This window comes from Rissa tridactyla, chromosome 4 (genome assembly GCF_028500815.1).
Source record: "Rissa tridactyla isolate bRisTri1 chromosome 4, bRisTri1.patW.cur.20221130, whole genome shotgun sequence".
Taxonomy (NCBI): domain Eukaryota; kingdom Metazoa; phylum Chordata; class Aves; order Charadriiformes; family Laridae; genus Rissa; species Rissa tridactyla.
In genome coordinates, this window is record NC_071469.1 from 84,446,082 (window position 1) to 84,588,341 (window position 142,260).

The 142,260-nt window shown below is 40.9% G+C and overlaps 6 protein-coding genes across 11 annotated transcripts in view; 2 read left to right on the top strand and 4 right to left on the bottom strand.

Annotated features, from left to right (window-relative positions):
* Positions 1 to 2,050: 2,050 nt before the first annotated feature.
* CMTM4 (CKLF like MARVEL transmembrane domain containing 4) lies at positions 2,051 to 41,347 on the top strand. The gene is made up of 4 exons (XM_054199397.1): positions 2,051 to 2,528; positions 21,878 to 22,054; positions 32,191 to 32,289; positions 33,203 to 41,347. Exons 1-4 carry the CDS (start codon positions 2,343 to 2,345, stop codon positions 33,374 to 33,376), a joined length of 636 nt encoding a protein of 211 aa, XP_054055372.1. The 5' UTR covers positions 2,051 to 2,342; the 3' UTR covers positions 33,377 to 41,347.
* A 3,044-nt stretch (positions 41,348 to 44,391) lies between these two features.
* Positions 44,392 to 60,325, bottom strand: CMTM3 (CKLF like MARVEL transmembrane domain containing 3). The gene is made up of 5 exons (XM_054199398.1): positions 60,170 to 60,325; positions 51,135 to 51,290; positions 49,388 to 49,483; positions 48,017 to 48,134; positions 44,392 to 46,377 (listed from the first exon to the last, which is right to left on the bottom strand). The coding sequence occupies exons 1-5, from the start codon at positions 60,272 to 60,274 to the stop codon at positions 46,349 to 46,351; spliced, it is 504 nt and encodes a 167-aa protein (XP_054055373.1). The 5' UTR covers positions 60,275 to 60,325; the 3' UTR covers positions 44,392 to 46,348.
* A 423-nt stretch (positions 60,326 to 60,748) lies between these two features.
* CKLF (chemokine like factor) lies at positions 60,749 to 64,352 on the bottom strand. The gene is made up of 4 exons (XM_054199399.1): positions 64,188 to 64,352; positions 63,909 to 64,067; positions 63,238 to 63,333; positions 60,749 to 61,155 (listed from the first exon to the last, which is right to left on the bottom strand). The coding sequence occupies exons 1-4, from the start codon at positions 64,248 to 64,250 to the stop codon at positions 61,051 to 61,053; spliced, it is 423 nt and encodes a 140-aa protein (XP_054055374.1). The 5' UTR covers positions 64,251 to 64,352; the 3' UTR covers positions 60,749 to 61,050.
* On the top strand, positions 64,353 to 79,199 carry TK2 (thymidine kinase 2). Of its 3 annotated transcripts, none has more exons than XM_054199396.1 (10): positions 64,353 to 64,464; positions 65,158 to 65,195; positions 65,815 to 65,889; positions 67,283 to 67,336; positions 68,929 to 69,018; positions 69,592 to 69,665; positions 74,695 to 74,783; positions 75,088 to 75,167; positions 76,426 to 76,506; positions 76,902 to 79,199. In XM_054199396.1, exons 1-10 carry the CDS (start codon positions 64,365 to 64,367, stop codon positions 76,998 to 77,000), a joined length of 780 nt encoding a protein of 259 aa, XP_054055371.1. In that variant the 5' UTR covers positions 64,353 to 64,364; the 3' UTR covers positions 77,001 to 79,199. The 3 variants fall into 3 exon arrangements, 2 of the variants coding, with proteins under 2 accessions (XP_054055371.1, XP_054055369.1); XM_054199394.1 differs by having other exon boundaries at positions 64,365 to 64,497; XR_008466073.1 differs by lacking the exon at positions 76,902 to 79,199 and having other exon boundaries at positions 64,365 to 64,497; positions 75,018 to 75,167.
* Positions 79,200 to 82,505: 3,306 nt separating this feature from the next.
* Positions 82,506 to 88,878, bottom strand: LOC128908687 (uncharacterized). Of its 4 annotated transcripts, none has more exons than XR_008466070.1 (3): positions 88,373 to 88,878; positions 84,443 to 86,377; positions 82,506 to 83,242 (listed from the first exon to the last, which is right to left on the bottom strand). XR_008466070.1 is itself a non-coding variant. In XM_054199389.1 (2 exons), the coding sequence occupies exons 1-2, from the start codon at positions 88,826 to 88,828 to the stop codon at positions 84,872 to 84,874; spliced, it is 1,962 nt and encodes a 653-aa protein (XP_054055364.1). In that variant the 5' UTR covers positions 88,829 to 88,878; the 3' UTR covers positions 82,506 to 84,871. The 4 variants fall into 4 exon arrangements, 2 of the variants coding, with proteins under 2 accessions (XP_054055364.1, XP_054055365.1); XR_008466071.1 differs by having other exon boundaries at positions 82,506 to 82,623; positions 83,062 to 86,377; XM_054199389.1 differs by having other exon boundaries at positions 82,506 to 86,377.
* A 7,326-nt stretch (positions 88,879 to 96,204) lies between these two features.
* Positions 96,205 to 142,260, bottom strand: part of BEAN1 (brain expressed associated with NEDD4 1) — a 57,746-nt gene continuing 11,690 nt past the window's right edge. The window contains exons 3-6 of the mRNA XM_054200674.1: positions 140,945 to 141,079; positions 113,008 to 113,217; positions 110,257 to 110,398; positions 96,205 to 96,930 (exon numbers count right to left, since the gene is read on the bottom strand). Coding sequence (XP_054056649.1) covers positions 96,582 to 96,930; positions 110,257 to 110,398; positions 113,008 to 113,217; positions 140,945 to 141,079 — 836 coding nt within the window. The 3' untranslated portion in view covers positions 96,205 to 96,581. The remainder of the gene's footprint in view (positions 96,931 to 110,256; positions 110,399 to 113,007; positions 113,218 to 140,944; positions 141,080 to 142,260) is intronic.

Consider the following 142,260-nt stretch of genomic DNA (forward strand, 5'->3'; position numbering starts at 1 on the left):
ACGCTGCCCATAGAGCAGAGAGAACACTTACTGTGCTTTCACTGCCTAGGCAATTAGCTCTCTAAAGAACAGAGGGGTTTCGGTGTGTCTGTACTTAGTGGTGTTCTCAAAATGCTCTACTGATTTTAAATACATTTAAACTTTGTGTCCTCTGCTAAGCTATTAAAGAGTTTGCTGAAGGCTGCGCAGAAGGCAGTGGCAATGCCAAAAACCAGAATCAAGATCTCTTATCACCTAGCCTTTTTCTTAAATCACTCAACCATCCCTCCCTTTGTCCTTCACTTGCCTTCTGCAATGCCACCTTTTGATTCTCCTTCAACGTACTGATGTGTTTTGGTTAGAACTGCAAAAAATCATTAAAATAATGTTCACTGGATGTTTCAAAATTTTTTTCATTATTTCGACTCCTGCATTTGCATTATTAGTTTTCTAGAACTGCTACAGCAGTCCCTCAAAACAAAGGTTAGATGTCTCTGTAGGTAAATGTGGATAACCTGCATTCCTGAAACAGCTGTGGAGCCTTGAGTTAAAAAGAATCCAGAGAAGCTCTCATAAGTGGCAACCACCTACCCATGACATTCCTGCAAGAAAAGGAGCTTTGTGAGACTTCTGGCTTCCCTGGAGTTATAAAAGAACTGAAATAAGAGACTGTAAAAACCTATTAGTCCACCGTGGTCAGCCCAGTGCCAATGCAGGACTTCCCCCTTACATTTATGATTTAATATTGTTCGGCTAATTTCATGTGACCCAAGCAAGAGAGTTTCCATCCTTCTCTATGCCATGCTCATGTTTTCTTCTTATATTTTTTCCTTTTCCTGTCATTTGCCTTTCACCAGAGGGCAATGTTTTTGTTTCTTCAATACGTCTCCCAGCTCTTCATCTTGCCTATCAGCCTCTCCCAGCCTCAGGATGTACCAGAGCGGCTATGGGAAGACTTCTATGGGCTGCATACTGCCAACAATGCCTCCAGTTAACCAAGCAAGGACTGCTAAGGGTAGACAAAACCCCAACTCTTTCTCCATCCAGGGTTCTTGGTTTGCTCTGAGTCTGTCTCTTTGGCCTTACTTTTTAGGGTCTACTTGTATGGAGGCCTAATAAAAGAAGAAAAATCTCTTTAAATTAAAAATCACGTGGTACTGGGCAGAACCCTCTAAAAGAAGAAGTTTTAAAGGGGCTTCAAGAGAAATGAAAGGGAGAGGTGAAGCAAAACACAGAGGTGACTGGAAAGGAAATCACAAGGTTGATAATCCACAGTGTTCATGGAAAACAGAAAAACTGCAGCGGTAAGAAAGACTCTTGGAGGCCCGAGACAGATGCTGGAAGGACTGATACACATGAAAGTCCTGTACTAGTGATGTGAAAGAGGAGAAAATGGTGCAGCCTGTCCGTGACAAGAACAGGAGCAGGAACCTGGCTGATGAAGATGGCAGGTCACAGGATGCAACACCGAACACCTTGACTTTCAGCTCCATCTGTGGTACACAGCAGTCGTCTGCCCCCCTCCACGTTAAACAATGCTTCTCCGGCTGCAGTAGATACACCTGTGTTTGCCAGATTATGTTGTGATTTCTCCTTGTTTATGGTGACACAGCAAGAGGTATAATAGCTCCAAAAAGTGATTCAGAGCCTGTCAGAGCTAACCGTTTACTTGGAAAACTTCACTATTTAAGAAACACTGTAAAGTGTAATTTAACGCTCACGGGAGAATACGCCGAGGGTTTCCAGCACTGGAACGCGGGCGGGCGCAGCCTGAGCGCGCCGCGTACCTCCAGGGATCAACTCCGCCGCGCGAACACGCTTTGAAACGCCCGTACCGCTTTCTCAGTGCAAACATCAACGCGTTCTGAAGCACCCCGCAGTCAGGAAGCTTTTAAGGCCGCAGACCTTTCATTCCCCCTGGTGTCACCCCGCGGGGGCACCGACGGCGGTGGCCAGCGCCGGGGCAGGTGGCGAACCCGGGGCGGGGCGGGCCGGGGGCGGCGGGCGGTGTGGGGCGGGCGCTGCCCGGGTTCTCCCCGCCTTTTCCGCTGGGCGCAGGGGGCGGAGCAGCGGCGGCATCGCCGGTGGGAGCCCAGCCGGCCTGCCAGGAGCGAGCGGCGGGCTGCCCGCGCCACCGAGGGGCTGAGGGCGGCCCGGCGGTCCCGTCCCAGGCACAGGCCGGCCCGGGCGGTCCCTCCGCCGCCGCCTTCTCCTGCGCACCGCCCCGCGGCATGCTGCCCTCCCCGCGCCGCCCCGCCTGAGGCGGGACCGGGGCAGCCATGCCGCCGGCGCTCCGCTAGGTGAGCGCGGCGCGGCTCGGGCCGGAGCTCCGCGGCCGAAGCTCCTCCGCAGCCACCGGCGCCATGAGGAACGGCGATGACCTGGAGGGCTTCGACGGCGAGGCGTCCAGCACCTCCATGATCTCGGGGGCCAGCAGCCCCTACCAGCCCACCACCGAGCCCGTCAGCCAGCGCCGCGGGCTGGGCGGCCTCCGCTGCGACCTGGACTACCTGCGGGGCACCTTCGGCAGGATCAAGCTGGCAGAGGTGGTAGGTACCGCCGGCGGGGAGCGGCCCCGCGGGAGAGACCCACCCCCTTTCCCTCCCCAGCCCCCGGCGGGCTCCTTCCCCCGCGGCGGGGAGCGGGGAGGCCCGGCGGCGAGGTGCGTACCTGCGGGCGGGGCGCCTGGCGGCCGCCCAACCGTCCTCCATTTCAGGCGGCCGGGAGCGCCGTGTCACCCGGCGCCGAGGAGAGCGGTCACCGCCGCGGCGGTGGGGCTTCTGTCAGCCCCGGCCCGGCCCGTAGCTCCCCGACGGCGGGTTTCGGGTGTCCGGAGCTCAGGTGGTGTGCCCGGCCCGGCCTCCATTACGGCGGGATTTGTAGGGGCTGTGCCGCTTGACTTCGGTGAAAGATTTACCTCGGCGTGCGCGCCAGGTTCTGCCCGCGCCCGCGGAGCGCTGGGGCGTTAAAAAACCCCACCTCTGCGGGCCTTGTATAGGTTTAAAAAAAAAGAACGGCAGCTTCTGAGTACATAAAAATACTTCAGTTTAAGTATTAAATGTTCGTTCGGTTTGTTGGGCTTACCGCGGAGAGGCCTGGGAGAGCCGTGTGGCCGCGGCTGGAGACAGGCGCCGGGCCTGACCCGGGGAGGCCGTGAGGCGCCTAGCGGCGCGGGCAGCCGTGTGCCGGCCGTGGGGTGAAGTGTGCCTGTGTCCGGGCCCTGGGGGCAACCACCGTGTGTCCTGATCCTCTGTCCCTCGGGGAGAGCCACGCCATGGGGGCAACCACCGTGTGCCCAGCCGTGAGGTGAGGTGTGTGTCCTGGTCCTGTGTCCCTCGGGGAGAGCCACGCCATGGGGGGGGGGGGGGACACCATGGTTCCAGCTGTGAGGCGAGGCATGTGTCCTGGTCCGGTGTCCCTCTGTGAGAGCCAGACGCTGTTGGAAGCACCTGAGGTGTCCAGGTGAGGAGCTCAGGCCTGGGCTGTCCTTAGTGGGTGCCTGCACAGTATTTGCTTACGGGCCTGCCTGTAACAGGCTGAAGTTCTCTTAAGTGTGCAGAGTAAAAGAAAAGAAACCCAGAGAAAAACAAACCCCCAAACCCACTTTTTTCCATCCTGAAATAAAACGTGAGCTGTGTTTGTTCATGTACCTTGAACAGCTAAACAGTCCATGCAAGGCTTAGAGCACCATAGCAGCTAAATGTGTAGTAGCACCCTAAGTGTTCTGTTAGTTTTTCTGTTGATGATGCTGATGTTTGTCTTTGTGTGATCCACTTTCAAGGTCACTTTGGTACTAGTATTTTTTTAAATCAGTAAATGTGTTTTTCAGGATATTTTAAAATAAGTATTTATGAACATGGTGGTAAGCTTGAAATAAATTTTTAAGTACTTTCTTACTGGGTGTTACAGATTGTTTTCCCTCAAAATGGGTGAGTTCTTTGAGGACTGTGATGGCAGGAACACTTTAGCATTTCATATTTATACGACTTCAGCACTTAAAACCACTGCTGGTTAGTACAAGACAAAGCTTGCACATACAGGTTTCATGTAAAATACATCCAAAATAGCCTAGACTCAACAGTGACACAAGCTTATAGAGGACTGTGGTGATGAATCTATGATCACTTTTTATGAATACCCAGTAAAATCCAGGATTTGAAAGTGTGATTTGTTTTCTTCTCATCTTGGTCTAGGACAGAGTCTGTGGTCTGCAAGTGGTAGCAATGAGTGTGTTACCCGAGTAGTTTAATGAATAGTTGTATTTGCATTATGTGTTTTCAGGACTCAAGCCAAAGAATCTGTCATCACTGCGCAACATCTACCTGTCTTTGAGCTGTTAAAAACGGTCCGTGTGGTAGAAATCCTGGGGTGGTGCTTCCTAATACAGTGAAATAATCTGCCCTCGGGATTTTTGTTTCTCTTGCTACTGCCGATCCTTTCTGTAATACACTAGTAACTGTGGCAAGTCACGTTAAAAGCTTGTAATTAAATTGAGTGATTACTGATCATGAGTAAGTGAATTCTTTATTATGAAACTCTGGTTTGCTTGGAACAAGTTCCAAAGTTACATGGCGTGCACCTCTTAATTTTTGAAGTCTTGTAAAGAAAGATGGGGGGAAAACCACCCTGTGCTGGAGTTACAGGTACAGGAGTTTTCTTGTCTGTTGAACAAAGACGTCATTAATTCCAGTACATCGTTAGGAAGGTGTGTTTGTGCAGATTAGTATCTGCAGGGGAACTGAGCGATGTTTCGTGCCTTTTCAATAAGAGTGAGCTGAGATGCTGTGCATTGGCTCCTATGGAGTGTGTGAATTCGGTGGGTCAGAAGTTTACAAGAGATGAAATTAGCTAGTATAGGGTGGGAGCCTGTGTACCATCTTGACACGCTTAGTTTCTGCAGAATTGTACTCAAAAGAAGCTCTATCTAATTCATGGTAATGACTGGTAGAACAGACTAAATTTGCAAATCGATGGAAAACTGAGCAGTTTAGGAAAAGAAAGAGAAGAGAGAACACATTCCACTTAATTTGCTTATTTGCCAAGTGTAATTATTTTAATTATAATGTATAATAATACCTTTACAAAAATACTGTAGGAGCTAAAATGTATCAAGGTCCGTAGTGTAGGATTCTAGCTCTTAAAAACAGGAAACTCCCTTTATTGCACCCAAGAAAACTTGAAAAGAAAAAGACAAATATTAGTTAAGAAAAAAGGTCTCTAAATATAGTCTAGAAAAAGAATGCTACAGGAAAGATTACAGTGCATGTGCTTCATTTGGCATCAGGATTTGTCTTAAAATACATATATGATTGGCAGACAAAAGTATCAGCTCAAGACAAGCATTGCTGTTTGTTCTAATCTGCAGTTGAAGGACTTCCTGCAAATTAGTTCCTAGTGCTGTATATGAAAGATAACTGTTGGCCATTATGGCTTAAATGGCTCTTCTTCCAAATGCCGATTTTTTTTTTTTAATTATTATTATAAAAGCAAAAGGAACAGGGAATGGGGAGGAAAAAAAAAAACAAACCAAGTGACTGAAAATAGATGGTTGTAGGGCTCTCTTATTTTGTTGTAGATTTGTCTTTATTGATTTAAAATACTGTTACAGGAGTTGTTAGAAGATGGAAAGCAGTATGACATTTTAGGCATATGTAGTAATTTAAGTGCTGCTAGAGGGAAGAATAATTTTAATTCATATTTATTAATATTTCAAGAGAAAAATGCCCTAAAGTGTCCTCTAAAGGGGCACTGACATAATGGGTTATGATAATGATCCTTGTATAGCATTGTGCAGCTTGTTTCTGAGTCTTGTTTTGGCTTACTTTCCCTTGACTCCCAGAAAAGGCTGAATAGCATTGTGTTTCTTTGTTGATTTTAAATTGGTTATGCAAACTAAGAAACCTGTATTTTACTATTTAGGGCTTCTTATTAATATCCAAGGCGAAGTCGAACAGTTACGTAGTACATACGGCTGCCTGCTAATGGCCAGTAATATTCAATATGAAGAATAGCAAGGAAGTAATAAAAAGGACCCATGTGGAACAGCTTAGTGTTGAACCGATTTTCCTCTTTTTGAAAGTTTTATTGTTAGGTAGGTGAGCTTTTAGGAAAGTAGCTCTCTTGCCTGTCTCTTACTGCTCTGTTCAAATAGTTGTGTGTGTTTGGATCTGTGCGGAAACATCTGCTGTAGGTGGGGCTGGAGCTGTAAGCCACTCTCACAGAAGGAGCTCGAAGGAAGGTGGTGAGTGCTGGACCACGTCAGGAGAGGAGCGTTCAGGGTTATGGAGGGACTCAGACACCCGATGGGGTGTCCTCAGGCAGGCTGGAAGGGAAGTGAAATGTGGGGGAAGACTTAAAGTAGTACAAAGCTCTCGTGTTTGTTTCTGTGCCCTTTTTCCTTTTCCTTTTTCTTTTTTTTTTTTTTAAATGAGGGTTTGAACTTGAAATGGAAGTCAGGGAGAAGCCAGTACAGTTGTGTACTAACCAAAGAAATGTTTTTCCTGTAGGGAAGTTGAAATCTAGGTGGAAATTGTCTCAGCTGACTTTCCAGCATTTAGATGGAGCAGTACCTTGCCATACGGCAGATGAGAGAGATTAGATATCTCTCCTTGGAGACCAGAGCAGAAAAGCTCTTCAGAGTTTATTTTCATTGCTCTCTGGCATGGTTTAATGTTTCTCAAGCTTTTGGGAGCTTTAATACTTCCCATGGAGATTATCGTACAATAATCAAATAGATATCCCTGGAAAACTTTCCTGTGGACATCCTCAAATGGCTTGTTTCATTTCAGTAGTTCCTTCCTATTCCCTTGAATTTCTGAAGGAGAGTTGCTCCTTTTCTGAGCGTGCTTGCTGAAGAAAGGTGTTTACTTTGTGAGAAATCATTGCTGCCATCCAAAAGAGGTGGGCTGGTTAGCAGGTACCACCTCTTTGCTGGAAATCGTTTCACTTTAGATGAGATTGCCTGCTCCCCCCCCCCCCGCTTTATTTTTCTCTTTAGCTTTTCTAAATGCATTATTATTTTTTCTTGATGGTAATAATTCTGCACCTTCAAGGATCTTACTACCATGGTGACTGCCTGTTGTCTGCTACTTAGTTTCTTTGAGAACTGTAGCTCTGGGTAGGCTGCTCACCAGGCGACCAGGTGAGTTGTGAGGAAACCAGGCAGGACCCTGTTGGGAGCCTCGTTGGTTCTCACCTGGATCCTGCCAGGTTTTCACAGGTTTAAAGTAACAATATATTACCTTTAACAGCTGTGGAAGTTGATGTGAAAAGTTGTGCCTGGCCAGTGCTTGTGATGTTGCCAGTGGTTGGGAATGGTTTAGCTGGAGCGGTAAGATCAGAGCAACCTTCTGATGGAAGTAGCAAGTGTCAGAAGACCTTTATCACATGCTAGTTTAAAAGAGGATGGCATTTGAGGTGGTTAGTGATGGCCTTTGTGGCTCGGACAGCCCTAGACTTTCTTTTCCTCATCTGTCTGTTCCAAATGCTACAAAAATCCATCAGAGACTCCTTTTAAAGAAGATAATACTTCTGCTTGGGAGGTCTCTGAGCTACGAGTTGCTGATGAGTGCACTGGGAAGTATCGCTGCATGCTTGCTCTTGTCTTGTTCTCTATAGCATGTGCTGTGGCCTATGAGTGGAGGCAAGATTTTGAGCTAAATGAAATCTGGTGGGAATAGCAGTTCATATGTTCACAATTTTCAGAATAAAAAGTTCCATCTTCATTGGTGGGGAGTAGCTGAACATTGGAAAAAGTTGTTTTGTGGCTTACTGTCATTATACATTTCCAGATCCAGAAATTGGTTAAGGCCAGGACTACAGTAAAATTCTTTGCTATCAGGATCTGTTGCGATGAACAAAACAAAATTCAAAAAGCCTGTAATACATGCCAACATGAGTAATAAGACTGTTGTGAATTTTCATTGTTAATTAACTAAAAAATTGGAGTAAAACATTTATCTTTCAAGGAGGGAGCTAATTGCTAACTATTAGAATCTGTTAGAGAAATATTGAGGTGTTCAGTAATCTAATATTTAATTATCACTGCTGCCTTATGCCTTCAGCTCAGCTTCTTGTTCTGATGGCTTCTGGAGGGGAGGAGTAGATGGAGTCCCCAGCCTTCTGCCCCAGTCCTGTGTGCCGCATCTTACAGTGTGTCTAACTTTTCCCTGCTCCTTTGCTCCCTGGATCTCTCTGCAGTACTGTGTCGCAGCCTGATTCCTTATCTCTTCTTTTTATGGGTGGTTAGAGCGGGGAGCTGGGTGCTTTGCAGGCAGTTCTCATTCTGAACATCGCAGAAGTTACCAGTTAGACACTGAATGCAATGTGAGTAAAATGAGATTTCTTTCACATTAGTTATTATGAAGTTTGGTTTTATGTAAACAGGTTGTTAACTAAGCTGCAGACAATTAGACATACCTGACAGAGGTCAGTAGATGACATTCTCTGTCATATTTATTGCATGGTAAGGTCACTCTGTGGTGGTCAGGTCTCGGTGAGAAGCGCAGCACTGCAGGAGACATCTGAGCCTCCTAAGGCAGCTGCGGTGTCACAGGCAGCCCTGTACCTAACCGTGCTCTCCATAAGTGATAGTTTCACTTTAATGTTAGCTTTTGTTCATTTGTTCTGCACTTCGGAAGTATAGAAGCCTTCATCATTTCTGGTGTGAACTTAATCCTGGCAAATTTGTAGCCATTTGTTCTTGTGTTAACATTGCCACCTTCCGTAATGGCTCCTTGGTGCACTTGGGAACAGCTCTCCGTGCTCAGCTTCATCTTGCTGCACAAAGCAGGGCAGAGTTGTTTTGGACCTGGGCTCTCTGGTCTTGGGACTGCCTGAGAGCCCTTCCTCACGCCACCACGACTGGGGTAATGGTTTCTCAGTAGGCACGACCTGAGCAGTAGGTAACCTTACCAGTGCCTATCACATGGCACTCTGCAAGCCTTCGGTGGAGATGCCTCTCCTGTTACGTCCTGGGATTGCATTGGTAATTTATATTCATTCTGTGGTTAACTGCATCTTCCTTCTTTTATAATTTCCAAATAATAAATGTGCGTTTATGTAAGAAATCGCTGTGATTTTGCGTGTTGTATATTGAGCTTTGATTCTCAGTGGTATTTGTAGCTGCTTGTTCAGAAGATGTTAAGTAGGACAGTGGATACTGGTGATCTTTGGCATTTGGACGACGACTGTTACATTATCATATTAAAAGGATCAAATTTGTAGTACACAAATATGCTTAGAAATCCTCTTTAGGTTAAACCATGTCTCTTCAATGTCTCTTTGGAAAGATTTCTTTTTAAAGGTCCACATTGCTGTGCGATGGTATTTTTATACTGACATTTATCATAGGAGGAAGAATGATGAGATAACTCTGTTTAGCTTTGCTTTTTATTGTTTCTGCATGCAACTAAAGAAAAGACTGGTTGCCTTACCACAGAAAAGTTGATGGGTTTTGGTCTCTTCCTTGGTGTCTCTCCAGGGCTAGGGGCTGGTGTCCTACTGTCAGTAAACTCCAAATTCCTCTTATAAATTTCCCTCTAAGATGGTGGATAGCTTTAAATTCTGCTTTCAGAAGAAATTTCTATAATCTCTGCCATAAGTATGCTCTATTTTTTTTTCCCTCCCATTATGAACCAATGTAATAGTAGTAGATACACTATAGTAATTGTAGATGCTACAGTAGGAAATGTAGTTCTAATGAGATTATTATTTGGAAACCTGCCTTTTCTTTTAATCTTTCTGATAATGTCTTTTGTTGATGAGCCTCCCTAGTGATTTAATTATCTTGAGATAAGAAGACAAGGAGAAGGACTAGAAATTTAAGAGGTGATGTTTTTCTTGTAACATAACCAGTATAGGAGGAATCTCTTATTTCTGATATGAGTTAATGCATCACTTTAGCAAATCTACTTGCATTCTTTTTGATAGTAGTTATCCTGTGCTCAGAATTGCATTTTGGAAATACCTGCCTTGCTTCTAGACCTCAACAAATAATTTTGTACTGAAATTTTGTATACAAAGAGGACTAGGTGCACAATGAATAGACACTTTAACAGTGGATCAACTGCTTTTACTCCGTAGTGGTAGTAGTTGCTACTTCTGAATTAGAGCTGGACTAAAAAAAATACATCCTGGCGGGTTGTGTTTGTTTTTTTTTTTTTTTTCAAATGAGATGACTTGTGTAGTCCGTTGCTTTCAAAACATGGAAGTAATATGTAGTTTTCTCTGGAATTTGTACCATCAACTCTTCAGAATATGGAAGGAGGAAGGCAAAAGCTGGATAATACCAACCTGATGTAGAATAAGTGGAAGAATGTGAGTAGGGGACAGATGGGTCAAAACCATGACTGACTATGGGCAGGCAGCTCTTGGAGATGGTGTAGCACCTGCCCGCGCTGAGAAGCTCATGCAGTACACAACAGCATGAATCAAGTCATGAAGTCTTTACAATGATGGGTCTTAAGCGGTGTTTTATTTAGTAGATGTCCAGGATGAAATCTGTACTCACGCTGCAGTATGTTCCCAGAACTGCATAGTGCCTGAAATGTGGTTTCAGGTAAGCCAAGTAATTCTTAATGTTTTTATCTCACTGTGTGCAAATTAGACTGGGAACTAGAACTCTTGAGTATCACACTTCTGACTGTTGTATTTAATGAATTGTAATTAAGGCTCTGGTATTTAATGCCTTAGCTTGTAGAAGAATATGATGCATTTTTACCCAAACAAGTATCTTCAGCACTGTCTGTAGTTAAACTTTTTTTAGTATGTAACTTGATACTCGGGTGTTGATGCTTGAATAATGTCTTGTTCAAGATGCTTCTTTCAATTTTCTCTAGCTTGTATGTAGGTTCACAAAGTGTTCAGCTTGCAAGTGAGCTGAAATTGTTCCTGGAGTTCCCTTCACTACAGCACAGCTTAAAAGCACAGCAACCATGTGCCTGGTATGTAGAAATCTGTCCTGTGCTTAGATCTGGAGTTGCATATGGTGGTACTTCTGCTGTAACTTTCACTTAAGCTAAACATTGTTATTTTCGAATGCTGTAAATCTGCCAGTGATACAGCACTATTCATAATAGTTCTGGCAATTTTTTGCAAAATTATTTTACGAATCAACTACACGTGTTTCCATATTAGTAATTTTGTACATTTTAAACTGAAATATTCATGCAAGAAAGCAACAAGCACAGCCATGAATATTATGAAATACTTCACTTCTACAAGTCTTTAATAATCTTCAGTAACTTAAATTATTTTTATGCTAGGAACTGATACTGCCACTTGAATGTTGTGAATAAATTAATTAGTTGTTTGAGCATGTACTCTTCTAAAAGAAACTAATTGTTGCATTTAATGCTTAGAAACTTTTTATCTAATGTAGGTGAAACCTTTTATTAAACATTGGGATCTTTTAATTTTATATGATGATTTTTTTATGATTATCACGTAGTAACATTTGTAAAGTATTGTGGAAAAAGGGCTCTTGCAGAACTATAGGATAGCGTTCGAAGTCTTTGGGATGTTTGCTAAGTTTAGTTCCTGGTGGCAGGACAGTAAGAATGGTGACCAAGAAGACAAAGGCATTTGTTGCCAGAGTCTCAGGGCTTATGTGTTGTTAACAACATTTTATAGTCCTGTGTTTGCAGTGTGCTAAGTTCGTTTGCAGTCTTTGGGCAGATCTGTTCTTGCGTTATAAAATCGGGAGTAGGTGGATCTGCAGTTATGCAATGAAAGTTTGTGGGCTTTTTTCTATTTTGGATGAGTTACTACTGTATAATGCTTCTGAGACAGTCTAAACAGCAAGACAGGCTTGAAGGTTTCATGCATTCCCCAGTACAGCTGGCAGCGCTCTTTAATGTTCTGGCCTACATCTATTTTTTTAATGTTCTGTTTTACCAGTATGTCTAGACTCTTTTTGCCTTTTAAGGCATGGCATCTACGGGGGCCTTCAGATTGCAATCTTGGGAACGTTGGGATTGCGAGGACAATTTACACCATTTCCTTTAAACAAAAACAACCCCAAAAAATTTTCATGGATTCCTTAGGACTGCTTTAAGTTCTTGACTGTCTTCTCATTAAAATTCCTTTCTTGTTTTAGTATTTGTGGGATGTTTGATGTTTACTCATAATTGGGATTAAATGAGGCTTTAAAGGATACAGACCGATTCTGATAGTGTTAAAATAGAACTTTCACTTTTTAAAGTAGCCTAACAGACTAGTTAAACAGGAGGCTGCGCAGATCAAATGCTTGACAAATTTTACAAGTACACCTTTACTTCTTAAAACCAACCATTTTTTCCTACTGTTTGTTACAGATTTACAGTACTGTGTTTTAATATTGTTGTGACAGCCAGGTTTCGAGTGCAGGTTGCCCTATGACCGTGAATGGGGACACAAACCCAGGTCAAAAGTGTTGATTTTTCTTTTTTTTTTAAGAGCTAAATAGAGAATTCTCATAAGTGAAGCAATAGCCAATTTTCTTTTACTTTATTTAAAAATCATACCAACAGAGTCTCAGTAACTTGCTGTGTCCCAGCAGAAAGCATGTGTGTGTACATACCATACAGAACATGTGGGTGCAGGCTGGAGACAAAAATAGGGTAACTGTATTTATCCATTTTGTTTAAATAGCAAAGATATGATAAGTTATGAGTTCTTACAGCTTGACTTGATAGAAAATACTAGGAAATGGACTGAAGAGGATACTGTACCCTTGCTGGAAGACTGGGGATAGGAAGTTGGACAATGTACTCAGAGGTACCTCTGCTGGACCTGCTCTCTTGAGCATCCTGCACAGTTGTTATTAACACACTAATAAACGCTGATACAACACTAGTGACTTTTAGTGACACTATTAAATTAGTCTTTAAAACAAGAATTACCAATGCTTTTTTAAGGAGGCTAAGTTGTATCTTTCCCTGCCTTGGTGACTGAAGGTGAGGGTTACTAAACTTTCTTGAACTCAGCTGTTAAGCTACACGGTTTTCTCCCCATTTTATTTCCTGTAGTCATTTTTACTCTGTGTTACTATCGTAGTAAAGCTGTCAGGAGTATAACTAGCAGTAAGTGGGACTAATGAAAAATATTTTATTCTCCCACCCTTCTGCCCCCACTATGTGCAGCTGTCAGCGGCTGAGGAAGATGCAGAGGGCTCCATGTATATAAAATTACATTTAGTGCAGCACTGAAGAAATGTGAGATATTTTTCTGACATAATTTTACCTAGCATGTGCAGGAACATGGTATGCAAATGCAAGTCAAATTGTGATAAAATCAGACTTGGAGAAACTTAGTTGAGTAGTTTTACTGTTTAAGAATTTCCGATTTTCTGTTCTGTGTGTGATTTAATTATGGTTTTTACCAGCACTCCGGAGCGCTGTTGTGAAGTCCAGTGTGAAGGTATTGCAGTGGTTGGTCTGCCAGAACTGCCTTTGCCCTGTGGCTGTGCCAAGGGTTGCCGAGGGGGATTTTTCTTCCTGACCTGTGTGGTTTACAGCTCCCCCGAGGAACCTGCTGACCCTCGCACCAGGCAGTATCGATAGAGAGACTCGCTTGTGATGTTTGGAAATTAGAGAGATGGCTATAAAAAGCTGTACTTGCACATGTCTGTCAAAATGAGTATGAGGCAATGAATGGGAAAATTAAGCTTCAAATATCAGGAAATAATGAAAAGGGGGGGGGACCCTACCTCATATAACTTACTATTTATGTCTACTCACTAAAGCCATCGGCACAATTCAGTGTACTATAGATACAGATTCCATTTATGAGTTGTTCATTTCACTGGATTGCATAAGAATTAAGTGATTAATACAGCATATAAATGGGAAAGTTAGAAATGTAAAACACGGTATGTTGGGGTTTTGTTTGTTATTGTCTTGCAGGACCTGTTGCTCATGAAAATATTTTGAATTATGAGACAGATGAATTGGTTCTGGGGACTGGAGGCACAGGTTCTGGTGGAAAGAAATCAGTGGGAGAAACTGTTTGTGTTTTGCATGTTTTGTTTGCCTTTGTTTAAAGCATGGCTCTTGGTATGATCTCCAAGTGAATGTTCCTATAGGATGGGGTTGCTGCAAAACTGTTGATGGGCTTTTGTTTATGGGTTAGGTGGCATGGTACGTTCCTTTTTCTGTAAGAAAATGTAATGTGCCTAAAACAAATACCTCCTCGCCACGTGGCTTGGCTTCAGATTCTGGTCAGTGGTTCTTTTGGTCACCTGCTTGGTTGGATAAAAGCTGAAATACACCTAAATCAGAGTGGTTTCTTTGTTTGTTGGTTTTTTGGTTTGTTTGTTTTGTTAGGAAGATGGTTGTGTTTCGTTTGGGTGCAAGTAAATAAGACAAACTTGGTGTCAGGTCTGCAAAGGCAGGTGGAGTGGGGATGAGCAACTCTTTACAGGTGCCAACGTAACAGCGGGTGAGACAACGACGGGGCTTGAGCGCAGGGCCATGAGGTGCCTCCTCTTTGAGTTTAACGTGAAGCACATTCAATTAGTACTTTGAATGCTAAAATGGATTTACTTCAGGGACAATAGAAATGTAACATGAAAAAATCTTAAATTATTTAGCAGTAACAGAAAGAACTATGTTTTTTTCTTTAAAAAACAAAACCAACACCAAAACATAAAATATTTCCATATTGTAAAGTACCATTTGGTTTTGGACTTGGTTTTGCATTTATCTAGCAGATAAGAGTGTTTGTTGAATAGGTGTGTCCAAGTGATAAGCAAAACACTGTATTAATGCATAGTTAGTGGTAAATAAATTCCTGCTTCATGTCTGCAGCTTTTTTCACTCTAGATTCTATGAGTAATTTCACTTTTAAAACTTGACGCATTTCTATTTTAGCCAGTTGAGAATCTCTTCTGTTCACCATAGTCCAGTTAATTATTTTATTTTTTTTAGAATAAATGTTAGTTCGGATATACTTAATGTTTCAAAACAACTAACGTTCTATTGTTAACTTTGAGTGTCGTTCTTAAATATGACCCTTTCTCATACTATGCCATCAAAATCTTTCTGGCCTCAGAAATGTGTTCTGTATTTAGAATTGGTCTTTTGCCTAAGTTGAGAAAGGGAAGTCAGCAGTAGCTGAATCTTTCAAGGATTATAGAAAACTGCTGGAGGTGGCAAACAATCAGCTGATTTAATAAAGATTCCACAGTATTTAATGTGTTGAAGTCTTGCCATGTTGTATCCAAAAGTGACATAAGAAATAATGAAAACTTAAGGATGGCAGCCTCATGTAAAACCCTAAAGGTGCAATGAAGATCTGAAATCTAAATATTCTGCTATTATTTCTGTCATCACCACCAAAATCAAATCCGAGTCGAATTCGGAGGTCTGGTTGAGTTTCTCTGGATTTGTTCAGTGTTGTAGTTTGTGCCATAAGAGCGCCATTTAGTTTATCCAGGGTGCTGAATCACTGGTGCTTCTTAAGCTTCCCTCTCCGGTAAGCGTCAGTTTCCTAAGTTTTCTATCTCGTAAGAGAAGTTCAATAGTCATTTGTGATTTAAGGCTCCTTGCAGTCCCATTACCAGAGTTAATAACACATTTCTTCTAGTCTTAAGGAACTGAAGTCCTAGACTAGGAACAGGCGGGAAATCAGTCATTCTTCTGCTTAGGGTAAAAGATGGTTTCCTGCTGGAGAAGCAGGACTGCGTTTAAGCCATATGATCCCAAATATTCATATCTGTGCCAGCTGTTTTAGATGTGGGAAGTGCATGTGCTTTGCAAGGAATGAGACCCACTTGGTTTCATACATTAAGTTGGGACTGCTGGGCCAAGTAAATGAGAACAATAAATCTCCATTTTAATTCAAGAAAGTTTAATGTCTTCAGATACTTTAAGTGGTGTAAAAGCAATTTATTTCTTCTCTATTTTGTGCATATGTATTGTGCTGTACCATTAATTTAAACAGTCTGGATGTAAAAATGTCCTGGTAGTGTGACATTCTTACTAAAATTCTGTGGGTATTTTTCAGGCAGAAAAAATGCTGACCATTTTGTGGTTTTTTGGAAATCATGCGTAATTATGTCATTTAACCACACAATAAGGCTTTCTGTGGTATGGTTTTAGATAAACAGGAAAACTCATTTTTTACTTTGTTTTCATTGCAGAGATGTCTTTTTTTATTTTTAGTGCAAAGTTGTTTGATTATTTTCTTCAAAAATAAAACACAACGTGTTCTGACAGGAAAAATATACCATTAGCAACCTCCTAAAAGCTCTCTTTCAGCATCAGTGCCTGTCGTAGCACATTTTCTCCATTTTGGGAAAATACAGTGTGTTATGTCTGACGTGCCCATGTTGCCAAGAAAGTGATGTAAATACAAGCCATTTGCATAGCCCTAAGGCAGATGATTTCTTCATTAAGGGCTCTTCTCCAGGGGAATTTACAGGAAAGTTGAGATGAATACAAAAATGGTAGGAGGCTAATGTGGCTAAATTAAAGGATATTGGATCCCAGTATAGAGGCTTTCTTTTAGGAATTAAATGGTCCAAAATTGTGGTCGCTTCATCCTTTCCAGTGAGGGGCTGCATGGCTCTGAATAGAGCCTTTATGTGTGTGTGGGGGGGGGTCCGGTGTCTTTTGACAGAAGTATGATAGCCTTGTGCTGTACATCAGCTATCTGAGCAGTCCTGAGTGTCCCACACAAGAACAATGGATAACAATTTGCCAGCTTATTTGAGGCAAAAAGCACAAAAAAATAATTATTGGGAAATACATCTCATACTCAGTCTTGCTCTTGGAGATTTTCTCCTTCTGCCTTTGTGTTATGTGTTGGTGGGAGATGAAGGATGGAGGGCAGGGGGAGGCTTGCTCTGTTGCAGAGGTAGACCTGTCTCGCACACATTTGCCACAAGCCTGGGCAGACCCAGACCTTCTCTCTCTGAAGCTCATTCTTGATCCTGCTTTGTTGAACAGACTCTCGCATCTCCCTTCTTCAAGAAAAAGGTGGTATTGCAGGTAGCCTAGGGATGCCTCCGCACGGGCCTGAGCATCCAGTAGAGCACGCAGATGTTTCCATGGTGACTTACATAGCGAGTCGCATCTCAACGCAATATCTACTGTATGTATTTCAAGACAAGTGGAAGTAGAAGGGAAACCAAAAGCAACTGTTAAAAAAGAGTTATACAAATGTTAGAGCATTGGAGGAATTAGGTTGGAATAGAAAACTCCCTGAAGTGCTCAGTGCAGAGAGAAACAGCTGAAAAGGTTTGTTTCATCCATCAGAGGAAACTTTCTCAATTGACTGTGCCCGAGAAAGCTGTAGCTGTGTCATTTGTGGGAGACAGTAGTAGTTTGTGTAAGAGGATATCTCCAACCACACTCAACTTCTCATTTTTCCTCACTAAACCAACCTTGAAACTCCTGCTTGTGGAAAAACCCCTTGTCAACACTCTTCACCCTGAACTATGAGAAGAGGTGTGAAGTGAAAGTAAGGGTCACCTCCAGCAGTGGACAAATGGCTGAGACCTGTGCTTGGATACAGTGCTGGAGTGTGGGGTTGGTTTGCGGTTTTTTTTGGTTGTGGTTTTTTTTTTTTCCTAGCCAGTCCTGTAACTGCAGTTGTGGGAGGCAGAGGCAGGCCTAGGTAGATCCTGTCTCCTGGTTTTCCGAGATGGTGTTGGTGACTTGTATTACAAATGAAGAGCAAAGCTTTAGCAGCTGGAAGCACGGGTTTTTCTCCGCTGCAGCTTTGTGCTGCAGTCCCTCACCTGGGGCAGCAAGTCCCTGCGTCCTCAGATCGTGTCTGGATGGAGCATGGGCTTCCTGGTGGGGTGGGAGGCTCTTTGTCCTTCCTTCCTCCCGCTTCCCAAGAGAGCATGTGTATAGCTAACACATTAAGGCAAGGCAGCAGTTTTATCTTGGATGTGTTTAGTAGCAGAGGGGAGGAGTGTAGGAAGCTCTGGAGAAGGGACTGTTGAGGTCTTTGAGCCTTGGTAGGCTGTGAGCTGCATGTAGATTAGCTGGAGCAGTAGGCGGTGATGGTGCTAGGCAAGCAATGGAGATAAACGTAGGTTAGAAAAGATACTTTCATTGTAGTTACAGAGCTCTGTGAGAGAACGGGAGAAAATGATTAGTACTAAACCTGCACTGAAGTCTCTCAGAAAATACGCTGGGGTGGCTGAGACCCAGACTGACCCCTGATCTGGCTGCAGCTGGTGGTGGGATGCTCAGGGGTCATGCTTAGGATCACTTCACTTGGTGCTATGGCCGTGTCAACCAGCTCATATTGGGGGTGGCAAAACTGTGCTAATTCACTACCTAATTTATTTAGCCTGTCTCATAAATTATCCATTTCATACATTTAAAAATGCAGAGAAAAGGAAGCATTTTACTTACAATGTTAACACATCTTTTTTCTTAAATGAACTTGATCACTGGGTGAAGCATGGTCTTTGGCAAGCTGCTTTGGCTCATCTTGCAGTGTTCACACAACACTTAAGTAATGTAGCTGTTGAAGTCGTGGGTTTGATTCCGTAATGTATTTCACTTTCATTTCATGTGTTCAGAGGAGTTAACTTTTTTAATTAGAAACAAAATTAGGTTCATCTCTGAGTGGAATGGCCAGTGAAAACAGCACTAGTGTGTTTTTTATAGAAGATTCACATTATTTGTAGTTAATTAGAAGGGTGCTTCTGGCAAGTCTGTAAATGTGTAGGAGGACAAGATTACCCTGATGTTTCAAAGAGAAAATATTTCTTATTAAAGACTGAGATTTGTATTGTGGTTATGAAAAGGGGAGTTTCTGTGGGAGTATAGCTTTTTCTGATGTGGTGATTAATTTGGATTTTATTTTTGTCATAGCATTTGTTGTGAGACAAATAATAGGCAGTTAATAGGAAAGCATTATCTGTAGCACTGGTAGGATGAATAATCTTTGAGGAGGGTTAAATATATTTTTATTGCAACAAAAAAAGTAACACATTTAGTTGGAATCTTACTTGAAGTACAAAAGTGTTACAAATAAATTGTGTGCATGGGGAATGTTCTCCTTCCCCTGTCCCCCCCTGCCAACCAACAAGTGTTCAGGTGTCCCAATCCCGGTAATACTTCTGTTAACAGTCAGTTTTTGTGCATGTTTCCAAAACACAGCCTCTGCTTTGTGGCCACAATCTCTATCCTAAGCTGAAGTGATTGAGGTTTGCTCCTAACCTTTCTGATAAACCTATCGATAGATGTGGGCTGCCACAGCCCAGGCCACTGTACACTGCAGCTGCTGCATGCTCCTTAAAACATGGCACAGCTTCATCTCTGCTTGCATTTAAGATGCTTTGGGTTAAGTCAAACCTAAGTGTACACAACTAACAATTTTTTTCTTACGAGGGTGTATTACAGATAAACATCTTCTGTAATTTCTTCAGGATAAAATGAAATCTTAAGATATAATTGCTCTGAAGTTTATTAATTATTAATTCTGAGCTTGGGAGTATATAAGTAGCACGTGATGATTAGAGTTCATTGCTTCAAGTGCCTCTTCGGTACATAATTTATTTCTAATCCTGTATGCAAGAAACTCTTTAATGTTTTCTGAGCTCTGACTGCTAAGATGGGTATGTCAGCCTTGAAGAAGCAATGCTGTCTGGTGTGGAGAAGAGCCAGTGTGAGATTTTTATCAGCAAAACAACTGTGACTCTGTATGCCAGGTAGCCATGGCCCAGTGTAAGGATTGGTGTGCGGAGTTTTTGGCTCCTTCAGCCTAACGTTGGTGGCACAATTCAGAGCTGTTCATATTTGTAGAAGATGGGAGCTACTGTTGTTTGGGCTTGTACTACAGTATTTCTAGAGAATATTGCAAAGCCTTTTCTTTGAAAAGAATAAAAATTTCAGAACTGTCATAATATATCAAAAATAGTGTCAAGAGTAATGGAGACTTCATTATATTGGAACTTATAAAAGTTAAAATTTTGCCAGCCTGACATATAGCATTAATACTTGATATTGATCCCACTTGAAACAACTTATTTTTTTCAGATTTCTACTTCTTTTTTTTTTTAAGTTGTATTCAGTGTCATCTTCAGTTATGAGGTTTGTGTTCCCAGAAAAGGTGGACTTCATTGCATCCTGGTGCTGTAAAATGAAGCTGTGTTCTGGGCAGAAATTTTTTTATTTGTCATTGCTGAAATTATAGATTGACTTTGATTCTGGTTTTCTGACTGTTCCATTTCACTGCATATTCTTTCTTTCTTTTTTTCCAAAGCTATTCAGTGTCAAGGATAAAATCTGAAGTTAAGTGTTTAGTCACTGGGTATCCATTCAGAATTTGTTTGATGTGAATTGGCCTGCTCTATTAGCTGGCAAAAATTAGTATGGCATGTGGTCTCTTAAAAGAGAGTGTGCTAAGTAAACGGTGAGAGACTTTCTACCCATGTGTGAGTTTTTTGATTAAAAAGGTTTTGCTTTGTCTTAATCCATTTTTAAACGTACATTATCTACTGTATTCTGAAGAATTTGGCAAACAAAGCCTGTGGGGAATTGTCCTTTACTTAGAATGACAGCTGATGTTAGCGACAAAAATGGTAACTTTCAAAATCCTTTTTCTTCATTCTGCTGGTTTTGCTGTAGGAGGCAAGGAGAGATTAATGGATGAATCATAAAAAATGCTGTAAAAAAGTATATCTGCAAAACATTATTGAAGTTGTCAAAGAAGGATTTATCAGAAACTGATTTGTATTGTGGCTTCTGTAAGTCTTTTAAACTTACATTTTGTTTGTGTGAAAACCTTCAAATTATGGAGTATTTAGCTCTGAGGAGGCTATCTCCCTGAGTTCTTCATCCTTAAATTGAAGTGACTGACTACGGTCTCATTAGAATTTTGCAGCAGAGCAAAAAAGTGAATTCTTTCTGAAAAATGTAAGTGGGTGGGTGGGTTGTTGTCTTGAAAACCAAAGCAAAACACTCTTAAGGCCTTCCTTGCTTGCCATGGAAAACTAAAAAAAACCCAAACCAACAAACTCCCCCCCCCCCCCCCCCCCCTAAAAACAAACAACAACAAAACAAAACTGTGCATGCAACTGTCTTTCTTTTACCAGTTATATTTAAAGAGGTATCTGTTTGAAACATAGGCTTAAGTTGTGTAGTATGTGGTAGCTAATTAGTGGTATATAATGGTAGCTATGAGTGGTAGCTAATATTGGTGTATGGTTTTTACATATTTTAGTTTTGTCTTTGGGCAGATGTTTTTAAGTATAGTGACTTTTACTGTTTTCTCCTAAATAGTAAATTGAACTCTTGTATTGCAGAAAGGAATGATAAAATGTGTTTTTACATGAAATATAGCATATTGATGGTAAAAAAAAAAAAACACAACAAAAACAAAAAAACAAACAAACACAAAACAAAACATGAAAAAGGCAGGCATTTTTGGAGGCTGCTAGAGATCCTGAATATTTTGTATTTTGAACTGATGTAGAACTCAAGTTGGTAGTAAATTTTAAATAATAGCTTTATTGAAATGTCTTTCACAATCACACTGTATTAGTACTATATAATGGAGCTTGAGGTTGGCCCAATAGACAAATGCATTGCATCTTCAAGTTTTGGAATAGCATGTCATGGGTGAAAAATGAAATAAAATGCTTGAGGTGCCATTTACATATTAAGCCAATGGCCTGAAGGGGTTTCACGCCTTTCTGAGTGTCTCAGTCATTTTCATGTTAGGCTCTTTGTAATTTTGCTAAAATATACTTTGTTAAACAGGAGATATCCAGAAAGTCTTGCATTAATTTGCCTTTGTTTTTGCTCTTCAGACAGTGCCCTGTTATAAACTAAAATCACACATTCCTGAGTGTAAACTGATCATGTTCCCAATGGAAATTTCAGGAATACTTGTGGCTATTTTCAAAATGTGGAAATCTATTTATATTTTTTCCACTTGTTTTTCTTCCTAGGTTTTGGCACTGATTGCATTCATCTGCATAGAGACCATCATGGAATGCTCCCCTTGCGAAGGCCTTTATTTCTTCGAGTTTGTGAGCTGCAGTGCATTGGTGGTTACTGGAGTTCTGTTGCTTATGTTCAGTCTAAATCTTCACACAAGAATACCGCAGATCAACTGGAATCTTACTGTAAGTTCATACAAATCCTAATTCTGTTTAAAATAGCAGCAAATCTGCTCTAAAGTTTTATCTTTGAACTCTACTTTCTACTTTCTGTTTAAGATTGTGTATGAGTGTTTTCTGTGCTGAGTATACATTATACTTGTATTTACTTTGAATACTAACAGCAGAATGAGCTTTGAAATGTAGCAAGATTAAACTACATTAAATAGAACTAAAATTGTCTTCTGGTAGATTCCCTTTGGAAGGAAAAAATTCCTCCTAATGCCAGCAATTACTGTTTGTGGATGAAGTGGATAAAAAAGCAGCCTGTAGTTATTTAACTTTGACAGATGCTGTATTTACAGTAGCTCGTTCTCTCTTAAGCTGTTTTTTATATTAGGACAGCCGTGCTACATGTATTTTCTTACACAGATTAATACAGTCATCATGTAGTAATGTAAAAAGTTATGTGCTTTCTGTGAAATCAGGTGTTCTGAATTGCTTACACACATAACTATTAAACATTGACTGGCAATGCTTAATGTGTTCTCAAATATGAGGAGTTTTAGGAAGAGAACTGCTGGCCGTGCACATTCCTTTTGTACAAGTCTCCATTTCCATGCTGTATTATGAGTTAAACTTTCAGATTGGGTTGCATAAACACGGGTCACAAAATCAACATATTAGTCACTCCAGCAAAAGAGCTGTCAGCTTCAAGGACAGGATTTATATCAGCTTCTTTGGACAGTACAGATACATATGTGCCTATGTTCTGTTTTATTTTATGACAGTAAGTTTGTAAGTACTGTTGGAGACCAGTCCCAGAGGTTTCTGTGTGATGTTTTTTGTTTGTTTTTAATGTAGTTTATTAATGTTGCAATTTGCATGTTTGCAGTAACTGTTTATAAGCCTGAATGACTTCTCTAAAATGAGACTGGAATGTGGCATTAGAGGATTCTTTGTACCCTGGGGATGCACAGTCTATTGAGGAACTCGTCCTAAGAGTACTTGGTAGATCAGAGGGACTGAGAACTGTGACTGGTAGCTGTAGGTGGGGGAGATCCAGGTGGCTTGCAAAACAAAACCAGTGGAACCACTGGAATGTTAATGGATTGTCCTTGCCTTTGCTCCTTGTGTCCATTCTGCCAGTATTGTCACCATTGATCTTCATGGGAAGCTGAAAAGCAGCAGCTGCAGAGAGAAGGTAGTCTCTGTTTCTGTTGCCAGCTTGGTTGTTTAATGAGCATCACAACAGCCCGACAGCTGATACCAGCAATCAAAGCCTATCTTTTCATACTGCACAGTTCTGTGCATGCGAGTAGGATGTACAAGAGCATGGTAACAAGTGTGTAAGTGCATCGGTGTCACACAAAATACATGATGGTTTTGCTGGTGTGATGCAAGTGGTTTCACAGGGAATACTAGATCCAGCTTATGTTCAAAGTAAGCTTGGCCAAGACTTTTTATCAAGACAGCACAGAGTGGTATGTCCCCACGACTGAGCTGAAGTTGTCTGTGGAAGAGGCAGTTAAATGACTTCCATACTCCTATGTCTATATGTCTCTGCCTCTTGTTCTGTTGTTGAGGCCTGTGGCACGCTTTTACTGCCTACCAGAGTGCTTTCACAATGTGTTGAACATACGTAAGTACAGAAGCCTAAACGCAGCTCTCTGCCTTTCCTGTCAAAGCAGTAGATACCAGTGCCTATCTGGTAGGTCCTCTCAGCCACTCTGACTCCTTACAGTACTTGAGGGACAAGAATTGCTGCTTTGACTGAGTGCAGTGTTACTTGTCTCTGCATGGCACTCTGTTAGAGATCTTCAGAGAAAAGAGAGCTTAAAAATCCAACCAATTGTGGATGGGGAGGTTTTGGTTTTGTTTGTTTGTTGTTTTAGAAGTTAAGCATTTTGATTTTTAGGGCAATGGTCACACTCTGAACCTGAACCCCCTACCTAAACAGCATGGAGCAAGGTGACATAGTCGGAGCTCAGCCTGAAGGGTAAATGGAATATGCTGCAAATGCTTTTGCTTTAGTTCATATTGCCAAACTCAAGAGAGGTAGAAGTAAATTGCCATGATCTCACAAGTCTCATTCTTTTAGTTATGTACTGAAGATGAAATGCTTCTCCCATTGGTATACCAAAGATCTCTAACAGAAGTGAGAAAAGAACTGGAAGCTTCTGACTTCCATTAAATGATGAGACCATCCTTCCTCGAGGCGCTTGGGAGTATCTGCATTATTCAGATAGCTGTGGTCTGATGTTGCATGGACAGAGTGGGAGATCAAAGACTGCCGATAAAACACGTATGGGAGATTACTCTGGCAAAGTTAGTAGGAAATTTAAGAATGTAGAGTTGTGGTGGGATTTTTTTTGGCTTTTTTTAGCATTTTATTCTTTACAGTTTAGATATATTCATACATTATCTGCCTCTTTCAGTATTTAGTACTTTCCTGTGTTTTGATGGTTATTTTGATAATTTTGCAGTCTCTGTATATGACACAGTTATCAGAGGGGTTGCTTTCTGAGTAACAGACTTTCACACTCCTGAATGCTTTAGGAGGAAGTCACTTAAAAAAAAAAAGTATGACTTTATAATGGGAATTTCCCTTGTGAAAAGTCTCAAGCTTTGCTTTTAGAAGCTGGGTGAGAAGAGGCTGTTACTGTGCTTGAAAGATTTTCATAGTCTTAAATTTAGGAAGAAGTTTTTCTTTAAACATGGTACTCACACAAACTAGGAAAACCATTTACTTTCAAATGATCCTACATATTAGAAAATACCAGGCCATCAGCCGCTATTGTCCAACACAGAATTGTCTCCTTTAGTACTTTATTAAAATTAGTTTTCTTTCTAATGCATTGTGGCTGTTGTCTGATGTCCACTATCTCTGGTTGGAATGAAAACGTGGATCAGTATATACTAGCAAATAACACAACTGCAAATTTACTAAATATTTTTTAATATGTATTTTTAGTCATTTGCAGAAAAGAGCTTTGTTTTGACCCTATTTAGAAACTTGCCAACCACTTTCTTATTTTCCTGAGAGGAGATGGTGAGGCCAGAAAAGAACCTTGCTTGGGTGTGTTGAAGAGAGGCAGGTCTGCTAACGGTAGATGAAAGAACAGTCCCGTGTCTGGGTTGTGCAGCACTATTGATATTATGCAAAAACGCAAAAGCTGAGGAACCTGTCAATGGAAATTTCCATTGCCTTTATGCTTCACAGCTCAAAGGGAACCTATTCTGCAAGGAGACTTGCAAGGGGCATAGGGGAATGGAGAGCACCCCACATCCTGCTTAACTGATGAGCTGCTGATTTGAAATGTTTATTCTCAGAGTTAACTAATAACTGAATGTTTGCTATAATTTTGTGTTTGGCTAAATTATCCTTTTTTTTTTTTTAAATTCATTATCTGAGTCTCGTGATCTATAGCAAGAGCTTAAGGTCTTGCAGCCAAACCGTGTGGATGACATGGCCCTCTAGAAGTAGGGACCGGGTAGGGCAGTTAAGGTGTAGCTTCCGTGTTCTGGTGAATTTGCCTGTCGTTTGCCAGGCTTTCTGACACTGTCACTGCAGGGTGGATCCACCCTAATGCTGCAGTACCTGTTTTTCAGGGCTGAGAACTGAGATGACTTGGGAAGGGGGAGAAGTGGTGGCAAACAGCTGAGAATATTGGAATTTGGCAGTGTCTCTTGGATGAGAATTTGTATAATGAAATCCGAATCATTACAGACGTAAATAATTGCATAATCAGCCAGTAGAATGGACTATTTATGTTTGTGTAGGAAAAAAAACCCAATAAATCTTCCAATAGACTTTTACCACTGACTTTTAATTTTTTTTTAAACATCCACTGGAGCTCTGGTAGTGTGTTTTGTGTGTGCTTAGTTCTGAATACAGAGTTTTTCAGCCTCGAGCAGATGAGGCACAGAACTGAGCACAGCACAAACTAATTAGAGTTCTGCTGGGCTCGTTAGCCTGAACTGGGTCCCAGGGAAGTGCTGCTAAAGGGAGGGAACTTGAGGAGTCAGGTGTGTCTCTTTGAAGACGCAGATCAGTGGTTGTATTTTGTGCTGCCTGAACACTTATTTCATCATCTTTGCGGGGTTGGGTTTGTTTTTTTTTTTTTCAGTTGTTGCAGAGATGAAACCTTGTGTGCAAGTAACTGACACTTAAGTAGTTGGGAGGAAATTTGATGTGGTGCCAGAATGACAAACTGTCTTAGGCCAACCTTGGCTCTGATGGGTGTAATTACAAAGCTGTAGTTCAAAGGCCTTCACAGGGCAATCTTGATTTCTTTTTTTAAAATTTATTTATTTTTTCCCTTTCTGTTTTGAAAAAACATCTTGGGTTTTTTTGGCTTGCTTAGCTGTTGAATGAGAAATCAAGTAAGTCATCCTTCACTTTTATGTTTACTGCTGTCAAAATAGCAATACCTATTAAGGATGAAAATGAATTTTTCATAAAACTGTCAGAATTAATTTTCTCTGGGTTAGTGTTCTTTGTGGATGGTTCTCATTTGGTGCAGCATAGTGTAAACAATGCTGCATTATTCTTGCAAGAAATATAAGCACAACTTTGAAATACAAGAAATATTACATGGTTTTGTAGTTGTTTCTAGTAGGATCTGTTGTTTTGTGATGGTAACTGCTGGTCCTGTTTGTGTGCATGAGGCAGGCAAATGTGCAGGGAAAGCAGTGAGGAGCAGCTAAGAGAGAACTGAGAGGGAAATGGGCAGGTGATCTTCAAGAAACCAAAATGAAATGGGGATTGTAGAAGCATTCCTTCAGGAATGTGTTTTGTCATTTACAGCAGAGTTACTATATCTAACAGAGCTTGTAGTCCAACTCAAGAATAGTTAGAAATGAGAATAAAATCATATGAATCTTGATATCGAAGCCACTTCTTCCATTTCTTCAAAAATCATAGCTTGTCCCTGACCTTTCACAGGGCTGACTAAAGTTTTTGAAAGTCACTTCTGTTAATTCAGGGTTTTTTTTTTTTTACATATTTTGCTTGAGATACTGGAATTAGAACTGATTTCCAGCAAGTGCCAGATGCCTGTGTCAGGATTGAAGCACCTGAACCAGGAGCAGCTGGAGGTTATTGCTAGAGCCCCTTGGGGGCTGCTGCAGGTGAGGTGGGACCCAGGGGATGTCAGCCCTGTGTGTGGTGCAAAATGCTTGTTACAATCTTTAACAATATGATTATAGAGTAAAATTATGGGAGCTTGACTAGAGGTGCTTGGTTTACAGGACTGACTGGTGTGTTTGTAAACTTCAATTTGATAGCTTCATATAGAAGGGGAAAAGTGCCCAAACCTTGCCAGTAAAGTACTGGTTGGAGGAAAAATTAGGGGCATTGTACAAAAAATTAAAAAAAATATAAAAAAATCAATAACCACGCTTCTCCCTCCCCTCCTCTGCCAACTGAAAAGCAAACTACCAAAACCCAAACAGAGCTTAAAGGAAATATTACTTTGAGTGCTCTATTTTGTGGAAAATAACCTGGAGAGCAGCAGGCTGTGACTTCTGTCGCCTTGTGTCACAAGCTGTTGAAATGTGCACGCTTCTTTTCCAGATTACATTAATTTACCTATGTTAAACTCTATCTACATGCAAACGCTTGGATCTCAGAAAGCAAATGACAAAAACAACCACCAGTTTAAATGTCATATTTTTATTTATATAAGTTACTTAAAACCAAAAGACTGTAGGATGCTGTCCACTTGCCTTTTCTAGAGTTTCCCACCTTTACAGCAGAATCAGCAGAACAAAAGCCTCACCCCATCTATTTTAGTGTAAAATGCTGTTTTGTCATAAACCCATCTTCATCCCCAAGTTAAGATGCCTCCTCTGCCTTATGCTCCTTCTGAGTGGGACAGATAGCTGGTGATGGCAGTAACAAACTGTGTCCTTGGATAGTCTCCTTTGGACTAATAGGACTGTTGATGACTGAACAGAATGACTTTTGAATAACTAGCAAGTGACCAGAAGTGAGTCTTTAATTTTTAAATCATTTTGTAAGGGAGAAAGGGAGCAGCAGCAGCCTAGAGTAGATTTGACTCAGCTCATAGATTTTGTTCTCTGTTATGGATGGCAGCTTTCTACAGTATTTTATGGCACAGCATACTGTCTCATGAGGTTGCTCTAATTTCAGCAGAAATTCTTCTATCTGTGTGATGTGGTTTTTACTTTGTCTATAAATATAATAGCAAGAACTTCAGCTACAACATGGCCAGATTTGAAACGGCTCATCTTTTTTCAATTAGTTTATTCTTTTTATTGTCACGATTATTCATTTTCTCTTACGTGGAAAAAAGCTACATTATTTTAGGGTGTGTCCTTTACTGCTTGAATTCTTGCTGTAGTTCATTCTCTTTTGTTTCTACTCTAACTTCTTCCAAAACTCTAGAGCAGAAAGATAAAAAAAACCCAAATCTAAATTTTGGATTAAAAACTTCCACCAATATTTGTGTCTGATGTTACCGTTGTATGACAATGTTATTGATAAGTGTCATTGCCCCTTAAGCTCCAAACAATCTGATCTGTGGCTATGAAAGATTGTGTTATTTTTAGCTTTTTAAGAAACTAGCCTTACTGTATCTATGTGAATCAATTATTAATTGCATTAAAAGGTTTTTATCTAATCAGGGAAAATAGAATTGCAGAAATGACTAAATTGGAGCCTCAAGATAGAATCAAGTCTTTAGATTTGAATTATTTGATTTTTTGCAAGGAGAAATTTGATATTCTTCGTAAAGAGTACAATAAAATAAAATGCCAGTGATGACAAAGTTTCTAACTCGCTTATTTCTTTGGTTTCCTGGAAAAATCATGACAATGGCACCAGCAGTCTAACTTCAGCAGTATTTCATATTCTGCAGTATCTCAGACTTCTTACAAGAAGCCGCCAAGTAAATTTGTAGCATGGAGATAGATGGTAATGTCTGTCATGTTGTGGGTAGATCTAGCTATCTTGCTTATGCTGTTCTCCTTTGGCAAGATGATCAAGCTGACAGATTCAAACAGGATCAAACATCAGCAGGATTAATTAATAAGCCCATCTGACCCCATAAATCATGGAGTAGCATATGTCATCTACTTAGTCTATGGTATTAAGGAAGTACAAAATGTGTCTGAAAAAACATAATCTGGATTGTAAGAAATGAAAAGGTGGAATAATAAGCACATTTTTGGTTGTTTGTTCTGATGGTTAGCTCCCTTTAAATAAGCTTACTTTATTTTGAATATGACTTTTGTCTTAACTTTGCAGCTACTGATTTTGTTATACTGTTAATTTTGTTGTGCTTTTCTATGCTAAACTTTTAAAACAGCTAGTATTTTTTGATTATTTGAGCACTGGAGTCTTCATGTACACAGCTCAATCATTTTAATATTCAAAGTAGTTTAGGTTCTTTGATTCATACTGTGAGAAATTTTCTCCTCCTTTCAAATAACTTCTGTGGCTCTTCTCTGTACCCTGTCCAATTTTTCAACATACTTTTAAAAATGTGGATACCGGAACAGGATGCAGCATTCCAGTGTCCCTTGCAAAGGTAAGATTACCGCCTTACACCTATCGTGTCCACATGTCCAGGGAAATGTATAAGTGCTTTTTCTCTTTTTTTTTTTTTTTGTCATGGCATCACATGTTGAGATGCTTACCTACTGTAGTTACTAAGTTCTTCTGAGTTATTTCTTCTAGGATTTTGTCTTCATTCTGCAGGTCATTCCTGTAGGTGGCAAATGAACTCTGGTAGTAAAATACGTAACCCTACCTTGGGTTGAACTAAAGTTTTGGGTTTTTTTTTTTTCAGTTATTCAAGAGCATAGCTGCCCCTCTCCTCAGTATTTAGTTTCAGCATTCTTCATGACATACGTATGTTTACTCTAGAGACTTGATGAAAATGTTGAATACTGTTGAGTCTGGTCTCTGTTGTCATATATAGTGAGATTTTTCCCTCTAGTGAAAAAGGATTTGTGCAGATGAGAACCACAGCTCTTGTTGGCAACCCTGGAAGAAAGGTTTGAGCTGCTAAATTTGGAGTTGGAGAGGAGGGTACTTGGATAAATAATGAAATGCCATTTATTTTCTAATATCTCTATTTCTTAATTCATCCCTGCAAGGCAAGAAATTATATAATTAAAATTGCAATAGCTTATTTTAATAAAAATCTAGTGTTTCTTGCCATAAGTGCTGGATAACATTTATCTCAGTGAGCTTGAACGGAAATGTGAAGTATCTCTCTAGTTATACACTGGCAGGTGAAAAGATGGTAGGAGTTTCTGAGACTGCAATTTGCTTTTGTTTCCTTACTATTTGGTAAGATAGTTTGGATCTTACCGGGCTCATGAAATCTGAACGCGTGGGTGGAAATAGCGATGAGCAATGGAAGCCTCTTGGATTTCTCAGGAAAGTCCCGCTTTAGATGAGGGTCAGGCCACAGCAATACATCACACAGTTTATCCCCAGGTACCTTCACTTTGATAACCAGCTGTTGCTCAGTCAGTACCCTCAAAATAGTTTTCCCTGTGAATAACACAGTGCCAGAAACTTTCAGTTTTTACAACTACTTTCTAAAGCATTCCCAAATCATGCCTAGAAAAACGTGTTTTGGGAGTGACTGGATGACAGTGGTCTTTTTTAAAGTCTTTTTGCTATGTAGCTGGAATATAGTTATGGGATTCATACCCAGGGAATAAGTTTAGATTTTATCTTCAGTTTTCTAAGCCTGACTTCTTACTACACTTTACAAGATGTACTTTGGGGGCGGAAAAAACAATAAAAAAATAAAATGATGCTTGTTGTAAGTGGAGGAGCAGGAAGAGGAAGCGAGCCTGACTTGCATGTGAAAGAAGAGAGTCGAGTAGAACAAATCTGTCCTTGAATTCTAATTAAAGAGTGGTGATGGGATTTTTTTAATGGTGGGAGTTGGCATGTTCAGTGTGTTATTTTTTTTTTTCTTTAACTCAGAACTGTAAGTTGCACAGCAAAGTTGTATACAGGTTTTCTTTCCAACCCTTTTGACTCTGGTAGTTTTCATCTTTCCCTGATTTCCTGTTCCTTCAGGATGTTTGTGCTGAACTGCCGTTCCCCGATTCCTCCTCAGCCCTCCTTACTCCCTGACTTCACCAATTCGTTCAGTCATCGTGACAGTCTGTTATTTCCTGCATCTCTGTAGTGTATGTACAGGTCAGTGTACATACATGTAGAATGTTTTAAAAAAATTGTAAAAGGTGCCCCAAGTAACATACTGAACAGCTAGCCCCTAATGAATCTATCACTTTTTCTTCTTTTATTTTAAACTCCCAACTCTTGAATTTTTTTTGAGCTTCGAGTCTGATCAGGTAGTCTTGTATTGATGTAATTATTCTTGTGCTAATAGCTGCCATTCAGAATTCTTCCTGATGTTCCCATGGTACATTAATGACCCTGCTGCTTGTAAGGCTCGGCAGTGAAATCTTCTCAACACTAAGTGACACACAGTGTATGTGTAACTGAATTGCATGCTGCCTTCACTTTCTGTGCTTGGAGCAAAGCAAGAATTTTCCATGGATGTAGGTGTCCCTGGGGTGTTGCTGTGCGTATGTTTTAAAATGTCTGCTTGAAATACCAATTTTATGCAATAAATACACAAAAATCTCTCATGTATTCTCATGATACAGGCAGCTGTTATAAAATAGCATAGGATGTGCAGTTTTCTACAATGTAGGCCTCAAAGAATTTGGAGAAAAATCCTTGACTGTTACCCAGGCAGTGCATGGAGCACTCTTGTCATGTGAAAGAGAACAAGGGGTTCCTGGAGTGCTAAAGCTGGATATTTGGGTTACTTCAGTGTCAGCTGAGGTAGAGCAGCTTTACTCATTGGTTATGCTGACAGTACTTTCTGAATAAACCCAGTAGAAATTGACGTAGCACATCCAGAATCTGCACTGGTGCTTTATGTGTACATGCCGTCTGACTTCAGTTCACAGACTAACAGGCACACATGCTATGTTTCCTGGGTAATAATCTTTGCCTTCTTTTGGGTAAGTGACAAACTGCATAAAAAGTGGGAAAGTATTGCTCTAGTTCGTGTTCTAACCTTCTTCTATTTCATCACTTCTAATAAAAGCAAGCAAAGAATCATTGTTTAGTAATGCTAATGAATTTATTTTTTTAGGATCTGGTCAACACTGGACTCAGCACTTTCTTCTTTTTCATTGCCTCTGTAGTACTTGCTGCTTTAAACCATAAAACTGGAGCAGAAATTGCTGCTGTGGTAAGAATTTGAACTTCTTTATATGTTCATCTTATCTTCTGTTAAAACTAAGATTAACTCTTCCCTCGTGTTCATTGAATACTCCTGTTGCCTTTGCCATTGCAGTTTACTTGTAGTTTTACAGTTGGCTATATGCTAATTCTGAATTAAAATTATCGACATCCTTTGAGTTCTTTGTCTTAAGGCAAGAACAAACAGAAAAATGGCTTGCAGCCTTGCTGCTTTCTCTAGAGCTAGCTTAGATGATACTGCTCTATATTGCAAGACTACGGAAAAGATAGAGCTGAAAATTCACAAGAAACTAGAGCTGCTTACACATAGTTTACTGAATTCTTCTTGCTCACTACAGATCATTTTTGTTCTATGGAGTGAGTAGAACTTTACTTGGAGATTTTAAATCTAGGACAGTAAGCTCAAGCAAATTAATTTTGTGCTTGAGCTGGCAACCTTTTTTTTTTTTTTAAATAAAATTAAAAAAAAAATTCCTGGACCTTGAAAATCACACAACAGTTCTGCAGAAGCATACAGGAAGAACTGCAAATTATCTCCTTCTCCAGGTTGATGGCCTGGACTAGTCATCTGTTCTCTTGTCAGTCATTCATTATTATGTGTGTCCTGAGGAATGAACTGTTGGATGAAGAGCTGTATTCCTCTTTACAAGAGGTTCTTCCATTGAAGCTGCATTGCAGGATTTAATTGTCATGTTTGTAGACACTTTGTTTTCTGGGATCATTGATCTTAGTTACTCTCGCAGATTCTCTAGTTCATTGAAGAAAAACACCAATTTTGCAGGCCATGATGATTTGTCAGTGCAAATAAAGTAGAAAATGAAGTTTCTGAGGAATTTGTTGTGAAACTACTATTGTTCTTGTTTTCAAAAATTGTCTTTGACAATTCTTTCTACTTCTTGTAGATATTTGGTTTCTTGGCAATGGCAGTGTATGCTGTGAACACATACTTAGCTATTAAAAAGTGGCGAATGAACAGCAGACAACAAAGTAGTCGGCAGACCAGTGACTACATACGTGCTCGGACAGAATCCAGAGAAGTAGACCATCGCCCTGAGATTCAGCGTCTGGATGCATGAAAGCAACATTCAAATGGGACTGCAAAGGGAAAAGAAGTGCTTAACTCCCTCATGGAATAAAGGGTTTTTTTTCTTTATTTAAGGAAGAAAAGGAAGATCAGATGGTGGCAAAGAATGCCCAGCCCTGCGTATGTGCAGAGATGCATTGAGTCAGAAGCTGTTGTCATGAAGGCAGTAGATATTGGTCATTCAAAAGCAAGATCTGTTTAAGATGTCCACATATATATATGTATATTATATATCTTATATAATATATAACATATATATGTTTTGCAGTATGTTACTGTTTTGGGTTTAACTGCACAGTACTTTCCTTCCCTCTCCCAAGCGCAAGCTCTGAATATACATGTTCTGCCACTGTTTCTTCGTCTATCGTAAACACTAAGACCAGCACTACATTGCTTGGTTAATATAAGAAAGAAATCCACCAGAATTAAATTTAATACACGTGAAAAGGAAGTGAGGGGCAAATAGCAATAACTTCAGCCATGTATCCTGGCCAACAAACTCTCTGTATCCACCTCATGCAGCCTCAGCAGTGCAGCTCAGTTCTTATCTGCAAGATGTCCTGCCGTTTCACTGTTGGTGCACTTACACAGCTGGAATGGACAACCATTGTGCGGTTCTGCTTGCTGGATATAGCAGTGAGGTAGTTGCCCTGTGGGTTACTCTGAAATTGCCGTATTTGGTTCATGCATGGCCTGGGACAGATGTGAACCTGCACAAAGTTAGCATGTTTATTGAATGGTCACCATAATGCATCAGTGCAAGTATGTGGTTTTCTGCTAATGTTGGGATATGTTCTGGTTTTCATTCTGAAATGGGAAAAGAAAGATGCTTGGGAGGCAGGGTGGAGAAGAGGGCGTTGAGGTGCAGAGTAGAGAAAGAAGGGGTTGTCATCCAATACACTTGCATTCCAGTCATGGCTTTTTTCTTTTGGTTACTGTTGGGGTTTTGTTTAGTTTGGTTTGTGTTTTGTTTTTTTTTTTTTAAGGTTCAACCTGTCTGAGAAGCCTTGGGTAAGCAAGAACTAGCAAAAAATTATGATGTGCTTATAAAATGTTTCTAAAGCTGCAACATTGTGATTCATTCAAGATAAATATTTTCCTTTTTGGAGGGTTGTTTGTCTTCTAAAATTAAAACTGTTGGTAGTAGGTAAAACTGTTTTTTTTATTATTTTTTTTAATTGAGTGTTTCTGCAATTTTTTTCTCTAATATTTCATTGGAAAATGATTTAGATAATTGAAGGATAATATGGTTGTATTGATCTGTTTAGAAATAGTTTTACCTAATTGAAGTTTTCTTATTTTAATTGTACTTACAGTGAGGAGAAGGATATTTTCTCTACTTAAAACTTGAATTCTGCAGTAATCAGTTAGACAATATCCTAATGTTGAATAGGAGGATGTCCCTTGCTATTTTTCTGGTTTTTTTGATTGATGTTTTTATCTGTGTAAGCCATTATTTGGCATATGCATGCCTGCATGTTACGTGAAGGAAATCTGTAGGGGAGGAGATCTCTAGAGCTGAATTGCTTTCTGGTGTAAGTCGATGAAATCTCTGAAATTAGCAGGACTGTATGCCACGTATGCCTGAATTTATCTCATATTTGAGTTGAACAGTTTTTGTATAGTGTTCTTATGTAGCTGTGCTCTTAAGCGTATGAATGCAGTTAACTAGAGTCTTAAGAACAAACGGCAATACATTGCAATAGGTCACTTTTAAAGATGAAAACCAGGTTATTCCAAACAGAAGATCAATAGAAGTGCCTGGGCGTTTTTAATTCCGGAGGGAACTGGGGTAGTGAGAGGTGTGAACCGAAGGCTGCAGTGTTTGAATTGAGCAACAGAGAATTATTCTGATGTGTGTGGTTAAAAAAAAAAGTGACAAAATTGGTGCCTTTTCATTTTTAGTTTACTGATGTCTACAGTGCATTTCACCTTAGTGGCTAAGATGGAGATTAAAATTCAGAAAGAATTACTAATGAGGTTAAAGAAAACTTGCATTTTCTTAACAAGTAATGGTTTACCAGTTGTTATAGTAATATTTTAATGTGCTTCATAGAAAGTGAATGCCAAAGGGAATGCCAGTTTAAAAAAAGATCAAACCACATAGCCAACCTATAGCGTTGGGTCTAGAGCATAGAAAATAGACAGTTCATTGAGGTGGTGCCTCACCAGCATTACTGTGCATTTCATGAAAAGCAGATGACGGTTCCATGTTCAGTGTGGTATGAAATATCGGAGTTTGTCATTGCCCATGCAGTTGTTATAGCCCTGCTGTTTTTCAGCACTTTGCCTAGTATTGGCAAAGTTTGCAAGGAGAGTTTGTAGATATTGTCAATTATTAAAAGAGTCTCTTTAAAAGTAGCACAAGCATATCTAGACTGGAATTGTAAACTGGCATTAAAGCCATTTATATAAAGATTGTAAAAAAAAAAAAAAAAAATACACCTGCACCAAAAAAACTCAAGCCTCCTACTCAAATACAGAATATTGTCCTCCAGAAGATCCATGCTTTTAGAGTGGACCCCTCACCTGAGATCAAGAAACAGAAGTTAGGTGATGCACAGCGAAGGCTTTTAATTAGGAGCCCATCGTTTGAGTTTACGTTGTGTGTAAGATAATGCCCCGTTCCTCTCATGCTCCCTGTGCTGATCCTGGTTTTTCAGAGGTGTAGGAGCTCTCATGCCTCTGCAAGCGTATGAATTTGGTGTCTTTCAAATCCTTACACCTTTCCTTACCTAGAAAAAGGATAACTTCACTGAGCTTTTTCTGGAGTGAGATAATGAAAAGCTTTTGTTATCTTTTAGCTGGAATGACAAATGCAGAATGATGCAGTTATACTTTTAATCCAGTGTAACACTTCACCATGTAGTATCGTAGACCTGAATGACCTTGAGTGCTTTTACTTGTGAAATACGTTTTCTTGAGCTGAGAACAGTATGTCATTATTTATTACTTACATCATGACTTGAGCTTAGCACAGCTTTCAGGGTAGAATTCAAAGAGAGTAGTAATTTAAAAAATACTATCTGAAACACTTTGTACAACAAAAACAAATGTAAATTTGTAATTTCCTTATTTTGGGGACCAAAGATGATTTTAGTATTGTACAGTATATACTTTCTAAAAATCTAAGTTAAGCATTTATTACTCTACAGAGACATTATTTACTATTTGGATTATATAGAAGGGAAATAAAGTAGCTGTGAGAGACAAGTAAGTTTGAGCATCAAACTGATGCTCAGTTTTGAAATATGATGTACACGCAGTTGATCTTCCACCCCACTCTCCCAACTTAATTTTACACAGTGTATTAAAGAGGTGGTAATATTTTAGGACTGTTATCCAAACTGCAGTCGTCATGAAAAAACCTCTGAAGGAAGAAAAAATGTTTTTTTAAACTTGCTTAGAAAAGTGACATTAAATTGGTTCTCCCAGCCAGTTAATCTTGCTTGTAATTGCCAAGCATATAGGGATAATTTCTTTTAGTCCTGAAGAGTGCTGTTTAGCTCCATAAAGGGACTCAAAACCCACTGTAAATAAAACTAAATTAAAGCTAAGCAGTTGAACCTCATAGGAACAAGATGTTTGAAATTGTTAATGGTTCTGATCAGTCTTCTTTCGTGAAACTGAGCCCTCAGGTATGCAATCTCCATGTATTTCTGCATGTAGAAATAACGGTAAATTTTGCAACCTATGCACAGACATCAAAAGATGAATTAAAGCATATGATTGGAGCAACAGCATAACAACTGTTGTACAGCGTTGTAAGAATATGTTTTCCTTTTAATGCTATGTATGCTCAGTTTTGTCAGCCTTCGTTCAAGTTTATCATACATTCCTCTAATGATGTGCAAACTGCCTACAAGAGAAGTTTCTAAAACCGTAATTAAGAACTCATTTGACAGTTTCATTGCTTCTTAGTAAAGTTGATTCCTCCTTACTCTCCACTCGTTCATTTCGTATATTCATGCCTCAGCAATCTATATGTTCTAATATTTAATTTTTGTTAAGCCTTCTTCATTGATCTGTGTAGTGTCTGCTTCAGTATAAGGAAGTTAAGAATACTGTGTCCAGTGTCCTTTTGCATAATCATGGTCCTCTTCCCTTTAGCCGATGGTGTTTGGGCTGGATGCGGTGGGGAAATGTGATTTCTTTCCCCGTGAGCTTTGGAAGATCGCTGGTGTTCTGCATGTGTTTTTGTGCGAGCTTTCTGGGAAGAACCACATGCATAGAGGTTGAGAGGATTTGAGATTCATCTGCCTCTGCCTTTAGTGAGAGAAGGAGACAGACAGACACCTGGAATCAGTAGTAAAAGTAGGTGTAGCAGTGTTTCTCTGCTCCTAATTGTGGGGCTGGAGAGATTGTACACCGATGTTAATGGTGCCTCTTAAAACCTGAATTATGTGCAGAAATGGGTGTGATTATCAAATAACTTCTGCTCAGCTAAAGTACAGCAGTTGGTTCCCGGAGACCCACAGGATGTAGATGGGCTCTGTGTATCCAAAAGAAAGGATAGTTCCAGACTAATTTCTGCTCCGTCCCACTGAAGTGTAGCATTTCTGAAACTTGGGTACTTAGTTCTTGTTGTTTATAGCATAAACTAACGGATTGTTTGGAGGGCCAACAAAGCTCAAAGACAGCAGTGCAGATAGAGATGTCATGTGTGTGAATTTTAATGACAACAAAAATAATAATTTAAAAATGAAACTGAAATAGGTACAATATCCAGCAGAATGTCTGAAAATAGCTTGTAGAAATGATGCCATATTCGTCTCTTTATCTTAACAGAGGGAGTTGGTTTAAAACACATTTATACAAATATTCAGGAAATCTCTGAATGCCACTTCAGAGTTTTTCCTGGTATATTGTTTTCCCTGTTAGCCACTTGGCCACCTGGAGGGATCTGTTTGGCAGGGTCAGAGTGGTGCTGTCCAACCTGAAAGGGTTCCTTTCTTGTTTTGGTCTTATTTTTGCGTTGTCTTTTTTTTAAATCTGTCTATAATTTAACCATTTGTATTCTAAAATAATCTTTAAAAAAAACTGCTTACACTGTGATTTATGATAGCTTTTAATTTAGAGTATACAACACAATCTAATTTTCTGTTGGGATATGCAGCTTTCAAAAGTGTTCTTATATATGCCCAGAAATGAAAGTTGTCTATTTATCATGAAAATGTGATTAGATAAAGTTACCTATCCAGAATCCCAGTGCAGCTCTTTCAAATGTGCTGGATGGATGAGTTAGTGAAATTGCCTTTTAATCTCTATGGGTTAATAAATATTTTTTTATAACTAGCCACAGATATTCCTTTTTAAATTATACTTGGCAAACAGAAGATATTTAATTTTATATACAATATACATAGTTACCTTGATTGACGTATTTATAACATAGAGCTTTGTGTTTACTATGAAGGTTTTATCTCTATACCATGGACTTCATGGGTAAAATTTTAAAAAGCCAGTTAGCATATATGGAAGGATATGGAAACTATTTTCATGAATTCAGAATGAGGACATAGGAGCATTTCAAAAAGCAATAGCCAGATCATATTAATGGAGTATGTGGATTTTTTTCTTATTTTTTGATTGGGGCTGGTCCCTACAGCTATTTTAATAACATCTGGATGTGAGTAACAGAATGAAATATGACCATCTGCCTCTTCTGACTGTCACGGACTATTGTCTAGAATATGGGAAATTTCAGGGTAGTGTATTTGTTTTCCTTTAGACAAATGTCTCAATAGACATATTTAATTAAAACCTTCATGTGTTTGAAAGAAAATACCCTCACTTAACTAGGCTGATTTATCACTTTTGGTAACCTTTTAATCCCAAAAGTATTATTGTTTAAATATTTTTAGTAACGTTCCATTTATCCTCATGTCTACAGGTTAAAGTGGTTCTGGCTAGCACCCTTTTATTACAACAATTGCTACCTTCATTTTTCTACTGTTTATACTTTAATCTTGAATGTTTACCGGTTTCTACTTGTTGGATATTGTGGAGGGAGAGTGTATCTTACTTAGCACTACAGTTCATCCAGCTTTAACTCATACATCACGGTTCTGGAGTGAGAAAATATTTTGATTTATATATTGTGGCCAATTTATTGCATTTTAAAATGATTTCTATACTTAGGACACAACATGTATGACATAATATAACAAATGGCGTAGCTAATCATTATATCTGTCTAGACTTTCTCTCTTCTGTGTTAGAGTCATTTTGAAACTATTTGTATATGTTGAAGTTTGTAAGGGTTCAGGAACCCACAATAAAATAGTAAAGTATGTATTTATTTCTCATTATAATGCTCAATTTTTATTTGAACGTTGACACTTTGTATGTCTTTTCACAAAATTGTAAACAAATACCGAAAAACTGCTTCACCTAGGGTGCCTTCCATGTGTGGTATAAACACTTGTCATTCACAAAAATAGAGATGTAAATTTATTAAACCAGTAAACACTATTTTTGTAATGTGAGTCACTAATGCATCTCTGGCTTTGTTGTGCTTTGTTTCCACTAATACCAGTTTTACGGCTACCGCTGTCATTGCCTTCCCTTTGTGCACTAAGCAGTAAATCTGATCTCGTGGCGAATGGGAAGATTGCATCACTCTTGCCTTCAGCTGCTGCCTGAGATGGAGATAAAGCGCGTTGCTGAGGAGAGCCAGCAGGTACTCCACACTTCTTCCCTTGAGACCCGTGTAAAGAGATGCTCAGTGTGGGATACCTGTATCCTCAGGGTTGATTTTTGGGTCCAGTAGAAAAACCTCACAGGCGTAATCTAAACATTCTGATTCTAGCTTGTAATTTATGATTCATGGTGTCTGATGAAGGAGTATCCAGGCCTGAAAGACTTTATCCCTCGGGGGTATGGGTCCTACACTGACAGATTTGTAATTGTGAACAGCTCGGAAGGATTAGTCGAAACAGTGCATTAGAATCCCATCTCACGCTGAGCAAAGGGGGTGCAATTTTCCTTTTATCATATGAGCACAAGTCTGCTGTGTCGTGCCCTTGGTATTTTGCTTTTGAAGTAAGATAAATTATAATGTTTTGCCAAGGAAAATCTTACAAGCATACTCTCTGTGCAAATGCAGAACCTGACTCTGCTGTCCTTACTCAGGCAAAATTCCCCATGGACTCAGGGGACTGCAGATCAGGTACCAATTTATCATCAAATCCTGGTCAAGGATTTGAAGAATATCACAAGTTAGCAAATGTTCATATAGAGACAATTTTACAGCCTTGAAGCAATTTCACATTATTTTGGTAAGTGTTCTTGAAGTTCTCAAACAGCGCACGAGGCCAGCTGGTAAAACCGATGCTTTCTGTAGCGGTACCTGCTGGCTGAGGTCGCTGGCTTCGCAGTACCCACAGCTGTAACTTACACGTCTAAGTTGTGGCATCTTCCCGCTCCATATGTGAAAGTTGTGCTGTTAGTGCTTGACCAATTTCAAAGGCAAGGTAACTCTACAAGAAAACCTAACCCCCCACTTGTTTTTACACCAGTAGCAATTTTTCAATATGTTGTGTGCTTCTTTTCTGTTGGTGTTTATGCTAAACAAAAAACATAAGCTGAAGGATTGTTAACGTCTTACAATACAGAAAGCAGTCTTGTTTTTAAAATCCATACTGTTATAGCATAATTTAAATGGTGTATTTATCAGTTTTAAATGTCTCTTTGCTTTTCCAGTCTTTTGTATATGGGCACAATAGTTTTTGTAAATTTTTCTTATTTAGTTGTCTTTCTGTCTTTTCTTTCTGATATTTGAAGATTTGAGCTCTACGGATTTTCATGGTACTCTTCTGATCATGTCTTCATAGTGGTAAAAGTCTGTATTTTTGTATGTAGGGAAAATGGTAGTTTTCTAACACTTATCTTGATCAATATAGTATGGAACCATTTGTGACGGACTTTCTGTTTAATAAATGGACATATTAAAGTACTAAAACATTGTCTTCATCTGTAAAGGCAACATATGAACTCAGTGTACCAAGTGTCATGGTTGATAAGCTGGTGTGGTTGCTAAATGCACGTCCTATGCAGGACAGTGGCAGGGGGTTAACCAGCAAACCAGCCAGCCCTGCCTGAGGGTTTTGTGACTGTCTGTGACAAGACGAACTTCAGAGACGCAGGAGTTAATGGAAAACCCATGTATAAGCAGTCCTTGATGAGAGGTTATATGTAGCAGAAAGCACATGGAACTGCTTTGTTGCTAAAGTGGTTGTGGTGTGGTTGCTCTGGTGGAGGTTTCTCCTCTCTTTGGCTGTCATAGGCCAAAATGCTGTATATTGTGGTTTGCAGCATCACGTTACAGACTGAAAAGGAATTTTGGGGCTGAAATCCCAGAGTGAGTGGGTGATGCTCTGTCACCTCACGGGCTGTAGGTTGCAAGTCCTACCTTGATGTGGTTGGGGGTTTTGGTATCCAGGCGCTTTAGGTGCAGGGTGAAAGCACTGATGGAAGCACATGGATGGTTGAATGAGTGTTGTGGAAAGATTTGTGAATATGGATGACGCTCTTAAAACGCTGCTTAGGGGTAATGTGCGTGTGGGGTGGTGGACAAAGGTGGTGGGATGATTGAGCTTTTGCAGAAAGATTCACTGGGGAGAGCTGTGTGCTTGTACAACTGTTCGGCTACAAGGTGGGCCGGCGTTTTGCCCCTGTGGGGCTGTCAGCAGTGGTGGATTCTCATCTGCGCTGCTGTTGTGTCCATTGGACCTGCTTAGTGATCGGGCTTTGAAGAAGTTGATGCTGTTGAAGAAAATAAAGAGTTAAAGCGCTGGACTTAATGCCATATTGCTGCTGATGTTGTTATGCCTTGATGTTCCTTGGTCAAGAGAAGGTTGGCAGCTGTTGAATTAAAAAAAAAAAAGTTGTTTATTCTGTCTAACTGTTAAATACTGAATCTTCCTTCAGTCTCCAGGGAAGACTGCAATTCATCTCTTATTTAATGGATTAGGCTAACAAAATGCGATGGACAACATCCAAAATACATGAAAACACAAGTATTACCTGGCTAAAATTAACATTGGAATTGCTGTTTTCTATTTCAAGGAAATAGATTGAAAAAATGATGATTTTTTTTAATGCACTTAAATTTTCTGGGTAGCATTGTTTTACCTTCTGACCTAGAAGTTTTACAAAACATTCAGAGTACGGTGCATTCTTCCAGTGAAGGAGGAATCTGTGATGCAGTGTGGATTTTTTGATGCAGTCCTGTTTATTTAGGAGAAAAGCAAGAGATGGTGTCTCCATCCCAACTTTTAAACCAATACTGCATGCAAAAAGGTGTCTCAGGCATCTTGTAACAAGATTGACATCCTCAGTGCTTCTCTACATTTCTTCTGCTTCTATGATGTGTACTCACTCTCTTTTTCTCTCCATGCTCAAAAAAAGATTAAAAGATGGCTAGGTGGAGCTGCTGCTTGTATTTTTACATATGCGTGGCGATATATATCTTGCATTTTCTCTTTGGGGGCAGTTCGTATCCTGGTCTTTGGGATGAAGCCACTGAATTTTACCATTTCTGATGAGGTTGGTTACAAGCTGCCTGCTATGAGGTTTAGCTCAGCCTAGTAGCAATGTGTATGTTTTCTCTTTTATTTATGCATTTTAGAAGTGCGGGTGTCAGAAACGTGCAGTGTGAGTGTTCAGTTATAAGTACGTGCTCACTTAATGATACAGGCTGCTGATCTCCTAGCAGGGGAAGATGCAGCTATAAAATTCAGGCTTAGAAATTTGTACAATGAAGACTTAGCAGAAGCATAATGAATGAAAAACATCTGCTTGCTCTGCAGAGTGTTAAACTGAATTCTCATTTCCAACCTGTCAGGCTGGTGGAAGCGTTCTTCTCAAATACCACGTAGGCTGAGATGCACCGCTTCTCACTGAGTATCTTGGACATTGCTTTGTCAGTTGGAAATTTAGGACTTGCAGAACTTTGAAGAGTATCAGATGACAAGCAAAATTAAGTGGAGTAATGGACAGCGTTAGAAGGACAGTTGAGCCTCTTCCTTTCAGTCAAGAATGGTATGGTGATCAAAAAGAGATGTTTGATTATGACCCTGCTGGTACACTGAAATAAGAACTTTAATTAGGCTTCTGTGCTGCAGGTGTAACACTATCATTGCATTGTGAATCTTGAATTGCAGAGAAACCAGTGCTCCTGCTACTTTGATCTTGTCAGTTGAGGAAAAATAAACAAAGAAAGAAAACATAAAAGCCAAAAAACCAACAGACTTTCTTTGCCCTACACCAGACTTGGAGCATAGTGTGCGGTATTGCTGGCAGGAGATGAACAAAGGACTGAGTCAGCCCCTCTACCCCCCTCCAAATCAGAATTGGCTTTAAAGTAATTATTTTTAATTGGATTCTCTTTTCTGAAATGATATTCATAAAATAGTGTATTTTATTTCAACCATGGGAACAGATCTTTTTAAATAAAGGGCTGGAATCTTACACAAGTGTTTGACCCTGGGAGCAAACTGCTTAGAAATAAATTAAATCATCAAATATTTGAGTGCTAATAATGAAATTCTCTGGACAGGCAATTCACTGCATGCTTGCTAAAGCAGTCCTGAAGCAATTAAGGAGCAATTTTGTTTGCCTTTCCTGTTGACTTTAGAAATATTCCAATGTAAAAAAGTTACTAGAAAACTTTAGCAGATTTTTGGCTATAACGCGTCTGTGAAGGGTAAACCCAACGTGAATTCTTGCTTACAGTGCTATTAGTTGCCAAGTAAGAGCACTGCATCTCTGATGTCTGCTAAAGATGCTAAAACTAATTCTTGGTTGAATTCTTTCATGCTTATGTGCTACAGATGAAGTTTCTCCTTGCAGGATGTGTAAGCGTGAGGGATTATTGGTCTCCAGTGCTGGCTCTGTGCTACTGTCACCTCCCCAGCACAGGGTCCTTGCTGATGGGGCTCCCTGAAACACCGCTGCTCAGAGGCAAGGCAGTAAAACCGCTCTTACAATAAAGACACCCAACACTTCTATTAAAAGAGGTTTAATCCAGCATGGTTTCTAAATATTAACCATGTACTAGTTTCCAGCTGTGACATGCAGTACATTTTTAGAGAAATACAAAACAATTGAATATAAAAAATGAGCCCAGGTCCCCTGACTTCACAGTGCGTGCCAGTAAAATATGACAACAAAAAAAGAAAGAACTGTGGAATTTTATACCGGAAAAGGTCCAAAGAGCTCTTTCTCATAAAAGCAAAGATTATTTGTCACGTTTGGAAGCAAGCATTTGTTTTGCTTTTATTCCTTCAGTGGTCTGGAAGCAGGAGATGCAGGAGCTGTCTGTAGACAGCTGAGTCTGGCCAGCCCTTCCCCAGCACCTGCCCGGCTCGGGTACTGTGTCTCTGCCTGCTAGCAGCCAGCCGGTACAAAAAACCCAGGCGGTGATTTTGTTCCAAAGGAAATCTGCCTTTATTGTTCTAGCCCCGTTCTTAATTTACTCTGTTAGTACCATGTGCTCTCACTTTAATTACTTTTTGTTAAGGCCACCTGTTCTGGTACTATATTTTTTTTTTAAATGCATACAGGTTTCTTTGAAATAGACCTACCTGATGCCATATATAAGGAGCATGCCGTGCTTTTTCCAAGCAGTATGTGTTTATGGGTGGACAACAAATATTTCAAGGTAGGTTGTGCTACCCATGAAAGCGCCTACTTGGAAATTGAGAAGGCTTTTCCCCCAGAATACTGGACCATGAGAGAAATCATGTCCTTCCAGGCTGGGAAAAATAACAAACCCAAACCAAAATATCCCCACCCCCCCATCCCAAAATAAGGGTCTGGGAAAATGAATTTCATTGCAGACATTCTTTAGTTTGGAGGTTGTTTTTTTTTTTTTGCCTTTTCACAGTGGGAAGGGTGTAGTGCCCTCCTGGGGCCCAGCTATCCTGAGTTTTACAGAAACAGTTGTCTGCTTTGCGCACCCAGTGGACAAAGTCCAGTGCTACTTAAAATCATAAATGGTTTAGGTTGGAAGGGACCTTAAAGTTCCGTCTTCTCACAGGAGGACCAGTGTTCGCAACACGGCATGGGAGATCAGACAATGATCTCTTGCACGCAACTATTTGCAGGCTTGGATAGGCAGATCCTTGGTTGTTGCATGGTATTTGGCAAGCCTTCCTTACCTCTGTGTGCAAACACGTATGAGGGCTTCCACGCAAATGGTGGGAAGGGGGCTGGTAAGATGATGCCTCATCTGTTCTACCTTGTATCTGTGGGGAAACTGCAGAAGATGGGATGCAACCCCGTTCAAGCAGCTTAAAAAAGTGATTATGGAATGTTTGAGCCAGCTACTCTGTGGCACAACTCCACTTTGAGGTTTGTTCTTGCTGCCGATTTCCAGTTGTCACTTTTTCTTGTCACAGATAGGCAGTAGATATAAATGTGTTGAAACCAACATGTTAACTATAATCTGTGCCTTCAGTGCTTGAGATAGTGGAATATTCAGACTTCAGATAAAGAAATACTGTTAGTTAATCAAGAAAAATACAAATAAAGTAGAGGCATTCTGAGCCCCTCTTCTTTGGCACAGCAAGAAGTATAAAAGCTATAAGTGTTAAAGATTTGGAATTAAGAAAGCATATTAAAAGCTCTGCTTGTACGTTTTATAACACTATGTTCCCATTTACTCAGTACATTGCAGTGCTGAGTAAGGAGGGGCAGCAGAGAATCGAGATGTGCTGTTTGGATACAGACCTCTCTGGCAGGTTGAACTACTGTAAAATCCGTAGTTCTGAAGGAGTGTCTAATGGCATTGGGAATAGTCTCCTTTTCCACATGGCTGTCCTTTGGTGATTCCATAAACGGTGCGCTGGGAAGAGGATACTGAGGCTGAAACAAGGGAGATATTTCAATTGGCAGCGCATGTAGCAAAGAGGAAAGTGCTTGATCATCTTCCCTTCATGCTTGGTTGGTGTTTGGTTCTTCAGTCTGAGTCGGAATCGGAGACTTCATCTGGAATTTAAACGAAGGAACAATAGTGAGAATGCAAACTGGCAATCTCCACCTCAGCTTCAGCTCTTGCTGGCAGAGATAAACCTGCTCTTCAGCAGGGGCCTGCTTCAAAGGACGTGGCGTACTTAGGAAAAGGCTTGTAAAATGACGGTTCTTACTAACATGATGGAGCTTTAAATGGCATTTCAAAGGACTTGAGAAACGCTGATGAGAGGCGCTTGGACCACTACAACGTAGATAACAGTTCAGATGAAAGAAGTTGCAGGTGTTATTGTTAGCGTGGCCACCAAGAGGAAGTCGGATGCTTCCTGTACTAGAATATTGCTGCTTGCTGTGGGTCACAGTTATGCACTGCCAGTTAAACGTATCGGAAAGCCAGAAGCTGTAAGACGTTAAGAAATCCCAGTAGGCCTACAGAGGTACATCTTGCCCAAGCGGCTTGCAGGGCAGCAAGGGATTTCTGGTCTCGGCAGTGGAGAGCTACAGCATGACTGCGAGTTGGGTGCTGGGGGAACAGCACTGCAGGGCACAGTCAACTGATCCACACAAAGCTGCATGGCTGCCTGTTTGTAAGTTTATATATTTCTCCCTCCATCTCCAGGGAAAATGGATCTAATCTTTAGCCTAATTTTGCACCCTTGTCACCTGATCTTATTCTGAGGCCACTTCATTTGTGGGGATAAACAAATTTTAGTCTAACAGTCTGTTTCCTATCATCTGTTCCTTTAATTCGTCTTTTTCTTGTCTCTCTTTTTGGCCTAAAGCTTGCAAAACATTTAACAGTCTACTTAACTACCTAGAAAAGACTGTTAGCATTACTATGTACCTTCTAGGATTCTGTACACATCTTGGGGGGTTTGGTTTTGAGCGGTTTTGGGTTTGTGTGGGCTGTTTTGGGGGGGTTTGGGATTTATTGTTTGTTTGTTTTGAAGTGTGGAGCAGTCTTTCCCATCTGTGTGGGTGCAAGGAGTAGTCTCGCAGGGGCGTGATGCCTGATTTGGGTTACTGCAAAACAGCTCCCTGTGTCCTGACCTGACTTCAAATGGGTTTGAACTGCCAACAGCGGATCCCTCTTGTTATCTTTGTCTAAATGCATCAGTCTGATCTGAGGTAGACTGTACCTCCTATATTAGAAAGAAATTTGATAAGTCTTGCTAATTTTATGCTGTGTGGCCCTTGGATTTCAAGGCCATTTGCTCAGAGATGGTCAAAGCTTGACCCTGAATAAGAGGTAATCACGATAAAGAGAAAAGCACTACTGGACATAAAATACTGTGGACTAATGGATGTTAATTATTAAGTTATCAAAAAAAAAGGCAGATGTTCATGGTGAGAGGAAAAATGTCTGTGCTGCACAACAATTTCTATGATTGGTTTTTGGGCCTTTCAAAGTTAGATGGCACAACACTCTGAGAAACTTCACATTCCTGGCTTGCTAGTTATCTTTATAACTTGCTTGTTTTGTTTTAAGACTAAGCAGCTTCATAATTCAGCATAGTTGTGGCATACAAAATCAAGGTAGCCAAGAACAGAAACTGTTATTACTAAGTGCGTGCTCTCGCTCCCCTGTGAAGGGTGAAATGGAGAAGAAAATCTCATGTTACATGCTCGTTTAACCAAAGCAGGGAATTTTACCTACCTTCTGACTTGCGCTCTTCAGGGGACTCAGAACTGCCTTGCTTGAGAAAAGCAACCAGGTCATTGAAGGTTATGTAGAAATCAATGGCGAACACTATTGTGGCTACAAATCCAAACACCTGAAGTGGTAAAATAATACTTTTTTTAGCACCAGATCATGACCATCAATGACCAACCAAAATAAGAATTTTTCTTGTGTCGGTTAGGCTTAAGAAAAACTTGGGCTTGAGTTTTTTGGCCTGTGCCTTTCTAAAATGACAAGGAATGGAAATGTCTCATGACCCATTGGCATCAACTAAATGACAGCTAATTTGGGAGCCTGAGTAGCAATCGCTGCAGTTGCCCTGTCAGGTGTGTCCTCAGCCCTTCCCCAGGCTACATCCGTCACTGGCTCTGGGCATGTTCAGAGCATCAGCATTCCCTGTGCCGGGAGCTACAATAGAACTTGTCCTACACCTCCACCAGCCCAGGCCATCTCTTTGCCACCAAGAAATCGCCTCCATTTCTCTGGAAATAATTTTTGCAAGGAGTCGTGTCTATTGCAGAGTAAACGAGATTGAGGTAAAATGATTCTGGAGTTACCTATTTAGTGTCAAAGCAGACGCAGTGTGGCAAGAATGGGCTGGTTTTCAGTCTGAGGAGCTTGGGTGAATGCTGTGTTGCATTGTTCCATGTCTAAACCGAGTGACAAAGTTTAAAACAAGTCTTTGTTTGGAAATTGTGTATGACTTGGGGTGGTTTGGTAAGGGTTGCTGGCTGACACTACTGGGTTATTGTTCTTCCCTGCCTTTAAAAATTATTATGCAAATTTTATTTATGTTGCATACATTATTGATGCTTAGGGTCAAGTTGCAGATGGAGAGGCTGTATTTTATCTCTGAACACAAAATGCCGACAAGGAAGGCTCTCTCCTGGGCAGTCCCTATACTGGAGGGTAAAATGACACTGCTCTTGTTTCAACTCATCCAAGTAAAATTAAGCAGTAGAGGCAGGAGGTTGAAATTACTTAATTTAGACTGTCCTTAGTAGTTACAGGTTTGATTTCTTTCTTATTATTCCCTCCGTTCAAGGATCTTGAAGTTTTTTGCAGGAACAGAGAAGTTTCTTCCCTGTATGGCTGGTGAAACTAAAAAGCAGACCAGGTGCCTTCCCTAGGTAGTACAGTTAACATTCAGCAGAACTGTTAGGATGGAAAAACGATTCATTGATTCAAAACCTGTTTTTCTAAATAACCGACCGTTTCTTCCTTGCTTTAGGCAAATGTAATTCTCAGTTAACTGAAGAAACTTCTACTACTTGCAGTGGGGTCAAAATTGAATTGTCTGTAGGCCGTTCACCAAAATACCTAAGTGGAAAGCTCACATCTACTTACTCCTGCTGCTTTGGATGCTCCGTCACTGTACCTTGAGACAGCAGCAATTGAAATGGCAAAGTAAATAATGGCAGCAGTGACACACCGCAAGAAATCCTGTAAAATAAGCAATGTGGCATTCTCAGATTAGTCATGTAATTCCAATATACAAACTTCTCTAAATGACCGTTAAAAGCTGTTGTTATTGCGTCAGTGGACTTGCCTGATGCTGGAGTGTGACTACAGCCCGCTGTTTGGTAGTGGATGAATTGCTCATCTGGGAAATATTTTTAAATCAGAGATGACCGGAGTCTTGGCATGAGCTGCTGCTCTTGCAGATGCGGGTATAAATCCTACTTTTAACATGCTCACGTCAGGCAAGGCTTGCTTCGGGCTGAGGAGGGCAATCTTTCTGTGACGTTTAACTTGGAGCAAGGGCTCTAATGGAAGAATCATTTGAATTGCCCTAAAAAGTCCCACCTTTCAGCATAACTCCTGCGGTACCACAGGCTCTGGAGGAGCATCCCAGTTCCTGTGGGGAACAGGTGTGTGCTTGTTTCTATTTAGAAGTAGGAATGCCTTGTTTAGGAACTAAACACTTTGTTTAGTGTTTAAAATGATGGCTTATACTTAGTCTGTGCACCTGTAACTCCAACAGCTAGCCTGAAGTGAAGGTACCCCTTGCTGTCATGGAAACGGGTGGCTCTGTGGCCGAGAGGGCAGCTCTGCAGGGCAGGGAGCGTGCTCTGGAACACAAGCAGCGACAGGCTGGAGCAAGAGCGTCCCTGGGCTGTATATTAAATAAAGAGCTGTGATCCCCAGGGCACCTGTAAATCACGTGAGCTGCAATAATGGTATCTTGGCCTCTGTTCACAATTACATCTTCTGCCTTTTCAGAACAGATGGGTGAATAAGATACTGTCTCAAAACACAAATCCTACAAGAAACTTGACTCTTGAAGTCAGGACGAGGTCAATTATCTACATTCTGCGGCTGGAGCACATTATGGTGATGGACATAATAAACATACAAGTGTGCTTTTTTTTTTGTCTTAGTTTGTGAATCAGATGTACGTAGAAAATGGGAAAGGGAGGGAACTGAGATCACCATGTGAAAACCACACACACTGTCCTCGTCAAAGTCACTGCTATTGTGTTACCCACCAGTGGCTTTGATAATGTTATTTTTATACATTGAGAGCTCTAATTTAAATCTCACTGTGACGAACTATTGCGAGACTGTACCAAAAGAGAATCCAAATCGATAGGAATATTTTTTTGTTGTTAAAGTATTAGTACTGCTAGACAAATGCTCCCTTTGCAGTGTATGTTTGAAGCAAGAGAGACATCCAGTGGCCAGCATGCAGGGATCACAACGAGCCAGGGTTTTCCTTTGTGTGGGTGAGCATCTGAGAATTCTAAAACACTTTAGCAAAGTATACACATTACTATATAGCGTGCTTCAGCTTCCCTATCTGTAAGGCTGGCAATATTAAGAAGATCCAGCCCTAAGCCATTTGCCAGGAATTGGGCAGAAATTCTGTGCTTTAATAAAACCACGTTCTGTGTTGGCACCAAGAAGGCTGCAGTATGTAGTATAGTGGAGTTTAAAGAGTGCTTTGGGACCTTTTGAATAAGAGGCAATACGGACAGGTTTCTAACGAGGAACTGAAGTTGTTAACAGTCAGCCTAAACTCCCGTATAGTCCCGTTTACTCATGTTACGCTGTACAATTAAATCTGCGGGTTTATATTGCACATTTCACTTACCGACAAAGGCCAGTAGAGTCCTTTAAACTTCTCATTTAGTTTGGAGGCGTAGGCAAAAAAAAGAAACAGTGCCAGCAGAAACTCTAGGAGTGGTGCCATAAAGAAAGAGGTAACTAGAGATGCAATATAGCAGATAAAGATGATAAATGACAGCACCTAGAGTAAAGGGAAAACACTAGTTATTCGCATGGAATAGCAGAGCTGCAGGCAGCTGAGCGGCTTTGCAGCCTTGCTCTCCCTTTCTGTCAGTGCTGCTGGTGATGGCGTATCTTGCTTCCTACTTTTTTTTTTTTTTTCCTTGGGCCAAATGAATTTTCTTGTTTACCATGGAATAAATCTAAAGTAAGGGCGTTTATTTCAATGTGTGTCAAATTGACTCTCCAGAGAGCTCGGTGGATTTGCTCCTCTCCCAGTCAGTAATTTGCTCTGGATTGTAAACAGTTCTGACAACATAATTCTGAAAACAGAGTGAGGCATTGCCAAGTGAACAGAGCTTTAAGCTTTCAGCCGTGACAGTTCTCATTTGAAATCCAAATCGTTGCTCAGATAGCCCAAAGTAATTCAGCATTTATAATCTTCTTAAGAGTTGAAAGGAAAAAGTCTGCTCTTGATGGATAGAATAAAGCTGAGAATTAATTATTCTGTGACTTCTGGAAGTCTCTGGTTCTAGTCTTCCAGTGTAGACAGCTATTTTGGAGAGTAATAGGATAGATAACTCCCATAGATTTATCTCCATGATGTTTCCTAACTCTATAAAATAATAGAAATGGTGTTTGTTTTCCCATTCAATTAAATACCTTTAGAATATAGTTTATGGCTGAAAATAGAAAGCTTCTCAGTGGGGAAAATAGCTACAGAAAATGCATTTTCACCTAAACCAGACATTACCAAGGTGCTGTGCTACACTTCTGGACTTTCAGCTACTGTATTTGTAAGTGAAAGTGGGAGGAGAGGGAACCCTGGAGGAACTTCGTAAAATTGTCAAATGATGTACCAGGAGTCGGTCACCTCCAAGAAAAGGCTCCAGCCCAACTGCTCTCTTCTGCCAATTAGCTTAAAATACAACAAGCAGCCAGCGTACTGCATAACTAATTCTCTGCCGGGGTGAGTATGGTGTGCGAGTTCACGCTGAGCTGCTCCATTCAGCCTTTCCTCTTGCAGACAGATCTCTGCCCCGGCAGCGCTCGGAGATGCTCTCGCCCAGCACAGCCGTAGGTAACTGTCTGAGCATTAGGTTACAAGGATTATTTTTTTTTTAACTTCCAAATTGGGATGATGACATTCTCACTCATATAATACTGAAAATAGATGGATTATTTTCCCCTAGATGGCATGTCTGAAGGTGAATGTGGCTTCTTGAAAAGCATAAAAGTTTGGACTGTGACAATCAATGCATTTGCCTCACTAAACTTCAGATCTATGGATTTCTTTGCTTGCTGCTACCATGTGTTCCCAGGATCCACCTGTACCTCAAAAAAAATATAAAATCATTATTATATTTGAAAGATAAGGCTCCTATAATTAATTATTAATTAATAATTGCTCCTCTGAGAGGTCAGTCAACTCTCAAATACACATATCAAAAGAGCCCATTTAGGTTTAGGAGGCAACTAAGCAGTTCAATCCTGTTGAGATTAATTTCTTAATTGAAAGAATTAAGAAGCCTCTGTTCTAAGCCTGTTTTGGGGGGAAAGCAGTCAGTTCTTGACCAGGATGCTAATAACAGGAGTAATTGTTTTGATCCATTAGGACTGGGTGGTGAAGTTTGAGAGGATGTGGTATTTTTAGTAAGATACTATATTTATCTTAAAATGCCTATGCATTGTTCTCAATTCACTGGGTTGTAAGAAACTGATCTGGTATAATATAAAGAGCTCACTTCTGCATCAAGGGCTGTTTCCTGTTAGTATTTGCCCTATTTGTTGTTATTTATCCTATTATTATTTGCAATTACTTACACAGCCTCTTTGAAGGCTTTTCTGGATCTATCATGTGGCAGAGGGACCTCATTCGATATATCTATCCTTAATGTGGTACTTTATTTCTCTGAATGAAAAGTGATACGTGCTGTTTGACGAGAAGTGGATATAACAGAACTTGAAAACTGCTGAGAGGAGAGAGGACTTATTCCTCCTCCTGTCACACCACCTATTCCCTTCCCACCCCCACGGAATAAAACCAGAAAGCACTGGACTTTGTGAATCTGTTTCACTTGCATTTGTGGAACATAGTTTAGAGGCCGTTTCATGCTTGCTTGGTTTAAAAAGAAATCATATAGCTAAGACGTTTTTCCTTACTTGTTCTGCTGTTTAAAAAAAAAATAATCTCTTCCTTTTTCTGACTAAAGGAAAGTGTACGATAGCTGAGATGTAGGGATGGTGAAGTACATGGAACCATGTGGAACAGGCTGCCCAGGGAAGTGGTTGAGGCACCATCCCCGGAGGTATTTAAAAGACGGGCAGACGTAGTGCTTAGAGATATGGTTTAGTGATGGTTTTTGTCAGTGTTCAGTTGATGGTTGGACTCGATGTTCTGAAAGGTCCCTTCCAACCTAGGCAACGCTATGATTCTAAGTCCGCGGGGATGAACAGCAGCAGGGAGGAGACACGCTCAGGAAAGGTCCCACCAGCCAACTCCCTTTCAACAGCAGAACGTTAGACCTGAACTAGGCTTGGTAGATCTCTTATGAGATAATTAAATGCAGCGTTAAATAATACATCATACTACAGTGAGGGGAAGTAGAGGGGCAGATTTCAGGCACAGTGGAGTCACTTTGATCTCCATTCTGTTTGATACAGTCACTCCTGCACTCGCTCGGCTTTTATAGACAGAAGAAGGTTTCCTGTCGGAAGTGTTAACTGTTGGGTGAAACCAAGAGCCTTTGCGTTCTCTCTCTTTGTGTAACTGGGGATTCCACTGTCTCCCCCTCACCCCGATGGCCCTGGAGCCTGAAATGGCCCAAGGAATGTTTTGTGTGAAACACACACCTAAAAAATAGTGGACCGGACTTTGAGAATGAAGGTTTGAAAGACTGTTTTTGTAGATGCTACGGTCTTAGCTGAGGCAAGGCTGGAAGGGAGGGCAGGCAGGTATTGGGAAGAGCAAGAGAAAGAAAAGGCAGGAGGAGCCTGAAGGCTCTGTTGGGCGACAGCCGCTGTGCTACAGCTTGTTCTTTGGTTTTCTTTTGTTTTTGCCTGCTGGGTGGCTGCGTCACAGCTTTATCGGTAACTTGGGGACATCCCTGTGTCATACAAGAGCCCACAAAGCTGTTGGCTTTTGACAATGTTTCTCACTTCTCTTCATTTAGAGCTCATTTCCCCTTCTGACAGGTGGAGTGCATGAACTCCCTGAGCAATACTGCATGTTATCTATTACTGTCTTTCCTGAATTATAAAACTGAGTAGGTTTCTTGTTATTGTGTCTGACCATTTAATTGCAGTGCTACTAACAAAAGCATTTGATGTCATCTAAACATTTGCTAATTTAAAAAATGTACCTCTCCTCCCACAATACAAACATTGATGTGCCAGCCTGTACCCAGAAATAATGAACTTACTTACTTTTCCAGACTTCAAGTCTTTGAGACAAACCTCTTGCAAACTGAAAGTTGCTCTAAAAATGAGACTACAAAGCAACCTTCAGCTTACAGCCTGACCCCCCCTAAAGGCCATCAAATGACCCACTGCAGATCACACTCGTTTTGCACTTTTTTTGAAGCTGTGTGTTTAAGTGTGATTTCGGAGAAAGGTCCAGCAATGGGATCTTGTCATTTTTCTAACAGCTCTGTGTATGCTAAAAAAAACAAACCTAAAACAAGCTCGAGAGGAAGTTTGTGAGGCTCAATGCAGCTGCGAGTTCACATCCAGCACTTTCAGACTCAGAGAGCACTGCTGCTTCTGTGAGGAAAAGAAAAAGTAATTGTGCTTTATCGGTTTTGTCCATTTGTATTTACCGAGGGTGTTTCTTTCTCCTTTGGGATTACATCCCTGGCATTGAGAGCAGCTAGCAGTCTGACTAGTGCCCGTGCTGCGGCTGAAAGGTTGCCGTGATTGCTGCCGGTGTCACTGATGAAGAATAGTTGGGTGCAGAAAGCTCTAGTGCAGCAAAGGGCAGAGCAAGATTCTTTAACAGTCTGGCAGTGGTAAGATTATAAAAAAAATCCTGGCCCAAAAGAGCCCCAATTCTTCATTCAGCACCTTTTTTGTGGGAATGGGAATGTACAGAACAGAGAAAGATTAATACTACGTATTGCTTTTTCCTTTATAAAGGAACTTCTTTGGTATTGTGTTTCAAAAAGTAATTTTCTCCCATGTAATTACTACTTAATATTGTGTTGCTGGGCTGCTTAAACTGGCCAGGCGTGATTAAGTTATACTTTGTCATATAACCAGCTTGCAATTTAAGGTATAATAAAAAAATAGCTAGTTACAATGGTTTGAGCGCACTGTGCTGTGTAAGGGGACAGAACTGCTGGAGGGCTGGGGTCCAGCAGAGCAGGATGGTGTTTGTCCCCTCCACCCAGGGCCAGCAGAGCTGCTGCAGCCGCCGGGGCCGGCGTGGATGCCAGGAAGCCATGGACATCATCGCAAGCTCCTCCGCGTGGGCAGGTGCCTGCTCCCCGCTGCCCTGACTCACAACAGGTTGGCTCCAACAGGATTAAAAGTGGCTTGCAGTGCTCTCTTTTTGGGCAAGGGTGCATTTCATTATTGTTTATGGGCAGAGAGAGAAAATAGAACACTTAGTGGTCTCTGCTGTTCAGTTACTTCTTCTCCATCATTATTTGCCATGGAGGTGAAGTTCTTGGCTCCCCCGGAATTAGCTGCAAGGGTCACCTTCTGGCTACAGACCCAGGGGAAGGCACAGGGCTCGTCTTGGAAGGAGGCTGTACACAGAGCATCTGGAAGTTCCAGTTATGAAGGTCAGAAAAAGTCTAAAAGAGAGAAGAAAGACAGGAAAAAGAGGAGAAAACCAGGCATAATGATTTCTACACCCTTTGTGTCACCATTAAGGTGACAAACTTATACAGGACCTTACATATTCATACTATATAGAATCATTGGACGGGTTGGGTTGGAAGGGGCCTTAAAGATTATCCAGTCCCATCCCCCTGCCCTGGGCAGGGACACCTCCCACCAGCCCAGGTTGCTCCAAGCCCCGTCCAACCTGGCCTTGAACACCTCCAGGGATGGGGCAGCCACAGCTTCTCTGGGCAACCTGGGCCAGGGGCTCACCACCCTCACAGCAAAGAATTTCTTCCTGATCTCACCCAAATCTCCCCTCTTTCAGTTTAAAACCGTTCTCCCTCATCCCATGGCTCCCCTCCCTGATCCAGAGTCCCTCCCCAGCTTTCCTGGAGCCCCTTTAGGGACTGGAAGGGGCTCTAAGGTCTCCCCGGAGCCTTCTCTTCTCCAGGCTGAACCCCCCCAGCTCTCTCAGCCTGTCCTCACAGCAGAGAGGCTCCAGCCCTATTTTTTATTTAAAAATAGAGGCAGTGCCACTACATACTGGCTTCAGCGGCCTAAGGAGATGCCAACTGTAGTAGTGACCAGGAGAAACAGAAAAGCTTGACCGAATAGCTGGGGTGAGCAGCAGAATGTGCCAATGTGGATCTTAGCTGGAGAAGCTCTGGTGGCAGGTATGAGAGTGGTTGTTAAACAGTTCCAACACAGGACGGAGGGAACTGAAAAATGCGTTTCTTAAGGGGGAAAAGAGCATGGATGAGATGCTGCCCTTCAAGACAGCAACTTAGGAAAAATAAGTAGCTTAAGAGCAGTGTTAAAGGCTCCTCTTATATAAAGGAGAAGAAATATAGAAGAAATGGTATGGGGAGAAAATAGAAAGGAAAAAAGAAAGAGAAAAAACTTAACCTGCAGATAAAGAATGGTGATTGGGAAGTGGAAGAGCAAGACAGTGAGAATACACAGGATCAGGAGAGACAGTAAAGCTTATACTTGTAGTTATGGCTGCTTTGTGGCTGTGTTGCTATTCCAGGTAGAATAAAAAATTAATACGGCAGGAAGATCAAAAGGAAAAGAAGGGGGGAGGGAGGAAAACTTCCTTCTCTGAATAAAATTTGAGATTACAATTAAGCTTCTAGCAGTAACCAGCTTCATCACCAGCCTGACTTGTTCTGGAGGAAGCACCAGAAGGCCCAGACCTGATTGCCCACAGAGCAGTTTATGTCCCGATGTGAAACTTACACCTGAGTATTGTAAAAATCTGTAGTCGTTTCATGTGAAAATGCGTGTAAATGTTGGTTTTACAAAGTAGGTACCGCAGTTCCTTCAATCTGAACACAGCACTCCGCGCCGGCAGTGTGGGAGAAGGGCAGGGGCTGGCGTGGATGCGGCACTTGCCCTCGTTTACACAGTTGGAGTTGGTCTGCTATAATTTATGACAGCTGAACCCATCATTTGCCAGCCACTTGTGCCGGGCAAAACAAGACTTTTTCATGAGGTTACTTCCACCAGGGACACAATCAGCACGGCTGTGGGTCTGCAGGAGCTGGCTGAGGCCAACTCCTCTTCCCTTTCTGCCATAGCCCCAAAAGGAGAAGTGCCCTCCACCCCAGTCAAGAGATGTTTGCACGGTGCTGCTTTGCTTCCTTGGCAATATAATTTTTCAGTGTGTGGTGGTTTGCTTTTTGAATGTTGAAAAAAACTGAGTCGGCATTTCCTGTGGCTGAACAGAGAACCTCTCCTCTGCCTGCGGAGATGCCGGTCTGTGCATGATGTTAAAGACGGAGAAATAAAGTGCATTTCTCGTGACTTGCCAAGCTGTCGAATAATAATGTGACAGAGATATTCGGTAACAATAATGAGAACCCCGTTTTCGAACAAAAGACACTCTGTGAAATCTGTATCCCGTGAATATTATTTACATATGCTTATGCAGAACCCAACCCCACTCTATGTTAGTACCATGTCAAAGAGGAAAAAATCAAACATTCAAGAAATGCAAAGCTAAAGATGAAACACAGATTTTAACTATGACAGACTCCACTTGGACTCATCCTCAATTATTTGGCACTGCATTTCTCTAATTGTATGCAGACTGGATTTATTTTGGGGCCTGTGCTGTCTTCAAGGATTTCTGATGGCAAAGCTGAGACAAGGAGAGGGAAACTCCTGCTGCCTCCCCTCTGCCAGGAACGGACCCCCTGCGCCCGTGGGGTGGCTGTGGGGCATGCAGAAAGTTGTGGCAGATGGGATTTTGGAGCTGTTCTCAGCCAGCCAAGCCCTCAGCGGCCTTATGAAGGATAAATCCCTGTTTTGTTAAGACAGAGCGGTTTTTATTACTCCAAGGAGGCATGATCCGTACTTCTCTATGACAACAAAAGGGTGAGTCTTATCCCGTGACCAAAACAGTATTCCTCAAAGATGTCATCATTCAGAGATATTAAAAAGCCAGGCTCTCCGAAAGTCATCCTTTACTGGCTTGTATAGGAAATTCCAGCCTATGTTACAGTATGTAACAAAAACACGTGCCAAAGGAGCAACGTTAGTTGGGCTTTGGTGTCTTCTAAATGTGTGTTTCTGTCCTCTCCACATGCTGTATGAGTGCTGGGGGGTACCTGGAAGTTTTACAGCGTTTCTGGTGGAGCTGGGGCAGCCCATGGCCCGCGCTCTCCACCACACCCCCAGTGAGTGGTTTTCCCCCTCAAAGCCAGGTGCGCCGTTCCCTGCAGCCTCGCCGGCTGGAGGGCTGAGCAGGGAGCTTTCTGCCCCGTCCTTCCCTTTCTCCTGCTGGAATGTCCCTGTTTCCTTCTCCAGACTGGCACTGGGGACAGCCAGAGACACCTTACACATCTCAGCAGCGCTCCACATACTTGGCTGCTAGTTCAGGCTGTCCCGATATTTGACTACCCGCTGTCAAAACTCCAGCTAAAATTAAAGAGAACGTAAGTGTTTCAATTTCTCATTATTTCTAGTATAAATGATGCTGAAAGTCTCATTTCAACCACCTAACTTCCTCTTAAATTTTAACTTTTGATTGTCAAATACCCGCTACCCATTGGGGTAAGTTTTCTCTTTCCCTAGCTAGTGGGCACTGTTGCATCCGTCGGGCTTTAAGCCTTCACAAGAGAAATACCAGAAAGTGTTACACCAAAAATCAAAAATCTGTAATTACCACCAGCCCAGATCTCGGAACTGGGACCTAAAGGAAAAAACAGTGTATTTCTAGGAGAGCAGTGCTCCCATCGCCAGACTAAGCCTGTTCCTAATGATGATTATTTGGTACTTCCATGGTAAGCTAATGAGTTCCATCGCAGCGAGGAAGTGGGTCCCTCAAGCACAACTTTGGGAGCACTTGTGGGAAAAGCTGAGTGATGGTGATGCCCTGTATCACAGAATCACAGAATGGTTTGTGTTGGAAGGGACTTTAAAGACCATCTAGTTCCAACAAGGGGTTGGACACCTCCCACCAGACCACGCTGCTCCAAGCCCTGTCCAACCTGGCCTTGAACACCTCCAGGGATGGGGCAGCCACAGCTTCTCTGGGCAACCTGGGCCAGGGGCTCACCACCCTCACAGCAAAGAATTTCTCCCTGATCTCTCATCTAAATCTCCCCTCTTTAAAACCGTTCACCCTCGTCCCACGCCACAAATCAATGAGTTAGCTCTGTCCCTGGGGCCAGGCTGTCCCGAGAGTGAGCCTCCCCTGTGGCGCGAGGGGACCAGGCCGAGGTGGCCGGTGGTCACGGGGTTCATGCTGCAAATGGAGTAAAACGAAATCAAACCCGTTTTTAAGTGAAAAAGGGGTTTCTGCTACAGCGGGGCACCTTTCGGGCACTGGAAGCGTAGAGGAGAGGAGCATTTCGGTTCGGCCCGAGCACAACCCGTCTCTCAGCCCATGCTGGGGGGCTGTCCCCGGCCCCCCCGCTCCCAGCCCCTACCGGCCCCGAGCGAGCCCTTCCCTCCCCCCGGGGCAACCGGCACCGTACCGGGGGTGGGGGGGGTGATATCCGGAGCCCCGGGCTGCGGTCCGGCCCCGGCCGCCCCCCGAAAGCGCTGCGAGCCCCCCCAAGCCCTTACCGACTCCGCGGCGAGGAGCTGGCCCTTGCGGGAGCAGAGGAACTGCCGGGAGGGCAGGAGGGAGCGCGGCCCCGGCGGCGGCGCGGCGGCCCCCGGCTCCTCCATGGCGGCGGCGGCGGCCCGGGGTGGGGGGGACGGGACGGGACGGGACGGGACGGGACGGGGCGGGGGTTTTCTCCTGTGAAGGAGGGAAGCGGAAATCGTGACACTGCGGAAACGTGAAAAAAAGTCTCAGCATCCCCAAATCGGGGGGGGGGGGGGCGGCCCTGACGGGCGCTGCTGTGACTTACGGCACTCATTTATCTGCGGGCTTCAGTGCCCGTGATTGGGGCACGCCGGGGGGGGGGGGAGGGGGGAATTTCAGCGCTATTCTGAACATAGAAAAAGTTACGAAAATTCAGAGATCAAAACCCCTCGGCGATAAGGCATTCGCCTAGCATGGGGCAGCCATCAGCCAGGAGCTGATCTGTGGCATTAAAAACACACCTAAAGGAGAAAAAAATCCCTTCCTAAAGGTCGTTACACTAAATTCTTACTCGAAGTACACTTAATAAATGATATTAAATAATGCACTCAGGCCCATTTGTATATTTATTTTTATTTCAGAAAGAAGGCAATCATGAAAATAATTTTCATACAGGTAAAAATGTAATCCAGTTTAGAAAAACAGGACAATTTTCTGTCTGTGAAGCTCATACTGGTGAAACCGCAACACTGAAACTACATTTGTAAATGTAAGAAAACTTAGGAACAATACTTGCAAAAACCTACATCAATGCACAGGAAATTCAAAGGTGAACCGGTGAAAATACAAATTCTTTAAAAGAGAACAGTAGAAAAGTCATCAATGGAGAAACCGTTCTTTTACAAAAATGGTAATCTTATTTTGCAGGAGTGTTTGTTCCTCTTGGTCCATCAATGCTAATCTTCCGGAAAAGAATAACCGCGTCGACAACACAGAGAACAAGCAACACAAGACCAAACACCTATAAAGATAAGGATGATGTTAGCCTCCCCATAGAATCGCTCTCTTTTACTGTAGTGACCCATCTCCTGTTCCTCAAAGCAGCAGTAAACATCTTCCTAACTTGCGTCCGGCCTTCTAAATATATGCGTCATGTGAGACAGCTGATAAATTAAATAACATGCATATTTAAATCCCATCAGCCTTTCCGACAGCAGCCCACACCCTGGCTTTGTTTGATGTTTCTGTAAAGCCTTGGAGCTGATGTTTTCTCCTTGAAAGCTAAGCTAATGCTGTATTATGCCAGACAGTGCTTTCATCCTAAATGACAACCCTTCTGTCTCTTCACCGACTGCCTAATTAATGGTATTGGCCCAGAGAAAAGTCAACATTTGTAGAAACAAGACTATCTGGAAAAAAAACAGTGCTCCTCTCCTCTGAAGCTCTGAACAGGAAACATATTCCAAATTGAAGAAAATGTATGTAAGTATTTACAAAATATACAACTCCAGACAGGCAACTGGGAAAACGTGTTTGCAAACGGCCGCTGAGCTGACTTGCTCAGCTCTGGCCCTTCAGCCCGATCCCACATGCACACATTTTTTTTGATGTGAGCTTGTTTCGCAACAGAATTATCTGATGGGTGGGAGTAGCGCTCAGGCAAGCTCTTTGGGGAGAGCACCGTTCCAGGCGGGCTGTGCCCCAGGAGCACAGGCCTCGCGGCAATTCTGTGTTTCCCAGTGCTGAAGATGTCATACGTTCTGCCCAAACTTGTTTTCCAAGCTACCTGCTGAGCCTCCTGCGTCCACCCAGCTTTCACTTCTATTAACTTCACAGCTGAGAATATGAATTAGATTCTAGCACAGCCAGTCACTTCATCAGAAACTCTCCTTTTAGCTTGGGATGTCATTGCCAGCAAAGACATCATCTTTCTGCCTTGTCGTCTTTTAAGCTGATTTTGAAAAACTCATGTGGCAGTTTCTGGCTTTCTTTTGGTTGCTTGTCACATTTTATCTTATCTTGTACTCCAGCAGACTTAAATACTGTCAAAACGGAGTTTCCCCCTCCCCTTATTGTTTATTAGTGTTAATTACTTTTCATTTGAATTAAAAATAACAGTTGCTTAAGCTATTAAACTGGTTTCATCTTAAGTACACAAAAATCTTACAATCATAGTATGAAAAAACCCTTTCAACTACCATAATTTATGAGTGTGTGTCAGGAAAAAATAATATACACATCAGGAGGGAGGTACCAGTCCATTAAAGAGTTTCAACTCTCTTTAGCAGGATTGTATGTGTTTCTTCTTAGTGTAACCAAACTGGGTAGTCCTAGAAGAGCTACGGATTCTCCCACCTAGAATTTCAAGCTATGGAAGCAAATGCAGGTTACTCAAATTAGTTAAAGTCTAGGAGTTTTCAGTGTTAGTACAAAGATGCTGGGAGGGCTGGAGCCCCTCTGCTGTGAGGACAGGCTGAGAGAGCTGGGGGGGTTCAGCCTGGAGAAGAGAACACTCCGGGGAGACCTTAGAGCCCCTTCCAGTCCCTAAAGGGGCTCCAGGAAAGCTGGGGAGGGACTCTGGATCAGGGAGGGGAGCCATGGGACGAGGGGGAATGGCTTTAAACTGGAAGAGGGGAGATTTAGGTGAGATATTAGGGAGAAATTCTTCACTCGGAGTGGTGAGCCCCTGGCCCAGGTTGCCCAGAGAAGCTGTGGCTGCCCCATCCCTGGAGGTGTTCAAGGCCAGGTTGGCCGGGGCTTGGAGCAACCTGGGCTGGTGGGAGGTGTCCCTGCCCAGGGCACAAGGGTGGGACTGGATGATCTTCAAGGTCCCTTCTAACCCGAACCATTCTGTGATTTTGTGATTCTACTTCTCTGTAGTAATCCCCAAGTCTAGTAACATCTTTGAATTAGTAATCATTTGAGGATTTATTTTTTTTTATGGAGATAAATTGCATGTATATTCACTTTTGTTTGTGACTTCTGCGTACATTCTTCCATGTCACAGTTATTTTCATGGTCTTACCCACAATGTAAGTACGCCATGAGGGTCACATCACATCTACTGTAAGAACTGAAATTCATTAATAATCTTCCTACTTACTCCTCCAGCCAGTGTCCCGTTGTTGGTCTTGACTATTACCGCAAACAGGCACACGACGAGGAGGAACAACGCCGCGATCACCGAGTTGAAAACATCCTGAAACAGCCAGTGGGAGCAGCGTATTTACTCTGAAATACACCCCTGAGGAAAAACGCGAATAGCTCCCAATCTTGCATGAATCATTGAATGCTGCCGGTTTACGATGAAAATAGAAATAGACTAATATCCACATAAGATCGATAGTGACACCCAGTGGTGTGATGCTAGAAAGTTTTGATAAAACTTCCTCATTTTGCCTTTTTTGTGTTTAATGTCAATTTTATGCAACTTGGCTACTAAAGCAGCAAACGAATTTAAAAAAGGGAGGTAGGAGGAGAGCTCGTTAACATTTCAGTGAAGGTAGTGTTTAATTGGCGATGGGAAGGATCACCGAGAAGCAAAGTACAGTATTATGAAGTTAAGCAGATGATGCTCGTCGCAGGAGGGGCCGTTAGCGGCTGTAATTCAGAAAGCGATGCAAAAGCACGCATCTCTGTGAGGGGAAAAAAAAACATGCCAAATATTACGTTTATTCTTTAACTTCGTAGCAACGGTAACCGACCTGACAGACCCTCGCCCAGGCGGTGACAAAATGGGCGGAATCCCCGATATTTGAGGGCCCCGATACTCACCGCCAAGGGCCAAAAGAACCAGCTCAGCTTCTGGTCGAGCCTCAGCAGGTAGAGGAGGAAAAAGAGGACGGTGATGGCCGCCTCCATGACGGCCAGGGCGGTGTAGGCCCCGGGGGCGCGGGAGGCGGCGAAGCAGAGGAAGGCGACAGCCGCCACCAGCTGAAGGGACGGAGGGGACGGGGGTCAGCGGGGAGCCCCGCGGGGGGGTCCCCCCCCCGCGGGGCTCCCCGCTGATCCCCGTCCCCTCGGGGTTCCCCGCCCCGCTCCCCTCAGGCCTACCGCCCGGGCCAGCTTGAGGGCGCCCCGGGGGGAGCGGGGGAACCCGCTGTCCACCGCCACCATGGCGGCGGGCCGGGAACGGCGACGGAAGTGAGGGAGCGACGGAGGCGGAAGCGGGAGGTGCCGGTAGCGGTACCGGTGGTGGTGGTGGTGAGGGGGGCGGATCGGGGATGGGCGATGTGGCGGCTGGGCGCGGCCCGGGCGCGGCCCGCAGCGCTGAGAGGGGCCCGGGGACGGCGGGGAGGAGGAGGCGGCCTGGCCCTGCGATGCCGGCCCGGTACCGGCGGCTGTGGGTCGGCGGGGGGAGGAGGTGACAGCCCCCGGGCCTTGCTCGGTTCCCGTTTAAATCCTACCCCGGCGCGGGGGGGGCAGCGGGGGGGGGGGGGGGGGGGACGGAGCCCCGCCTCGGGCTGCCGCCCTCTCTTAATAGGGCCGTGCTGGGGCGGCGAAACTGCCTTTTTTTGGTGTTTGGTGGTGTTAAGGGGGTAGGCATCCTGTCAGAAGCTTTATATACGCATTTCTAGAGGTATTTTTGTGACGTAAGGCATCTAAATCGCTTGTCTTGGAGGTGTCCTAACATCTCCATCTTTGCCCAACGCTAGCGAGGCCTGCAGGGCCGGTGTGGGCCGTGACTGGCCTTTCCAAAACTTGTTATTTCCCCATCGGGCAGTGGCTGAGGAGCAGTAACGGGAACACACATCTGCTGGAGGAGCCCGGGCACTTGCCACAGGGCTCTTCCATGGCATCAAGGGCAATGGAGAACTCCAGCTAAAACCGCGTCTGTGTGTGCCACGGCGTGTCTGTTACGTGACACAGTGATTACCTGAAAGATTGGCAATTTGGCAAATATTCATATTAAGCAATAAAGAACCCAGAAGCTTCATGTAGGGCCTCACAGGAAGAGGCTCGGTGTAACTTGAGTTATGAGGACCTCCTTCTCCGTTGTAACTCCTCTTTGTTTCCATTCTAGATAAACATCTGATCAAAGAAGATGATAGAAAGACAGTTGTAAGTATTTGCATTTTGCTCAGAAGTCCGTGTAAAACGTGCAGCCTCTTACTTTATTACAATCTGAGTGTATGTGTATTGACAACCATTGGTGGTGGCTGTTTTACTGAGCTGTGTCCAGGTGGTGGGTCCATCACTGGGTCTTACTCTGTGCAAACCTACACTTTTTCTGTAAATGCTGTAAATTCCATTGTGTAACTTGCAATAAAGTCACGACGGATTTGTGCAAACGCATGGTATTGTGTAGGGACAGGTGTCAGTCTGGGGTCAGTGGGTGGCATTGCAGTTGCCCTATACAACCCTGCCTGGGAGTTGTTTTTTTTTTTATTTGGAATCTAACTACTTTAAGGTATAAATTATTTTAAGACAGCGGAAACAAAATTCTCATAGTTTATTTTAATTGTGCAGGTAAAGAGACAGTTTATGTATGTCAGGGACAGAAAAAGTGGTGGTCTGCGGGGAGTCACAACATCCAAACTTCATCCAAGTTAACGTCTTCCTATAAAATAATTAATTTACATTATAAGGAAATGGTATGCTTGAAAGAGTATATTTTTACATATGGTGTTTACTAGTATGTGATAGCATGTTTTTTAAAGGCGATACTGTTTTTCATCAGATATGTATCGAGGGGAACATTGCAAGTGGGAAAACAACATGCCTGGATTATTTTGCACAAACTACCAGCATTGAGGTACTGGATGTTCATTTCTTTGTCTCTATTTACATCATTAAGCAGTTGCTTGTCTTGATAAAACTGACAGTTAATTTAGAAGTGTTTTCCTTAGGCTAATGGGAGGGGAGCAGCGGGTTGTGAGCCAGTGCGCTTCCTGGGGCGCCTCCCCCAACTATCTACAGTCAAACTGTAGAAATAGAGAAGTTTAGATCATGTGTAATATAGTACTGGATGCCAAAATATCAGTAAAACCTGTGGATTAGAGTTTGTGCCTCTGTAAAGTAACAGCAATCCACATGGGTTGGGCATGTTTGGGCATGCCTGTTTGCTATTTCCTGTCGCTTAAATCTTAGATGTATCTTGTAAAGACAAAGAAGTGACGATGTAAAAATACTGATGTCATGTAACTGAGATTCCAGTAAATAGATGGCTCTTTTAAAATATGAAAAATCTGTTAGAATTGTTTCTGGGGATTTCTTAAGACTGTTACAGTATTTGATTTCATATTGCTTAGAACAACATTAGGGGAAGGGCAGGTTTACTGTATTTTAAACAAAATCAAGATCAAACCTCAGTGAGCAATTGTTTTTGTGTACATCAGATATTTATACTTTTCCCAGCAGACCTGGGAACACATTTGATAATAAGTCTTGGGAATCTTCATAGAAATGCTGGGTTGCCAGATGTTATTTGGTATTTAACAGGAGTGATCCTTATAGAATAAATAACTATTAACCTAAAGGATAGCAAACTTTAATTTGCTTGTAGCGCAACATTTTTTAAAAAGCTAGTTAACTTCCCATGCTTGTCAGATTCTCTTGGGCCTGGCCTACAGTATCCTTGGAGTTTTAGACCCTGTTTGAACCAGATGAGTCTCTTGTGATTTTACCTATTTGGGTAGGAGCTTTTCTGATTAATTTCATAAAAGTTTTGGATACATTTTGTTTGTTAGATCACAAAAATAAAATGAAAAATAGTGTGATAGCATTCTGATCATCCCTTCCTTTGCTGACAGGTGTTACTCTCTGAGAAATTTATTTGTGAGGGAATAAGCAGGTCATTGAAATGCAATCAATATTCGGCTAAGCCCTTACATCGTACTGATTTTGAGTCAAAAAAGTGAAATTATATCCAGGCTCATTAGGTAATCAATGCAGTGGTTTATTTTGGCAGTTTAAAAATGCTAAAAAGATGTTGTATAATGATATTTCCCTATTTTTTTAACAGTGTTCATTATTACTTCTTGTATTACAGGATTCAGTGATGTTTTTGGAGAGGGATGAGTTTTCCAGTACAAGTCCTGAATGCTCTGACTTAACTGAATGAGTACTGAATAGTGGTAGACTTGTAGGGTCAAATTACGTATTTAGAATGTAAAACATGTTTAACATGGAGTAATTCTTTTAACCAGGTTTTGACAGAACCAGTGTCTAAGTGGAGGAATGTTCGTGGTCATAATATCCTGGTAAGTGGCAGAAATTAATTCTTCAATTACAATTACCATTATTGTAGAAAAGACATGCATGAGGACTTCTTATCAGTCAGCAAAACTGTTACGAAAGGTGTGGTCGTAATCTCATACAGCAAAAAATAAAGCTCCATGATGCAAAAGATCTTTCGGTGTGATTAAAACGTTGATGGAAACGTTGCATATGAAATGGGGTTTTGGCAAGGACTGGGTATAAGCTAAAGAAACCCACAGAAAAGTAAGCCCTGAGTGTGACGGTTGTTTCTAAATCTACTTATGTCTATTTCAAAGAAGGGAAGAATATCTTTGCTATTAAATTACCTTAGAAAGCTAGAGGTGGATCTGATCAGTTAGTATTGTTTGACTGCTGGAGATCCGGAAAATTGGTGCTGTGATGTGTTGAGAGGTTCTCTTGTCTTTTGGGTAGTCGTCACTTCTCGGGACTGTTCCCCACAAGTATGTCCCTGTGTCACAGCTGTGCTGGGAGGCAGCAGCCAGGGCTGTGACTGCATCTGCACATACACTCTCGCTGGGATGGCTGAAGCGGTTTCTGATGTTGGTCTTCCCTGCTCGTACAATCACCTCCATTGCAAAAATCTCATTGCTGCCTGAGATGGGTATCTGTGCTCGAGCTCATGTGGAATTTGCTGTCAGCGCAGCAGTGTGGATCCACCCCAAACCACATGTGCCCAAACATGTGTTTGATGCAATTACTGCTAGCATAGGTCCTCTGGAAAAGCAAATTCTCCCTACTAGGAGTTGCTGATGCTTTACTTTCTCATTATTAGTAAAGGGATGGGGCATGCTTGTCTGTGTCACACGTCATTGCAGCAATCTGTGCACTTCAGAATACTTTCTCCTTCTGACCTTGGACAAGGAGAAAAGAAAGAGGTCAGATCTGTGGACTGAAGCCGTGCTGCTGACTTAAAGCTTGTCACCTCGGCAAATAGACACTGAATGATGTCTTATTTTGAGTCAGATCTTTTCTCAGCTTTGCAGGATAGACTGTTGCTTATAAGTGTGTGTGTGTGGAATTGCAGCAATTGGAAAGAGTGGAAGGTCTGAGAACTGCTTTGAGGATCCTTTTAGAAAAATAGTTGTCTGTGTTAAAAGACTCCTTTTCTGAGACCCGGACCATGCTTCCTGCAACCGTATTTGCATTTCCGGGTGGGCTGGGTATACTGAGAGTCCGTCAGTGCACAAAAATAGAGTTGTGGATAGGTTTTTTAATTAGTAAATATATTTGAACTGTCTCATATGAGCCATGCCTTGGTCCTGACTGTTCCAGGTGCAGAGTAACTAATTCCTGTTGACTTCGGTGAGCATTTCAAGGGCCTCGCTAAGAAGTGTCTCTAAGGACCGGGACTGTAATTCTTACATCTGCATTGGAGAGCAAACAATCACTTACTCTTATCAAACCTGGTGTCAAACGATCACTCAATTCTTATCAAACCTGGTATCAGCTGGTTTAGCGCACTTCTCTTAGCAATTCTGTTGTAGTGCAAGAGCTTAAGAAATACCCAACTTCTCTTTTTGCTGTTCGACCTAACCAAACTGTCTGTCTGTTTCACTTCCATCTCTAACCCCAGGGCTTAATGTACCAAGATGCATCAAGATGGGGGATAACATTACAGACTTACATACAGCTTACCATGTTGGAGCAGCATACCAGACCAATGGTAAATAAACATGCTTTTCTTCTAGTTTAAAAAAAGCGTGTCAGGGAATCTCTCTTCTCCAAAATGAAGCGCTGTTGGAACACCTGCAAACCTGGCTAAGGCAGCAGTACTTTGTCAGTTGTAATTATTTCTTTTAAAAGTTCTGCTTTCTTGTTACAGTTTTTCTGATGTTAGGCCTGTGCTGTTGACACAGTAACACACCTAAAGGTGGCAGCAGTTCAGGTAGTGATAGTTCCTGTTGCTCTGCAAATCCTAAGTGGATTGCTGCTTTTTTATCCCCCCAGTTCACTTCAGCTGCTCAGTTGAATGCTTCTGCAGTTACCTTTGAAACTTGCATATGAATAATGTATTAGTTACGTAGGTGTTTAATAATGCAGTGACCATAAGTAAGATTAAGAATACTTGTTTTTTGTGGTTCCCACCCTCCCAGTAAATTTTTTTATCACAAGATCTGGAAGAACTGAAAATGTTATGTATTTCATAATGTAAAGGACGTGATGTGCAATATGAGCTTGGAAAGGAACATGCTGAAAAATGTAAACAAGTCAGTAACCGTCAAGTTTTATTTTGCAGATTTCCCCCATCCGAATGATGGAGCGATCAATTCACAGTGCAAAATACATTTTTGTAGAAAATTTGTATCGAAGGTATGGTATATTGTTTTCTTCTTTACTTTCTTGTTTAATTAGTTTAAAGAAATATAATCGACTGATGATTTCTCTAGTAATTTGCATCTAAGCGGTCTGTGAAATCTGTCAGTTCTTTGTTGGAGCGGCAGTGTGTTTTTACAGGATGTGGTGCCCACTGGTAGAGTAAAACCTGTAGGACGTGGGCCAGACGAGAGCCTTTTTCAAAAGTGCTCTTGCATATTTAGAGCATCTTAGTATTTAAAAAACCATTTACTGAAGTTATCTGCTCTCCAGCTGAATACAAAAGTCTTGCTTAAATCAAAGTAAATGCATACTGAACAGGTCAAAACCCATGAGGATATAAAGAATAACACTGTAGGAGGGAGAGATCTAGATAGCATTATCCAACCTAGCATCCAGGATTGGTGTTTCTGGCAAGCAGGAACTTGGGTGACCTCATGTGCTGTTGCTCAAAATCGGCATTCGTAGCATCAAAATAGCCTGAAAACCTTAGCAGGCTAATGAGTAGAGAAAGAGCAAAGAGCTGTTTGTCTCTAAATGACACTTTCTGAATCAGGTCCCCACCCTCAGGTGTGCTTGGGCCAGAGGTAGAGCAATTGGGCTAACCCGAGTTATTTTATTCTGGGGGATATTTTGTTCTGGATTGTGGCCTGAGATGGAAAAAGCATTTACCTGCCTGGCTGATGTATAACTCATCCATCCCATGCTAACTAAAGTAAAGATTACTGCACGTAATCTGCACTGACTTTCTGTTGTTGTTTTGTATAGAATGCTGAGTATGTACCAGATTGTTGTTTTAATGGATTTTTCAGTGGTCTTAAGGGACAAAACCAGTTTTTCTGTCTGCAAGGAGAATGGCTGCATGCCACCAGATGGCATCCATGCTACGTTAGCTCCTACTCTGTTACAGGGACTGCCTTGAAAGTTGAGAAGCACACAGTAAGACGTGAGACAAACAGAAAGAGACATTATTTGTCCCAGTCCGTATGCAGTGGAAATGTACTGGAATCCCCTTCTTGTTTTTAATTACTGACTTCAGCACTTTTTAATGTTGGCCAGAAGGCTTTGCTTTGTTTTGTTACAGCAAGCTGGGAGCCAGCTGATGCTACCAGTAGCAAACCAAAATATGATATAAGGGTGTGTCAAGGGATTATAAATAAAACACGGAAAACTTGGGGCTACATGAAAATAGCCATTTTGAGTCACATTAAAAAAATAAGGACATCTGTCCTCCCTCATATCCTGTCTCCAGCGGTGTCCAGAAGTACTTGAAAAGAGTGTAAGAACAGGGTAAGCATTTATGGTAATTTCTGAGTATATCCAGTAACTTACAGTTTAGGGAATTCCTTATTCAGCAGAGGTTGCTCTGTATTTAGTAACCCACAGGGAATTTCTTTTCCGTGGACCTGTCCAGTTTCTCCCTAAGCTCATGTAAGCCTTTATTTTCCAGGACGCCCTGTGGCATGCAGTTCTATAGCTTTACTCCATGTGGTTTGATCACTGCCTGTCTTTACATGGCACAGGTCTTTAAAGACTTTACATGTCACAGGTCTTTAAAGATCTAGACTTGTTTCAAAAACTAATACTTCTGTGTACAGGAAAGAAAACTGCATATAAGAAAAGGCAGGATGATAATAGGAGTATGGAAATAGTAGTAACCACAACTATAGTAGAAACAGAGTCCATTTTGTAGTTCTGAAAGCACATGAAGTCTTGCACTAGGAGAAAGTATTGTCACATAGAGGCAGTACCCCTGGGACTTAAAACAACTGCTGGAGAGCCCATGTTAGGGGGTAGGGAAAATCATTGTAGCAGCTGCAGGTTTGTTCATCTGCCTCAATATTTAGCACAACTTCTGCGCAAATGATGAAGGACAGAATAATGAAAGCTTTGTACAAAAATGTGAAGTCAGTGACCAACAACGCATCCTGTTAAACTAATCTAGTAATTGTGTTTTGTAACATTCCATCCCCCCAAGCAAAGGCATTCCCATCAGTCTGAACTGAAGTTACGTATTTATCAATGAGGTTTGGGGAGACTTTCCTGAGTGATTATTCATAAGTGCAGAAGCTGGCGTTGTAACGTGGTAGGAAATCCCATGAAAGGGAGATGCTGAAAGGCTGGAAGGAGGTCACTCGTGTTGGATCAGCCTTTGGGTTGATGCTTTGGTACAAAGGGTGAGAGTATGCTAATAAATTCTATCATTCAGTTGAACTGACAACAGAAATTTCAACTATAAGATGAACGATTGCAAGTTGAAAAGCAGAAATATATATATTAAAAATATATATAAAAAATTAAAAATTGATCACAAAGTGCTGCTAGTATTGTGTAGCCCAGAGAAGACTAAACATGACTCTTGGAAGTATCTGGCAAAGGGCTTCCAGGAGAGAGACGGAAATATCGGTGCTTTTTACACAGCTTTTATGAGAGCTTTTTAACATTGCTTTTTACACTTCTAACTGCCCGTTCACGATCTATGAACTAAAACTGAAACAGGTGTGAAGCTGAGATACTGTAATGATCAAAAGAATGGAAAGCTTGTTTAAAGAGACAAAACCAGCTTGGCATCATTCTACAGAAAAGATGGGAGAATACACTTGTCACCTATGGGCACCCCGGGTGCAAACACAAAAATTGGGAAAAGCGTTGTTGAAATTGGAAGACTATAATAACAAAAGAATAATTAGACACAAAAAGGCTGTGGATACATTAAGGGCTAAAAATTAGAAGATGGTGTCTTAGCCATCAGAGGAACAAAGGGAAAATACAAACTTTGTACTTGATAAAAGGGAGGAATGCATTTAGAAGGATAGTAGTGCCCCGTGGCAGGGAAAAGGCCTTTCCATGCTGTGTTTTTTGTTCAACTGCTGCATGAGATTTTTAAAAATCATTCTGTAACTAAAGGGACTTTGCAAAGGAAAATGCCTTTGTATCCTCCAGAGGCTTTTTCTTTCCTTGTTGCTTTTTCCTAGAAGGAATCTCCCGTCTCTGTAGGCGAGCGATTGTAATTCTTGTGTAGATTAGTCGACATGCAAAAATCATGCAGAGAACACAGGAGAGGTTGCCCATTGTAGAAATGGAATTATGCCTGTCTGATGGAAGGTCTGGGAAACAAAACTGAAAAACTGACCTGACATATCTTTAAATTTTCCTGAAAATATTATCCAAAAGACCCTCAGGCTCAAGCTGTTCCAGAACGTATCTTTAGCAAAGGGATTGTTAAATAGCTGTATGGAAGGCATTTTCCCATTAAAAGCATGTAAAAATGAAATAGAACTTTTTTATTCAAAATAAGACTCAGACGGAATGGGGCAAGCTTGCTGCAAAAAGCAGAGGTTATTTTCTGCTTTCTTTTCTGTAAGAGAAGGGATTGCTTAAGGTCCCAGTCTTAAAGGTGGAGAAGAATCCATTGTTACCTCTACTCCACACAAACTCTTCTCCTTTAGGAGAATAATTAGTTTAAGCAAGGGACTAAGAGCTGTGGAATATCAGGAATACTGGTTCTTCTTTGGTCTGGTGTCGCTCGCTGTTTGTGTTTTGGCTTTGCAGGCTTTTTCCCAGAGAGAGAAATAGAGTAAGGTTTACAACGATGATGGAAGGCTTAAATTGTAGGCAATCGCTGTGAGGTTCTGCAGCATGCATAGCTGTGCGTGAGTGTCCGAGTTCTTACTGCCATTTGCACATCTGAGTTTAGCTCTGAAAGACACGCTCGCCTTAGGTCTAAAAGTGTAGAAGAATTTTAAATGTGTGCACGTGAGTTTGCGTGGTATGCTACAGGGTAAGGACCAGCAATTCCCATTTGAATTCATAGTTAGTTGTGATAGAAAGCTCGTTCATTCGTGTTTCACTTTACTTGGGAAGAGTCAAATGTCAGCAAACACACTTTAGTGCCTTTTACGGCACATCTACTGGTTGATATGTTAGAACAATTAGTAGTTCGCAAGATACTCAGCTGGATGGCAGATAAAGAAGGGAGGTGGTACAAATGCTGGTTTCACTTTCTTGCATACTTAAGTGGAAATATCTTTCTGGGTTATCTTTTTTGGGTTTTGCCGGCGATCAAAGCATGCTGCCAGGAGAACGGTTGAGAAATCTGTGGAATCTTTTTCTTCAGCAGTATTTAAAATGTTGCAACTGGTCTTAATGATTCAGTTGGAGAGGACAGGAATCCCTCAACCCCATCTCTTTTTTTATATTTCTGTTGCAGAGGCATTTAGGAATGCGTGGAGTATGTGTTACTAGCACCAGTTTTGAAGACAGAATAATGTAAAACTAGTAATATTTGACTGTTTAGGAATATAGTAATAAGTGAAAAGTCCAATAGTCGTAAAAACATAGTATGTGATTCTTAATATAGCGTCTATAGACTCCCTTTTACTTGAGTTGTTTGGTATTTTGTTCTTACTGAGCGAACTTTGGGACAGTTGTCTCCGATTCTGTCTGTGCTGTCTGAATACAGAGTTCAAATTAAGCACCTTGAATATTTCAGTACTCTTTCCACAAATATTTCTTACAGTGGTAGTAGATTTTATTTACGTGGCGTTATTGTTTTTTCACCGCTCTGTACTATGGCTTCTGTAATGAATTGTCAGTGCTGCTTAGTAAATCAAGCCTTTCTGGTGACGTGCACGGCAGTAATTCAGATATATTTGAAATGATCCTTGAGCAATAAATACCACTGATGCTAATTTGTTGTTATTGTATAAATGTCAATGTGGTAATGTTTTTCTTCTTAGTCACCGAGTAATTATTTCTTAACTGTATTGGCAAAAATAATTAATGTTTGTAACTTAATAGAAACTTTGTTAGTAAGTACTTTTTTTAAAAAAAAAGAGTTGGTCTTTCTGTTGTATAAACAATGCTTTCTGCGGCCTTGAACTTGGGTGGGCATAATATTGGTCTTGTTTTCATTTCACATATGCTGAAGAAAATTGGGAGTAATTCTAGTCAAGTGAAAAAAAGATGAGTTTAGAATTGATCTGTGCATGCTGTTCAGTGGGTGATGACTTTTATGTCTATTCAGTGGAAAAATGCCAGAGGTGGATTATGTCGTCCTAACCGAATGGTTTGACTGGATCCAGAACAACACGGATGTTTCGGTTGATTTGATAGGTAAAATTTTGATGGGATCTGGAGGGACATGTTTGTGGGTGGGTTTCCTTACGGGGAGAAAAAAATAATTCTTGTTCCTTGGGTCATAAATAATCACACTATTTAATACGGTAGTGGTTGCAATGTGCAACATCAGACAGCATGAATTCGTGGATAGTTCATGGATTGATTAGCTGTAACGCTAAAGGGAAGGTTCAGTGGTGGTACCTGAGTCAGGATTCTTTCCTTCTGCAGTTCATGAAGTTTCGTCTTTGCTTGTAAAGCTGATCCTTCAGCATAACTATTACAATTTTTGTCACGGCAGTTTATCTGCAGACATCTCCTGAAGTCTGTTATGAGAGGTTAAAAAGAAGATGCAGAGAAGAGGAAAAGATCATTCCTCTGGTAAGGAAGTTCCTTCAATATACGTGGTTACAATGAGCTTTAAAAACATAATGATTCCAATCCAAATACTAAAATCATATCCTGAGTGTATTGCAAAAATGTGCAGCTGTTACCCTTGCAAACTAAAACTTCAGTATTTAATTTTGATTTATTTTATGAAAATGATCTATCAACGCACACTGACTTTCCCAAGTGTTATGTTTTAGTAATCGGTGTACTATAGCTGACTGTTTAGGTGGAGTGTTAATCAACTGTTAATCTTCTCCAAGATGTAAAAAGGCAATTGCTTTTGTATCATTAAACGGCATAAAGGCACCCAGCTGAAGCAGAAATACCTGTGCGTGCAGGTGCTGAAGATTTATGTGGGCACTTTCTGTTGTCTGCTATTAGCAGGATGTTTATGCATGAAAAGTGTTTCTGCTTGTGTCTGAAAACAAGCGACTTCTTGAAAATTGTTAGCATGGGAATCTGCTTAAAAATAAACCGTAGTAGTTTACAGAATGGCCCTTCATTAAACAAATTTTCTCCTAAAGAAAACCTAACCAGAAATAAATGTAGTTACAGAAGGTACACTGTACACTACAAAGGTATCTCTAGTGTCGGGTAGTTTAGTAGAAGCAATTGTCAGTTGAAGATACATTATTTAGCAAAGAGCTAAATTTTGGGCCACATGAATTTTTTCCTTGGAGAATAAATCCTCACTATAATGGATTTGGAGAGACATTGTGTTACTTCGCAGCTCTATGGAGGGGTGTGGGGGGAACAATTATGAATGAAAAAACTTAAATGGTCTCCCTGAAAAAAACCTCATAGTTGATGACAGGCAATTGGAACAGGAACAATAGGAAATTGGGTCCGAGTTAGGAGAAAGTGAACTGGGAATTTTAGGAAAATTTGTTGACACAGAAAGTGCTTTCCATACATATTCTTTGTGGTCTTGCCCTTTTTGTCCTTACTTCTCTTTGTTGTATTTTTCTCTGTAAAATCTTGAGCCACAGTATACCTATGGGAGAAAAACCTGGTTCTTGATTTTAAAAGGAGCCGAGAGCCCTGTGCTCCTGTAAGCTGTGTTCTTTGAGGTTCTTCATGGAGTAAAACCTTATACTGGGAGTTAATTTTTCTCAGAAACCTTCCGATGCTTTTTGTTTTTGTTAGTGGAAATATCTGATGCTGTACTGAACTACTTACCAAACGTATAAAAATTGCAATGTGGGTTTCATCCCTGGGCATATGTTTTATTTGAACGCCTCTTTTTTAGGAGTATTTAGAAGCTATTCATCAGCTCTACGAAGAGTGGCTCATTAAACATACACTGTTTAAAGTTTCCTGCCCAGTGCTTGTGAGTATTATTTTAGTTATAACCAATAAAGCATATGGAGCATTGTACTCTTCAAATATTAAGAGTGTTATTTAGTGGTAAAAGTAAATAAATCTGCTTTTCTAATAACCTTTGGAGAAGGAACACCTCAGAAAAATGTTTACAGCTATCCAGAGTGTATAGCATAAAAGTCTGCTCTTCCATCAGTTCGGTGGAATTTGAGGGTCTGTTGACTGTGATTGCAGGATCAGACGTGGAGCTTTTCAAGGAATGCCAAATTCTGAACAGAACGCTAATCAGACAGATCTCTAGGAATATATCAGTTTGGCTTCGGTGGTAGTCCTGCTCTATTTTGCTCAAAAGCAACCATGTTTTAGATGCCAGTTATTTCTAATGTTCATGTTCTTCTTTTCAAGGTTATTGGAGCTGATCATGACGTACAGAAAATGATAGAAAAGTACGAAGAAAACCGGGACCAAATTCTAAACCCATATAACATGCAACACCATTTATAGAAGTCTGCGGTTGTTGTATTTTAAAAAAATGTTTATGAAGTCTTATTTGTTGAGTATTTTTAGTATTTCTAAATACAAGGTTTTTTGCTTTTGAATTATACTTTGTAGATTGTTGTGGACTTACTGCTACGAAACGTTTAGATACAAGTCATCAACAGAATATAAGCCAATTCCCTTTCATGTTTTTAGGTTCTCCATCAGGTTTACTGCGTCAATTCTATTCAACTAAAATACGTCTGTTTCTACCCATTTCCCACTTCACTGCTGCCTTCTATGAGTAACCGAAGTTTCTTCTTTTTTTTTCCCTCCAAAGACAACCCCATTTTTGTAATTTGAAAGAAATAGTTCCATACAAGAGGTGGGATGTCCTTTTGTATTATTAGAGGAAGCAAATCAAGTGCATCAAGTAGCTTCATTAAGTAGGTCTTACCAGGTTGAAACAGGGGGTCTGACTCTAATCCTACCTCCACTAGTGCAGTTTCTTTGAATTCATGAGTTTCTGCTGCTTTACGTGAAATCACCATATAGTTGTAGTTGTGAAGATAACTATGTACTAGTATAGCCCCACTGAATTCAGTGGTAAAAAAAGACTAACAGTTTTTCTAAGTGATTGCAGAATGGCTCTGAGGCTTTTTTTTAAGCTAGGTTTTTAAAAGGGCTTATTTCTCTCCAGTGTTCGTGAAATCACTGGCTCTGCTGTGACTGAGTTGAGGACTAGTGAAAATACACGGTACACAGAACTGTAGTTGTTATCCCTTTCAAATGGCTATAAAAAACCCTAGAATTAATCGACGACTTAACTGGTTTTGATTCTTTGATTGGACTTTTTTTTTATAAAGAAAATTTCTGCTTTACCCTCTGAGTGTTTTCTTCAGGATAATCCTTTTAATGCAGCAGTTCTGACTGTTTCCTCATTACTTTTTCTGTTTAATTTGAGGGGAATGATTCCTGAAGTACAGTGTGTCTTTTTTTTCTTCTGTGATAGTTTTGGTTGGCTTAACTGGAGCAAGCAAGGTTAACAGCGCTTTAAAACACACTTGCGTTAATATAGTTGAGCATCTGTCATAGCTTTGTAGTGAACGCTCCTAAAAAAGGCTGATGTCCAAGACTCCAGTTAGTATTTTGATCACTTATTACAGACTTTTGTCTGTAACTTGTTGGAGGATGTACATTTTCATTTACTTGCCTTTTTCGTGTTCCACCTGACTTTGAACAATATCTGATGGTGTTACTTTTGGAGATCGCTTCACTGCTTTTATTTTGTAATTTTGTGGTATGCCTAAAAATGAAATGACCGTGCTGTTTTCCAAGTCAGGAAATGCAGTTCATTTCTTGTTAGTTCCATCTGGTGGGATATATTTTTTTTCCAAATCAGTACAACTTAATAATGATCATATAAATGCACTGCGAGCGCATTTCCTAGTGAAGTACTAAATTAGGGTACTAAAGCTTGTGAACCCAGAATTGCCATTCTATTGTTCTGTTGTAAAGCTTTAGAATTCTAGCTTAAAAATAGGATTTTGCATTTTAAGTAATTACCTTACTTATGGAAGCTTATTTGTAGGGGGATAGTAATAATTTGAAACCTTCTGTTAAACTTTCTAAATTTTTTCTTCTGTAAGAGACCAAAAGAACTATTTCTTTGTAAATAGTTCTATAAATTTGAAGTTCAGTCATCTGCAGTTTGTTGTTAATTATAATTTCATTACGGGTTGTAGAAGCCAAGGATGTATATTTTGCACACAGTCCAGAAAATGTCACTTAATGTTTTGTACAGAGGATCTTACAGTGCAGAGAATCTCACTGTTATCTTTCAGTTTTTGAAAGAAATTTATGCTTTTTGGTCAGATTCCCCCCCTCTCTCCCCCCCCCCCCCCTTTATTATATCAAAACAGTAGTTTGGATGGAGGTTACTGATATTCGTAATTATAATGGAATATAAAGGAATGTTTATATAACTTATTTATTAAAAATTACAGACGCGATGGTTACAGAGAGCATGTTTATTTTATGTTTTGCTATCTGTTAATTTTCCTGTTTAGCTTTTCATACACAGGAAGGTTGGGTTTTTAACGAAAACTGAACAAAACCAAACAGGTTGCTTGTTATGTGTCATAAATGTAAAATGTTTGCAGTCTGCTGTAGATGTGTAGATAAAAATACTGCAGTAATCATAAATAGCTGTTTTTAAGCCTGGAATTTGCTTTTGTTTCTTGAGATCTTTCAGTTGCTGAGGGGAGGGGAAAAAAGGCAATCAGCATTAGTCTGATACATGTTTTGTTTCTTTTTTGACTGTCTAAGAAGCATTGATTGGGGAGCAAGTTGCAAAATACCATAGGAATCTGCAGGCAGATTGAACATCAGCACCAGGGGAACGGATTTATAAACAAGCTGCCACTTCTCTTGGCTTTTAAGATTTGGTCCATAAGTTGGATGTAGCCTATACTTGTAGACTGAACCATACAAAACTGGTTTTGCATACATTTTGCCTGTTCTGGAGTATATTGTGGGAATAGACGAGTAAAAATTGTGGGGTTTAATGACTTCTGTCACAATGAGTTCCACATCTAAACTGCAGTATGTGTGAAAAGTGATTATCTCCTGCCTTTTCTTTGTTACATACTTCGCCTGAACAGATGATGTCTTCTTTGCTGTTTACTTTGTCCTGGTCAAGGTGTCTTAGCAAACCAGTAACATCTGGGAGCAGCACATAAATCAATTTCAAGTAAGATAGAAAGACTGGCAGAAGTTAAATAATTTAACAGCTGCATTCCCTTAGCCTGGCCTTTCCTGTACTTTCTTTGAGCATGGGAAATCTTCCTTGTTTGATTAAACGTTTCAGAAGTGACTGTCCAAAACTGTAGGGCTTAAGAAACCTTGAAAATTGTTTTCACGAGTGTAATTAGCACATAAAACTGCTGCCAACACCAGGAAATTATCCAGTATCTCTCTTCAGTGCAGTTGCTGTAGGAAGCGCTGGCTGTTCTGCCATCAGTTGCTATTAAAAGATTCAGACCCGGAGCTCTCTTGTTCCACTCCTGGATAATGGCTCTCCTGGCAAGTTACTGTGCTGTTTGATGACTTGGAGGATCCAGTCCTTCCTGTAGTCTGTGGGGGTTTAAGTAAACATTGTGCATTTCTAAAGCAGGATAAAGTCAGGAGAGAATTGATGGTGGTGGGTTTTTTTTCCCACCAGTGTTTGATGGGGCTGACAGAAAGGCGCGAGCTTTTTTTGAAAACAAAAAGTTTAGTTTCAGAACGAAAACTAGCAGTTGGTAGATTAATTCCTACATAAGAGAAATGTAGTCTTCTGTGTAGTCCAGATCAATTTTTTAATGGATCATTTATAATTTTTTTAAGAGGCTGGCATGTGATAATTATTTGTGCTCTATCAGGACAGGGCAGCATTTTGCTGAGTGCTGTGTAAGCATACAGCTGCGGGAGCGATGTCTGTCTGAACACATACGGAGGTTGGATAAGGGGTGACGGAGCAGCAGGGCTGTGTCTGTTATCCGTGTCTCGCACACATATGACTTGATTTAATGCCAGGCTGCTTTGAGTTGGATCCTCTGCTGCATCTGAGCCCTCTGCCTGGTACCAGAGACAGACTCCTCCCTGGGATACACCACAAAGTACGGAGCTGTTAGGACTTCCACTGTGAGTGCGCTGCTCTGCAGGTGTCACTGGATTCCATCCCAGTCCCAAATTTCAGCTTTTTCCAATTGGATGCTGTGAAAAGGAGCCGTGTGGGATTCAGTCGGCTATCTCAGAGAGCTGGGCTGATTAGTTTGCAATGGGTGGGACCTTTAGCTGTGGTGGTGGGTTAGTGGTGGTCGCTTTCCCAGTGTTGGGTACAAGTAAGGTAAAAAATGATAAAGCAGTGTTTCAGAAATTGTCTTTTTGCGTTGAGACAGCTCTGAATGATGTTTGTCTTCATCAGCGCTTCACAAGCCCTTGCCAGTCGCTCTCAGGTGTGCTTTGTGTCTGTCTCAGGGAATTGTTGTTTTTAAGACCCTCATTTAGAATTCTGAAGCAAATCGTAATATTTTTTATTAATTTAGTGTTTGCATGCTTTCCAGTTGTGTGGTGATTGGGTTTTTTTGGTGTTTTAACACTGACATTTGGTTTTCATTCTTGGCTTTAAAAACAACAGCTTGTTCTAAACCGAAGCTGTGCTTCTTGAACCCCTTGACTGCAGACAGGGCACGGGGGTGTGTGTGACACAGATATTAAGGGGGGGGAACCGACTCTTGCCAGAGCCCCAGCAGGGAGAGGTGGTGCGGGGGAGTATCACTCTGCTGCCGGGGCTCTATCTGCACTGATCAAAAGAGAATTTCCCCAATCCAAGGCTTGGGAAAGCTGAGCCGTTCCCAGGGGTTGTGTGTAGCATATAAATTTGGGCACAGAACCAGCCTCGTGTCTCTGTGATAGAACGGCAGACAATCAGTCCGTAAATCCCCATTCCCTTCACCGGCAATTGGGACCAGCTGTGGCACAATTAAAGCTGACAGCTCACCAGAGGGTAAGCACGCATTTACAAACACCACTCACCTTCCTTTAGAAAGGGGCCCGGCAGCCCTCTTGCTGGCTAGCCAGTGGTTGCTCTTATTTCAGTTAATTAGCCAAGGAGAGGTGTGGTGGTTACTGCCAATGGGACAGGAGAGCATTGGCAGATGGGGGCAGAAATCTGACGGTCCCTTTTCTCAGGTCTGACTGTATTTACAACTAGGATTTTAAAACCCAGTTCTACCTTACTCACACGGAAGCAGCTGCACAAAGGACTGCTGCCAAAGGCCTATTAAATATGACTTATCTTTTATTTCAGCTGGTTTTCAAATCTTGCCTCTTCACAAGCATCTTTAACTGTAAAGCAGTTGTTTCTTGAGACCCCAGAAATTTGCAAATATGAAAGTAGGTTCTAGTACAAGGCCTCAAAAGCTTACCATTTGTGCAGGAAGAGAAGTTAAAGGTGTTCTTGCAGCAATAAGAAACTCAGATGAAAATATCCAGAAGACTTGCAGAAGACTTGCACAAGAAGCGCACACTAGCTCTCCCTGCAAAGTCAGAACACTTGCCAGTCCTAGCCAGTCTGCCATAAGGAGGAGATTCTTCCTCAATTCAGGTACTCAAACATTAACAAAAAGTAGATTCTCAGAACATTTTACATTAATAATTTTTGTGCACTTTTACTGTTTGTTTGGTGGGCGTTGTTCATCATTACTATCTCCAACAGCGTTCCTGTGACTTGGTGGAGCTGGGGACTGTTGTGCACTGTTGGTAGGTCTGGGCTGTGCTTCCTCTCTTCTGAAAGAAACGCTGTATATTTTGTTTTCCCCATGTGAGGTTGTTCATAAGCTCCTGGACAGGGATGATGCTGGTCCAAAACTGCTCACAATGGGGCAAAGTGAACATCTGTCTCCTGTGTGCCAGGTACCACAAAGACAGAAGCAATTGTGCACAGGCCCATCAGGGGAATTTTAGTAAAGACGTAAGACACAGTAGATGTTAACTGAACAAGTTTAATGAAGGCCTGCAGTATGGCATTAATGGAGTCAGGTACCCAAGGTGGTGTCTTTTCAAGTGGTAGTCTTTGGTTTGCTGTTAAATACTTTTTCTCATATGGCTACAGTAAAGATAAAAATGGGATGTTAGGTACATGAATCCTGTACTACTGGTGGTCATCTAAATACTTAGGAGACATTTTCATTTGTGATGAGAAGGGGTTTTCACAGTTTAAAATTAGAGTTCATGAATAATTGAGACAATATGAGAATTAAACCACATAATTTTAATAACCCCCACAGGGGGAAAATACAGCTTATAAAACCCCAAATGATCAGGCAGAACAGAGACGTACTCGAAAGACGAGCATGGAGGTTGTGGTGGGGTGACTCAGCCAGCAGCAAGGCACCAGTGCAACGGCTTGCTCCTCTCTTCCCTAGCAGGATGGGGAGAATAGCAAGAGCAAAATCAAGAGAGCTTTTGGGTTGAGACAGAGGTTTAGTAAGTGAAGGAAAGAGGGGGGGGAAAAACCCCAAACAATGCAATGGCAGTAACTCACCACCACAAGCAGCCAGTCTCTGAGCAACGGCTACCTTGGTAGGCAAAAAAAACCCCACCACCTTCTGCTTCCCCAGTTTTATTGCCAGGTGTGATGTTCCATGGTAGGGTATATCCCTTGGCCAGTTCAGGTCCGCTGTCCTAGCTGTGTCCTCTCCCAGTTACTCATTGGGAGTGAGGGGCTAGTTAAGAAAAGAGAAGGCTATGACACTGTGCAAGCACTGCTCAGCAATAGCCCAAACACTGGCATATTACCAAATTTCAGCCATAAAGCCCAGCACATAACCCCAGGGACTGCTATTAAGAAAGTATTAATTTGTGTGTGCATGTTTACATTATCTGTTTCTCCCTCCCATTCCCCAAAGCTGAAGGCAGCCCTGTCACTTGGTGTTAGCTTGGGCAAAGTTTTACTCCTCCTACACTGCTGGGATCAGGCGATGACAGGATGTCAATTAGCTGTTCACAAAGCAGATCTTTACATTTTAGCTCTGGAGGTTTTTCTAGTGTAATCCATTTGCTCCTCTCTGAATTTTCTGGGGATAAAAGTCAATTGTAAACAATTTATACTAAATTAATTTCAGCTAATATTTTAACTATACGTGAAACGAAACATTCTTAGCATGGAAGTGCTGCTGGAAAAGTTACTTGAAACGATATTAAACTGTCTTTCTAGGCAACAAGTGTATAAAGAAGCATTGAAGACTGTGCTGAAATACAGTACCAGTGACTGTGTGCTTTCCTAGATCTAATTAAATGTTGCGTATGACAGAGGTTCTCAATGCTGGGACTCCAGCTAACAAGCCTGCTCCCTTTCCTTCTCAGCACAAAGCTTTTCTCACATCACTCCCACCTACAGCATAGCCCTTAGCCTGGCTCTGATGCTCACTGGGACCCTTCTCTCATCTGCCACTAAAATGGCAGAGAATGGCACTTTGGTCCCTTCATTGGTACGGAAAAGTCCAGTGAGCTGCAGGGCCAGTGCAGTCAAGCAGCAGGAACAGGGACAAGGGATATGGCACAGCAGTGGCTGGATCTCCCTCTTCTGGTGGCACTGAACGATTACAACGCTCAGGGCTTCTCTTGAAATTTGTGGTGGTAGCCACAAAAAAAATTTAGTAAGAAGCAGAGACAGATATAAAACCTGTAATACAGGTTATTGCCTCTATAAGAGCTAAACTCCTAATGCAAAAATAAAACTAAAAGTGTTCACAGGGCTGTCTCCTTTAAACCTAAAGGAAGGTTATCAAACTTTCTAAACTTATTTTCAGCTGAAAGCAAGGGCAAGATTAGTTCAGAGCACAGCCTCATGGGTAACAGAAGTATGCTCCAATATAGCATTTGTAAAGTTATAAAGTTGGCTTTTCCAGTTTAGAGACATTTACCTGTTTCTCTCATTGTACAGTATGCTATACTTGAAGAATACTCCAGGAATAGGTCTGTAAAGCAAAAAAGAAAAAAAAAAAAAAGAAAAAGGAAAAAAAGTAGAAGTATGCTTAACTGAAGAAACCTGTCTGGCATTAAATACAGCCAGAAAGAATCTGGCTAATGAATTAAAAGTATTTAAATTTATGGAAGTTGCCTGTGCTTTCTTCAGAAAGGTGACCATTCCGGTTTCAGTGCCAAATGTTCCAGATGAAAGGGGCCATTAAGAATTTCCTCAACTACTCCCCTTCTTTACTGTCCAAAAATGTGGTGTTTTGTTTTTTTAAAAAACCTGTTTTGACAAAGCTAAAAATTCCCTTGAAAAGATGATTAAGGCCATAAGTGAGAGGAAAAAACACAGGCAGATTATAAATAAAGTACTGCTAGAATCAAGTGTGATGGCATAACATTCCTTGGTCAGCTTTGTCAATAATGACATAAGGCTCCTGGATTTCATTTACTTTTGAATTACAGTTCTCCGGCTTTACTTCACCGGATTCGGAAGAGTCACGTTCAGGCTGCAAGAGGTTCCTTCTGCTCTGGACGCTGGTCCTCCTTACGCGTGAAGACCGAACATCAATACTTTGCGGTGGGATGTAGGTGAGGTTAGGGGGCTCTCGGATGTGTCTGAAGCACTCGGAGGCCGTATGTGCATTAGGAGTATCCATTAATAGTCTCTTGCTATCCGAACCAGTAGTGGAATCCTCCACGTTCCCAGCAGTACAGCATGGATCTGAAGATGGCTCAATATGTGCAGCTGCTCTGTTCTGCATCTGAGCATTAGTCAGATATGTGTGTTTTATTTTGGAGTGATTAAACTCTCTTACATGCCTGTCACTTGGACTTGCATATGATACTGACTCAGCTTGGCCAGTTTCCTCTACTGGGTACGTGAGGTCTTCCCGAGTGTCCTTGATTTGTAGTTTTGTGAAGGTTAAAGACAGCTCACAAACTTCCTCGTCCCTAGGGACACTGCAGTTTTGGACAGATGTGATGTCCTTGTATGGCAGAGACTTCAGCTCAGTGGGTTCATCTGCAGGGTCCGGGTCTACGCAGTTTATGGCATCGTTAATTTCTGCTTCAATTGATCCTTCGTGGACTTCTTGAGCTTTGTATGCCAAAGCATTTTTGCTGTCACAAGAGCTGTCAGCAAATACTGCAAAGGCTGGCGGACCGCTTGCTCCTGGTGAGAGTGGCACAGGCCTGATCTCATTTGCAGTTGCCTCTGCAGTGACTGCCAAGACACATTCTTCACTGAGACTGGCTCTTGGCTTTTTTTCAAAAGCTTTTGGAGAAAGATTCTCACTGAAAATAGGTGTTTGTCTTATGACAATGTCACTATATTTGATCAAGAAGTCCTCGCTGTCTGAGCATTTGCCCGGGAAATGTACAGTGTTAATGACTTGCCTTTGGTGTTCCTGAAGCCTGTTAGCGGATTGAGTGACTGCTAACTGAGGCAACTCATCTTTGAGCTTCAGGTTCCCAGCAGCTTCAAAGGCTATATTGCTATTAGTTGAAGACTTCTCTTGAATAGCAAGGCACAAAGACGTCTCACTGCTTTCTTTATTTTCTGGATTTTCAGCGTCTTCTCTCTGGGGTGTCTGATCCTCTTTGTCCTTATCTCCGTGATGCCAGTGCATTTGTGTTCTCTTCTGTAGGGTCTCCTCCAAATTGCCACGTTCTTCTTCATTTGTCATTTCGAGGATGGTTTCACACTCAATTCTTGCCAGGAATATTTCAAATGCAGTCTGCTTTGTTTCCTCATTGTTTCTCTTTTTGACAAGTGAAAACTCTGTTGCTGTTGTTGCAATGTAACCTATTTTTTCCAGTACTGTTTTTACAATGTCATCTGGGAGCACAGATTGAATATAGTAGACAAAATTACCGGTGAATGTCTGAAACAGAATGCAACATTGAAAAACAGATGAACACTGGGGGGGGTCGGGTGGAGGGAAGCATGAAAGACTTCCTAAAAATTCAAAGTACTTCAAAAATTCCTTAAATCTTTAAAAAAGCTATGTTCCTAAAAGCCTGAATTTTGACTAGAAGTTAGTGAGGCTTTTCTATCAGCATTATTTTGTCAGCCTCTCAAGCATTATTGCTTTGCTATAGCACATTAACTTCAGTGAAGCTATGCCAGTTTAAACCTGCTGAGATACTGGCTAAGAGCATCAATATTCAAGAAGGAAAAGAATAAGAAAATCACTTTAGTCAAACTAGAGAAACTCAGAAATAATTCTCATGTGCTTTATCGAAAAATGGAAGTTTTTTAAACAAATGAAGATTCATGGAATAAATCACTGAGGTCTAATCTTTTCCTAAAGAAACAGACATGAAGCACTCACTCTTAATTGTATTTCTTAATTGGTGACAAGACTGTAACGCTGTCTTTTTCCATGGTTCAGACTCCTGCTGTAACTCTACTACCCCTGAATTAAGTTGCCATTTCTTCAAAAGCACCTTTTTGAAAGGAGACTATTCTAGCAGAAATATTGTTGAAACACGCTCTCTTTGCACAAGCTGTCTGCAAAACATGACTTGAATAAAATGCTGCTGCTGTGTAACGACTTAAAACCAAAACCCACTTCCAGTTTACAACCTAGCCCTCATGCCTGGGGTAGCTCCAAAACTGAGTAAATGTTGAACTATTTTTTGTTTGAAATGCTATGATAGGTGAGACTATGCTGACCTAACCATGACCAGCTCCAGGCAAGTCCGAACAGAATGGAGGTAGGAATGCAAAATCAAGACTTCCAGAATTCAGGCTGCCCAGCTTGAGACTGACTTACGTACTTCCTAAGGCTGAGACCTAAGCATTGGTCTCACAAGCTTGGGGGAGAACAAAACTGATCCCCAAAAAGGCCATTAACCTAAAAGCCCATAATATAATGCAGGACTGAGCCCCAGTCCATTCTCAGATAAAGCTGTCAATAGCGCCTTTCACTCCCCAGCTTCTGTTCCTTCTAGAGGGGAAGTCAGGAGCAGGCACTGGGGGGGGGGGCAGGGGACATCAGAGCGGGTGACAGGCATGAAATATGTCAAGAAGTATGCCGCATACAACCAGTAACTTTTTATCAAACCTATATGTGCACAAGATACTGGTTGTTCTCCAACTTGTGCCTTGCATCAGAATTATTTCAGGCCTTCAGCTGGCTGTCTTGCACTTTGGATTACCCACAGTGGTCTTCAAAATTTGATTTTAATGAAGCCTAGGGTTCTTGTGTTATGAAAAGCTGAGCCCACTAACCGCAGACAGTTCCACAGATGAGAGCTAAGGGCAGGAAGAAGGACAGAAATGGCCTTTCCTCATCAGCACCTGTTGCTGTAGGAAGGGAAATAAGTTTGCAGTTTGGGTATTCAGGGATTTTGTTTAAATACAAGTAGATTTTGCACGTGTTGAAGATTACTGTCTCTTCCAGGCAACGAGATGTGTTCAGCATGCTAGGGAAGAGGGGTAACCTTGACTACCTTGCTGCAAAAAGTGACAGCATTTCCTCTTTTGAGTGGTTTTTCCTACCCACTCCACTAGCTGCAGTCCCCAGAGCTGGGAGAGGTGGTGAAATCACTGGACCAGAGACACTGGCCCAACGGGCCTTTGGCATACAACTGTTGGCAAAAGTGAGATCTGCGGCTAAAAAGCATCCCTTCCTTCTAGGTAAATTAAGGATAAAACTCAAGACTAATGGCAGTCTAAGCCTTTCTTTATATCTTTTTACTTCTCTACCACCTCAGGACAAACGAAGGTCTCTGTTTCTGAATCCCTGTGCTGCTCAGTGCTGCTGGGATGGCCCTGAAGGCCTGGCCAAGGCCTGCATGGCCAACGAGAGCACCTCACATGGCCCGCGGCACCCCTAAGCCCCTCCAAACGGGCTCCTAAACGTTGCTCTTACCTCCCGGGGGGGGTGAGCGCCGCTGCCTTGCCTCCTGTGCTCCACGGGCCGGGGGAAGAGGCCTCGAAGTCCCGCGATCGCCAAGCCCCGGGCCGGACCAGGCCCCCCCGGGGCTGGCTGCCCGCCCCCTTCCCCGCGGCCCTTCCCTACCTTCAGCGACCTGATCTCTTTCCGCCATGGGGAGAGCAGCAGGTTGACGCAGAGCAGCTCCAGCACCTCCAGCGCCTTCAGCAGGTCCCGCAGGACGCTGCCGCCCCGCTGCCCGCGGGCCCGCCGGCACCGCTCCGCCACGCCGCGCACGTCCAGGCCGCCGCGCCGCTGCGGGCCCAGCAACCGTCGCGCCCTCGCCTTCAGAGAGGCCTCATCGCACGCCGCCAGCTCGCCCTCCGCCCCCCGGGCCGCGTAGTAGGCCAGGTAGTCCCGCAGCACCTCCTCCTCACCCGCCGGCTCCTTCATGGCGCCGCCAGACCCGCCGGCTCGCCCGCCGCGCGGCTCAGCCCGCCATTGGCCGCTCTGCCGGCGCGCCGGGCGCCTAGTGGCTCCTGGCCGTGTCAGTCAGCGGGGGGGGCGGGGCGCTCCGGCGAACTGAAAGCGAAAGGCGGGAGGGTGGAGGAGGCGGTACTCGCGTGCTGCGCGCGCGCCTCGTCTCAGCGCGGGCGCGTGGCGGCGTCGCGTGAGGGCGGCAGCTGTCGCCCGTCGTCGCCACAGCGCTGGGGTATGCGTCCCGTTCTGCCGCCCGCTCTAGGGAGCCCGCGTTACCGGCCTCCTCCAGGGCCTCCCCGGCCGCCGGTCTCCGCCGCGGTCCCGGGTGTGTTCTGGGTGGGGGGGGGGGGGACGGAGGAAGGGAATGAGGGGGATGTGCGGGATGTGCGCGCAGTGGGCAGGGGCCTGGGAAAGTGAGGCCCCGTGCTAAAGGGCTGGCGTGAGGTAATTGTGCTGTGGGGTGAAACGAGCCCCTCTAACACAGGGCGTTCCTTGTGCCTGCTCTGTTATTCATTTTATTGTATGTTGCCTTTGAATTCCTGGGCTGGGTTTGGGTAACAGTCAGACAAAAGACTTGTGTCTTCTGCTGTGGTGGCTGAAAAGCTTCCTGGGGTGGGTTTAAAATGAAGGTCGGGTCCAGCAGCTGGAAAACAAGCAGCCTGACTTTGATCCAGGTGATTGTGCTAAGCTTGATTTTTTTTGAATCTGAACTTTTGAGTCACTTCCAATGGCTGCTGTGCACCTGTGTGATTTCAGAAATTAGTGCCAGCATTGGCCTCTCATGACCTTAATGTCTGTTGTAGACCAGCTGGGCTGGTGTCTTCAGTGGTGTTTCCACTGACGTGGCTTGTTGCAAGTGTGAATTTGATTTGATGGTTTTTTAATTGCTTATCTTCTTATAGATTGCCTTCGTTACATGGTGCATTTTAAAATGAATATCTGCCTCACTGTTAACCGCTGGGAATGTATGGCTTCTCCTGATTAAGGGAAATCTCAGGCTCGCTTGACCACAGTCCTGTTTTCTTTCTTGCTGAAAGTGGCTGTATGGTGTTGCAAACAAACTGGTTTTCTCCCTGACTTTCCAGGCAAGAGGGCCTTCCAAAAACATATGCTTTTGATCATTGTTCCAAGTGAAATGTTATTAGGAAATACTTTTGTAGAATTTGTGTATGGATAATTGTTATATAAATATTGCTGATCTAGCCAAGAGGGCAGGGGGGACAAATCCCCATACTACTGCCATGTGTTAAAATGAGGCCATCTGCTGCAATGCCTGAGTTTCCTCCCAGGCCATATGTGCCTGTGTACACAGACAAGCGTGGCTGTGTCCTTAGTAGGGTGCCTGCGGGCAGCTCTGCTCTGTGCTTGCCATATGCAAAACTTTAGTGACTCAAACGAGAGAGTTGGATTTCATCTTTTTGCACACCCACTCCCATGGGGGAGGGGAGCAATTGGATTCTTTAACCTTTGCTGTTCTCTTTAACATATAGAAGAGCTGCATTTTGTTAAAGCCTGGTGTGTCTTAGTAGAATATGGGGAATCTTGCTTTGTTGCTGATTTGAGTGTTTTGCTTTTCACTAAAGCTTATTTGGATAATGTAGTTAATACTGAGTTGTCTCATCAGTCTAACTATCACTGTGTTGTTATTCTCTGAATTAGTTTCCTGGCACAGCCTCCGAGAATGGGATTTACGTTCTGTGTTTTGAAGATCCTAATACTTTAAAAGCCTGCCTTGTAAAAGGGAAGCCTAATCACTTCCCTGGCATGTTTGTGGTACCAGTCCCATTGCTGCCAACAGGGCAGAGTACTGGCCCATGACCCAGGTGCCTGAAAGTCCAATTGCAGTTCCCTGAGCTATGAGGTCTCCTATCTTGCTCCTCCTTCTTCAATGAGATTCTGAAATGTTTTGCAAAGAAGTTTAGCTCTTTTCTGGGAGTATTAATTTTGTTTATTACTGATTTCAGTCTCTTGCAGAAATATAAAATCCTGCTGGGAGCAAAGCTGTGACAAAATAATCTTAATTTTTTACAGGGTTCTTTCATGGCTTCATTATAATTTGAATTTAAATAAAAAAAATTCTCCCCTTGTGAATGTATTAGGTTAATTTGGAGTGTAGCAGAAACAGAGTCTATCAAAAAATATTTTTTTTTTTTAAGACTGCAAGAAGGCAGAAGCCTGGTCATTAGTCAAAGGAGAGAAGAGGAATTCAGTGGAAAGGAATGGCCACTTCCAGCTGTGCATGCAAACTGTTGCTGTTTCCCTGGACTTCTAAAGACACAATACCAATACTCAGTGACTTGTGTCAGGCTATATACCTGACTTTTTTTTTTTTCTTCACTGCAGTTGGGCTGATTTAGGCCTCTATGTTGTTGAAATGATAGGAGATGCAGGAGAACAAATAAGAGAATTGAGGTAGACCCAAAACATGACTGGACCACCATGGATACTTCTAGGTTCCTTAAAGCTTTAGCTTAGTTTGTGCCTCTGCTGGATGTGGAAGCTATTTTGCTTGTTAATTTTTGTTGCTTTAATGGAAGTGAGAATATATGTAGTTTATGGACCTGTCTGAAATCTGAGCTGTGAATTTATTGTATGCTTATGAATTCTGTAGTCAGTATTCAGGTACATTACTGTGAGCTGAGGAGAAGGGAAGTGAATGTGAACTCTGCTAGTTGAGAAGAAATTTAATGCATGAGGTACTGTTGGGGATTCAGAAAAAATGGATTTAGTTTCTGATCTATCTACAATTCCCACCTCACATGTAGCACATCAGTGGAGTTACAGCTGTAGGTGCTTCAATGTAATTGTGGTGATGAGTATTTTTACTGAAAGCTTTTTTCCTATGACATCAGTATGGTGTTAAAAATCATGTAGTTCTCAGTGGGTCACTAATATGGTCTGGGCTAAGAGAATCCTCTTTTCCCAGAGGGTACTGGCAGAACATCTAGGGTTTGGAAGGCTGCTAATATTAAGTGACGAAAGTACAACTGCCAATTCCCAGGCTGTGGAGCAGCATCAGATGCTGTCAGACAGTGATAAAGAGAGGACATGGAAAGCTCCACTAGGAGAGGACTGAAACTTGGCCTTCCCATTCCTGGTAACATGGAATCGTTCTTTCTCTACAGTATATAAAATACTAATTCTCCTTTTTCCCTCAATTCTGCTATCTCATTTCTATATGGCAATGGAAAACAGCTTTCTATTCTGTCATGCAAAACCAAGAAAAATAACCAGGCCTTCTAACTTTCTTGTTCCTTCTCTCTAGGCAGTCAGATTTGTCAGCCTCCTTGACTTGTAGAGGCTCAGCCTGGACTCAGTTTCCTAACAGAGAAGTAGTGAGCGGAAAGGTATTTTGAATATTTTAAGAATAATAGTGCTGTATATATTCCCAGCACCGTGTTCATTTTTTACTCTTTTTTCTCCTACTAGTATAATATTATTGGCTCATGGTTAGCCCATATTTGTCTCAGTCTAATTCTCAGACGTTCTCCTGCAGTCTGACAGGTCACAGTGTTGTGCGTTTGTGAATTCGAGCCTACATTTCTCAAGTGCTGGAGCTGTATTTGTGTTCACTGAATTGTATCTTGTTCTTTCCAGGCTGTTTATCTGTCTCTTCGAATTCCAGTCCTGCTCTCCTGCAACTCCTGCCTCTCTTAGTTTAATGCAGTTTGCTGATTCTCTCAAAGCTCTGAAATCCAGCAACACTCAGTAATTTCTTTAGGACATAGGTGATCCCACCTGATGCATCCTTTCAAACTAACACAGAGCAATTGATAAATACTCTCTTGTATGATAATTATTATTTTAATTTACAAAAGTCTGTGGTTATAATTTTATGTAGAGAGTATCTCTGTAGTTTAAGGGGGGAGTGATTTATCAGACTGTACCATGACCAGTTAATCAGTCTGATGTGGCTTCCACTCAGGAAATACACTGTTACTCACCATGCTGTGCTGAAAAATTATCTGTTTGAATGTTTCCGGGAATGTTGGCCTGCTATTTCCTGACTTTTCCTCTCTTCCCATAGTGGTATGTTGCCATTTTCCAGTCTCCTGACCTTAGTAAATTTCAGAGGTACCTATGAATGTGTTTGTGAGGTTTTCTGGTCCATCTTGAAATGTCTGAGAGTATTTCAAGAGTAACAGTTTTCACTGTAGCAGTATTGCAGTCTCTTCCCTTCCTGCTCTTGCTAAGCTGGGCTGATCCTGCCTGGGTACACACTGACTTGTCCCCCTGAGCAGGAGAGACCCGGCTGCTCAGATGGCTTCTTATTCCTGTGATCTCTGAGTTGTGAAATCTGAATGTAGGTGACTGAACCATGATGTTGCTTAGTCAACAATTGCTTAATTGCCTGATTAACAGGGGGCTAAAGGCTGTGGGTAGTCCCAAAGTGATACCAATACAATAAAAAGCACAGAAGCTATTTCGAATATATTTATGTTCTTTACTAAAAGTTTTGTGTAAAGATCAGTATACTAAAAACTGAAGCAAAAGAGGTGACTACAGAAATACAGTATTGTTATCACATAGCAAGAAACAGCATGTCTAAACAATTTTCTTTACGGTATTAATCATGTACTAAATGAAAGGCCTGTGTTAAGCCTGTTCTAGGACTGGCAATAAAATTATCTGAGAGTTTCGGATAAAATCTGATAGGAGGATATGAATTTCTTAAGAGAGAAATTGTCTCCTCATCAGGAGACACTGTCAGCTTTGCTAAGATTTATCCGGGATCTTAAATATTCTCCAGTAAGTGAAAATATGTTCTTATTGCATCATTACAAGAAATTTCAACACGGTTCCAGTAGTAGCAGCAGAAGCTGTTAGAGCAGCTTTAGAGCTATAAACTTCTTGTTCTAGTATTGTCCATTTGCAGAGGTATGTGGGTTGGATTATAAGCTTTTTTCCCCACAATATTGTTGGATATCACCTGGTTAAAAAGACCAAGGAGTAGAATATTCTAAGCCACTCCTGCACATGAGCGTGCTAAGGTATCGCTGAAGGTAGCATACTTGACTTCTAATTCACAGTTTGGTTTTTTCTAAAGGTGTTTGTTTATAATGAATGACATAACCTCCGCACTTAGTGGTGACTTGGAAAAATGCTACAGTATTGAAGTGTATGTTTTGGTTGGCTTCCATATTCGTGAGACAGAGAAGCTGGAATTATTTTGATGGATGAGTCCCTCATTGTGACCTCTGTGTAGTGTGATAACTAGATGACTTGACTTTATAAAGCAGTATACCACAAGAGGGAGTAGACAGCTATTTGTAAGTAATGCTGCTACAATACAATCCAGATTGCAATGTGAAGGATGCGTAACTGTTATCAAAAGAAGAAAGACTTTGATTTGTTTTCTATAATCGTAGTAATGCATTTCTATCATGAGGTAAAATACAAATCTCCCACTTTCATCAGAAGCCTACTTAAAATTAGTTTGTTTTGTAAACCACAAAAGACAGAAAGTTATTGGAAGGTCATGAAATCCCTGTCAGGTTAAAAGCCACACAGGTTGAAAGGATTTCCCAAAACGTACAGAAACTGTAAGCAACTGTAACGCAGCAGAGGCTTGCCTGCCAGATGTGAAAACCCTCTGTGCTTGTCTTCAGAAGAACCTTCAGATTTGCCATGTTACAGGTAAAAGTGATTCACTTTCATGAAAAAAAGTAAAAATCACATTTGCCTTCTAATATTTGTTCATTAGATTTCCCCTTCTACTTCCCCACCAGCAGGCTGAAGTAAGCAGGGTCCGGTACCAGTGTCTTACCCTATTCTAGGCAGGTCTCCAAGAGCTGCAGGAACACACAGCTATGAAAGCATGTCCTATTCTGCATAAGTAAACCTCTGTGCTTTCCTTCACTTCTTATTTTCCTGCCAGTAAAACTGACTGGTATACTTCGATGTTGGTTTTAATTTCTGGCTTTTAATAGATGGTGTAGAGTTTTGCTTCTTTTATTGCAGGATACTTTGCATTCCAAAAAACTATTTACGCTAATAATTTAAAGAGGAATAGTTCTGTCTGTTAAAAATAATGTGAAATACAGCCTTTGTTCTGGCGATGCCTGCCAGCAGTTTTGCAATGAATTTTTGTTGTTTTGGGTGTAGTGTACTGAGAATATTGGAAATCTTGCTGAATTGCAAAAGAATTCTTTTAGCGAAATACATATTTACTCTTCATCTACTTAGCAAAGAATGCATACTTACCTTATCTCATCATGTGCGTATGACTCAGTAATGGTATAATTTATACAGCAGTAAGAACCATATAATTACTTCCCATCTAAGTATTAATTATAATTGTGTCAATCTTTGGAGGGTTGAATGATGATTACAGTTGGAAATTATTTGGTATTTACAGAAAATCTAAGTGCAATTTTAATAATTTGTATGATGCTTCCTTTTAAACTCCACTATATATTTACTATACTCATTTTTACATATCCTTCAGTGGGGGTAGTTAACTGAAGTCTGTTTTATCAGTGTAAAATTTTAGTGAAAATACCTCTAAGAGATTTAGTGGTGATGAGCCTCTGATAATTCTGCTAACTAGTACTGGTTGAAGATGTAGTTTAGTCTTTATGTGGAGATAGGGTACCTGTGTACCATGCCAGATTAAACTCCCACATCTGTGATTTACCTCTGCTGTTCCTGCTGGTGTGTGTCTCCAACTCGTATGCATTTGTCATAGGAATGTGTGAGAAGTCCAGGTCTATGAATTTGTGGGTAGCAAAATTTCAGTGAAAAGGATCATGCCTAACAAAAGAGGTTTCTTTCTGCACAGAGTGAGGTCCTCTGTTACTGTCCATAGCGAGTCCAGCATCTATTATTTACATCATGCTAATGCAATTACTAGAGGTCAAGGTCCTTTGTAACACTACCAGCTTCTTACTGAAGAAAGAGACCACTTAGTGACTGAAAATGCAGTCGTGTATGGGAATTGGCATGGAGCATCTTCCGGTGTTCCAGACGCTGCCCTTCCCTTGGCTATACCAAGTCCCCGTGAGGGGCATGTCGCTCCCAGCCTGCACGCAGCTGTGGTACAGCTTCCATAGGTAAAACCAATTGGAGTTTGGGGATCCACTGCCACCTCTCCATTGCTTGCTGCTGCTTTCTTTTGGGGAAGACTTAGAGCAGGCTTTGCAGTGCTCTGGACAGTCTGGCACTGGCTGGGCTTTCCAAAGGAACAAGGTGACTATCAAAATATTATATCTCTTTTTTTTTTTCTCCTATATGGTACTGATAGTTATGTTTTGCAGGCAGCATTCTGTCTCTGTCTTCGGAAATACATATTTAGACAAAGAATTATTTAAAAATGCTTTGTTGCCAAGACACTGAATGAAATGTACTAGTGACACCTACAAAGACAACAAAATACTCTTCTTTTTCCTTCTGTTCTAAAACATGCAAAGTATCATAAAATCAACAAGTAGGCTTGACTGAATAAACATGTATCTACATTAAGAGTGGCTGATTGCAATGTGTTTTGAAATGCTTCAAAAAGGTCAGATGCGCTGCTTGTTACTGCTGCTCTTTTATGCTGCGTGATGTCATGGAACACTGAAGCACAAAGAAGGAAGCTTAGGTAAACTTTCAAAATTCACTGTAAAAAAAAATCCCATTGCATCCCTGTTTAAAGATATAAAAATTTGGAGGTTTTATTCTTCCATTTGAATGTTTTTGTCAGTCTGAGTTCTTCAGAAGAACTGAAGGAAAGAGCCACTTTTATTCATATGATTTGGTTCAGAAGGGTCTGATAGTCAGTGGAAGAATTTTTCAGTATTTCCATTGGGACAAGCGGGATGGGGATATTCTGTTCACGCACCACCGTCTCGTACAGGGGAGCAGCCTCCAGAGCGAGAGACGACAAAGAGATGGATGAAATGGGCTGCTGCAAGTTCTGCAGCCTGACCGCGTAATTTGCAGCCTGTCCTGTAGTCCCAGATGCTGCGTCCTCTTCCAGGCTAATGTTTATAGATATTTCATTTCTTTGACAAGGGTCCGTAAGAGAATATGGGGGGGGATCATCTGTGGGAATGTATATTTGTGTTGCTCCTGGCCCCACGCATTCATCGTAGCTGAAAGAAAAAAAGAACTTTTCATTAGATTCCTGTGAAAAATGCCACAGTATGTTATTTTCAGCATAACAGGGGCAGGTAAAGTGAGAAGAAAAGGATCGTTTGGTGTTTTGTTTCTCAGCCCACATCCTTGCTTACCCTGCCACACGAGACACTTGAAAGCATAATACTTAAAAAGCACATCTCCAAATAAAGATAATCTCGGCGGTCTTGGTGACAGTTCAGACCCCATCCTCCTGCATGAAAGTAAGACCTGTGGCAGCTCCGTTCAGCTGTGGTGCCCAGGAATAAGCCCAGCTCCTCACAGTCAGGCAGGCGGGAGCAGGAGGATTAATGGTGGTGGCTCACACAAAGCTGTGCGAGCTGCCACCCATCGCTGTTCCTGCTCTCAAGCAAAGTTAGAAAATGGCTGGGGAAAAAGGAAGTAGTGTTGCCATTTTACAGTTATGAAATAAGGTCTAGAGAGCTTTAGATGGAGTCTAAGGTAGAGTATCACATCAAGTGCCGTCCTCCTGACTCGCAGGTCTCTGGTGCTCAGCCAGCAGTTATCTGGGTTGCAGATCTGTGCTGGCACAGGCAGCAGGATTTCTTGCCGAGGTGCAGAGCTGTGGTAAATAATCTTGACAGACTCATGCTGGTCATTCTGAGACACTCAGACTCCCTGTTGTGTTCCTCTCAAGAAGAATGAATGCAAGACAGACCAATTTGTGGGATTTCCATGAGGAGCCAGCTCAGGTCTATCCAGGCTTCATAGTTCTGTCTGTGCCCCCAGGCTAGAGCAGGGGGAAACTGTTACCTCCTTGCTCCACTACTGTGCTCAGTGCCTGCTGTCCCGGTGTGACTGCAGACAGGCACTTTAGATTGGAGCTTGGACTGCGCAGCCTGGGGAGGGCCATGAGGAGTAAATAATGAGCCTGGATAGATCAGCCTGTCTTTGTGCTGTGTTTTCCCACGTTGTGTGTTGCAGGAAGGGGATGGGAACAGACAGGGGATATGAGCAGGCTCCATGTGTTTGGCACCGCCCAGCCCTCTGGGCTAAAGGGCTCTGCAGAGATTGTGCTGTGGCCCAAGGAGCCCAGTGGTGATCTGGCAAGCTTGGCGCTGAACCACAGCCGGGGAATCTGGTCTGTTATCTGGGCGGTCCACTGTCATCACTTGTTTGTCCACAAACTAAAGCTGACTCCACTTTTGCTATCAAACCAGCTCAGGTCTAGTGGTGTGAAGGAAGGTCCTGTTTTCCTGGCTCACTGGCTACAGGCAAAATTGAGGAAGAGTCATAACGTCATGATTTTAAATGTTGAACCTGCTTTTTTTTGTGGCTGCCTTGTTTAACTGTTTCAGGATCACTTTAAATCCAGTTCTGAAGGGAGGGGAAGCTTCCTGTAAAAACCTTCGCCTACTCAGTTAACCTGAAAAGCAATTCTGCTGGAGCCAGACAAATTAAGAACCCATTTCCTCAGCCACACTAACTGCAGAGCTATTAAGATCTAGGATATTTCCTGAAACTTAGGATATTTAGCATATATCTTCCCAGTAGACTGCAGGCAGTCATTCTGCCCCCTGTAATTGCATTACTGCCAGGCTAAACCCAAGCTAATAAACCCTGCTTGTAGATTATACGTGGCTTGCGGCAGGGCAGCTTGCTTTGGTTAGTGCACTGAAATCCACTGCATTCAACCACGGAGGCCCTGCCTTGGAAAAATACTTGGTCCTGCTGCACTCACTCATACCTTTCCCTCAGCGCTCCTGTTGATTTTGATGGTACTGTTCCTAGTCTGGGTAATGGAAGTGATTTTTGGGAAAGGTAAGAAAGTGAAATCTTAGTACTAGGTTATTAAATAACTCAAATATTTACAGGTGTTTTTATTTTTACCTCGCTTTTATCTTATTTGCATATTCATGAGGACCATGGTTTTAAATTCAGACTAGAAAATTCTCACTTCCCCATCAGAAAGAATGGTAATGTGAAACCACAGCTCTGTTCTGAAGATGCTGAATTAGGGCTGCTAGATACTTCAGAAACAAGTCCCAGCATGTAGGAGGTCGGATTGTTTTTGTATAACATGTGGAAGAGATTTCAGTCCAGCCTCTGCTAAGCCCACTGAAGCTTTCAAGCATACCTGATATTCTTGTACAAGATCTTAGACCTCAGTCAGAAATCGAGGACCTGATGTCCTCAACTCTTCATGAACTCAGCGAGAGTAAAAGAAGAGCCACTCTTTGCTGGATTACTTACTATGAGCCGCGTCTTTACTTATTTACGTTTTGCTGACCCAAACCCCTGTGAATTTATTTAAAATCTTTCCACAGATTTTGACTGACTTAATCAGGCTAATGAACAGCACCTACTAGGTCCTGTTATCATAGTAAAAGAGTTTCAATTTTGAAAAGCCCACAGTAATGTGAGTTTCAAGGTGGAAAATTTTGAATGCTTCTTCTGAGACACAAAAGGGAAGAAGCTTCTCTGTCTCCTGATTCTGGAACTGAGCCCAGCACTAGGGAAATCTGCCACTGACCTAAAGGAGAAATCGGCACAGTATGAACCTTCTACTTCTGTTGTTATCTCATCAGCTGTGTTTCTTTCCCTTGGATTTAATTTAATACCTTTCATGGACTGTGTCTCAGCTCGGTAAAACTAAAATGCTCGGTGGGATAAATAACAAAATGATTGTTTGTGAAGGAGACTTTTAAACATCAAGACAAATGGGCAGCAAATCATGATATTCAAGACCTGGCATTTTAGTGTTTAGTTCCAAATATCAATATATTGGTTTCAGGGCACTTTTTCTTCCTACATATGACGAATAAAAAAGAATTCTCTCTTTTTCTCCAAATTCCAATGCAAGTAATGTTTCTCCCTCTCATTTTTCGCAATTAAGTTCACACTTTAAAAATTGAATAGGGCAGTATGGAACACATGCCAGATTTTCAATTAAGTAACATTTTGGCACCTTCTCACAGCTGTACCTACAGATTGTTGTGGCCAAGGAGACAACTACAAATCATTCAATAGCTTTTTTTTAAAAAACAAACAAACACAACACTTCTTGTAGTTCATTAGCAATTTATGATCTTGATACTCAGTTTCCTGTATTCTCTGCTAAGCCTGGTATCTTTGCTTGTGATGCTGACATTGCAAACAGCTAAGTGCTATGATACTAGTTGTGGAGGCTACAGATAAGGTTCCTAGCATTTTCTGTTGAGGACAGAAAGGAGATGAATTAAGGTCATACAGGCAACTTTAACTTTGTATTTTTTTTCCCTAGCTTCTGAGTGTTTTGTGGTTGTTTTTTCTTGGGTTGGTTTGTTTCTTCCCACCCCCCCCGCCTCCCACCTGCCCTGTTTAACAGCCTCAGTAATTTGTTTGTGCTTTCAGAGTACTGCTATAGAGGTGTTCCTGTAGTATAACTATTGAAGCATGAATTTTATTTTGCAGACAGGAAAGCACAGTCTGTCCTTCAAAGCGACTGTAATATGTGAACTTATGCATCTAGTCTTTACCAATCCTTTTTTATTAGAGATTCTAAGCAAGTATTGTAAGAAGTAATACACAGCTGGTGGTTGGAAAATCATTCTTCAAAAGATTTAAAGGATTACTTATAAAAGAAATTCTAATAGCAATAATTTATTGCAGTTGATTACCATGTATTGGTGTGAGTGATACTGGACTAAATCCTTACTGTCCTCTTAAAATAAAGCTTCATGTCTGGGGAGAAGAGGCGAATGGACTCTTGCATTTTACTGCAGTGAGGTGTGTATCACAAAATAGTTCTGCTAAGTTGTCCTGCAGTGTGAGGTGTGCACCTTTGACACAGCTTTTAGGTTTCTTTCTGTTTTCCTTGCAAACAGCGCAAACTAGAATAGAATAAAGGAGCTGCTTTCTCATCAGCTGATGTGGAGACCTCGATACCAGAGGGGCCAAGAGGTGCTCTATAATGGTGTCTATCACTAAAAAGAACCAGTGCATCCAATAACAATCAGAAATGATGATTCCTAATATTAAAATTATACTGTTACATATAAATCACTTAAGTATGGTAACTAATGCTGTTGATTTCATCTGAGAAGGTGGTACCTGTAAAGCTCAGTGATGTGTGAAGCTGTGGTTTCAACATCAGACAATGTCCGTGTCATTGAAAGGAAGCGTCTCTTCCTCTGTTACATACTCCCGCTGTTTTCCTTGTGCTACTTCCTCCCAACCATGATCTGGAGCTGTTGGTTTTTTTCTTTTTTTTTTTTTTTTCTTCCCATTTTTTGTTGTTGTTTTGTGTGTGTGTGTTTTCTGGGCTGGCTTTCTTTTGATTTGGCTACCTGAGCTGAGTTTGAAGCTCACAGCGTAGTCAGATGGGCATCAATGCAACACAACGGACGCGGAAGTATAAGAGAGGGGGAAGTGGGGTAGGTCTTAGACCACAGCTCACAGGCAGAACTTCTTAGCCATATTGTAAAAGTGCAACCTCAGTAACTGCTAAGGGAATGATACCTACATATATATATATCTATATATCTCTGTTTGTGTATGTATATGTTTTGCAACTGAAAATGCAAGAGCATGGAGCTTGCATAACTAAGTGGAAAAAGAAAAATACTTGCTAATCTCTTGCAAAAAATACAATTATAGTTATGTTTTATCTGACAGATTCAGTTCTGTGAAGTTATTATACATGTAAAAAGTAGCTGATGCTTGAAGTTCAGTACAGCAGACACAGGAAAATCCTAGGCAAGAAAGCAAATACTTCTGAAAAGTATTATGTTACTATAACTTAATAATGGACCAAAGGAACTTATTATACTGCATCTCATGAATATCATGCATCTCTTATTCAGCTCTGAAAAAAATCGTTCATTACAGCACTTGTGGTGACTTCACTTTAATCCATTATTTTTTTAAAATTATCTTATGGTTCAGTGTATTATACAGGCAGTCATGAGAAGGAAGGGGTTACTGACTATGAAATGTGCTGTTGCCTACTTTTTTTTTGGCCTTGTTTCTTGTCAAAATAACTTCATTGTCATTGTAGACTATGCTATTGAGTTTTTAAGGGATAATTATACTAGGAAAGGCAAGGAGGGCTGATGTCTGTTAACATTATCTTACCACGTGTGAATGTGATCCGCAAAGAGAAGGCTGTTGCTTAAAAAATACAGCAGCTCTTCAAGCTGACCTTGTTGACTCAGAATGTTGGGGGCGGGGGGGAAATAACTTCATGAATTTGTCAGGTCTCATTGCAGTAAGTATTAGGATAGGTTTGTTGCTAAGGAAACCCAAAAGAGCTTATTTAATTAGCTGTCGTTCACAAATTATGACCTACTCTCTGGGGAAAGAAGAAGGTTCTACTTACAGAATTTTTTAAGATGCAAACAATAGCTAGTGAAAAAAAGGCAAATCTGGGGAATGAAGAATTCTTTGTGAGATAGATGCCTCTTTATTTACTTTGTTCACTTGTTATATGTTATGACTGTACTAAAATTGCTCCTGTTGCATTGTTTCCATTTTGCTGATGACCTACTGTTGTCTTCTACTAATGGTAAACGGAATCACTAAATCTGGAAAATGCATGTGCTGACAGGCTTAAGCTATGATGAAAACAATACAAAGGATTTTTATGTGATGATGTTGCCTAATAAAGAAAAGCTGATATTGGAACAAATATATGGTAATTCTCTAAAAGGAGGATCAAAGGAAAAGAAAGATGTTTGACCATGTATGTAGTTCAACTGATAATGCTATCTCTGATTGTGCAGTCTACTAACAGCTGGGAAACCTGTCAGTGTTTTCTTTGAGGTGTTTTTTCTTAGATTACCTATATTCTTTGCTGATGTGTAACTACCATAAGGAAATGTATCATTTTTGACAGAACTGCTCTTATGGTGACATAGGTCATGAGACAGGATATTTTTCTAGGTTTATTTTTGATACTGTCAGTTTCCATTTGAGATACTAGGTGCATTTACTAACTGTATTTTGACTTTTCTTTTGCATGCTTTGTCAGTGATTTATTAAGCATTATTTTAATATTTTCATAGAATAGCAATCCATTCTGTGTTACTGATTGTCTCAGTCATTCACTTAGTTTAATTCTTGAACAGTGACTTAGAATGAAGAGCCAAAACATCTTTCTTTTTTAATAAAAGAAACAACCTGAACTGTTGGGGCCTTGTCATTAGGAGGATGATGGTGCACGAATAAGCAAATGTAGTTAAGTGGTACCTCCTCCCATGCCATTTCAGTCCTCCTAGTTTTTGTGTTCGTAAGAAATCAAAACCCATCTGTCTCTGGGCCTGGGCAATATTACATGAGAATTTTTTACTATGACCAATCCCAAATTACAGTGGGCGGGGGGGGGGGGGGGCAAGTAACAAACATGGAAAATCCAGAGATAACGGCTGCAGTGCCAGCCAAGCCAGAGCCCTGAAGGAACAATCCAATGCTCCATAAAAATCACTGGAGTGGTTTCTGGGAATGTTTTGTCACATATATTTGAAATGTGGCTATCTAAACAAGGGGGAGACTCCTCTTAAGGTACTCTGGAGGAAGCTCTCATTTTATTAGCTGTAGAGTGATGCTGATCTCTGAACTTAATTGAGTTTTTAAGCTCCCAGAGGTGTGGTAAATGCACCTCCAAGGTGCTGGCCTGATCTTGGAGTAGGCAACCATGAACAAATAACACTGTTATTTTCTATTTCAATGTTTTTAAATAGTAAAAAAGGTAATCCAAGGTATTGTTCAAGGACACATCTAAGGTTTAAGTAACTTAACTCTTAAAGAGGCAGGAAACCTGGAATTATTTTTTTTCTTGCCTTTTTTCTGTTCATACTTATATCTGGAATTTCCCATTTCCTGCAACTACAATAGGGCTATTTGTGTTAATAAGCACTAAAAGTCTGGATCTTTATTCTGCGCTCTGTGTCAAGATAATATTGAGGAAGTTGTGACTCTCTGATGAATAAATATTCCAGATGAAAAATGAAATTAAATGTAAACAGTGTTTTCATGAGAACATATACCAGATAGCATTTGAAACTGATAACTATTAAATGTAAACAGTGTTTTCATGAGAACATATACCAGATAGCATTTGAAACTGATATGATAGTTTTAATGTAACTGTGCAGCTTAAAAAATTAAATGAAAGAAGTCACTCTATGATGAAGACTTTCATATGATACATTTCAGCCTGGCATCATTATATATAATGACTTGATCCTAAGCAGTGTTTAATCTCTGGATTTCTGTAACCATTATACAGTAAATGACAGTGACGCTATGGCTGAATAATAATAATCAGTTAAGACAAACTTATTTCAAAATAATCTCTTGTATTCTCCCAAACCATGGAACTAATCCACAAACAGGGTTCTAAACAACAATACCAACATCTGCATGTCAGTAGGAATCCTTAGGACCTGCTAATATTTGAGGAAGCTTGCCATGTGATGTGTTTTAGGATCATATTCCTAGAAAGGGCTTTGCTTTAGTTATTCTAGGAATGAATTCTGAGCAGGTGAAGGAAATACCAGCTGCAGTATGCAACAGAAAGTCCAATTACTGGGAAATCAGAGAAGAATATTCCTTTTTTTCCCAGTACTGTTATCAGTGACTTAACAGCTTTAAGTTGTGATTGCTCTGCATGGCACAAAAAATCTCTGGTTAGAAATGCTTGGTGCCTCTCTTTTATCAGGTTTTTCTGCTTTCATTGCTGCAGGGTTTTTTTTATATGCAGCAATAGTTAGTGCTTCTAGAGTGAAACTGGGGCAGGTGTAGAGAAAGGCTGGTCAGAGGATACAGAATCCTGGCAGATATTTTTGATGACAGAACGCTAAGAGAACTTCGTGCCTTAGCCTCACAACATGCAGGCTAAGGTGTGAGAGGATTTTTGACTACAAGTAAAAGAAGCAAGTAAAGAGAAAGGCATGGGTATTTAAGAGGAATGGAAATGCCACAAAAAGAAACTATCATGTCTGTAAAGAAATTTAAGCTGTAAATAAGAAGGTTGCTATAATAATTAGGAATTAAGCCTGTCCTTAAGTATTCTGGAGACAAAAGATGCCTGCAGACTCTGTTATGGAATAGGTAAATTTCTACCTTTTCCAATGGTATTTTTTACTTTGCTGATTGAAAATCTCAGTGAGGGTACTGAAGTGAGATCTGAATTTAACCACAAATGTCCATCTTATGCTTTGCCAACTGTCATTGTAATGTGCCAAAAGCTACTTGCCTTGCATACTTGCAGGAAAAGTGGCCTTGGCAAAGGAATACAGCACAATATAGCAAGTTATTATGTTAGTTTCCTGCAAGCCTAATTCTGTCTTTCAACAAAATCTAGGAAGCTGGTTCAAGCCTTCTTCCCTTTGCTACAGCTAACTTGCTTCCTCAGAAGTGGGGGTGGAAAAGAATGTCTTAAAAAAAAAAAGTACCTTAAGTAGTTTGGTTTTCTTTTTCGTTTTCATATTTAGAGGGAAATTAGGGTTTGTCTTTAAGACAGGAGCTTTTCCTTTTGTCACTTTGAAGTAATTTTTAAATGGATGTGACCACTTAAACAATGCAGACTGAACATGCATATTAAGAGTATTGGAATTTATCAAACCTAAACAAGACAATTTTCTCTAGAATTGATCCTATACATATTAGGCAAGATGATGAGACGAGGTAGAGTGAGCCCACTTAAAACAAACAAGCAAAAAAAGCCCCCGGTGTGTTCTAATGTGAATACTAGGATAATAGGTGACTAACAGGTTTTTATCATAGTGTGCCCTGCAGGACACATTTCAATCTGAAATACAGAGAGGACTTTTGTGGCTTCCATTAAAACTACTCCTGAAGCTAAATCCCTCCATCTCGCTCCAGTGTCATTCCTCAGTGATGTTCTGTATTAGACAGTCATGAGTCACAGATGACAAAGGCGATAACCTTGGTTGCCTAAAGCTCTGTACATACCATTAATATACAATCACTAAGGAGTGAAAAAGCACTTAGTTGAGTAGGGTGAAATGCATTTCCTCTGGTCAAAAGGTGAAAAGTTGATAAAATTCCTTTCATGCAGGGAACCTCAAATCTCCTTATTGTTAGGATTTTAAAGACTGTCATAAAGAAAATGGAATCACTTTTTTAATTTGCTTGGTCCTGGATTGGTACTGTACTTCAAGCCATTTAAAACATGTAAGCTCAAATTATTTTTAAACAGCTTTCTTATTACAGATACATAAAAAGATAATTAGGAAAGCTCATTATAAGTGCGTATAATACAATGAACTCTGGGCACGGTGAACATGAGCAGAAGCTCGTGATTTCTAGCTATAAAGGTATTATCCACACAGTGTCAAGAGCATGTGTTTGGGATATGTTAAATGACAACTACAGCCATCTTGATCAAACTCTGGAAGACTTTTTTGATTAAAGGTCTACTGCCTGCCATATACTTCTGAATAATACTCTTAATTATTTTTTTCTTTGATTCTTCTTAAAATTTTAAAGATACTAAAAACACTCAGCACAGTCAATGTTGAACAAATTTGGCAAACACTGGATTTACAGGCTTTCCAGGATTTTTTTTGGAAGTCATATTTACTATGATGATAGTTAAGCTGTGGCATGGAGATTGTTCTTATAATTTGTCCTAGTTGAATTTGTTCAGGTTTCCTAATTTGGGGGGCGAAGAATTCTGTGGTTTAAATTGTTGCTAGATCACCTGGATCATCTTTCTCAGATAACTGAAGCTTCTTAGAAACAAATACTCTCATAACACAGACTATGAAACATTAACTTAACTTCCAGCACTACTATAAGTATCTGTAGATGTCAGAAACAGGCTCTAAAATACAAGCCCCTAATATCTTGAAACTGCTTGGTTGATATCCACAGCTTTTTTTTTTATTTCCCTTCTACACCTCATGTAAAATCAATCTGACAGATGCTAATGCAGATCTGAGATTCATTAGGAAGTCATTAATTATACTAAAGGGGTGTTTATGGATAGGAGCACTTGTATATTTTGGGCTGTCAAGACAAATTGACCAAACGGCTTCTCTGTAACCACCCCACAACTCTGTGAGGCTAATGACAAAACTCAGCACGTGGTATTCCTCTAAATCGAACGTAAAATCTAATGTAAGAAAATGATTAGTGGAAGTGTCTATGATGATAATCAGATTGAGTCTCAAATGAAATTTGTGATTTAGATATCAAAGCAATTAAATTATTAACATCCAAAGGCATTTTTCATAAATTAATTTCCCAATTAAAGTGGTTATATAAATAGTATTTTGTATTGGACTTTGAATTGGCGAGTCGAGAGTGGGCAGTCCTCACCAGTTAGCTCTCCCTCAGCCATGGGACTGAGTACTCTCAAATCGGCCTCTTTGTTTCATCGCCCTTCCCCCTTAAATTCCTTTTCCACTCATTTCATGGTTTAAAGCCCAACTGTAAAACCCAATGAGAAGATTCTAGACAGATTATAATCACACCCTTGGCCAAAATGCTCTGTCGTACTTTCTACTGAAATCCTCTCGAAAAGTATGGTTTTAGCAAAAGTGGTATGTTGAGGAATACTCGGCCTGCAGCCTCTGGTATGCAGGAATGTAATGCTGCTGCCTCTTGTAGGCTGTATTAGAACAACGGGGTTAAATGAAGCCTTGGTGTCTGCTTGTGGTGGCAGGACACTAGTTCTTACTCACTGAACTGCAAGTGTCTGTTGAGAGTTATTTGCCAAAGCAGTTGCTTTCCTCACTGCCCTTCACTTCTGTTCTGTTAATGCGACAGTTGCGTTATTAGCTTTGGGCACGCTAGTTTAGCTTTAAATCACGTTGCACTGCATGAATTGGAAGGAGGAATTGCTTTGGTTTAGCCCATACTACATTTCAGTAGACCTACTTCTTAAAACATTATCATATGTAATGAGATTGATCCCAGTCAGTTATTATTTTAAACGGACAAGGTCAAGTATGTCTTGTTAATGCTTCAAGGCTTCTGACAGTTTTCCTGCTGTTATCACCCATCAGTCCAAATAATCTCTGTACTCTACTAATTAGAAAAAATACATTTTGGTGCTGTACTATGAAGGAGAGTGTAAAGGTATCTATACAGGTGTTTTTCAGGCTCTTACATAATGCAGTGTATTCATACAATGCTTCTCAACCAATGCTTTTCTGAACAGAGTTACAATGGAGTATATAATGTATTAATAGTAAGTTTAAATGTCTCTCTACGTAGCTTTGATTTCAACCATCTGCTAAGCTCTACTTTTCCTGAAGTATTCTCAAAGTTGTGTTGCTAAGATGTAAAGCTTAATAAGATTTTGATGATTTGCCAAAGCTACTTTTTCTAAAATATTTAACTATGGTAGCAGTGAGAAAACAGCAAAACCATTAACAACAATCTTCACTCTTGACGCAGGATGCAGAAATGCAGTTAATGGGATGAGTGGTGTTTCCTTGTGTATGCAGAGTCAGATCTTGGTCCACTCAGCCCAGAAGGGAAGCTTGAGGAGGCAGTGATTGGATACCTTTATGTCTTTCTAATCCTCGTACTGATGTCCCAGAATAGTTTCTTAGATGAAGGTAGGACACAAGACAGTTAATTTGTGCCAGGCTTTATTACAGAAGTAGCTGGAGAATTTACAGGAAAGCCTAGATCGTCTAGTGCTATCCTGCATCACTCCTGTATCTGCTTCCAAACAGGGAACTCCATAGATGCGGAAAATCCTCCGGGCCTGTTTTGAAATGGAAGCAACCTTTGGTATAATCTTCGGAGACCTGTCTGCTAAAGAAGTATGTTCTCCGAGCATGTTCACAGGAGTCTGGGCTTGTTCTCAGAAATCTGGCCAGCTGCCTACTCAAGTTGTTGCTTGGGTGTCAGCTGGCTGGCTTTTATTAGTAAAGACTTGTGGGTGTGGGTCCAAAAACCAGTCTACATTTTTAAAGTGGATTTATATGAAGTTCTGAAAATTTAGATGCCAGGCTTAGAATAATTTTTCACATGTGAGCTTTCTGCTAAAATATTTACACCATCTCTAAAAGCCCATTTATTATATGGTATGACTTTGTAATACATAAAGGGCCGCTTGTAAAATGTGCATAGAACAGAAAAAGCAAAGATCCATATATTGTATGTTCTTACTACTGACTTGCTCTAGATTGCATATGTATACGAGGAGTCAGAAAAGGGCTGGCCTTATAAGCATACTGGTTTAACTCAAAACAGTCTGCTTAAAAGGAAGAAAAGGGGGGGGGGAAGAGAGGAGGAGAGGGGCACAACCATTACTTGCTGTTTGTAAGATACGCACCACTACAGGAAGCCTGAAGTAATGTTCTGTTTAAAATGATTTCTGTTGGGTCATTGGAGGGAGTAACTGAATTCCTTCATTTATTAACCTCAAGGTACATGGGGCATACAGAGGAGATATAGACGGCCTAAAGTGCAACTCTTGTCACTTGTGATGGCTCTTGTATCTTGTGAATGCAGGCACACAAGCATGGAAGGAGCTGCTATATAATTTCTGGAATAACTGTCTTTGTAAAGAGCCTCTTCTGGCGGTGTTACCTCCCCAGGCAATTAGAACAGCCTGATATATGAAGGGTGCTCTTCTCCAAAGACGCTACTACAGTCCAGGCAATGATGGCTCTCCACAGCAGGTTTGTGTTAAACAGCTGAAATGGTAGTTGTCCTCCTTTGCAGATTACTGATAGAAGATGAACAATCCCAAACAGTTTTCTCCCTATCCTAAATTAGGAGGTTAAGTACAAGTACTGGGTATTTCTTCAGTTCTGCTTTCTGATAGAACACTGGGGTTGAGAAGACTGAGAAGTGAGACTTCCTGAAAAGCACAAAAGGTTTAAAGGTTTCTTGCACTTCTCCTTCCCTGCCCCCCACCTTTTGTTTTTTCTCTTTACTCTGATCTGAACAGTCTCAAGGTCAGTAATAAACGTAACCTGAAAGTTCTTGAAAAAAGTATGTATTTTTCTCCTGGAAGTGAAACTTTGACTTGTATAGTGACTTCTTTCGAAGACAGATGTTTATAAGTAATTTTACTTGTGTGTTTCATTAGTATGCAATCAATATGATAAATTTTAATCTGAATATGAGAAAATTGGCTGTACATGTGCCTTTATTTAGTAAAGATATATTCTGCTAAGGAAGGACTGAACTTAAACTGAACAAAGTCTGTCTGTATTTAGAGTGTGTGTGACCCGTGTTTTTGTAGCGGGTGTAAGTCCAGCAGTTTTTCTTCTTTGCAAGTGCAGGACTATACAGGCTGTACAGTATAGGCTATAATGGGTTATATACGCTATAATGGATGATAACACTCAGAATCTTAGAAAAGTGCTTACCGTGGAGGTGAATCGGGATACATGACGTTGACCTGAGAAAGTGTATCCAGATAGGAACCAAAGTCAAAAGCTGGGGGAAACTCCTCCATGCAGGTGGATCTCAGCTCTCCAAAAGAGCCACCGTAAGAGAAGCCATCTGGAGCTGGAAAATAAGCAATTAATACTTGCTGCTCGCTTCCTCCATGGTGGAGTCTCTGAGACAACATCACTGATTATAACACTGCCATAAATCAGAAAATAAGTGCTATGTTTTAGGAGGAATTACCGGTGTTCTGGAACAAGGAGGTTTCACAGGACTTTAAGAGCAAGTTAGCGTCATCTGCAGATGAACTGTGGTGTTTCAGACTATGGCACAGGGACTGTATATTTAGTGCTGCCCTGCAAGATGCAAGTGTCTAAAGCTTTTCTTGTGCCTCAAAAGCTGAAGAGGAGTGTCAGTTGTGTTGCATGCAGCTTCAAAGGTTAGCAGGATTGCTGAAGTTCCCAGGAGCTGCGCGGATTGAAACCTTGCGAATTCTGTGAAGGTTTTTAAAAGGAGGCTTAGGTGTTTGATTGTAGGTATGTGTCTGGAGAAAATGCTGCTCCTAATAAAAATGCTCACAAAAAGGGGAAAAACTGCAAAATAGTAGAGAAAATCATCCTGCTGCCCGCTCCGGGGCTTTCTTAATGCTTTCACACAAGAGCCTCATAGCTCCAGAAATAACAAGAAGCTATTTTCTGTCTTTGAAGATAGCTAGTTAATGCTCAGTATTCCAGGCTAAACTTCCATAAGAATGTCCCAAACTGTGGAAATGCAGCAATATCCACTCCCCTGCCCCCCCGCAATTGTCTTAAAAATAAAATGGTCTCTCCTTTTCACTTGATGCATTAATATAGTACCCAGAGAGAAGGGACAGCTTCTAAAGTGACATTAAAGCAGTCGACAGAGGGTAAAGGGCAGGACTTTGCTTGAACTGTCTGTTCCTCCTTCTGGCAGTTTTCACCTCTGCCAATTTATTCTTGAGGAATTTACCAGGACTAATCCTGTCTATCATGTGCTGTGCTTTCCTTTTGCTGGAGAAGCGAAGGAAGCTAATTTCACAGTGACTCCCGCTGCTCCCCAGCTGGCCGCTGGAAGCATGCTGAGATACTCGGATGGCGTGTGCTAATGTAAAATTCTCACTTGGGTAGACTAGCACAATTTAGTTTAAGATTATTTTTTTAAATTTCTCTGAGAAATATCACCATGCTTTTCTTTTTCCATTTCTCTAGCATTGTTATTTATAACAAACAGTTTGAAAACTGTCCTTTATGTTTTTGTCTGGCTTCAGGGTTTTTTAAAGAACATGGCAGTAGATTTAAATGTAGTGATTGAATCTTAATGGTCAGTATTTTATCATGCCAAAATCTGTGTGTCCATTGGTAAAACAGTAACTCCAAATTGGGTTTAACTATTTAATCCCAAATTTAGCTGCTGAAAAGTAGGAAAAATAGATGTTACAATAATAGTAGACATTAGGTTTTTTGATTTCTTTTTTTTTTTCCTTTCCTCTTTCCCTCTGTATGTTACCATGGTAATTTGCTTTTCACTTGGAGTCTAGAATTTGTTCCCAAAACATAGAAGTAATTCACTTATCTGGATAAATGTTTCTGGAAAAGCCAAAAATAATTATTCCTGGCTCCAGGTGGACAGACTTATCCTAGGAAATGTGTTTCTTCTAGACATGAAAATTCCTGGTCCAAATAATTAAATGAAGGCAAACTGACGTCAGTGTAAACTTGATTTACCTCAGTGAAATCAAGATTTGAGCCAATGCATTTTTGTCTTTCACTATTATTGTCTTTTCTATATGAAGAGAAAAAACTCAACAATATGCAAAGAACTGTAATTTCATAATGTACAGATATAGGAGCCTAACAACAGATGACAAACTGTTGATGCTCCACTCAATTCATTAATCCATTTATCATTTGAATTTTTACTAGCTGAAGACTTGCAAAGTAACTTTTTGTAACCATTCTTTTCCTTAAATATAGAAATTATCAGGTTCTGTAAATTCACTGACAAAGTGGCTTTTAACTTCTGGTCACCAAAGCCAAAATTAGCCGAAAATACAATTCTACACTGAACTCCTTCATATTCCCAAACCCTTTCAAAGTACAGTGGATTTTTGCCAGGGAGTAGGGGGATAGGAATTTGCACTTTTTTTGATAACAAACTAGTCTCTTTGATGATGACTGTTGTAATGACATTGATGTCATTAATGATGATGAAAGTTGTAATGACGTTGTGATGCCCTGTTGTTCTGTTTGTATCCAGTTACGAACTTCCGTGGTCAGAAAAGAAGAGATTGCCTGGTCATTGCTGTAGGTTGGCACACGCTGCAGAACTGAAAAGATTCTTGTCTTTCCAATGCAGAAATTACATTATATGCTATACCAAGGCTATAATGAGATATGAAAATAAACTATCAGCAGTGGAGGGATTGAGAAGGGATCTTATACTGTATCAAGGGAAAATAAGCTCTTTAAGAAATGCTGTTGGCATTGGCCTTATTTATATTAACCGTTAACTGTGGAGCTTGTACTATGTGAATTCAGTGCCAGCACAAAGATGCTAGTAAACTACAAAGCTGCCTGTGACCTACTCATCCTATTTTTAAATTATTTTAATTTTTTTATCCCTTGCACAGCGGACAGATGCTTTTTGTTGCCCGTAACACTAAATATTAATAAAGTTAAATGTTATCTTGCTATAACTAGCTCTCTTACCGTAAACAGCATCTCTCCTCGGATGTGGGTGTCGCAACCGCCCATCCTTTCGCAGACTGCCAACGATGATTGTAACACAGGACAGAAATAGCACAAGTCCGATCACTACTCCAGCTACCAGAAGGGGTGAAACAAGTAAACTAGTATCATTGCCATTTTCTCCGTAGCTGGGGAATTCACTAGTTGGGCTGCTCTGGTTCAGGTGAACTTCTGTACAGCAGAGAGAGAGAGAGTGTGTCCATTGTAAAAAGAGACATTTACAAAGTGTGGTTATATGGATGCCAAAACTAAGGGCTTTCGAAGCCCTGAGAGACACCCTGAGACAGACCCATTGTACAAATTCATGCTTTTATGGACAATGTATTTATTAGAGCTATTTCTGGAGCTGTTAGTAACTGACTCTGGGGGAGTCACTGGGCAGTCATTTCCCTGTAATTGGGGAATATCCTGATGGAGTCAATGATGTCTGTTGCGTAATGGTAATCTTGATTGCTTTTTCCTGGAAAGATTCTTTGTATCATGAATTGATTGATGCTGAAAGGACTCCATTGCACAAGAAGAAAAGTGAAAACTCAAAAATTTGGGCTCTGAGGAAAACAGAGGCATTGTGTGTTGTTACTAAGTGTGAAAAGAGTCCAAGGTTTTGCAGAGGAAGTTTTGGGCAAGAGTGAAACAGCAGAGCATGTTTTTGTAGCACAGGGCATGCTTTAGGCTGTGGGATGAGTCAGCATCCCAAGAAACTGATTTGGAGCAGAGGGTGAAGAGACTTGTTCAGAGTGGGATTCTTAGCGAGGCACTGGATTTTTTGAAAAAAAAAAAAAAAAAAAAATAAAAAAAAATTGCCTTAGTAGGAAGAAGCTTAGGCAATAGAATCATAGAATCACCTAGGTTGGAAGGGACCTTTCAGGTTGAGTCCAACCATCAACCTAACACATGACAAAAAACATCACTAAACCTTATCGCTAAGCACTATGTCTACCCGTCTTTTAAATACCTCCAGGGACGGTGACTCAACCACTTCCCTGGGCAGCCTGTTCCAATGCTTGATAAGCCCTTCAGTGTAAAAATTTTTCCTAATATCTAATCTAAACCTTCCCTGGTGCAACTTGAGGCCATTTCAATATGGTGGTCCTGTTGGCCTTAACATCTAATAAACTGCTGAAATAGACAACCATCTTTAATTTACTTAAAACTTACTCATTAAAAACCTGAAAGTAAATAAATGTGATCTATTGCCCTTTGGACTGCCCAATATGTTTAAACCGGGCCCCAAGGATGGTGTCAAACCTGTATTTTAGTCCCAACTTTCCTCATGTTCGAGCTGGCTACATGCCTTGCGGAGAGGTTAGATTTGGTGCAGCCATTCTCCTTTCATCCCTCCTCCTTTGGCCTTACACAGTGTAAGGAAGGGGCTGTGTGGGCAGGCAGACCCTGCCATAAATCCACGTGGAAGGACTGTGGTGCAGCAGGTACACAGGTACGCCCTGCGCTGCCCCAGGCGCTGTTCCAGGCAACCAGTTCTGCACAGCAACATTACTACTCTTCCACCCCATTTTGATTTCTCAGTCGAAATGCACTCATGTTATATGTGGCAAAAGCTATAACTGCTTTCCACTGTGAAAAAAAAAAAATTATTTAAGTTCAATAATAAATCTGCTTAAGGGAAAAAAATGGAAAATGCAAGATTATCCCAAACTCTGAAAAGTCAGAATAACTCCAGTAATTTATTCACGAGTCAGATATCCTTTTGAGACTAGCTAAAGAGAGAGTATCAAACATTAAACAGTAAATTTCCTCTAGCGGATCAACTGGTGGCATATGCCTATACGTATGAATTAATTGCCCATAGATGTATTTATGGGGGATTGCACTGCTAATGGAGGGGAGGTAAACATTACAAATGATGGGGGAAAGGATTCAGGATTTTGCAGATAGAATCCCTGTTTAAGTGAAAGGCTCCATATGTTTCTTTGTGGACAAAAGTTTGAGCATTCAGTAAAGGTAGCCAAATTTGGGCCTACGTCTTGCAAACAAGTTGCAATAAGCACCCATTTTCTATACTTAATCCACAGCTTATAAAAAAAAAAACCCGCAAAACAAACAACCCCTGCCCTTAGAATAAAAAGAAATCTCCCATTAGCTGCTCAGGATCAGAATATGTACTGAATAAACCAGAATTTTATTGATGCAGGAAATTATTGGAGATACAAGTATACTGAGACTAGCTTTCAAATATGGCGTGGATATATTTTTATATCTGGCTATATGCCAGTTGAACAGATAAATAATTTGCTTCCTGCAGAAACTAAGGCTAACAAAATTTTGCTCTTTTGAATGTTCTGTAAAGTCAATACATGCTTTGGGAAGTGCAAGTGCTTTTTACATGGATAGATGTTAGCAGATAGTTTTCAGCAATGTCTTCCCCACTCTTCCTTTGGGATATACGGCTTGGTGTCTTATAGTCACAATAAGCTGAAAAAGAAGCTGATGGCTTCAAGCCAATGTATATTATCATTGGCCAACACTTGACATTGAGAGAACTGATTAGAAATATAAAAAAACTGGGGAATTAGCATGTAGTAGGATTTTTTTTTAATTTTTCAGAAGCACTGTTGGCTGAGAATCTTTATGAACAATTAAGATAGACATCCAAGAAATGTGCTGAGCTTTTACAAAGCATTTTTTGCCAAAAGAGAAAACAGAATTTTCTGAAAATCAAAACGATTCTGTAGCATTAAATCTAAAGGGTAGGGAAAACTGTACTCCTTAATACTCATAGCACAAAGAGTTTTCAAGTATGGGATATGTTTGAGGGGTAGATTCTGCTGATCCTGTGGCCCTTGTAGTAGAACTAAACTTCCTCAAAGTTTACAAAATTCTAATTGTTTCTTATTTGTACAGCTTTTTTAAACTATCTCTGTTGGTAATGCGTCCAAGTGTGTACTCGTGCTGGCTTTCCATAGCCTTGTTTATTTGGATTTTTGCAAATTCTGTCTTTGAAAGATGCAAATATCACAGGAGTGACAGTTAGTTTAAATCACAGTTGCAGGGAACTGACACCTGAACTGAAAGTACTGGTGATAATTTATTGGTAATTTTGGCTGACTTGCAAAGATAAAAGGGAAGAATCAACTTTGCCATCATGATGAGAACACAAGCCTGGGGTGTGAGGTTGCTCCATGCACTATCGGGCTTGCGCTCTTCAAACCGCAAGTAGTACGCAAACTGGAGTTGGTGATAAACTTCCTGGCAAGTTCATTGGGAAAGAAAAGAGGCTGCAGTGAGAGCTTTCGGATCTTGTGGAACTGGGACAACTTCTAAATGATCCTCTTAACAGGAAGGGACTGACTAAAGGGAAAAAAAATACTGTATTTGTTGTTTGTGGGTGTTTTTTTTTTTTTTTTTTTTTTAGTTGTGTATCTGGTATCTAAACACACTGACTATTTTGGAGATGCCTGTGGTGCCACCCAGTGTGAGCACTAATATTTGGGCCTGTTTTGCATTATAGGAATTTAACAAGTTAGCAGTGACTTCAAATAGAAAGCACCCTCTTATACTCACCACTTGTACTTGAGGTGTTATTTTTTTATTTCAAGGCAGCCCATTTATCTAGCACTTTCTCAGGGCTTCCTTAGCTGTTCCAAATATTGTCTATTTTATCTCGTTTCTCACCATCATGAATCTTTCTCTCTTTTTATGCTCAACCTCACTGAACCCAGTCTCTGGTTAAGACAAGATATATTGCGATGTTGCCCTTATTAGAAGGAATTAATAACTCCCCTTAGCCTGCTCCTAAAACAATATGCAGTTGATAAACTTCTCTTATGGTATTATTTTCAATTTGGCACTGAGTCTAGTCCTCTAGACTTTACTGACTGACTTAACTACTGTGGGAATTGCTCAAGTGACTGACAACTACAGAATGAGATGCTATATTGATATAAATTCTTTGGTTCTGAATTTTTGGGGGCAAAAGATGTTTACATTAATTTGGGGCAAAAGAATGTCTTAAATATTTCTCCTCTTATCCAAATACGTCTTCTTTTGATAAACTGTACATTCCTGTATATAAAAATGCTATGGGTTTTTTTTCATTCAGAGTAGAAGTATCTGGAAAACTACATAAAGCCCATAAACATAACAGCAGTAGCAGAGTGATAACTTTTTTTTTTGAGGTAAGTTGTATTTTTCCATGAAACTGCAAACTGTAAAGAATTACAAGCATAAATATGAATATATCTAATCCTCTAAATATGAATTACATGGGATGCACAAACCATTGCTTTTATCCAGTGATGGGAGTTGTGTGGCTAACCGGACACGGCACAAATGGAATATGCTGGCTGTGGCAGCCGTGAATACAACGCAAGGGGCACGTCTGGTTGAGCAAACACTTCATTTAGAATTAGAGTACTAATGGAAAATTGCCTATACTATCTAGTCAGTGTTAGACAATAACTTATCCATCTGCAAAATCCCTTAAATATCATACTATTTTACCCAGTGCTCTTGCATCTCGACAGACCAACTTGTAAAGTAACATTGAAGGAGGTGTAGTACAACTTGACTTTTGGCATATGTTGTGCTATTTCTCCTTCTCCTGAACCTGTCTTTGAAGGGACTCTTCTTATTCCTTTCTAACTTGTCAGTAAGGAATGTTGAAGTTTCAGTTGGGTCAGATCCTGTCAGAGTGAAATGTCTTGGTGTGCAGATGTCTCATGGGAGCTTGGTTTACCCAAGATACAGCCCTTAATTAGGAGTGGCTTCTCTCCTTCACTGCTTTTACGTGCTTGTATCCCAGATGAGACAGAAGGGAAGCACTACATGAAATGAAAATCACTTCTTTCCATACTGAAAGAGTTGTTGCTGTTTGGGTTTTTGTTTGGTTTTTTTTTTTTTCTGAAGGCACATCAGCTCTAGTGAAGCCACAATGGTCTCTGTAATTGATAGTTTTCTTTTTTCCCTTTAAAAATTGGAAGCGATTTGGCTGGATTTCACTAAAATAACCAAATCTCTTCCCCTGGTTTAAAATCTATCATCTTAATAAAGATGATAATTCATGTTCTTGCTGGTGGAGAGGATGAGAGATGGAGTGGTTTTTTTTTCCCAGACTGAAATGTGCATGGATGGCTCCTGAAGAAGAGCTGATGTGTTGTACTGGAAGGATTCTGTGTGTGGAATCCAACACCTCTGCATCCCTGCCAGCCTCAGTTAAGCCTTGCCTGAGGACGTGATGGGTTAGCGATTACTTGCTGAACTAGAGCTGAAGCACACAGACAGAACAATGTTGTATTACATGTACGCTCTGGGTTAGTACAAGTTGTCTGGGGTTGATGAGGTGGCACCTCCTGTTACCTCTAAATATGCTATATTAGCAAAGCGTACAGGACTGCAAATGAGTAGGAGGAAGCTCAGTATAGGACAGTGCTTTGATTTTAAAAAAAATCACAACAAAGTGTCTCAAACACCAAAGCAATTTAAAACATTTTTTTAATCCCTGGTTGGGACAGTGCTGGAATATGCAGTCTCTTTATCAAGGAGGGGAAACTGACAGATAGCAAGGAGGAGTTGAGATGTCTGTGAGGCACACAGATAAGCTAAATCAGTGGAATTGATGAAGACTTTTGTTGATTCTGCCTTTATGACCTGTTCTTGTTCAAAGATGATTTAGTCTGGCCAAGAGTGACCAATTGGATTCTGCACTTGCTGCTATTCTGTGAAATAAGCCTCTGCCTGCAGCTGCTGGCAGCCTGCTGTCACACTGCTTATTTCTGTAGCTCCCAGGCAGGAGCTCACAGAATGAGTAAGGTAGGTGCATTACAAAAACAAGCTGAAAAAGGGTTTGGATCACAGGCGACGGCTTTGTACAGAGCATCACTGTAGCAAGGGAGAGAGGGATATTGTTCAAGTCATTGAATGCAAAGGCCCCATAGGAGCTAAATTTTTTTTTTTTAAAGAAAAAAGTCTCTGTTGGATATAAAGCTATTCCATCTGGATCCTGAGGAAGGCTGGAACTTCCCACTTAGGCTAGATAAATGCCAGGATGTCATCTGCTTATGGCACTTACCTTGGTTATCCCAAGGAGTTATCAAGAGTTGCTGCAGATTGAAATCTGACCTGTATTTGATTTACACTTACACTTTGTTCAACTCCTTTATTTTTGTGCAAACAACCTGCCAGTTTTAAATGGAATGGCAATTTAACAAGTTTTGATTTTTTTTTAACCTTCCAATCCCTAAGTGTAGGGAAAATATTTTAAAAAATTCAGTAATTCCATATATGGGAAAGCTTATGAGAATAGCTCAGCTCTGTCAGATGCGATATTGAAATCAGCACACTTTCCATTGAACACTTTTGATGGATCTATGATTTCTTCTGACTCCCTGGTAAAGAGTCACACTTAATGATAAACCTGGAACTGAATGCTCCCTCCCTGTTATAAAAAAGAGGAAAATACTGTGCTTTTTACTAATTCTGACCAGTTGGATAGGGAAGAATTAGTATGAACTCCTAGGTATGTTCTCCTCAAGTAGCTTCTTGCAATCTGCTTGTTGTCTTCTCACAAGACTAACTTCTGTACCTCTGGTGAAGAATTAATCTTGGCACACCTATCATTGAGTGCTCCATCACATAAGATCTGCAGCAGCTGTGATGGCAACTTATTAAGGTAGGAATAACTAGAGACCCAGAAAGACTTAAAACCTGAGTAAGTACAGGGAGTTTATAGCTATCATTAAAGTATGGAAGATGGAAAATTGGTCACTGAAGAAAGGGTTTTGTAGGTCTGGCTATGGCAATGGCTTGTGTCAAGTGGAACAAATTAGGTGGCACTGCCTTACCGTTTGAATGCATTGAGTGTTTGGGTTCTTGCCCTCTAAAGCAGCTGCACAGTAGCACAGACTGCCATGCTGCAACACAAACTCCCATCTGTGGGTTTTTAACACCAGAAGACTAAAACTCAGCTCACCAGTTATACTTATTCAGCTATGGGAACACTGCGTGTCAGATTCTTCCTATAGTCTAGGGAGACACAGGAAGCAGATGAGAATTGCTACCTTAGTGTGTGTAATGTTTAAATAGTATTTAAAAGGAACTGCTGATGATGCTAAGAACAGGCAAGGCTATTGGTCCTTTTGCATTTATTTTAATGTCTTGTAGCAAAGTTGGGCAAATGACTGGAAGACTAGAATAACCTGGGAAATGCCCTCTCTGTAAATTAGTTTTACTAGAGTTGTACAAATAGTATGGGGAAAGGAATTTTCAGTTCAGGAGGCCCAGGAGCATATTTAATTCTCTCTCCCTGCTTTCCTCTGCTACCTACAGCCTCAACCCACTCGGGTGTTGTCCTCCTGTTGGGTATGCTTTTCTGACTTGCATGCAGAAAATTAAACTGCCTCTTAAGCTACGATTGATATTCAATAATAACCCTATAGGGATTGCTTCAAACTTTTACCTTAATGTGGCTTGTAAAGGGTATCGTGTGGTGTATGTATTCATAGATTAAAGATCGGTTGATCTAGTTTAGCTCATGTATATTGCAGCTCAAACTTTCATCCACTAACTGCTTGTGAGAGCTCATTAACCTGTGCTTGATGGTAGCTTAGCTTCTGGAAAGATACTTAGTAGTGATCTGACAGTCAATAAATAAATAAATTTTTGCTGTCAGTTGCTGCAACTGTGACATTTAAACAATTCCCCAAAACAGATGATATTAATTATAATTTTTAAGTTTGAGGTAAAAATCTTTCTACACAAATAGTTAACTAGTCTTGCCTGATTATTGCTACTATGGGAGATACTTCCACGTAATCCAAACCCATATGAATGCCATTAACCAGACAGGACCCATGAACTTAGACTGAGTTTCTCTGCAGCTCACGTTGCCTCCTTTGATCTTTCTCACTGCATAATGTGTTGTAATCATAATTAAAACTTTTCACTGATTAATAGTAAAATATCAAAATCTTATTCAGACATGAGACTGTATGATAGGGACATTGCAGTTTTATCTGATGCACTTGGCTTAAAGTGAATTTGGAGTGTACTTACAGGTACAAAAGCCGCCCATGACCTTGAGAAGCTCATCCAAGGCAGAAAGGGTGGCCTTTCCTCTGAGATATCTAACTCTGCCTTTTTATCATGTCTGCCGGCTATCAGATAATGACTTTTCTCTTCTTGCATTGACATCCTTATTATAGAGCCAGAATGAATAAGATTGGATCACCAGCAGCCTGCAAATTGAGAATGTCAGAGGCAAAGAGAATGTGGCTGCATAAGGGCTCAGAAAATAAATCTTTTCAGATGCTGTGGCTTTAGGGTATTATGTTGATGTCACAGCAGCATGTATAGGTGCTGTTTCAAATTAACAGGAAAAATCTTCCAATTTTCAGATCCATGGTCTATTTTATCAACATGATAAATACCACTGCAGTGAAACAAATCACTCTGGAAGTATAACAGCCCACTTTGTGATGGACAATATATTTCTTCCTCTATTTTCTCATATACAAACAACTTTGAACTAATACAATTTTATAAGCAGGACCCAAGCCTATTACTTTTTTCTGAAACACTGTATTAGGGTTTGGAAATAAGTATGATGAGAATCCTATTTTACCCATTAAAGTAAGGTTACCTTCATAAGCTGTGATCTGACTTAGGTTGGTAGTGACTTGACTGGGGCAAAAACAATAATTTTTTTTTTATTGTGAGAAACTCTGGTATTTCGGCACATAAGCTTCTCATAGAATTTGGAGGAAAAAATTGTAGCAATATAATAATTTTTCTTTTTATTCTGAGAGAGAGAGGTTTAAAAAAATGTAATTGGTAAATAATTCTGTATTTTATCTCGGCGGTCTGCTTGAACTGTGACCTAGATGTCTCATGTCTCCTTTTTAGGAGGTTGAGCTCTGCCTGAACTATATCTAATGTGACCTAAAGAGGTAGCTATAGGGCAGGTGACAGCTCGTGGAAGATATAGCCCAGGCAGGAAACCTAATCTTCATTGGCCGGCAGCGGGGAACCCACAGGAAAGTTCCTTTCTTTACAAACTTTACTTTCCGCCTCCACAGAGAAAATGAGAAGGCAGTGATGAAATTCTTGCTAGCTCTAACAGTAATAACTGGCGGACAGCTGACTTTTCTGTTACGTGCTGTATGCATTTATGAAATCTGTAAATTAGCTATCCACTTCTGATTATTATTAAATTGTCTCAGATCTATGAGACTTTCTAAATTATGAAGTTTTGTATTTTCCTTGTGTTGCACTGAGCTATTCAATTGGCTGTAACCAGCATCTTTTAGCAATCATTAACCTGCTCGCATGATTTGAAACTCTGGAAAAGAGCTAATAAAATGATATATGCAACAAAACTCTGAGATTGAACTACTAACTGAGCTTCAGGAATCATATCCACCTTTGAACACTCCTTCTAGAGTGCTTGTGGCTACGGGTTGCTTCTTATTTAGAACTTTTCCTATTGAAATAATCCTATTTCTTTTACCATCCTCCAGTCTTCAATAGCAGTAATCTACTAAAAAAAAAATATGTAGAGGAATGATTGACGCTTACTGCTCAGAAAATAATGACAACTGCAATACTGATCTAGCTAGTTATGTAAGGAACTGGGCGCTAAGATAGAAACCTGTTAACAAATGCTGGAATCCAAAGATCTGTCTTTAAGAGGTGATATCATATGTGATATATCTTGGTCTTTCTTTCAAGGTGACTTGAATTTTTTAAAATAATTAAAAGGGTTTTGCAGTGTTGTTATGCACTTCCATATGAATTATGGTGTTGATGTCACAGAGTATACAAAGCCTATAGTATGACTTACATTATCATTTGTATCTGTAATAGCTACAGCACTATCTGCCTGCGTAAATCAAGGAGTTTTCTCATACCATTAAGAAGCGCTTTCATTCCCTCAGATTTTGTCTGAGTAAGACTAGGACTTCTGCTTAGACAGCTGCAGGAATGTCAATAATGGCAAACCAGATATTGATTCTTGGGACGATTTCAATCACCTAGTTTCTTTGTTGCTAAAGGAGCCACCAAAATTCAAGGACACCGAAAGATATACAGAAATTAAATTACTCAAACGTTACTATTTGAAAAACTAGGGTGGAAAAATCCCTTTCCTTAAAATCCCTATTGCTTACTATAGAAGACCCGTTTGGTCAGAGGACCGGTAAGTCGGACTATAGGACTTGCCATACAGCCAAAGCCCATTCCATACATACGGTGTGTGGTGTCCAAGGGCCGTGTGGCACACATCACGGATTCTGCCCTCTCCTGTGTTTGCCTTTGGCCGGCAGAGTGGAATCAGGCTAAAGAGGAGAGAAGACTCACTCCTCTCATGGTCTGGAAAAAGTAACTTCCCCCCAGCTGAGTCAGTGGTGTTTCTACTGGAGCAGCTAACATTCTGCTGCCTTGCATGTACAGCTTGCTTTATAGGTGCCACGTAGTTCCTTCTTATAAATTATATGTGTGTATTAAATGTAAAATGTAGTTTTCCCGTCAAGGCTAGTTTTGGCACAGGGTAAACGTTGATAGCTGCTGGCGGTGAAGTAGTTACATGTTCCTATGTGCTGGGAAGCAGGAAGGGGTCCAGGGTTCTTCCCCAAACAGGAGATATAGCCTAAGAAGGACTGATATCTACAGATGGCATGAGGAACATCTGTGTATGCTGCACCGGTTTCTCTCCAGATGATCAGAAGTCTAGGCTGTGGGTATTCCTTCCTGTTCTTAAAATGAAGCTACTTATTATTTTCAAAGAGGATTTTAAAAAAATAATGTATTTCTAAAGGAAACAGAAATTGCAGTGTGCATTATTCTGCATTGCTACTGAATGAGATTGAGTGAGAATAATAACAGAAAAATGCAGAGTAAGGCTAGAACAAGAACTTTCGCTTTTTCTGTGAGTGCTCTGTTTCTTAGATTAGACTCCATTTAAATAATTATATGTTATGGAAAAGTTGTTTAAATTTTGAGTTACAAAGGTTTTATAAATGCCTTGAATGCAACATAATGAACGGTGTTGCATATGGGTTAGAACCTCTGGGATACCCACAGGGCACCCTTGACAGTGTCTTAACCTGGAATACTGACTGTTTTTAAGAATAGCCAGTTTTTGTGCCCTTTTGAACAAAAGGGAACAGAAAATGGTTCAGTTCCAGAAAATAAGTGAGCCCTGCAGGGGTGTTTCTAATAAGACTACTTAAATGAAAGCTCTTTTAGGGATACTGCCTGGAACAACCGGGAGAGAGAAATACCATCCAGCTCCCACCTTCTCACAGCAGCGATGTTCACATCAAAGGGATGCGCTTTGAATGCTTAGTCTAATGTTAAAGGTCGCTAACTGTTGTTCTTGCAGTTTAGCTGGTAACTCTGATTTCATCTCTGGCCACAATTGGGTATTTCGGATGAGGCAGAATGACCTTCCTTTGACTATTAACCTGCCACTGCGGCACAGAATGACTCTCAACTGTTTTCTGAGCCCTGCCGTTAACTCTTAACACGCCTGCATGCAAACCATCCTGTCTCTCTTCTCTTTATAGTCATAGTGGAAATGTCTGTTAAATTGTTCCCATCAGGAAAAAAAAAAAGGAATTTTTGAAAAAAAGCTATGAGATTCTTGCTAGTGTCTAGGCTGGTTTAAAATCCTCTTCTATCCTCTTTCAAGCACATGGGCAAATATACGGAGAAAGATCTAAACAACTTAGTAGAAAAGGAAATTATTTCTGTCCCCAGTGATGCTGATCACATGCTGACAGCAAAGGGATTTTCATCTACATATTTGCTAACAGTAAGGACTCTTAAAATTGTTGATTAACAAATTAAAAAAAGAAGCACAAAAAAAACCCAAAACTGGAACCCGTTCTTCAGTTTCCTCTTATCTACCTTAATTACTCATTTTAACTAGGTGCTGGCAGATAAGAGTTACATTATTAGGCTCATGAGGCCAAGAGGATTCATGTGGTGTGGCCAATTAAGGTGGTGCTTTGCAAAGTAACTAAACATACTTCTTCCCTACCAAAAAGGCATATATTACATTGTAGTCTTGCAATACAGGAGAACTCAGAATGTCCTTCAATATGAGTTCCATGTTAGAAGAATTTATCACCATCTCAAAGAGACTGCTAAACTTAGATATGTAAATTGTATGTACCTGCTCTTCTGTGGACTAATACTTGCATGAGATAGCTGGATACACTGCTCCTTCAATTCTGGTGTGAAGAGATTAATATCTTCAGTTTCTTATGTGTGAAAAATCAGATTAAAAGACAATCAAAGATTAAAAGAAACTTGAAATTTTATATTTGTTGCATTAGTAGATAACTTTTTTTTTGTGAAGAAACTGACAGCATGAAAATAGCTCCTATTTTATCCAACACAGTAGAAATACTTTACTGTCCTGAAGCTTAAGGAAAAACATTAAATGGGAAAGGTTTGAAATCTCTGCATGTGTCAAATAGTTCCTTTAACTCCTCATTCTTGTCTTGTACATCACAAAGTATCTGTTGAGGGATCTTAATCAAGAGTGGTGGGGGTGTCTTGAAGCTGTACTACAGTGATGTGCTGTTCATGACTTGGAGAAGGGCGAGGTCCTGCCTTCCCTTGTGAATTGGTAAGGGAATGTGGTCTGAACTTAGGTGTGCTTTGTTTGGTTTGGTTGTTTGTTTGTGTGTGTCTTATTTGGTTTGTGTGTGTGGTTTTTTTTTTTTTTGTTAGGGTTTGGGTTTTTTAGCTATTGGAGATAAAGGGACAGAAAATAAAATCCTGTTTGAGCCCCTGCTGCTTTCTAGATAGCTTCTGCATTGGTATTAATTGTCGAAATGTGCTAGAAATGTTAACAAGGATAACCGTTATGTTTTATGGAGCCACACCTACAGCTTTATAATGTTCAGCTTGTGCATGTTGTCCTACTACAATTTGTTCTGAAGGCTGTACTAATTATCATATAGTGCAGGGACTTTCACTTTAGATCCTCTGATCTGTCTTGTGCTGACAGCATTCGATATAAGAAATATCATGCTGTTTGGATTATTAAATTAATTGATGTATTCATATTTGTACTGTGTCATTTGTTAATACTCTCTGGTTAAGTCCTTCTGGCAATGAGATCACAGATTTTTCTAACAGCTGCTGCATAGTTTCTTAAAATACCACATTTCAGGGTTGGGCCGAGGAAGAGAGGGTTGATGATAAAAGCAGATGGCCTCGTTGCTAACAATATACCTGAGCTTGCAAGCGCTCGGTGCTTGTGAAGCTGTGGGCAACCTTGTTGATTCAGAAAGTGCTAAGAGTGTTCAGTGAGCTTTTCGGCTCTGAAAGGAAAGTCACTGCTCATGTTCATCTCCAATGTTACTTAGAGATAAACCCTGTCTGCGAAGAAAGATTAGGGATAGCCTAATAATGCGTATGTTTATTCCTCGTGTTGCCCTTTATCAGTGTTTGATTACCCAAAAACTCTGCTGCTAAGAGAAACATATACATATCAACCTTAGAAAATTACTGTGACTGAGATAAAAAAATAATGAACAATGTATAATGCATTAATTTACAATATTTGTCAAGATGATTACTGACTCTATGAACTGTGGTCCTATTTCCTCTGATTAATTTAGCACAAGATTTTTTTTTTTTTACTCTCTCACTGACTATGAGGTAGATATCACTGATGATGCATGGGTACCCTGTAATTTCTTTTGCACTACTACTGCTCTATCCGAACAATCTTCATCACCACCAGTTCCTGAACCATTACAGGAGGAATCAATACGGCGTCCAGTCAAATTACCTTGTGCACTAACTCAGTTATCTGCTCATCTCTCAATTATTCCCAAACATGAAATTACACAGAAGCAGACACTTCACTGCGGTAGGGTTCCAAATGAGCAGGATGTCAGGAAGATGTGCTGGGGGAATGCTGTCTGTTTCAAAACTGCAGTCATACCAGTTTTACACATGCAGGTTTAATGTACATGCATAACGATCATGGTATGAGATCAGATTAAGTATTCATCCGTGCAAGCATCTGTAAGTTAGGAACATAACTATAATAATTATTTGCAAGCTTATTGAATTAGATTTGAAATATACTTTTTTCCTATGCTTGTATCTTTTCAATGAAGTTTTTCTTTTTCTCTACTAGAATTTTGGCAAATTGGTTTTGATCTTAGTAATTTTTTTTAATTTATTTTTATTGGTAAACACTAAAAGCATTTTTAAGCAGAGGAATCTATCTTCAAGGTTTTCCCTTGTCTTGAAGTAACAATTTTTAATTCTAACTAATATGTTCCTGTAAAGACAGTATACTTAATCTTCATTATCATTACTGAATTACAAGAATAAATGTGAGAGAAGGGTGCTTGAAACTTGGAATAACGTGTAGTTAATATGTCAGATTTGCTCTAGATGTGGCTTCTTTAGGCTGGCAATACCTTCCTGAGTGGAAGGAGGAAATCATGGAAGAGATGGTAAGGAAGGCCTTATCTGCAAGAATGGGATCTTTCTTTTTAAAGGCCATTTGTACCAGTTGTTCCATTAAGCTTTGTCAAAATAAAAATACTTATTTGTCCTAGTAGTTAACACTGGATAGCTAATGAAAACGGTAACACCCCTTCCTTCTGCTCCAGCACCTTGTCCCTGCTCCTTGCACAGAGCAGCTTGTTCAGGGTGGACAGGAAAAAGGTGGAGCAAGTTCAGTCCCCAGCCTGTTCGGTTAGGTCGAAGGCTGGGTGAAAAGGATGTTGCCACACCACGAAAAGCAGTCCTGGCTGCAGCGTGCCGTCTGGGGCTTGGGGGGCTGGGGGGAGAGGACCGGCTTGCAGCTGTGAGCCCCATCAGTATGGACCTACCCTTTGTAGGGAACCTCTTTCTATGGTAGGGATGTGGTGACATTTCTGATGGATGTCTTTTGAATTAATGAAATATTTCACTAGTCTTATTTACTCTATAAACCCTGTCCTTTGGATTCTTACTCAAGATAATTTAATATGAATACATCAAGCCTGTAACCCCCCTGTCTGTCACCTACAAATGTGTATATGCATATATTATTGCAAATAGTTGCTGTGCTATGATCCCAAATCAAGATTAATACAAAATCAGTTTGCCTAATGTCAGCCTTAATATTAGCTTTCACTTATCATCCTTGAATAAAGAGCTCTTCTCATTTGTGTTGGCAATTTCTACTGATACAATTAGGCTTTTTTCACTGCCTTAGCAGACTGAAGCAAGGTTTTCATGCTTCCATAAAGCAGTAAGAGAGATGCTGACTTTAAGGCATGTTTTATTCCCATTTGGTGAATGCCAGTTTGCCTGTCCTTCATAACTGCAAAGGAGACAGAGGAGGAAGGCTCCTCGCCCGCCGCTTCCCTCCTGACTTGGATGAAGCAACGGCTCAAGGGAGCGGACCGAGAGCAGAACTATCCCCATGTAGCTCAGATCCTGCAGGTACTCCATTTTTCTAAGCAATGCGTGGCAGGGCATTGCGGTTCCTTGTATGGTGGGCTTTTGGTGGGTTACAGAAGGAAAAATCTGTGGATTTATTTTGCATTGTGTTAGCTCCCCATGAGGATAAAACAGTGTCCTACACAGCGGGGAGGATGGGGTGCTTGCCAGACTGTGCAGCACAATGAACACCTACGTGACTGGGAATCTACCGCCTATATATCCAACATTATTTTTTCTGTCCTGGTAGAAAAGATGATGTATCAGGAATTTGGCATCCTGAGTCTAAATGCTTGCTCCCTTTTCAAAGGGAAGGCATGGTATTAGTGCTGAAGAGCAGGATTTACCCAACATCACATCATTGGGATGTTAGCATCTCCCATGAGACAAGTCAGTTGCTCATGCACCAAACAATAAACTAAATATGCACAATTTTAGCACATTGAGACTGTGACCCCTTTTTTTGGCTTGTTCAGTCATGAAATCCTGTGCTGACCTCTATTAGTACAAGCATGATCCAATTTTGTCAGAAGAACTCTTTATCTTGTGCCTACTGCGAGGGCCGGCAGTGTTCAGATCGCGTTGCAGCGGGATGAGGACAGATGGTTGAGCCGAGGCTGTGACCTGACACACCAATGTGTTTAGGCAGAGTGGTGCTTTAACTGAATGTCTTTCGAAAGTCACCAACCAAAAGGGCAGTATCATAACTCTGCTTTTCCTTGAACCGCCTTGTGATTCAAATTAAACCCAACCAACACTTTGTGGCACATGATCGGTGTCTTATGCTCTGTGTTAAGTCATGCTCTGTGTATTTTTCCTGCCCTTTCTATGATCTGTGGAAGAAGGATGAATTACCAGCACACTGTTTTCCTAAGCTGAGAAATTACTTCTAATGAATATTACATGGGTTGTGTGAAGATAGAAAATAGGAAAAAAGAAACTTGCTATGGAAACATGGTTTTGCTTTTTCTTTTTTTTTCTTGATGCTTTAATCTCTTCTGCAGTGGGGATTACTGTGCTATTTATTAGTATGGCACTTATGTCTATTAGATTTTTTCATATTTTGCTTTATATTCCTTAAAACGGGGGAAATGTAAGTAACATTCCTGTACTATCTTTGTGTATTTTGTTTTTATCCTGATGATGTTTCCTTTCTCCAGGCAACAAAAAAATAAATGTTGCATTATACCTGTCTCATTCATGCATTTTTATCATCAGGTAAACTTTCTGTCCTTCTTGTTAACTCATGTTCAACAGAGTATTTCCAGAATGAGGTTTCTGTAGTACTTTGTGAGGCCCGTGCTGACTTCTGTCTGCAGCGTAGTACTTGGGGCAAGAAAACGTTTGCAGCCCAGCAAAAGCTTGTGGACTGACCTCACTGTATCCTACTGAAGTGATGAATCTGTCTCGTATTTTCATGGACTGAGCTCTCTTTTCTGTACCAATTATGTACTTCTACATGTTTCTGCTGTACTATATCATATACATTATTCCTGGTATTGAGAATCGGGATTCCTGCAGCAAAGTATGCGTGAAAGAGCGAGCTGACAAGCCCAGGGATATACGCTTTATTCTCTTGGTATTAAACTAGCTTCAAGAGAGGGAAATGCGTCTCTGCACTGCTGACACTGCGCCAACACTTTCAGCCTGAGAGGAGGAGAGAGAACAATGATATTTGTAATCCCCTGCTAAATGCAAATAAGTTCTGTGTCTCTTTCTCCTGGAGACTGCTTCCCTGAGTCAGTGGAGTTCATTTACATTTTGGTGACATCTACAAGAATTTTGCCAACACAGCTTATTACTGCAAACATTGTGTCAGTTCTGACACTTCTCTTTCCTGGGAGAATCCCCAGACTGGCTGGTTTTGTTCTTAGCAGCAGCCTTGCGGCTCCACCAGTGGAGGCACGCAGAAAGCCACGCCAGCCTCAACTGTTCTGTCCCTCATCTGGTAGAGCACCATTCCCTGAGTTAAACCACCACAACTCTTCACACAGTGAAGCGCACTGTGTGAATAAAAGCCTTGACCTTGCTCCTAGAGCAGACACCGAATCGGTCCCCCGGCCGTGTTTCTAGAGCAGATACACGAAGAACTATGTTGACACAACTGGGGAGAGCCATGCTGCAGTAGTGGGGCTCACCTACGAACACCAAGCAGATCCAACTCCCAAACAGGTACATAATTCAACTTAATCCAGCACTTCTGAGGCCAGGCAACTGAACCCATGGAAAACAAAGGCTATCCCTGTAACTGCACTAAAGCTTGTTATAACAGGATGCTTAATTCCCAGCAAAGAATTTTTTTTTTTTCCATGTAACTGTTATGGCCGGTGCAGTATTACAAAGATGGTGAAGGCCTTATTACACTTGAGTCCAGAAGCATCATCTAAGTTAGACCCTGAACTCTTTAGTCTTCCTCTTTCATAGCGCTGGTTTGTGCATTTCTCTGTCTCTCCCATGCAGGAGGACTGAGGGGATTACTGCTGCTTCTCTCCTCGGAGAAGGGTGTCATCGGGGTTTCATTAATTTATAAACATCATTTACTACTTCAGTGAATTACTGTTGTTTATGAGGGTCTCCAATGATGCTTAGTAAGATAGATCATGAGAATAGTTTGTTAACTACCAGTACATTTTATTTTTTTTCCTACCCTGCTTATGTATTTATATATAATGTGCATTTATTTGCCACTTTTCTGTCTGGAACAAAGCCTGGCAGCTATAAACACTTCTCTTGCAATGTAATGATGTGAACAAGCCTCTTCTGTTAGCCACTCAGATGAAACCAACCAAATTATTTCAGTCATGACTTAAGGCATATTTGAATTTAGGATTTCAAGGAGGCTTTATGCCCCCTGGCCCCGCAGACTGTTTTCTATTTGCTCTGTATCTTTCATCTTATTCTCAATTCTACTGCATATAGTGTTTCCCACTAACTCATGTTTCGTAAAGCTAATGTGCCAAAAAGCTGGATTCTGCTTTTTATTTATAAAGAGACTGCAGACAAAGAAGTTAGGCCTCAATTCAGGAAAGTGTTTACATGGATACTTCATGTGCTGTAAATGCGCTCTTGATTTTATTCATACAAAACTTTCCAATTCAGGGAGCACTGAGATGCATGTTCAAAAACTGTCACTGTTCTACCTATTTACGTTGTGGGAACAGCATTTGCCTACCTGGTGGGCTCTTTTTCTTGCCTTGTCGTTTTGAAAGTTTGTATTATAGAAGTGTTGTTATAAAAGTTACTGAAATGTTTTAAAATAGTTTTCTCTGAGATTTCATATTACAGATGAAGGAGAAGGGCATATCAAGGTAACTCTTCAACTCAATGAGTTTCTTGTCTGTGCTGGCAGGTTTACGGAGCAGCCTTTGGCAGGCTGCCTTGATAGAACAGGCTGCCTTGATAGAAACTCCCCTCTTAAACCTTAGCTTCTCTTCCTGAAAAAATGCAACCGTACAAAGAAATGTGTAAATGTATTTCAAAATGTAACAACAATACTGATCATTTCTCCCAGTGAAACTGAACTAGTCATTCTTTATATCCTATCAAATAATTCTGTCTTATTATCTCTACCTTGAAAATAGCTGTATTTGGCAGAATTGAGCACTTTCTAAGTTGATGGGGCAAGGGGGTGTGATTCTCAGAATGCCTGGCCCATTTTGGGAAGACCTGGCACTGGCGTGTTTGCTTGATAGTTCCTGATCATACTCCTTTCTTCAGGCTACCAATTTCCATTAGCTGTTGCTGATTTCTCTAGCTGGGAGACAAAGGGGAATAGAGCCATGCTTGCCTTGTAGGTTTACTGTATGCCAGAATTCTGTCCTTAGCTGTTATTTTCTAAACCCTCTGTTCTTCTAGCTACGTGCTTATGAAAAGATAAGTTGTCAAATTAAAGATGCATAATACAGATAAGAGTTCTGCTCTAATTAACAGTTACTTGAGGGCTATTTCAATTCTGCCCATTGTTCATTTCTGCTTACGAAACTTGGTAGTATGCGAGTAGGATTTTTAGTGATGAGGCAAGATTAACAAATACTGACCCTCAGCAGGCAGTACAATATGCATTAAATAAAACTTCATGTCAGCAAATACAAGAGAAAAATACAGTGAATAAACATAACAGCACAAGAAGCAGCAGTCTTTCAAATTAATCCTTAGAAAGGATAAATAAAAGTTGAGAGAAGAGGATACTGTTGTCATTACTTTTGATAATCCAGACTAAGGTAGTACATGAAATTTATAAACAAGTCCAGCAACAGCATTTTTGTATGCAATAAGGCTCCATATTGTTGTACCAGGGAAAGAGGAGATAGTAATTTCCTCTACAATCTAAAATCTCCTAATAAAACAGAAATAAATGTCATGAATGCTCCAAAGAACTGAAATTGAACTGGAGGCCAAAGCATCATCTTGTGAGTAAGCAAGCAAAGAAGAAATAAGAGTAACAAGTAGCAGTGAATTCAGAATTTAACTGCATGATAAAGATTGTTTAAACTATGATTACAACAAACAACTCGATGTTTTAAGAAGCCTGAATTAGTAAGTTTATAAAAACTGATTTACTAAGGTGCTCCCAAGTTAGATGCAGATAGGTGTTTTTTTTCCTTTCTCCCCTCACTTTATCTTTTCTTTGGATGATGAAGTCTTTCCTAACAGAGAAGCTTGTATTACAAAGATATTCCTGAATATAAGGAATATCGTTCTGTTGCTTCATAAGAGTGCTAGGGTGCCTATAATATAGCAATTTTCAAAGCTGACAAGTCCAGTTATGTACATTTGCTAGGTGAAGAAGTGAAGTTAAAGGAAGATGAAATGATTCTCAGGAAGAAATTGTCAGACACGGGACAGACTGGGTCTCCCGAGTTCGGAGTTCTTTCCTCTAAGACACTGCCTCCAACATGTCTTCCATTTGTGTTTCCTTCAGTGATCACTAAAATTAGTTTTTTCTGTTTATTTCCGTGGTGCATAACAGTTTCACACAGATTAAGAGCAAGTATATCTCACTTTGGACCTTATTTTAGGAATCAATACTTTCTAGGTCTCCTGTTTGGGCAGTAAGAAGAGACTGGATGCATCTGCAGGGCAGGTTGAACCTCTATGAACTCACCTTCCTGAGCACCTGTCCGTCTCCATGGACAATCTAGAGCAGTAAACCTGTACTCAGACGGTCTGTGTACCTTCCCTGGAACTGTCTGCAAGGACTAGGAGAAGCCTGGATACAAATTTGCAAGGAGATTGTGAAATGACAAATTCCTGTTCTTCAGCTGAAATAACTTTAAAAGGACACCAAATGGACTTAACTTGGAATGAATGGAAACAAAAGAATGCATTCATTAGGTTAAAATTTTGTATTTTCAATGACTGCTGTCACTCTATTGTCTGTGCTGTTATGTTCATTTAATAGTTATTTAAATAACAGTACTGTGCTTCCCTTGAAATCTGCTTTACTGACAAGAACTGCCCAAAATTGAAGTCTGGATAGCATTCCAACATGCTCTCCTCAACAGTCGCATGACAAGATTACGTTAAGTATCCTGGTTGACTCTAGGCAGGATTATCTACAGAGAACTTTCCACAGGCAGGATTTATCTATGTGACTTTATATAAAGCTGCACAGAGAGTGATGGAGATTATTAATCCAAATGGCCTGTGGTACTTAAGAGAAAGGCAATCTGTGGGATTATCTGTGTAGATGCAGCTTTTAGAACAAACGTAAACCTGGCTCCTGGTAATATGAATCTAAAGTAAAGTCTTCATGACAGAGTTATTTTAATATTTTGCGCAGTGTTTAATTATTTTAATAATGAAAAGTGAAGTAGCAAATGACATAAGACACTTCATTTCTTTGGTACAGCAGACTCCAGTCACGTAACCCTTGGAGGTGGGAGCAATAATTGAACAGGTTATGTCTGTCTTTGGCTTCAGTGCAGCAAATTCTTTGGTTCCCATGAAAATGTATGTTTAAATCTGAAGCAGAATTTTAACCTTTAATACTACTTTCTCATGGTTTCAGGAAAGTCTCTAGATAGATAATGCAGCCAAAAAAAAAAAAAGCACATAGGTAATTTGAGACGCTAGAAGATAGCTAAAATCTTCGTATGCACGTAAGCCTCTATGCTAAATGGCTGGCTAGAGGACTGGCAAAAGAGTAGGTAAAGGCAAGTACATCTTAAGTGCTACAGGTCAACACTATTTTGCTGAGTGTATTTTCTGAGAATTGTATGGTTAACCCTTGAGCAAAGATTATACATTTGATTTCCTCTTACGGCAAGGGAAGTATTAGTTTGTTTTCTCAACTGGAACAAATCCATGCATTGCTTCTCAGGGCAGCTTCCCTTGAGTACATGCAGTACAACGCTTTTGTTAAGACTTAGCAGTGCTGCTACTTCTGATTCAAGAGGATTTAACAGCAAAAAATCACCGTTAGTCAAGTTAAAAAGAGAGCCCAAGAAAGAGGAAGGGGGAGAAAAAGGGAGGAAGATACAAGAATGCATTTTTTTCATGTGGTGATTCAGGTTGACTGGTACAAGAAGGAACAGGCGAATATATTCATAATTGAAATAAACTTTAAATAGTTCATGTTCTTTCCCATCAAGCTGAATTTCATGGTAGCTGCACATTAAATGAAATACTTTTATGTCAGTGTTTTGCTTCTTAAATGCTAAAATTACGCTCTCAGAGTAAGTGAAGGAAGTAACTATTTTGTCTTTGAAAACTAAGATAACTATGGAGGGTAAAATTTAACTGAATTGTGGGGATTTATAATCCTGCAATCTGAAATTAGTTCCTGTTTTATTTTTTCTTTCTGTGTTAAGGCACCTCTTTTACAGAGCGGTGTTTATATATGCGTATGCCCACATCACCTGTTGCTTGTGTAGAGAGCATCTCTGTGAACGCACACACCGAGGTCTTCAAGCTGTTGTTGATTACTGTGATGCCACAAACACCCTTTTAGGAATATCAGAGCTATGGCTCACACCAACTGGTACCGGTATTCTTTACTTATATTACCATAATGCCTAGAAGCCATAGTTAGGAACTGGATGCGTGAGAGCAAAGATTCCCTCCTCTCAAAAGAACTCACCCGCATTCTTGTTCGATCCACTACTTGTTGAGGCTTTTCCTGCCAGGACTAGGGTTTGTGGCAGTAGCACAGATGTTTTCCATCTTGCAGCAATATGCTAAACGTATGATGGCAGTCTCTCCTGGAATACAGCCTCACGGGAAAGTCCACTCTTACTGTCAGTAGATACTGTGGATGTTGATTTTGAGGACTCAACATTTTTCCGGATTGCCTTCCTTTCCCATTCCTGAAAATTCACTTTACTGTGGCGAGCTGCAAAGCTTTTCCCATACATGCCTAGGTCTGAAAGGATGTGTAAAATACTGTAGCCTGTCTTTCCTTTACAACCACTGTTCTGTGTGTAAGCCCTCTGGAATCTTTCTGACTGTCTCAAATAGGAAACGTTGAATGTCTATGCCATTTGCTCACAACTGGACAAGCAATGATGTCAATGGGTCCAGTGTGACTGGACTGCCCACGATAGTGGTGGATAGCCTCAAAATACCACGGACGCCTCCTTTTCTTACGGCAGCGGGCCACAAGAGATTTCAGTGAGCTACATGGATAGTACAACTGGTGTAATACAGTTGAGAAAGAGCTGTCAGTTTTGTTTTTCCACTTTCCTAGGTATTTATTTCTGAACTCCTTTCTTAGCATCTGTTTTTCCTTTGCCTTTCCCGTTTCTGAGATCCTGCTTACCTGCATAACTGATACAAAGCAATCTCTTACTCTGAATGAGTATTGAGACCACATGGTATGGTTACTGGTATGGAGAGCCCCTGTTATAGACACTATTGTATCCGACTTTGTAAATCATAGAACAAAAGGTTCTCATTTTATTCCCTCCCAATGCCTAAGTACGTGAATCCAGAATATTAGGTTAGGCATTAATGACACAGTGAGCAGGAGATGATTTGAAAGTCATTTCCCTTTCCCTCTCTTATTAGTCTGCTGCCATGGCTGATGTACTGCCAGCATTGTAAGAAGCGGATCTCACGCATTCCCCATAGCTACTGATAAATCCAAGATCCCTGGGAGTGAATGTACATGCATAGTGAGCATGTATAACACTCTGAGGAACTTGGCTGTTTATTTCTCTGTTTAAAGGAAAAAGGCTTTCTCAAACCAAAAAAGAAAATTGTTGGACGGATAAACTTCTAATGGGTATACGATGGAAAAGCTTTTTGTTTTTAAACCTGCACAAAACATAACCTTCCATGCTTTTGGATGCTACACTCTGAAGTGGTGTATTTGTTTAAAGGCTTGAACACTCACACCAGAGCTGCTAGATGAAACCTAAGTACCATCAGAGAGGATCTAGTCCAGCCCAAAGCAAAAAACCACTGTGCTTCTGTGATGCGTTTCTAAGAACTCCAGTGTTGATAGGAATGATTGACCAGTTTTCAGATTGATGGGATAACTTTTTTGGGGCAATAGGGAAGTCATCCCTTCCTTTTACTTTGGGGGCTATATTTTATCCTGTGTTTTACTGTAGTAGTTGATAGCTGAGACTGAATTCCTGTTTTATTCCAGCTTTGTCAAATGAAGTTGCATGCAATCAGCTCCCCATGGAATCCACCAAAAATTCTGCCGTCTCAGAAGCTGATGACAGGCTTCTCTGTGAGTAGAAACAGCTAAGTACTGAAGTTCTGATTGTCGGTATTTACTTGGGAGTGAACTATCCTGCTTTTCAGAGGCACCTGAAAAGGTTCTTATTTTCCAATTTGATGCATGTTGATGTATGTTTGAAAGTAAAATTATTGTACAGATTTTTTCAACATGGTTCCAAAAAGATATGTGTGTTCTTCATGGTATGTGTGCTGCGTAACCACTAGCTGTCATATAGAAACACTCCTATGACTGCTGCTTCAGTTTTACTAAAAGGTGTCTTGGGTTTCTAGAAAGCCAGAGGTGGGGGAAGGAAGTGGAACAAAATTAAAATAGACCAAAACAAAATAACACAGTACAGCATGTTATCAGCATTCTGTATAATGAATTTAAGAAACAGACGTCTGCACGGTGTGTGTCAGTATCACCAGCTGCTGGGAAATGTAATTAATTGATCCTATCACAAAAGTGCTTTCCTAATTACATGGAAAACAGTCTTGTGAGTGGTACTCAGAGGGTTCGTCTGCTGTCCTGTTGAGTGCTGTGCAATATGCTTGTATGTTCAGTCCTTCCATTAGAAGCAGGACTGTGATCCAAACAGCACGTATGGACACCTCCCTCTATATATAGCCAACACGTGGACCTCTGGGACTCAGGAATTTTTAGGCTCAGGAAGAAATCTTGGGCCTGCTTTCTCGGGATCAAGCTTTCAACAAGTTACGCTTCAATCAGAACAGACGCTTGTAAAGATATTGTCTGCTCTATTATAGGTTTTCTCCTTTTGCTAGGGGTTGCTCTCCCTGTAATTCTTGAGATTGAGAAAAATGACATTCTTATGTAATAGATCTATTTGCATTTTTAATCAGTTTCCTTGAACAGCATGGTAAATTGTCCAAGGACACGCAAAGAAAGTAACAGGTTATGTGACTGAGACAAGCTTTAAAGATGTCTATTACTACTGCTTTAACACAAACCCATGCAATAAGGGAACTATACTTCTTCTTGTTTTTTATTATATATGGGTTTCATATGAATTAGATGAAGTTTTTCTTGGCCAAAATAAAAATTAAATTAAATTTCTGAATGGAGATGGCATTAACTGTGAAGTAAATAACAAATTTAAGATAAGAAAGAACAGTAGTTAATACGGAGAAGCCTGATATTTTTATTCATGTTTTATGGCTCAAGGGTGTAGTACTTAATGATTATTGCTTTCAGTGAGCATCACAGGTTCTTGGATCCTGCCAGGAAATTCTGAAGTGTATTAGGATTAAATAGATTGAATTAATAAAAGTATTTTCTAACCTATGGGCTAAATGTTTAGATGTTAGTATTACAAAAGCAGAAAGTTGCGAATAAGAACAGTAAATAATTCAAGTGGAGTGCCTCTGTCTTACCCATATATAGAAAATAAAAGAATAAAGATGATAGATGTATATATTTTTATATATATACACACACCCCCTTATATACATATTATAGAATGTTACCTATAGATTAGTCACAAAGAGACTTTTTTTTTTTTACAGAAGTACTTTTTTGATGTGCCCATTTAGTGACATGCTCAGACACGACTTCCCGATGTGAATGCTAACTGCATTTGGAAATCTACCTGTCAGCTTTGGAATTCCATCTAGCTCTGTCCTTTATTTCTGGGCAGCGGTGCTGCTCTGGATAACATGAGACTGAAGGAATGGCACACCATGGCATAGCTATTCCATGTTGGTGGGTGGTGGTGGGTTTTCTGTTGGTGCTGATCTCCTAACAGGTCTCCCTGTTACTCAGCAAAGCCACCACATGCTAGAGGTGTTTTGGCACTCGTCTTGTCTGAGACATTTCTGTGTCTGTGAAGTATATATAAAGTGACAGATGTTAGTGCCTCGCCGGATGACACTCTGCTCTCAAGTTCATCTGTGAACAGCAGATCAGTCTTTCCATTGAAAAATAATGAATTTTTCCTCTAGGCAATTTCTGACTTGTGTGCGCTTCTGTAAGCATTGCAAATGATCTGTTGGTTTTATGTTTTGGAGCCCTTAACTACTGTAATGTGTTCAGAGCGAACCAGTGACTATTCGACTCTATTTTGTCAGCTGTCATTGTTGTAGTGTTTTCTTATCAGCACTGAATTGACAGCGTTGCATTTAGGAAAAAATATATATGTTTACATTTACTAAAAAGAGTTTGTTGCCACTCGCTACTTACTTTATACACATCTTTATAGAAGGGCAGAAAATAATGCATACTTCTGTGCCATGTCAGTTGCTGGCAGGTTTTCATGTGATCCAGGCAAGATGCAGGATCATCAAAACTGATGTGTTCCCATTAAATCTTCCACAACCACATACAATATGTTTTCTTAGAGAAGAAAACAAACCACGTGTCTAGCTGTAATCTCTGCTGATTGGAATAGGAATTAAGAGCATAAGAACCTGAGGTCTTGGCTGAATTCAGGTCTTGTGTATCCTCCCATGCCTGTTAGCTGTAGCCCTTCTGAATTCTCAATTAGAAACTCGTAATCTTTCATGCTCCATGGATCTGACTCGAATCCTGCTCTACTTAATAGACTACGCTCAATCCTACAGAGTGCTTGTGTTGGGGGAGCGCTGGGACTCCCCTGTACAGCCAGGCAGGGGGTTGTGACAAGCGGGGACCTGCAGACCAAGCAGCAGTGGCAAGGGCCTGCTGTCTGCATGGTGCATCTTTCAGAGGGTTTCCCTTTGGATTAGCTCGTCCCCCCCATGCGTCCAGATGCCCATTACGGGATGGAGTGTGCTAGGCTCACTCTCGAAACTCACTTTTTGGTTTACTTTCATCTGCAGTATATTGCCAGTAGCTGTTAATCTGCTCCCCCTGTTGTAACTTCTGGTCTTTTTGCAAAATTGCAGCTATGTTCTTCTGAGTACAGTGCTGTGTTAACTTAAAAACCCCAACTCTGCAAATATTTCTGGCAGGTAATTTGTGACAGCAGTATGTGACCCGTCCTATTTGTACCATGTAGAATAGAGGTCTAAAAGTAATTTTCCCCCTTAGATGTTGCTAGTTATAAAATGGATATGTTAAAAGGAAGGTTTCAGAGTTAAATGAAGTTAACAAGTAAACATAACAAGCAAAAAGTAGGAATGGAAAAAGCTGAGATGGTTACATTGCCACATTTGCTAGTAAACAGCAGTTGCTGAGATTACAACACACTTCTGCTCATCAGAAATCCTCCAACTCATCTTTCAACTTATTTGCAACAAATCTGGTTCTAAAACAAATGGCTAAAACTATCTGCACTGTTGACAAAAGTTACGCTACGACTCCTTTAAATACACTGGATATCTCTGATGTGACAGTAATTCTTACCTCTCCCCTGCCCAAGTATTATTTTAATTAGCTGGCAGTTTGATTATTTCCATTAACATCTCCAAACGCAGAGGGTCTGGCCAGCAGAGCTGCCAGTGTCTAATTGTTTCCAGCAATGGTGACTGCCTTTTTATTTATTTATTTTTCCTCCCTCTCCCCCTTCAGCTGGCATTTCAGAGCAGCAGCCTTCACAATACATTAGCTTAATGCATTTTGAGCTCGACCAAATCTTCCGTTTGCACTACTGCTGATATTTGTGTACTCTGCTACTTGGAATCAACATGCAGTATAAATGATTTAGACATATGAATAAATAAACCTCTAAATATCCATATCCTTGCAACAGCAAAACCAGATCAAATCTCATGTTCGGAATAGTATATTGCTACAAAGACTGATTTGGGCAGCAAATGGATTCGCATTCATAGGATGTTGTGTCATGCTTTAGGAAAGTGAAGGGTAACTCACTTGAGCATGTTAGTTTGATGGACATGTAGTCTCTGCCACAGTCCTTCTTGTAGTGACAGCGCAGCCAGTTTAAGAGGCAGAGTCCGTCACCGCACTGTAGTTCTTCCTTTTTACATGGCAGAATGCTCTGTTCATCTGGAAGGAGGAGAAACAATAGATGACTTTGCAGAACAAGCAACTTCTTCCTGAGCAACAAAGCCACGTGTCTACTGAAAGTCAAGTCGTCCTGCTTTTGAAAGCCCTGGGGTGGATGAAAACACTCTCTCCTCTTTGTCAGATGTGAAAAGGGTCTCACGCTCAAACAAATATGTCCCACGCTGTTCTTGCTGATCACTTAAATAGTGTTTGAGACAGATGAGGTCTAGGTGAAGCATACTAAAGAAATCGCAAGGTACCATGTCTCGGAGGCACCCAGCCTTCTGGCTGACTTACATGCTTTAACATCCAAAAGAAAACAATCCATCTTTGCCCCAGTTTAACATACAAAATGGACAAATGAGGGGAAGACAGACAGATGTGCTATCATGCATAAACTTGAAAGACTGGATTAAGGTCTGCTTAACTGTAAATGTAGTGCTCTGTCAATCCCTTCCCAGTTTGACAATTAAGGGGTAGGAACTCAGTTTGATAGAGCGGGGAAGGATTTTTGAATAATCTTAATAAAGTAAATTTATGGAAACAAACTCAGGTTTGGTTTGCAGAGACATTAAATCCTATATAGTATGGTCTGCAGCCAGATCTTTGGCTCCTCGGTTGAAAGGCTGAAGCCACTTCCCAGGACTACTGTTGATTCTTGGGGGCTGAGTGGAAAACTGAATCATCTCTGCCTTGAGAGGGGGAAAAAGAGTAATTTTATCTTGTCCTTTGAGAGTGTACTATGGTCCCTTTTATCTTTATGCATACACACATGCATGAACAGAAATTTCCTGCTCTCAAAGGAGAGATGATACCAGCCTAAGCCCTGTAACTTAAGACAAGCAGAGTTTCAGGCCATGCTAATATTCACCTGTGCAAAACCCATTTTCACAAGAAATGGGAGTGCTGGAGGGAGATCATCGCTTGTCCTGTCTGCACAGGATCACCCAGGGGTGCTGGGGGCGAGAGCGGTCTCCTCAAACGCAGAACCAGCGAGTGCAGTGCTGAGCTTTCCCTGGCTGCTCCAAATAGCCGGTTGGCTATTTTTTTTTTTTTTTTAAACATTAACTGCACAATACAAAATATCCCATGGAATGCTAGAGACCAGACATACCATCTAAAACACACTGAGCCAATCACTGAAAATAGAACTTGTTAACATAAATGTATTCCAGTTTGTT

Excerpts from the sequence above, each read along its gene's own strand:
- LOC128908687 (XM_054199389.1), bottom strand. The coding sequence starts at position 88,828 with ATGAAGGAGCCGGCGGGTGAGGAGGAGGTGCTGCGGGACTACCTGGCC. Across the intron at positions 86,378-88,372 it reads GCGCTCACCCCCCCCGGGAG|ACATTCACCGGTAATTTTGT; the intron begins GTAAGAGCAACG and ends ATTCTGTTTCAG.
- CMTM4 (XM_054199397.1), top strand. The coding sequence starts at position 2,343 with ATGAGGAACGGCGATGACCTGGAGGGCTTCGACGGCGAGGCGTCCAGC. Across the intron at positions 2,529-21,877 it reads GGATCAAGCTGGCAGAGGTG|GTTTTGGCACTGATTGCATT; the intron begins GTAGGTACCGCC and ends TTTTCTTCCTAG. Across the intron at positions 32,290-33,202 it reads GAGCAGAAATTGCTGCTGTG|ATATTTGGTTTCTTGGCAAT; the intron begins GTAAGAATTTGA and ends TACTTCTTGTAG.
- CKLF (XM_054199399.1), bottom strand. The coding sequence starts at position 64,250 with ATGGTGGCGGTGGACAGCGGGTTCCCCCGCTCCCCCCGGGGCGCCCTC. Across the intron at positions 64,068-64,187 it reads CCCTCAAGCTGGCCCGGGCG|CTGGTGGCGGCTGTCGCCTT; the intron begins GTAGGCCTGAGG and ends CCGTCCCTTCAG. Across the intron at positions 61,156-63,237 it reads ACGGGACACTGGCTGGAGGA|GTGTTTGGTCTTGTGTTGCT; the intron begins GTAAGTAGGAAG and ends TTATCTTTATAG.
- CMTM3 (XM_054199398.1), bottom strand. The coding sequence starts at position 60,274 with ATGGAGGAGCCGGGGGCCGCCGCGCCGCCGCCGGGGCCGCGCTCCCTC. Across the intron at positions 48,135-49,387 it reads GAGCATCCAAAGCAGCAGGA|GTGTTTGGATTTGTAGCCAC; the intron begins GTAAGTAGATGT and ends TTACCACTTCAG. Across the intron at positions 46,378-48,016 it reads TGAAGAGCGCAAGTCAGAAG|ATGAAGTCTCCGATTCCGAC; the intron begins GTAGGTAAAATT and ends TTTAAATTCCAG.
- TK2 (XM_054199394.1), top strand. The coding sequence starts at position 64,365 with ATGTGGCGGCTGGGCGCGGCCCGGGCGCGGCCCGCAGCGCTGAGAGGG. Across the intron at positions 65,196-65,814 it reads AAGATGATAGAAAGACAGTT|ATATGTATCGAGGGGAACAT; the intron begins GTAAGTATTTGC and ends GTTTTTCATCAG. Across the intron at positions 65,890-67,282 it reads CACAAACTACCAGCATTGAG|GTTTTGACAGAACCAGTGTC; the intron begins GTACTGGATGTT and ends TCTTTTAACCAG.